Below are 144,179 nucleotides of genomic sequence, written 5' to 3' on the forward strand. Positions count from 1 at the left end.
TCCTGGTCGACGGTGGCCGTTGTCTGTGCTGCAGTAGGGGTCATGGCCATGCCTGAGATGTTGTCATACACTGGACTAGAGTCTCCCTGATGGAGAGAGAGAACAGACAATATAAATAGACCTGGGGACTGACAGCATGAAGAGTGGAAATGTCCCACAAAGCAATAAAAATGATCTTACATCTGTTTGAACAGACTGACCTGTCCGTTGTCTGCTGTGTGTCTTGTGTCAGAGGTGGATTTGGAGGACTTCTTCCTGTTTTGTAAATGAATGAATGAATGAATGAATGAATCTATTAATAAAGTAATGAAGATAATAAAGTGAAATAATCTTTAAAATATGCATTTTCCCTCACCTGAACCACATGAAGCCAGAGAGACATGAAGCCAGTATGACACCCAGAACAACCACTATGATTCCTATAGCTGCAGCTATAACTGAGGTTTGTTTCTCTAAAAGATAATATAGATGATATGAGTACATGTTATTATGAACTGAAAATGAATATACAGCAATACAGGACATTAATGCAATACTTGTATATATAAGACTATGTATAGTTATAAACCAAAGTGTAATAAGGCAAACTATGAGAAGATTACCTTGAAACATCATTTCTTATTGAACATTTTGTATTGAAGTATTGAAGATGATAACTTTACCTGCTACAATGATCATCAGAGCTGTAGAGTTATGAGATGCTATTGTATTCTCAGCCTCACAGTAATATTCTCCTCTGTCCTCAGAGCTGATGTTAGTGATGCTGTAACTCTGTCCTGATGCTTTTGGTGAGGCTACATTCTTCTTGTACCAGGTGTATTTGTCCACAGGTGGGTTGGCATCACTGCTGCAGGTCAGAGTCACTGAACTGCCCTCCACTATTTCACCAGAGGGACTGACTGACACTGAGGTGTTCTTTGGAGCATCTAGTAAAGCAGAATTTGTCAGAAGGTTAGGACTATAGTATACTACCTCAAATGACGTCATGTGTAAAATTAATTATATCTAAAGTCAGAGGACTATCTAAAACTATCACTTACAAAAAACATGAACAAGAATACATTTGGAGATACTTTAGGACCGGAGTGTCTACTAAACTATTCTTCAAGTGTTTGAGGTACTGAACATTCTAACTATAGACATGCATACATCTATGACATTGTCTGTAATTTCTATGTAATGATGAATATTGATAGATAAAGCAGTAATACCCTTCTCATTGATATTAAATTATTGATACTTGCTAAATAGAATAGTAGTTTAATTCATACTCACACACTGCAGGAGAGTGGAGAGTCTCATGACCTTCAACAGAACAGGAGTAACTATCCGCAGAAGGACCCAACACTACTAGTGTATTACTAGAGTATTGTTGGGAAGTGGGCTCATCTAGACGTTGTCCGTTCTTATACCAGATGTAGGTGGGGTTGTCAGTCAGAGTACAGGTGGTGCTACAGGTCAGTGTCTTCTGTCCCTCTGCAGCAGGAGTCACCTTCACCTGCAGACCTGAAACAATATGTATAAAACCACATACACCTCTGTGTTAACAGGATGGTTCATTTATTTTCTCCTGTAATTTAATATGATTTACAGTTGTATCATACAGTGCAGTATTACCTGTGACAGACAGAGTTGTTCCTGGGAAACTATGACCCCATTCAAAGCTGTTTGTTTTAAAAGTGAAGCGATACTCAGCTGAGTCCTCCTCTATCAGATCTGAGATTCTCAGAATGGAGGGACCTTCATTTCTCCATGTCTCTTTGTCAGGGTACTTCACACGACCTGTATACCCTGGGTCTCTGGTTAGGTCTTCAGGGGTCGACTTATCACTTCTAAACCAGAATGTTGATGTGGTGGAATAATAACCAACATAAGTACAGGATATGTCCACTGTTGACCCCTTCAAGACACAGATTGTCCTCTTGGTGTAAGTCACTCTGTTGCAGCTCTGACCCTGAACACCTGAAACACAGTGACATAACAAGAGGTCAACTGGATTGCATTCTCAGTTATTTCTAGAAACGCTAAATGTCGTAGTTGTAATATTACATAGTGAAACCAACACAGTTAAATAGTTACAGTTGTACAATGATGTATTAGGGACAGATTGAAATTTACTGGGGGAGAGTTGTCAAACTATTTATTCTGCTTTGAGGAGGGTTGTGTGGTTTTTTGGTGTGCACAGGAGAGGGTAGTGCAATTTTTCCCTGGTTTACATTGACTCTTCTATTCGTATTTTCCCTGTAAACAATGGGTTGACTTACTTTTGATATTATCCTAATAAAGTTTATAACCATTTGTGAAGGTTTGGTGTTGTGTGGCTGTTATTAAGTTTCAGCTACTGAAGGCCTATGACTTGAATGCAGTGCTCCCCAGCGCTCCTACTGACACCGACAGTTGAACTTGAGGTGAGTAAGACTGTTTCTGGCCTACCAGATTTACCCCTTTTATCTAACAATAAAATGCTTATCTTTATACAATTTGTTACAGGCTGTTTCTAAGGATATGTGAATGTGGCTCATTAGGCCAACATCCATAAAATGTCCGGTAAATTGAAATCTTCCTTGTCATGTAGTCTGGCACCAATAACTGGCCATGACAGACCCAGCAGACTCGGACCAGCTCCACAACACTGTCTCTATGCATGGAGCCACCATTGGAAGACAGGAGGAGTTACTCCAGAACCTTATAGAAGGAAACAATACACTGGTGGGAAGTCATGACCAGGGTTTCAAAACATTACTGGAGCAATTCTATGGACTATCTATCAAGCAGCATGCCACAACGGAGACCTCCCGGACGCACAGTAATCCCCCTCCAAGTGGTGATTTTGTACAGCCTACTTCTGCTTCCCGAGAACCCCGCTTACTTCCTCCGGAGCGCTATGCTGGGGATCCTGGAACCAGCCGAGCGTGTCTTTCCCAGTGCTCGCTCATCTTTGAGCTGCAGCCGTCTTCGTTCCCTTCGGATTGTTCGAAAATAGCGTATCTGATAACGCTAATGTCTGGAAGGGTGCTCACCTGACTAACGGCAGTTTGGGAGCAACAATCCGTCATTTGCCTTCGTCTGGAGGATTTCATTGCAGAGGTGAGGAAGGTGTTCGATTCTCCAGTGTCCGGGAGAGAGGCGGCCGAAAGCTACTTCGATTACATCAAGACCCCGTAGTGTGGCAGACTACACAGTAGACTTTCGCACGTTGGCCACCGAGAGTGCCTGAAACCCGGAGTCTCTGTTCGATACCTTTCTTCATGTATTATCGCAGGAGGTTAAAGACGAGCTCTCAGCTCGGGAGTTACCCCTAGACCTCGGCTCCCTCATAGCTTTAACCATAAGGATTGATGGGCGTCTACGGGAACGCAGGAGGGAGAGGTGGTCTGTTCTCGGCTCCACTTGTTCATCCACGGCTGCTCATTCATCCACGGCTGCCCGACGCCTGCATTACGCAGGCTTAACTCCAACAGTTGCCTGCACTGTGGTGCTACAGGGCATTACAAATCCAACTGTCCAGTAAAAGACCAGACTCATCGGTTCGGTACGAGTACAATGGTGGGCCATGCTGGGAGGTTTTCGACTCCTTTTACTCGTATCCCTTTCCATGTTATCCTGCTCTGGGGTGACAGGTCTAAATCTCTCCGGGTGCTCATTGACTCTGGGGCTGATGAGAGCTCCATGGACGCCACTCTGGTATCTGAGCTGGGTATCTCCACATAACTCCTTTCTGTTCTATACTTAACCAGTGCACTGGATGGACGCTCCATTGGCAGGGTCACTCACTGTATGGTTCCTATTAACCTGTGTGTGTTGGGCAATCACAGTGAGTCCATAAGGTTTCTTCTTATTGAATCTCCCCATGTTCCTATTGTTTTGGGATTTTTATGGCTACAGAGGCACAACTGGACCACTGGTTCTATCCTGGTCTGGAGCCCGTTCTGACACTCATATTGCCTTAACTTCTTTGGGATAGGGGGCAGTATTTTCACGGCCGGATAAAAAACGTACCCGATTTAATCTGGTTACTACTCCTGCCCAGAAACGAGAATATGCATATAATTAGTAGATTTGGGTAGAAAACACTCTAAAGTTTCTAAAACTGTTTTAATGGTGTCTCTGAGTATAACAGAACTCATATAGCAGGCAAAAACCTGAGAAGATTCCATACAGGAAGTGCCCTGTCTGACAATTTGTTGTCCTTCTGTTGCATCTCTATCGACATTACAGCATCTCTGCTGTAACGTGACACTTTCTAACTCTTCCATTGTGCCAGAAAGTGGAAAGGGGTGTCTGCAGTCTCTGGGTGAAGAACAGCAGGAGAATTTGTGAGTTGCCTGGGGACAGTGACACTGGAGATGCGCATCCATGAGACTACTCAATTTTTTTCTTTCAGCCTTTGAATGAATACGTCACCCGGTTGGAATATTATCGCTATTTTATGAGAAAAATAGCATAAAAATTGATTTTAAACAGCGTTTGACATGTTCCTAAGTAAGGTAATGGAATATTTTGAATTTTTTGTCACGAAATGCGCTCGCGCGTCACCCTTCAGATAGTGACCTGAACGCACAAACAAAACGGAGCTATTTGAATATAAGTATGGATTATTTGGAACCAAAACAACATTTGTTGTTGAAGTAGAAGTCCTGGGAGTGCATTCTGACGAAGAACAGCAAAGGTAATCCTCATTTTCTAATAGTAATTCTGAGTTTAGTGAGCACCAAACTTGGTGGGTGTCAAATTAGCTAGCCTGTGATGGCCGAGCTATCTACTCAGAATATTGCAAAATGTGCTTTCGCCAAAAAGCTATTTTAAAATCTGACATAGCGATTGCATAAAGGAGTCCTGTATCTATAATTCTTAAAATAATTGTTCTGTATTTTGTGAACGTAATCATGAGTAATTATTAAATTCACCGGATGTTTTCGATGGGTATGCTATTTCTGAACATCACATGCTAATGTAAAAAGCTGATTTTTGATATAAATATGAACTTGATTGAACAAAACATGCATGTATTGTATAACATAATGTCCTAGGAGTGTCATCTGATGAAGATCATCAAAGGTTAGTGCTGCATTTAGCTGTGGTTTGGGTTTATGTGACATATAATTGCTTGGAAAATGGCTGTGTGATTATTTGTGTCTATGTACTCTCCTAACATAATCTAATGGTTTGCTTTCGCTGTAAAGCCTTTTTGAAATCGGACAATGTGGTTAGATTAACGAGAGTCTTGTCTTTAAAATGGTGTAAAATAGTCGTATGTTTGAAAAATTTTAATTATTGCATTTTTGAGGTTTTCTTTTTCGCGCCACGTTCTTCCATTGGATATTTGGCGAGGCGTTCCGCTCGCCAAATATCCACATTTAATATCCACATTTAACCCAACCCCTATGATTCAGAGAGGTGCGGAGGGCTGCCTTAATTGACATACATGTCTTCGGCGGCTGTCTACGCTGGACCTGCCCCTCCGGTTGGAGTCTCGTAAACTTTCCCCCATTTCATTTGTCCTTTCCCCATCTCTAAAGTCCTTAGCCTCTCTGCTGTTTGTCTTCTGTTGCTCCGTACCCACTATATGCATCCCACTTTTCATGTGTCCAAGATGAAGCCTTTGTCTCACAGCCCTTTGTCTCCTGTTTCCAGGCCCACCCCCTCTCCCCATCTCATCGACGGCCATCCGGAGTACATGGTGAGACGCCTCCTCAGTGTTCGACCTCGGGGCAGGGGTTTCCAGTACCTGGTTAACTGGGAGGGTTATGGTCCGGAGGAGAGATGCTGGGTTCCCGCTAAGGACATCCTGGACCTGGCCCTCATCGCCGACTTTCACCGCCGGCACCCCGGTCAACTTGGTATGCGCCCAGGTAGGGCACCAGGTGGTGTCCCTAGAGGGGTGGGGGTACTGTCACACCCTGATCTGTTTCACCTGTCTTCGTGCTTGTCTCCACCGCCCTCCAAGTGTCACCCATCTTCCCCATTCTCCCCTGTGCATTTATACCTGTGTTCTCTGTTTGTCTGTTGCCAGTTCATCTAGTCTTGTCAAGCCTACCAGCATGTTGTTCGGTACGCCTGCTTTTCCTAGTCCCTGTTTTCTAGTACTCCCGGTTCCAACCTGTTCTGCCTGGCCTGACACTGAGCCCACCTGCCATACCATTCAGTCTGCCCTGACCTCGAGCCTGCCTGCCGCCCTGTACCTTTTTTTGACCTGGTTTACAAACTTCTGCCTGTACTCAACCTGACTCTTGCCTGCCCCTTGTCTGTTAATACATATTAGAGACTCAAACCATCTGTCTCCTGTGTCTGCATCTGGGTCTCATCCTGTGTCGTTATGCTCTGTAATGTGTCTCTATCTATGTATTCTGAACAACAATATAAACCCAACAAGTAAGGTGTTGGTCCCATGTTTCATAAGCTGAAATAAAAGATCCCAGACATTTTCCATTACCACAAACATCTTGTTTTTCTCAAATTGTGTATACAAATTTGTTTACATCCCTGTTAGTGAGCATTTCACTTTAGCCAAGATAATCCATCCACCTGACAGGTGTGGCATATGAAGAAGCTGATTAAACAGCATGATCATTATACAGGTGCACCTTGTGCTAGGGACAATAAAAGGCCACTCTAAAATGTGCATTTTTGTAACACAACACAATGCCACAGATGTCTCAAGTTTTGAAGGAGCGTGCAATTGGAATGCTGACTGCAGGAATGTCCACCAGATCTGTAGCCAGAAAATGTAATTTTCATTTCTCTGCCAATGTCGTTTAAGAGAATTTGGAAGTATGTCCAACCGGCCTCGCAACTGCAGAACACTTGTAACCACGCCAGCCCAGGACCTCCACATCCGGCTTCTTCACCTGCGGCATCATCTGCGAACAGCCACCTGGACAGCTGATGAAACTGAGGAGTATTTCTGTCTGAAATAAAGACCTTTTGTTAGGACAACCTCAGTCTGATTGGCTGGGTCTGGCTCCCCAGTAGGTTGGCCTGGCTCCAAAGTGGTTGGGCCTATGCCCTCCAAAGCCCACCCATGGCTGTGACCCTGCCCAGTCATGTGAAATCCATAGATTAGGGCCTAATTAATTGATTTCAATTGACTGATTTCCTTATATGAACTGTAACTCAGTAAAATCGTTGAAATTGTTGCATGTTGTATTTATATTTTTGGTCAGTATAATTGTATATGTATTTATGTAAAAAATATGGACCACAATGGAAATAAATCCCCGACTTTATTGTGCAATCCTGATCACTTAAAACATTTTTTTTTTTTTTTACTACCAAATAAAATCAATCAATCAATCCAAACTGTGCAGCGGCAAATCGATGAATGCAAAGAGACATCTGTTACAAAGCAACTAAAAGTTTAATGACATTCGGAGATTGTCAAGACAAGCCTTCGATACTGGGTAAGCCTACAAGGTAGGGAGAGATGTATTTTTCTGTTTGTCGAGATTGACGTAGTCTATTTATTGTGGTTTTGAAAACGCAAAGCATGAAATTGAAGTGACCGAAGTCGTAATGCTTTGTTTATTGGTTGTGTGGTGCATTGGCAAAGAAACAGGTTGGTGGAAAATTTGTTGCATATATTTTGTATATGATCGTAGTGTAATGGAACAGGCAGGCAGGGCGAGCTTGTTTGTGATGGTCGCGAACACTCAAACTTCTGGCCCGTAGCCCTGCGTGGCATCGATCATGCCACAAAAGCATGCTGAAATGGCAAAGTCGATATTCACGTTTATAAATACATGGTCCCCCCCCCGAGTAAATGTCTGTCCGTTAATTACCAATAATGCTATAACTTCAATTTCTCAAACATATGACTATTTTACACCATTTTAAAGACAAGACTCTCGTTAATCTAACCACATTGTCCGATTTCAAAAAGGCTTTACAGGGAAAGCAAAACATTAGATTATGTCAGGAGAGTACCCTGCCAAAAATAATCACACAGCCATTTTCAAAGCAAGCATATATGTCACAAAAACCAAAACCACAGCTAAATGCAGCACTAACCTTTGATGATTTTCATCAGATGACACTCCTAGGACATTATGTTATACGATACATGCATGTTTTGTTCAATCAAGTTCATATTTATATAAAAAACCAGCTTTTTACATTAGAATGTGATGTTCAGAACTAGCATACCCACCGCAAACTTCCAATGAATTTACTAAATTACTCATGATAAACGTTCACAAAATACATAACAGTTAATTTAAGAATTATAGATACAGAACTACTTTATGCAATCGCGGTGTCAGATTTTAAAATAGCTTTTCGGCGAAAGCACATTTTGCAATATTCTGAGTACATAGCCCGGCCATCACGGCTAGCTATTTTGACACCCACCAAGTTTGGGACAACCTAAACTCAGAATTACTATTAGAAAAATTGGATTACCTTTGCTGTTCTTCTTCAGAATGCACTCCCAGGACTTCTACTTCAACAACAAATGCTGTTTTTGTTCCAAATAATCCATAGTTATATTCAAATAGCTCCGTTTTGTTCGTGCGTTCAGGTCACTATCCGAAGGGTGACGCGCGAGCGCATTTCATGACAAAAAATCTCTAAATATTCCGTTACCGTACTTCGAAGCATGTCAAACGCTGTTTAAAATCAATTGTTATGCTATTTTTCTCGTAAAATAGCGATAATATTCCAACCGGCTTAAAGAAAAAAATGGAGTAGTCTCATGACCACGCATCTCCAGTGTCACTGTCCCCAGGCTGACCACTCACAAATTCTCCTGCTGTTCTTCGCCCAGAGACAGCAGACACCCCATTCCACTTTCTGGCACCTTCTGAGAGCCAATGGGAGCCTTAGAAAATGTCACGTTACAGCAGAGATGCTGTATTTTCAATAGAGATGCAACAGAAGGACAAGAAATTGTCAGACAGGGCACTTCCTGTATGGAATCTCCTCAGGTTTTGGCCTGCCATATGAGTTCTGTTATACTCACAGACACCATTCAAACAGTTTTAGAAACTTTAGAGTGTTTTCTATCCAAATCTACTAATTATATGCATATTCTCGTTTCTCGGCAGGAGTAGTAACCAGATTAAATCGGGTACGTTTTTTATCCGGACGTGAAAATACTGCCCCCTATCCCAAACAGGTTAAATAAACACTCACAAACTGCAGGAGAGTGGAGATCCTCATGGCCTTTTACAGCACAAGAGTAGCTGTCTTTACTGTTACTGGACACTGCGTCTTTGTACTGGGTGGAGTTGCTTTCCTCTAGATGTTGTCCGTTCTTGTACCAGATATAGATGGGGTTGGGGTTACTCAGAGTACAGGTGGTGCTACAGGACAGTGTCTTCGACTGTGAACTCCATTTAGGAGTCACCTCCACCTGAGAACCTGAATTAAAGAAGAGCAAAAAAAGAGTATACGGTTCAAAATTGGTATGAGTTAATTATTAACATCATGACTCTTCAAAACTGTATAATGTGGTATGCAGTGTTAACTGTGACAGTCAGAGTTGTTCCATGGAAGCTGTACCCCCATCTTGCCTCATCAGTTGTAAATCTGAACTTGTACTCAGTTGAGTCACTCTCTCTCAGGTCTGTGATTCTCAGGGTGGAGTCCTTTTCTGTTTGTCGATGGTATTCCACACGACTTGCATACTCTGGGTCCTGGCTCAGGTCTTTAGTTACACCAGACTCCCATTTGTTGAACCAGTATACTTCTGTGACGTTATGCCAACTGGGATGTGTGTAAAAGCATGATATGTCCACTGTTGACCCTTTCAAAGCGCAGATACTCTGATGGGTGTAAGTCACATTCATACAGCTCTCACCCCGAACACCTGAAACAAAATGAAGCTGATCAATTCCTGAAACGATAATGAGAATAGTTTCAAGTGTTTCAGATGTATTGGACAGTTTCATTTTGAATTTTAAAATAATATTGACATACATGTACATACATCTATAAAACTGTTTATCATTCCAATGTATATTGTTAAGAATATTGATAGAGAATGTAATACCATTCTTATTGGTTCTAAATGATACTACATAAAATACTAGTTTCATTCATACTAACACACTGCAGGAGAGTGGTGATCCTCATGGCCTTCTACAGCACAGGAGTAACTGTCTGAATAATAACTATTGACAGAGTACTGCTGGGAAGTGGGCTCATCTAGACGTTGTCCGTTCTTGTACCAGATGTAGGTGGGGTTGTCCGTCAGAGTACAGGTGGTGCTACAGGTCAGTGTAAAACCACATACACCTCTGTTAACAGGATAGGTAATATTTTTTCTCCTGTAATTCATTATGATATACTATTGTAAAATACAGTGTAGTATTACCTGTGACAGACAGAGTTGTTCCTGGGAAACTATGACCCCATTCAAAGTTTTGAGTTTTAAAAGCGAAGCGATACTCAGCTGAGTCCTCCTCTCTCAAATCTGAGATTCTCAGGGAGGAGGGACCTTCATATGTTTCACTCTCTCTTCCAGTGTACTCCACACGACCTGCATACCCTGGGTCTCTGGTTAGGTCCTCAGGTGTCAACTTATTAGTCCAACTAGCACTCCGTTTAGGACTAAACCAAAGTGATGATTTGACTCTATTATACCCAACATAAGTACAGGATATGTCCACTGTTGACCCCTTCAAGACACAGATTCTCCTCTTGGTGTAAGTTACTCTGTTGCAGTCCTGACCCTGAACACCTGAAACACAGTGACATAACAAGAGGACAACTGGATTGTATTCTCAGTTCTTCCTAGAAATGCAAAAAGTTCTCAAATGACAAAGTGAAGCCAACACACAGTATAATGTATTAAATTCACACTCACACACTGCAGGAGAGTGGAGATCCTCCTGGCCTTTTACAGCACAGGAATAACCATCAATGTAGTTGCTGGAGATTGAGCTTTTGTACTGGGGTGAGGTGCTTTCATCTAGATGTTGTCCGTTCTTGTACCAGATGTAGGTGGGGTTGCCAGTCAGAGTACAGGTGGTGCTACAGGTCAGTGTCTTATCCTGATGTCCATCAGTCACCTTCACCTGAAGACCTGGAGAAAAAACAAAATCACTGTAAATCCCTTTATCACTGACTTATCACTCTAATACAAAGATGGAAGAAATACTAGTGTTATACAGACTACTATACATACACACCACGGACAATTGTCCAGAACTAATTGGAAATTCAACAGAAAAGCTACTTTGTTACTGTACCTGTGACAGACAGAGTCACTCCAGGACTTCCAGTATATGTCCCTCCTTCCTGATCTGTTAATAATCTGAACCAGTACGTAGATGAGTCTCTCTCTCTCAGGTCTGTGATTCTCAGGGTACAGTCTTTCTCCTTATCCCCACGATACTCCACATGACCTGCATATTCTGGGTCCTGTCCTAGATATTCAGGTTCTACACCAGTCTCCCATTTTAGTGAACCAGAGGGTTGTTGTGACTGATGACCACTGGGATATGTGTAAGAGCAGGTCAGCGTCAACTGTTGACCCCCTCAAGGCACAGATACTCTGAGGGGTGTATGTCACACTCCAGCCATCCTGACCCATTACAACTGAAACCCACAGCCACACAACACAACGGGTATTAACTAGCAATTAAGCCAAAATGGCTCACAAAAGCAGAAGGTTGTGTCCACATTTTGTTGCCATAGTTGCTGAGTTGAGTGTGAATGGAAACCAGCAGATAAGCATCTCTCAATGAGGAGTGAAAGACAACTATATAAAGTGAAGTAGATACGCCAAACAGAACAGCAGAATAACATAATGACTCTTAACCATTTAGACATGTTTGTAAATTGAAACACAGGGCAACTAAAACAGTTATGAAAGGGACCATACCTGCCACAGACCAGAGAAAGACGACCAACATACTTCCTGCTTTTCTCAAGAGCCATTGTTTTGCGTCTCCCACCCTGCAGTCTTAGAAACATAAACAACAACTCACTAGCTGGTGAATATACAACATAATCATCATCATCATTATCAACAACAACAATCACTTCCTGAACAGATCTGTAGATCTGCTGTACTGTTAACACATTTTTCCACCTTGATTGTTCTGAAGCTGTTTTATTCTCAAAACCCCAAATATAGGATGATAAACGTTCAATTCTCTACGGTCCTTCAAGCTGTACAGCAGCCTAAAGACTGACCACCAGGTTCAATGATAACTCCTATCCCCAAGCTATGAGGATAAACAGCAAGTGACTCACACACCGACATACGCACTCACGAACACACACACATACATATACACACACACACACACACACACACACACACACACACACACACACTACAGCGTTACACTGAGCATGTCGTGTTCCACCTGGTTAATCATCTCATCCCGATGTAACTCTATTTCCTGATTTGCATTGTTGGTTAAGGGCTTGTAAGTAAGCATTTCACGGTAAGGTTGTATTTGGCGCATGTGACAAATAACATTTGATTTGATTAGATCAGCACTCCTACACTGACACTTATTGAATACTGGCCCTGATGTAACAACCAAAACACAGCTCAAAACATAACAAGAAGTAAAGGATACATTACCCTCAAGTCTATGACTTATGACTAAATACAAATAACTAAAAACAATATTTCAAGATATTGTCAAGCGTACTAACAGAGTGAAGTGAAGGGGAGAGGTCTGTACTGTAAGTCAACTTACTAACAGTGCATGGGAGTACTGTGGTTCATACATATTTAAAGTAGTCAGGGCACAGGTAGGTGATGCAGAACTATCCTTCCTCCTTAAGACATTAACATGTATAATTACCAGACCAGCACATCAGAAAGGGGAGGTTAGTGTATAAGAGTGGGTCATACACTTCCAAATGATAGACCTTACACTTCTTTAAATACAGAACCATGTAAACCATTTGTTCACTATTCAATTTGAAATGTTTATAATAACTTAGAGGGGCAAGGCAACACATTCTGAGTTCTATATGTAACAAGTCAAAGTTTAATTTACATGTGGTCAGTTCCATGATATCATTCATTCTATTCTACTAATCAATTCAATGTACACTCCTCCTCACCTACGAAAGTGTCCCGTGTTCTAGACCTCTCCCTACTGGCATCTCAATATTACAGCACCATCTTAATAATAATTTCCTTAATAATGTTTGGCTAAAAACAACATAACAAACTGGAAACAAATCACAAAAAAATTGTGAAACACAAGACTGGCTAGCCTATATGTAAATAGCCCATCCAACTACCTCATCCCCACACTGTTATCTATTTTTGTTCCTTTGCACCCCAGTATCTCTACTTGTACATTCATCTTCTGCACATCTATAAATCCAGTGTTTAATTTCTGTATTGTAATTATTTCGCCACTATGGCAGATTTATTGCCTTACCTTCATTATCCTACCTCATTTGCACACAGTGTATATAGACTTTTTCTACTGTATTATTAACTGTATGTTTGTTTATTCCATGTGTAACTCTGTGTTGTTGTTTGTGTTGCACTGCTTTGCTTTATCTTGGCCAGGTCACAGTTGTAAATGAGAACTTGTTCTCAACTAGCCTACCTGGTTAAATAAAGGTTAAATAAAAAATAAAATATATATAAAAAAATTGACAAAGTCACATTTAAGGATAAAAACACTGATGTCTGCAGTAGTATAACTTGCCACTATTGTATGTGATGTATGTGGCAGGGACTCTAGACAATCACAGATTATAAATGGAAAACCAGCCACATCGCGGACACCGACGTCTTGCTACCTGAGAAGCTAAACACCTTCTTCGCCAGCTTTGAGGATATCTCAGTGTCGCCGACACGGGCCGCTCCCAAAGACTATGAGCTCTCATTCTACGTGGCCGACGTGAGTAAGAGATTTAAGAATTTTAACCCTCACAAGGCTGCTGGCCCAGACGGTATCCCTAGCCGGGTCCTCAGAGCATGCACAGTTCAGCTGGCTTTACGGACGTATTCAATCTATCCCTATCCCAGTCTGCTGCCTCAACTTGCTTCAAGATGTCCATCATTGTTCTTGTACCCAAGAAAGCGAAGGTAACTGAACTAAATGACTATCGCCCCATAGCACTCACTTCTGTCATCATTAAGTACTTTGAGAGGCTAGTTAAGGATCACATCACCTAAACTTACCTGACACCCTGGACTCACTGCAATTCACATACCGCCCCAATAAATCCATGGATGATGCAATAGCCATCGCATTGCACACTGCCCTATACCATCTGGACAAGAGGAATAACTCTGTAAGAATGCTGTTCATTGACTACAGCTCAGCCTTCAATGCCATAGTACCCTCCAAGCTCATCGTTAAGCTCGGGGCCCTGGATCTGAACCCCGCCCTGTTCCACTGGGTCCTGAACATCCTGATGGGCCGCCCCCAGGTTGTGAAGGTAGGAAACAACACCTCTACTATGCTGATCCTCAACACAGGGGCCCCACAAGGATGCTTGCTCAGCCCCCTCCTGTGCTCCCTGTTCACCCATGACTGTGTGGCCACGCACGCCTCCAACTCAATCAACAAGTTTGCAGATGACACAACAGCCTACAGGGAAGAGGTGAGGGCCCTGGCGGAGTGGTGCTAGGAAAACAACCTCTCCCTCAACGTCAACAAAATGAAGGAGCTGAACGTGGACTTCAGGATACAGCAGAGGGAGCACACCCCAAACCATATTGATGGGGCTGCAGTGGAGAAGGTGAAATCCTTCAAATTCCTCGGTGTACACATCACTGACAATCTGAAATGGTCCACCCACACAGACAGTGTTGTGAAGAAGGCGCACCAGGTCCTCTTTAACCTCAGGAGGCTGAAGAAATGTGGCTTGTCCCCTAAGACCCTCACAAACTTTTACAGATGCACCATTGAGAGCATCCTGTTGGGCTGTCATCACCGCCTGGTATGGCAACTGTACCATCCGCAACTGCAGGTCTCTACAGAGGGTGGTGCGATCAGCCCAACGCATCACCGGGAGCACACTGAATGCCCTTCAGGACATCTACACCACCTAGTGTCACAGGACGAAAAATATAGGCAAAGACCTCAGCCACTCGAGCAACGGCCTGTTCACCCCACTATCATCTAGAAGGCGAGGTCATTACAGGTGCATCAAAGCTGGGACCGAGAGATGGAAAAACAGCTTCTATCTCAAGGCCATCAGACTGTTAAATAGCAATCAGTAGCCGGCATCCACCCAGTATCTTGCCCTGAACTTAGTCACTGTCACTAGCCGGCTGCCACCCGGTTACTCAATCCTGCAACATAGGCTGTTGCCGTATGCTAATAGACATGGAACACTGGACACTTTAATAACGTAACACTGGTTAATTTAATAACAGAACACTGGTCACTTTAATAATGGAACACTGGTCACATTAACAACGGAACGAAGGTCTCTTTAATAATGGAACAGTGGTCACTTTAATAACGGAACACTGGTCATTTTAATAACGGAACACTGGTCACTTTAATAACGGAACACTGGTCACTTTAATAAAGTAACACTGGTCACTTTAGTAACATAACACTGGTCAATTTAATAACGGAACACTGGTCACTTTAATAACGGAACACTGGTCACTTTAAAAAAGTAACACTGGTCACTTTAATAATTTAACACTGGTCACTTTAATAATGTAACACTGGTGACTTTAATAATGTAACACTGGTCACTTTAATAACGGAACACTGGTCACTTTAATAATGGAACACTGGTCACTTTAAAATTGTAACACTGGTCACTTTAATAACGGAACACTGGTCACTTTAATAACGTAACACTGGTCACTTTAATAACGGAACACTGGTCACTTTAATACCGGAACCAAGGTCACTTTAATAATGGAACACAGGTCACTTTAATAACGGAACACTGGTCACTTTAATAAAGTAACACTGGTCACTTTAGTAACATAACACTGGTCACTTTAATAACGGAACACTGGTCACTTTAATAAAGTAACACTGGTCACTTTAATAATTTAACACTGGTCACTTTAATAACGGAACACTGGTGACTTTAATAACGTAACACTGGTCACTTTAATAACGGAACACTGGTCACTTTAATAATGGAACACTGGTCACTTTAATAATGGAACACTGGTTACATTAAAAACGTAACACTGGTCACTTTAATAATGGAACACTGGTCACTTTAATATTGTAACACTGGTCACTTTAATAACGGAACACTGGTCACTTTAATAACGGAACACTGGTCACTTTAATAACGGAACACTGGTCACTTTAATAATGGAACACTGGTCACTTTAAAAACGTAACACTGGTCACTTTAATAATGGAACACTGGTCACTTTAATAAAGTAACACTGGTCACTTTAATAAAGTAACGCTGGTCACTTTAATAAAGTAACACTGGTCACTTTAATAAAGTAACACTGGTCACTTTAATAATTGAACACTGGTCACTTTAATAATGGAACACTGGTCACTTTAATAAAGTAACACTGGTCACTTTAATAAAGTAACGCTGGTCACTTTAATAAAGTAACACTGGTCACTTTAATAACGGAACACTGGTCACTTTAATAATGGAACACTGGTCACTTTAAAAAAATGTACACACGTTTCAGCCATTTCATATGTAAATACTGTAGTCTACTCAAGTCCATCCTATTCAACTATTGCTGTACATAAACTATTCTATATATTTATACTCCGGAAAACGACATTGCTTGTCCTGATATTTCAATATTTCTTAATTCCATTACTTTACTTTTAGGTTTTTATGTATTGTTGTGTATTGTTAGATGCTACTGCACTGTTGGAGCTAAGAAAAAAGCATTTTGCTACACCGACAATAAGATCTGCTAAACGTGTATGCGACCATTAACATTTGATTTGATAATCTTCTGTTACAATCCTGACCCTTCTGTACTGGTAGTAGCATTAGTTAGCAGAGGAATCAGTATCATCATCACCATTGCCTGCTGTATTGACTGCTGCTGTTCATATACTGTATAGTCTAATGTAGCCTGTTATCCATATATAGTCTAATGTAGCCTGTTATCCATATATAGACTAATGTAGCCTGTTAACCATATATAGTCTAATGTAGCCTGTTATTCATATATAGTCTAATGTAGCCTGTTATCCATATATAGTCTATTGTAGCCTGTTATCCAAATATAGTCTAAAATAGCCTGTTCTCCATATATAGTCTAATGTAGCCTGCTATCCATATATAGTCTAATGTAGCCTGTTATCCATAAATAGTCTAATGTAGCCTGTTATCCATATATAGACTAATGTAGCCTGTTAACCATATATAGTCTAATGTAGCCTGTTATTCATATATAGTCTAATGTAGCCTGTTATCCATATATAGTCTATTGTAGCCTGTTATCCAAATATAGTCTAAAATAGCCTGTTCTCCATATATAGACTAATGTAGCATGTTATCCAAATATAGTCTAATGTAGCCTGTTATCCATAAATAGTCTAATGTTGTCTTTTATCCATATATATAATGTAGCATGTTATCCATATATAGTCTAATGTAGCATGTTATCCATATTTAGTCTAATGTTGTCTTTTATCCATATATATAATGTAGTCTGTTATCCATATATCGTCTAATGTAGCCTGCAGTCCATATATCGTCTAATGTAGCCTGCAGTCCATATATCGTCTAATATAGCCTGTCATCCATATATAGTCTAATGTAGCCTGTTATCCATATATAGTCTAATGTAGCCTGCAGTCCATATATCGTCTAATGTAGCCTGTTATCCATATATAGTCTAATGTAGCCTGTTATCCATATATAGTCTAATGTAGCCTGTTATCCATATATATTATAATGTTGTCTGTTATCCACGTATAGTCTAATGTAGCATGTTATCCACATATAGTCTAATGTAGACTGTTATCCATATATAGTCTAACGTTGTCTGTTATCCACATATAGTCTAATGTAGCCTGTTATGCATATATAATCTAATGGTGTCTGTTTTCCATATATAATTTAATGTTGCCTGTTATCTATAGTGCATTTGTAAAGTATTCAGTCCCCTTGACTTTTTCCACATTTTGTTATGCTAAAGCCTTATTCAAAAATGTATCAAATAAAATATCAATCTCATCCATCCACACACAGTAACCCATAATGACAAAGCAAAAACAGGTTCAGAATTTTTTGCAAATGTATCAAAAATACAAAACAGAAATACCTTATTTCATAAGTTTTCAGACCCTTTGCTATGAGACTCGAAATTGAGACCAGCTGCGTCCTGTTTCCATTGATCATCTTTGAGATGTTTTTACAACTTAATTGGAGTTCAACTATGGTAAATTCAAATGGTTGGACATGATTTGAAAAGGCACACACCTGTCTATATAAGGTCCCACAGTTAACAGTGCATGTCAGAGCACAGAGTCAGGGAAGGGTATCAAAACATTTCTGCAGCATTGAAGGTCCCCAAGAACACAGTGGTGTCCATCATTCTTAAATGGAAGAAGTTTAGAACCACCAAGACTGTTCCTAGAGCTGGCAGCCCGGCGAAACTGAGCAATTGGGGGAGAATGGCCTTGGTCAGGGTGACCAAGAACCCAATGGTCACTCTGACAGAGCTCCAGAGTTTCTCTGTGGAGATGGGAGAACCTTCAAGAAGGACAAACATCTCTGCAGCACTCAGACAGACAGACAGCTATATGCATGTCAGGGTTCACTTTGGGTCCATTGTTCTGAAGATCAGTGAGCTGAAGACGTCTCTTTCACACAAACACACACTGGAAATTCAGAGCAGCTTGCCTTGGCCTTGGCATAATGACAGCTCACTGTTGTCTGTTGTTTCTAGCTAGCTAATGTTGATAGCTAAATGTTAGCTTGTGAGCTAGCTAGTTAGCTAAGTATGGGGTCTTGCTGTAATTCAGCGGCAGCACTTCGTATTGTTCACAATCCAGTCCATTCAGAGTTGCTGTGTGATGCACAAAAATGCTTGTTTTATTGCTGAATAACATCAGCTTCATGTAGCTAACAAGCTAGCTGAGTCCATTAGTTTGCTCAATTCAAACACCAGTTCAACATAAGTCCCAATAACACAGTATTTTTAACTGCTTGACTGTTTTATTCTATATATCTTTTTGAAATGTTCTACATTCTATTTTGTATATTTTTATCGGACTAGCAGGGACATATGAAGCCTGGAAGCTGCAGTAATGTTGAGATGCCAGTAGGGAGAGCTCTAGTCTAGAACACTGGAACCAAAGATACTCCCCTTTCATCTGTTCTGGAACCTTCAGTACCAGCTGATGAAGAGTGATGGGAATGTGTCACATTTTGCCTCTTGTAAAACATGTAGGCTCACTCCTCAAATAAAGAAATGCAACTACAGTATGTTGACTTTAGACCATTTTCTATTTAGATACAGTAACATCCCTTATGTGACATGCTGTTGATGCATGTTAATGCCCTGACTAGGCTACTTTAAAATGTGTCAACCAGAGAACTCACACTTAGGCTACGCCTGTTTCTACTAATACTTACAGTAGACTACTTCTTGTTTCCATGCAGTGACAGTAAGTTGACTAACTGTTCAAGACCTCTCCCCTTCACGTCACTCTGTAAGTACACTTGACGATATCTTGAAATATAGTTTTTGTTTTGATGTTTTTAGCCATACATCACATGACTTACTGTATCTTTGTACTTGTTGGTTTCTATTGAACTGTGTTTTGGTTGTTACATCAGGGCCTGTATTCATAAAGTGTCCCAGACGGTCCATATCATTATGATCTAAAAGGCTAAACTGATCCCAGATCAGCACTGCTACTCTGATACACTTTGTGAATACGGACCCTGGACTGTGGTTTCATGTGTTTAGTTTAGTTCAGTTTATTCAATTGCATGTTTAAAACATGATCAGTATAGTATGCCAGTAATACCCAGATCTCCATTCAATAGGGTCATGTTCACTGTCAAAGTATAACAGGGTCAAGTATAACTGTGTGTGTGTGTGTGTGTGTGTGTGTGTGTGTGTGTGTGTGTGTGTGTGTGTGTGTGTGTGTGTGTGTGTGTGTGTGTGTGTGTGTGTGTGTGTGTGTGTGTGTTTGTGATGTGTCTGTTTCTCTGTGTGTGTGTAAATACATTTTTACATGTTAATCAGATTGTGGGATATACAGTGTCATGACGTTGGCCAGTGGGTAAGGTTTATGACCCCCCCCCCCCCATAAATACCTTTCTCCCTTCCCTCTCTCTCTGACTCTACTGAGAGAGAGAGGGCTACCCTTTCCCGTTCTTATCCCGTTAATGGGATTGATTTTGACAACAGCCAGTGGAAAATCAGAGCGCCAAATTCAAAACAGCTAAAATCTCATAATTCCATTTTCTCAAACAATCAACTTCTCGTAAATCCAACCACATTGTCCGATTTCAAAATGCTTTATGGCAAAAGCATAAAATTAGATTATACGTTAGGAGAGTACATTGACAAAAATAATCACACAGCCATATTCCAAGCAACTAGATGCATCACAAAAACCCAAAACACAGCTAAATGATGCACTAACCTTTGACGATCTTCATCAGATGACACTCCTACGACATTATGTTACACAATACATGTATGTTTTGCTCGATAAAGTTCATATTTATATCCAAAAACAGCATTTTACATTGGCGCGTAATGTTGAGAAATGTATTCCCTCCAAACCCCCCCGGTGAATCAGCACAATCAATCAAATCAAATCAAATGTATTTTTATATAGCCCTTCGTACATCAGCTGATATTCTCAAAGTGCTGTACAGAAACCCAGCCTAAAACCCCAAACAGCAAGCAAAGCATGTGAAAGAAGCGCGGTGGCTAGGACAAACTCCCTAGGAAAAACTCCCTAGAAAGGCCAAAAACCTAGTAAGAAACCTAGAGAGGAACCAGGCTATGAGGGGTGGGCAGTCCTCTTCTGGCTGTGCAGGGTGGATATTATAACAGAACATGGTCAAGATGTTAAAATGTTAAAATGTTCATAAATGACCAGCATGGTCAAATAATAATAATCATAGTAGTTGTCGAGGGTGCAACAAGCACGTCCGGTGAACAGGTCAGGGTTCCATAGCCGCAGGCAGAACAGTTGAAACTGGAGCAGCAGCACGGCCAGGTGGACTGGGGACAGCAAGGAGTCATCATACCAGGTAGTCCTGAGGCATGGTCCTAGGGCTCAGGTCCTCCGAGAGAAAGACAGAAAGAGAGAAAGAGAGAATTAGAGAGAGCATATTTAAATACACACAGGACACCGGGTAAGACAAGAGAAATACTCCAGATGTAACAGACTGACCCTAGCCCCCCGACACATAAACTACTGCAGCATAAATACTGGAGGCTGAGACAATGAGCACACATATTACAGAAATACTCATCAAAATGTTTGATCAATATAGAAGTGTTATGCACAGAATTATAGATACACTTCTCCTAAATGTAATCGCTTTGTCAGATTTCAAAAAAGGTTCACGGCGAAAGCACAATTTGCAATAATCTGAGTACAGCCCAGATGAAACTAACAACTAGCAAACAGAAACCCGCCATCTTGTAATCAATAAAACTAAGAAATTACGTTATAAATATTCACTTACCTTTGATTATCTTCATCAGAAGGCACTCCCAGGAACCCAGCTCCACAATAAATGTTCGATAAAGTTCATATTTATGTCCAAATACATTCATTTTGTTTGCGCGTTAGGTTCACTATCCAAATCCACAACGCGCATGCTTACTTAGTCCAGACGAAAAGTCAAAAAAGTTATACTACAGTTTGTAGAAACATGTCAAACGATGTATAGAATCAATCTTTAGGTTGCTTTTATCATATATCTTGAATAAAATTCCAACCGGACCTATACGTTCTCTTTAGCAGAGAATATGAACTCAGCTCGCTCCCAAGTCATTGCGCGTGACTGAGCCCATGCCTTATAATGGGACACCTACTTCCTTGTGCTGTAATTCCCATCAAATTCACCATAGAATCTTCAAACACCGTTCTAAAGACTGCTGACATCTAGTGGAAGCTTTAGGAAGTGCAAAATTAACCCTACGTCACTGTATACAGTCACGGCAATATCTTGAAAAAACTACAACCTCAGACTTTCCACTTCCTGCTTGGAATTTTCTCAGGTTTTTACCTGCCAAACAGTTTTAGAAACTTCAGAGTGTTTTCTATCCAAATCTACTAATAATATGCATATTCTAGTTTCTGGGCCAGAGTAGTAACCTGTTCAAATTGGGTACGTTTTTCATCCGGCCGTGAAAATACTGCCCCCTAGCCCCAAGAAGTTTTAACATGAGAAACAGTGATGGTGGGTTGTGTTTAGGAGTAGTGTTAACATGAGACACAGTGATGGTGGGTTGTGTTTAGGAGTAGTATTAACATGAGACACATTGATGGTGGGTTGTGTTTAGGAGTAGTGTTAACATGAGACACAGTGATGGTGGGTTGTGTTTAGGAGTAGTATTAAAATGAGACACAGTGATGGTGGGTTGTGTTTAGGAATAGTATTAACATGAGACACAGTGATGGTGGATTGTGTTTAGGAGTAGTATTAACATGAGACACAGTGATGGTGGGTTGTGTTTAGGAGTAGTATTAACATGAGACAGTGATGGTGGGTTGTGTTTAGGAGTAGTGTTAACATGAGACACAGTGATGGTGGGTTGTGTTTAGGAGTAGTATTAACATGAGACACAGTGATGGTGGGTTGTGTTTAGGAGTAGTATTAACATGAGACACATTGATGGTGGGTTGTGTTTAGGAGTAGTGTTAACATGAGACACAGTGATGGTGGGTTGTGTTTAGGAGTAGTATTAAAATGAGACACAGTGATGGTGGGTTGTGTTTAGGAGTAGTATTAACATGAGACAGTGATGGTGGGTTGTGTTTAGAAGTAGTATAAACCTGAGACACAGTGATGGTGGGTTGTGTTTAGGAGTAGTATTAACATGAGACAGTGATGGTGGGTTGTGTTTAGAAGTAGTATAAACCTGAGACACAGTGATGGTGGGTTGTGTTTAGGAGTAGTATTAACATGAGACACAGTGATGGTGGGTTGTGTTTAGGAGTAGTATTAACATGAGACAGTGATGGTGGGTTGTGTTTAGGAGTAGTATTAACATGAGACACAGTGATGGTGGGTTGTGGTTTTGTTGGTTTAGATGCATACACTCAGTGTCACTTCCCCGTTCTACTTTCCTGTCTGTCCTCTCACAGATCTCCTGAATCATATCAGAAATCTGTTTTTGCACATTAGACTATACAGAATATGGTTCTCTGTAGCTCAGTTGGTAGAACATGGCACCTGCAATGAAATGGGTTTGGTTCCCGGGACCACCCATATGTAAAATATATGCACACGACTGTATATTGCTTTGGGTAGTTGAGTCTACTAAACAGCATTATTTATGGACAGCAGACTACAATAGACTACATAGTCAATACAGCAGACTACAGTAGACTTCACAGTCAATACAGCAGGCTGTGGTGGTGTTCATTGATGCCTCTGCTAGATAAAGCTACTACCAGTACTGTACACCACAGGAGGCTGGTATATTTATTCTATTTTTATTTAACCTTCATTTAACTAGGCAAGTCAGTTAAGAACAAATTCTTATTTTCAATGACGGCCTAGGAACAGTGGGTTAACAGCCTTGTATATAGGAGGATGGACTCATTATAATGGCTGGAATAACGGGAACACCATTAATTTCATTCCCATTTCTTCCCAAATGAATGAGGACATCATGAGGACTGGAGACTGCAGTAATGTTGAGATGCCAGTAGGGAGAGCTCTAGTCTAGAACACTGGAACCTTCAGTACCACTTTGATGCAGCTGATGAGGAGTGATGGTCATGGGTGTATAAATGGAATGGGTTCTAATTGGATGACATCATGGAACTTTGACCTGTATATACAGAACTCAGAAGGGCAAGGCAACACATTAAAATGTTAACGTGTAAAAATGTAAAATGTAAAATTTTTATAAATAGTATAGACAACACATTGTTGACATGGTTCTGTATATTGTATAAAGATCACATTGGAAATGGGACACATATAGTTTATTAAAGAAATATAGGCCCAGACTTGTCTTTTTCACAATTTCTGTTAAAATACAGTAACAGCCCTTTTCTGACATGCTGGTCTGGTCGGCGTGCATGTTAATGTCTTAATTAAACATGAAGGACAGTTCTGCATTAGCTACTTGCGTTCTGACTGCTTTTATAATGTTTCAACACTTACTTCTTGTTTTCACTCACTACCAGTCACTTGACTCACTGTACAAGACCTCTCCCCTTCACTTCACTCTGTAAGTACTCTTGACAATATCTTGAAGTATAGTTTTGAGTTATTTGTTTTTAGTCATAAGTCATATACTTGAGGGTAATGTATCATTTACTTCTTGTTATGTTTTGAGCTGTGTTTTGGTTGTTACATCAGGGCCAGTATTCATAAAGTGAATGACACAGTGTGTGTGAATGACACAGTGTATTTATCTGAGGGCCCTTCAGGACCAGACTGATAGGGAGTAGTGTTGACATCTATACTGTGTAGGATGTGTTTTAACTTTTCTACATCCATAACAACCAGCTCTCTAGACTTTGATACGGACTCCATGGGCCTTCACTACAGATGCACTCTGTGTGTGTGTGTGTGTGAGAGAGTGAGTGAGTGAGTGAGTGAGTGAGTGAGTGAGTGAGTGAGTGAGTGAGTGAGTGAGTGAGTTGTCATTAATGTGATGACATGCTATTTTAACAAATCGATTACCTAACGTTTAATTGATTACGTGATTGAATTAAATCATGTAACAATTAACTCAGTAATAACCTGGGGCACCATAGAGAAGCTTATTTAAAGGAGTTCCGTCTTCCGAATTAACTCTTACAGATCTAAAAATATCTTACATTTCAGTCATCCATTATTCTTGACCTCATTCAGTCTCATCTGAACATCATAAAAGTCTTGGTTATCTGCACGAACTCTAGTTTCCATAATGAATCAGCAATATACAAATTGGCTTATGGGCTAAATTGGCTGTGGGCTAAATAAGGGCACCCTGTCCAGAAATTCCTCAATGGTGACCACACCATCTTTGTTCTTGTCCATTTTCTAACAGAGAAACAGCTGAATATGCAACCCTTTCTCCTCCCCGAGGGTGTCTCAGTGAGGAGTGGGATATGCAAAAAACACATTTCCATTTCACCACCACACACACACTGTACAGGTTACACACCTACATCTGAAACAGGACAAATATAAGCACAACCTATTTGACCTTTTTGGTCCTGGTTGTTCATAAGGTCTGAGTGCACCAATAAGGAGAAGGTTATGTCCCCGGGATCCTTTTAAAACACTTTGTGGAAAACACAGGATGTAGACGTATCTAACCCTTGATCCAATTAGAAACCACAGGATGTAGACGTATCTAACCCTGGATCCAATTAGAAACCACAGGATGTAGACGTATCTAACCCTTGATCCAATTACAAACCACAGGATGTAGACGTATCTAACCCTGGGGCCTGGATCCAATTAGAAACCACAGGATGTAGACGTATCTAACCCTGGTGCCTGGATCCAATTAGAAACCACATGATGTAGACGAATCTAACCCTGGGGCCTGGATCCAATTAGAAACCACAGGATGTAGACGTATCTAACCCTGGGGCCTGGATCCAATTAGAAAACACAGGATGTAGACGTATCTAACCCTGGGGCCTGGATCCAATTAGAAACCACAGGATGTAGACGTATCTAACCCTGGGGCCTGGATCCAATTAGAAACCACAGGATGTAGACGTATCTAACCCTGGGGCCTGGATCCAATTAGAAACCGTGCTAAAGCATTAAAAAGGTCATTTACAATTGAGCCGACATCTGCTGTGTTTACCTTGAATGTGATCTCCACTAACGCAGGAACTTTGCCTTTAAATAAACGTATTGTCTACAAGCACATTAGGATTGAATCAAGGGCCACAGTTGATTCAGAAAGTATTCAGACCCCTTGACTTTTTACACATCTTGTTAAGTTACAGCCTTATTCTAAAATGGATGAAAATGTTTATTTTCCCCTGAATCTACACACAATACCCATTAATGACAAAGCAAAAACAGGTTTAAAAATGTTTGCAAACATGTAAAAAAATACTGAAATATCAAATTTACATAAGTATTCAGACCTGTGGTTAGTTCTGTTACCTGGAATAAGTTGTCGACATGCTCCATGGGTAAATTGTTCTGCATACAGGGGTACGTTTTTTATATTATTTAACCAAGTAAGTTGACTGAGAATACATTCTCATCTACAGCAACGACCTTGGGAATAGTAACAGGGAGAATCAGACAATTGGAAGCTGGGGATGATTAGGTGACCATGATGGTATGAGGGCAAGATTGGAAATTTAGCCAGGACACCAGGGTTAACACCCCTACTCTTACGATAAGTGACATGGGATCTTTAATGACCTCAGAGTCAGGAAACCCGTTTAACATCCCATCCAAAAGAGGGCACCCAACACAGGGCAATGTCCCCAATCACTGGCCTGGGGTATTTTGTTTAGACCAGAGGAAAGAGTGCCTCCTACTGGCCCTCCAACACCACTTCCAGCAGCATCTGGTCTCCCATCCAGTGACCAACCCTGCTTAGAATCAAGCCAGCAGTGGGATGCAGGGTGGTATGCTGATGGCAAACACATTCCCATCATACTGTATCATAGATGGAGAGCATGATATCAGTCATCCCCTGAAACACACACACACACAGCTCTGGTCAAAAGTATTGCACTATATAGGGATTAGGGTGCCATTTGAGACAGAGACAGTGTAACAGAATATGACATTGCCATGTTGTACCAATACAGACATCAGCTTGTAGTGGTATTGTTAGAGAGAGGTAAAGATAAAAGGTCATGTTCAGTCACCAGACAGGTATTAACCCTGCTGAACTGGAAAGAGTAGGATAGATAGAGAACCACTACCAGACAGGTATTAACCATGCTGAACTGGAAAGAGTAGGATAGATAGAGAACCACTACCAGACAGGTATTAACCCTGCTGAAATGGAAAGTGTAGGATAGATAGAGAACCACTACCAGACAGGTATTAACCCTGCTGAACTGGAAAGAGTAGGATAGATAGAGAACCACTACCAGACAGGTATTAACCCTGCTGAACTGGAAAGAGTAGGATAGATAGAGAACCACTACCAGACAGGTATTAACCCTGCTGAACTGGAAAGAGTAGGATAGATAGAGAACCACTACCAGACAGGTATTAACCTGCTGAACTGGAAAGAGTAGGATAGATGGAGAACCACTACCAGACAGGTATTAATCTGCAGAACTGGAAAGAGTAGGATAGATAGAGAACCACTACCAGACATCAGCAGAAGATACTGCCTATAGGGTAGCCTGTTGGCCAGATAGCCAGTGGAGGAAAAGACACCATATAAAAACACACACACACGTCACAGCACGGGGGTAACCCAACCAATAATACCTCACAAAAAATGAATGTCAAAGCAATTCAAAGGCAACTTCCTAGAAACAATGGACAAGAAAGAACCCAGTCATAAAACATAGAGAATTTGGAATAGTCTGTATTACCTCCAAGTGGAGGAGGGAGGGGGTATGAATGGGTGTGTGTGGGTGTGTTCATAGACAACAAAAGTCCTTGAAATGTCAAAATGTCAGTTGTCCCTCACAAAATCAATCAAGTTCAAAAAACAATATACTCACGCAACCTCCCTTTAAGTAAAATGTCAAACAGTCCTAAAGTGCATTTTTAGTTCACTGAAGGCACTGAACATGAAAAGAGAGCACAGCAGAAAGAGAGAACATATTTCACTGTAAACACTGAAGAAGGAGATAGAAAGTGAGATGGGCTTAGCTGTTGTGTCCAGGCTTGAACGTGCATTTCTCCGTCTGACACAATCCTTGGTTGTTCATTTGACAAAAGCTTGCAACAATGTTGCTAGTAATCGATGAGATCGATGTATATCCACTGGGATATATGTAAGAGCAGGACAGATCCACTGTTGACCCCTTCAAGGTACAGATACTATTCTTGGTGTAGGTCACACTCCACTGGAACACAGTTAGACATCACAAGCACATTACATTAAGAGCAAAACCTATTGGTTCACCCTGACAGTAGGGTTTGTTCACACTTTGTTGCTGTTTCGTGTTGCTGTTTGAGTAGGTGTTGCTGTTTGGAATAGGCTGTCCATTTTTATACCAACTGTAGACTGTGATGGGGTCCAGTGTACATTTGGTTCTACATGTCAGTGTGACTCTCTCCCTCTCTGACACAGATGTAGGATCCATCTCCAACACAACATCTAGAGTTAAAGGAAACAAATCATTATTCTCCTCCTATATATGTCCTCTTATGTGAAGTACTAGATTTGTTTTTCCCTGTTACATAATGCTGCAGGGTCTGTATGACTGCCCTTTAATAAGTGAATTACTGTCATTCATTTGATTTATTTAGTCAGGACAGTCAACTCTGTAATCATTTCCCACTGTCCTGGGTTCAATAGAATCAATTTAAACAGATTAAAACTCAACATTCTCATTAGCATACATACAAAAGCACAGCTAAATTCACAGCAGACACTGAAGCACACACATCATATGCATTAGCATACATACATAACCACACTCACATTACAGCTATCTAGATATGTGTCATATATGTTAGATGAGTGACAGATTACCTGTGACAGTCAGGGAGACAGGTGAGCCAGAAAACTTTCCTCCAGATGTTATGAATCTGAACCTGTACCCAGCAGAGTCACTCAATCTCAGGTCTGTGATTCTCAGGGTACAGTTACTCTTCTTATCCCCAAGGTACTCTATATGACCCTCATACCCTGGCACTGAGCTCAGATCTTCAGCATCCATACCAGACCATTTAGTAAACCAGAAAGCTTTTTTGATCTCATGATACCTGGGATATGTGTAAGAGCAGGATATGTCCACTGTTGACCCCTTCAAGACACAGATACTCTGATGGGTGTAAGTCACACTCAAACAGTTCTGACCTGAAATACAAGACAATATAACACCTTTATAAAATTATTTAATTACAATATCTACTGTATACACTTATGCTGTTACGTTCCCCAGCAAGATAACCTAAAATGTCACCCAAACAAAAGGGGGAATTAATAAAAGAGTCACTGACAAAGACAAAAATGAGATCAGTGGGTTTTTAGGATGGGTTCTGAAAGACACTCATGGGGGTGTCCATTGAAAATTGACTAGTATCAACAACTGGAACCAAAAAGACATGGGCGCCCACCACGAGCGCCCCACCACGAGCGCCCACAACATTTTCCCAAGAAGAGGCAAACAAAATAAAAACACACATGCCAGCACAGTTGTAACACATACTGACTAACGTGTGAGGCCAATCAGGGCACCCCACCTCCAAATATAAATAGAAAAAAAAAATCAACAATGTTTAAATCATATGCTGTGAAAGTAACCAGGAAGTGACTATCCCCTCAGCTTTGTAGTTTTTAAGATGACATGATGTATGATGCAAAAATTACTTCCTAATGGATACAATAAAGTCATCATCATCAACAACAACAACAACAACTTATTGATGTCACGTTCTGACCAGTAAAGGGGTTATTTGTTATTGTAGTTTGGTCAGGACGTCGCAGATGTTTGTTTTATGTGGTTCGGGGTTTGTTGGGCTATGTGTTTAAGTAAGAGGGGTGTTTGTTAAGAGTGTTCCGGGGTTTTGGTCTATGTTCTATGTTAGTGTTTTCTATGTTCAGTCTAGTCTATCTATTTCTATGTTAGGTTAATTGGTTTGACCTTCAATTGGAGGCAGCTGTTCTTTGTTGCCTCTGATTGAAGGTCCTATGTATAGGGGTGTTTGTGCTATGGGGGTTTGTGGGTAGTTATCTCCTGTTTTGTGTCTGTTCACATGACAGGACTGTTTAGTGTCGTTCGTTGTGTTTGTACACGTGTTTCTTTTGTTTTTTTCCTCCTTTATTAATAAATAAGAAGATGAGTATACACTTTCCCACTGCACCTTGGTCCAATCCTTACGACACCCGTTACAATTGAACAGATGTGTAGTCCTGTAAACACATATTTCTACATTGATTGTTCTGAAGGTGTTCATTCTCAGAACCCCAAATATAGGAGGATAAATGTTCAACTCTTCTACGGTCCGTCAAGCTGTACAGCAGCCTAAAGACTGACCACCAGGTTCAATGATAGCTCCTATCCCCAAGCTGTGAGCACACACACACACACACACACACACACACACACACACACACACACACACACACACACACACACACACACACACACACACACACACACACACACACACACACACACACACACACACCTTTTATATAATAATTGAATGGACTGGGGGCCCTGATCCTAGATCAACACTGGGGGGCAATGACACACTTGTTGAATACTGGCCCTGATGTAACAACCAAAACACAGCTCAAAACATAACAAGAAGTAAATGATACATTACCCTCAAGTACATTACTTATGACTAAATACAAATAACCAAAAACTATATTTCAAGATATTGTCAAGTGTACTTACAGAGTGAAGTGAAGGGGAGAGGTCTTGTACAATGAGTCAACTTACTGGTTGTGCATGAAAACTGACAGTAAGTGTGTGTTCTGTGGTTGATACATATTTAAAGTAGTTAAGACACAAGTATCTGATGCAGAACTTCCTTCCTCTTTAAGTCATTAACATGCATGAGGACCAGACCAGCACATTATAAAGGGGAGGTTTTATTTCAATAGAAAATACACAACAGACTGCATATCTAATTGTATTTCTTCATTTGAGGAGTGGGCTTACATTTTTTAAATGTGACCCATTTCCAATGTATTCTATTGACTAAATACAGAATCATGTTTACTATAGCCTACTATATGGAATGTTTATAATATCTTAGAATGTGTTGTCTTGTCCCTCTGAGTTCTACATGGAACAGGTCAACGTTTCATTTACATTTGGTCAGTTCCATGATGTCATTCATTCTATTCTACTAACCCATTCAATTTACACTCCTCATCAGCTGTATCAAAGTGCTACTGAAGGCTCCAGTATTCTAGACTAGAGCTCTCCCTACTGGCATCTCAACATTACTGCACCATCCTAATAATAATGTCCTCAATAATGTTGGGCTAATAACAACATTACAAACTGACAGTACATCAGATAGAATAAGCACACAAACACTTGTAGCGAAATCCTGCATGGAGTCTTCACCGTGCACTGCCACTTTAAGAGCGCAGCAGCAGTCAGGAAGGAGGAAATCAAGACGGCTCTTCCGGCTCATCGCGCTACTCCTGACGAGTTGGAAGCGTTCTGGCCTCTGCACTCCATAGGAAAGCCCCATTCATGATGTATCTTCACTCCATAGGAAAGCCCCATTCATGATGTATCTGCACTCCATAGGAAAGCCCCATTGAGTCAAAGTGTGAGCACCTGTAGGTGTGGTGAGGTCATCAGTCTGTTGTCAGGTGTAGTAAAGGGGTTAGCTTATGTTCTTGTCGATGTTTTGATCTTTTTTTGCCCTGCTATGATTTTCTCACATCAAGTTTGCCTGTCTGTGTCTCTCTCTCTCGCTTTATCCTCTGTTTCTCACATACACTCCCCCTTTCTCCCTCCCTCCCTTTCTATTCCTCTCTTTCTCTCTCCCTCTGTTTCTCCTGTGGAAAACCATGTCTGCTGTGGTGCTTGGCATTCTTGCGATTTGACTGGCACTTCCTGTCCTGAACGAGAAGTCCCATAGGGTGGCGCACAATTGGCCCAGCGTCGTCCGGGTAGGCCGTCATTGTAAATAAGAATTTGTTCTTATCTGACTCGCCTAGTTAAAACACACACACACACACACACACACACACACACACACACACACACACACACACAAACCAAAAAGTTATTTTGTTGTCATTTACGTATGTCCCCATTACCAGTAAAACATAACAAAACCTATTTCTTTCACTTACTGGCTGTACTGTTTCATAGTTAATTTGTTCAGTCGTTTCTTTCTCAACCAGGATTTCTATGGAACACCATTTGTGTCTTTGCTAGCTAACTATATAGCTAGGTGTCATCATCTAAAATAACCCTAATTTATAAGACAGTTCTTATTTGATTAATGGTGTTCAGCCCCATCTATGTGAAGCTAGCCACAATAAGGATTAGTCACAATAGTCGACTTTGCAGTTAGCCTTCAAAATAATACTATTTGTATTAATTTGCATCACTGTCAATGACATACATTTATTTTGAAGGCAAACTGCAAATTTCACTATTGTGCCTAATCCTTTTTGTGGCTAGTTTCACAACACATAAGCCGGTCCGGTTGAGCCTCACTAGCCAGATGAAGCTAGCTGGCTGCTTATAACATTAGCTTTGGCAACAGGGTTAAGTACCTGGCTAGCTATTTATTTTCATGAACTGAAGTTCAATTTCAGTAGGCGAACAAGTGGCAACCTAGCTAAAACTTACTCACAAGGATTCCTAAATCATTGCTAAGAATAATGAAAATGACTGCAGTTTCTACTGGTCATTGTTTTCAGGCTGGTTGTATTGGTGCTAGCTAGGTACCAAGCTAAAGCTAGCTACCCCAGAAGTTGCGGTCGAACAAATGATGCTTTATTACCAATACGCTATTGTAAACACATCGTTCGTGGCCAGTGTTTGCTTGTTTGCCGACTTTTTTGTACAGCCCTGACAGTGCTACGGTATCTTTTATGACATGCAAATACCCAGATGGCATTCCATAGTATGTATGACGTGAAGCTAATAGCAGTGATGCTATTACTGTGTAACTCGGTAGGGCAACATCTGAAAAATAGCGCACTTGGTAGTGTGTACCGGTGCTCAACCAGTCGGCAAAAGCCAACATCACCCACGACAGAGAATGGTTGATTGTCAAGGGTAATGAACTCCGTTATCTTGGCTTTAATGGATTTCGCCTTTGAGTTGTGTCGCTGAAATGTTCTTACTCTTTTAAATGACTGCTCGACTTGTTGACTGCTCAACTTGTTGACAGCTCAATCCACACAGCAGACATTTTGGGCTAGGTTAGGAATGCTGTGTTGCATGTGTAGTGCCAAATTTTACGTGGCGTCATTACGTCATGTACCTACGTTATATAGTTATGCACATCAGCTTTGTCATCGGTTTTGCACATCGATGTTAAACTAGACATCAGGCCAATACCGATGTTGGCATTTTTAGCTAATATCGTCCGATTCCGATATGTTCACCGATATATTGTGCATCCCTAGTATAAATATATAGAATAGTATATGTACAGCACTAGTTGAATAGGGTGGACTTGACTAGAACACAGTATATACATATGAAATGGCTAAAATAGTATGTATACATTTTCAAAGTGACCAGTGTTCCGTGTCTATTAACATAAGGCAGCAGCCTCTAAGGTGCAGGATTGAGTAATCGGGTGGTAGCTGGCTAGTGATGGCTATTTAACAGTCTAATGGCTTTGAGATAGAAGCTGTTTTTCAGTCTCTCGGTCGCAGCTTTGATGCACCTGTAATGACCTCGCCTTCTGGATGATAGCGGGGTGAACAGGCCATTGCTCGGGTGGCTGAGGTCTTTGATAATCTTCTTGGCCTTTCTGTGACACTGAGTGCTGTAGATGTCCTGAAGGGCATGCAGTGTGCTCCCGGTGACGTGTAAAGCTTATTGCACCACCCTCTGGAGAGACCTGCGGTTACGGACGGTGCAGTTGTCATTCCAGGCGGTGATGCACCCCGAAAGGATGCTCTCAATGGTGCATCTGTAAAAGTTTGTGAGGGTCTTTGAGGCCAAGCCGAATTTCTTCAGCCTCCTGAGGTTGAAGAGGCACTGTAGCACCTTCTTCCCAACTGTTTGTGTGGGTGGACCATTTCAGATTGTCAGTGATGTGTAAGTCGAGGAACTTGAAGCTTGTCACCTTCTCCAATGTGGCCCTATCGATATGGATGGGGGTGTGCGCCGTCTGCTGTCTCCTGAAGTCCATGATCAGCTCCTTAATTTAGTTGACTTTGAGGGAGAGGTTATTTCCCTGGCACCACTGTGCCAGGGCCCTCACCTTCTCCCTGTAGACTGTCTCGTCATTGTTGGTAATCAGGCCAACCACTGGTGTGTCGTCTGCAAACTTGATGATTGAGTTGGAGGTGTGAGTGGCCACGTAGTCATGGTTGAACAGGGAGTACAGGAGGAGGCTGAGCACGCATGCTTGTGGGGCCCCTGTGTTTAGGATCAGTGTAGTGGAGGTGTTGTTTCCTACATTTAAAACCTGGGGGCGGCCCGTCAAAGTCCTGGACCCAGATGCACAGGGCAGGGTTCAGACCCAGGGGCCAAAACTTAATGATGAGCTTGGAGGGTACTATGGTGTTGAAGGCTGAGCTGTAGTCAATGAGCAGCATTATTCCACACAGTAGATATTCCTCTTGTCTAGATGGTATACGGCAGTGTGCAGTGCGATGGCGATAGCATCATCCGTGGATCTATTGGTGTGATATGCGAATTGCAGTTATTCTAGGGTGTCGGGTAAGGTCCATCTCAAAGCACTTCATGATGACAGAAGTGAGTGCTTCGGGGTGATAGTAATTTAGTTACCTTTGCTTTCTTGGGTACAGGAACAATGGTGGACATCTCAAAGCAAGTGGGGACAGCAGACTGGGATAGGGAGAGATTGAAAATGTCCTTAAACACTCCAGCCAGCTGATCTGCACATGCTCTGAGGACACGGTTAGGGATACCGTCTGGGCCGGCAGCCTTGTTAGGGTTAACACGCTTAAATGTCTTACTCACGTTGGCCACGGGAGCGGCCCATGTCGGCGGCACTGTGTTATCCTCAAAGCGGGCGAAGAAGGTGTTTAGCTTATCAGGTAGCAAGACGCCGCTGTCCGCGACATGGTTGGTTTTCCATTTATAATCTGTGATTGTCTGGAGTTCCTGCCACATACGTCACATATGATAGTGGCATGTTGCACTACTACAGAAATCAGTGTTTGTGTGCTTAAATGTTACTTACAGGTGTGCTGCTGATAGGCAAAGAATTAATACCATTTGCAAAACATTTGGTCTGTTGCAAAACGTTTTGTAACATAAACTGTCTACTGTATACTCTAGTAACCAAACAGAGCAAACAGGGAAAAAAACGAGGAGGGACCTACCTGAATTTGTCCAATAGACACTGTTTTTGTTGCAAAACTTTTTCCGATTGTGGTAAACAGTTTCCATTGCAAAACATTTTGCAACAGTCTAAATGTTTCACAACGGTCTGTGACTAATGAAAACACCCCAGTACAGGATTAAGAAACAACAGCCTACACAGTCATTACAGCATCACTATAATGATTATACTGACGCCTCTACTACCAGTACTGTACACAATGGTCAACAGTTAAACATAATTATAGTGGATGTTGTACTACTACAGACATGTGTTGTAATGGTTGTCGTACTGTAGAGAAGACCAAGGCGCAGCGGATTGCTTGCTCAACATCATAATTTATTAAATAATGAGAACACGGAAAAAAACAAGAAAATAACAAACCAACAGTTCTACAGGCTATTTCGATACTTACAGCAGTGCAAAATAAACAACCCACAACCCCAAGAGAAAAACACACACCTAATATATGACTCCCAATCAGGAACAACGATATCCAGCTGTTCCTGATCGGGAGTCACACAGACTAACACAGAAACAGAACAACTAGAAACTACATACAACACACAACTTCTGCTACGTCCTGACCAAATACTAAACAACTACTCCCTCTGCTGGTCAGGACGTGACATGTGTGCTTCAATGTGACTTTGTGAAGTAGCCAGTGTTGTGTTTCACTATTCTATCTGATCTATTTCCAGTTTGTTATGTTTTATTAGTCCAACATTATCGAGGACATTATTATTAAGATGGTGCCGTAATATTGAGATGCCAGTAGGGAGAGCTCTAGTCTAGAACACTGGAACCTTCAGTAGCTGATGAGGAGTGTAAATGTAATTGATTAGCAGAATAGAATGAATGACATCATGGGACTGACCAAATGTAAATGGAACTTTGACCTGTTCCATGTAGAACTCAGAGGGTCAAGGCAACACATTCTAAGATATTATAAACATTCCATATAGAATAATCAACATATTGTTAACATGGTTCTGTATTTATATAAAAGTGGAAATGGGGGACATTTTGTCCATTTTAGAAATATAGGGCCCACTCTAATACAGTAATCTTCCTTTTCTGACATGCTGTTCTGGTCCTCATGCATGTTAATGTCTTAAAGAGGAAGGAAAGGACAGTTCTATACCAGTTTCTTGTATCCTGACTACTTTAAATATGTGTCAACCACAGAACTGACAGTTACTATCAGTTTCCACACACTGCCAATAAGTTGACTCACTGTACAAGACCTCTCCCCTTCACTTCCCTCTGTAAGTACTCTTTACAATATCTTGAAAAATAGTTTTTGGTTTTAAGTCATATACTTTCAGGGTAATGTATCATGTTACTTCTTGTTATGTTTTGAGTTGTGTTTTGGTTGTTACATCAGGCCCAGTATTCATAAAGGTTCTCAGTGTAGGAGTGTTGATCTACATAGGGAAGAAATGATTAACCGGGGTAAAAAATGCCTGTGTGTGCATATGTGTATGATAACAGGCTACATTAGACTATATATGGATAACAGGCTACATTAGACTATATATGGACACTAGGCTAAATTAGACTATGTATGGACAACAGGCTACATTAGACTATATATGGACAACAGGCTACATTTAAGCAATAAGGCCCGAGGAGGTGTGGTATACGGCCAAAATACCACGGCTAAGGGCTGTTCTTATACATGACGCAATGCAGAGTGCCTGGATACAGCCCTTATCCATGGTATATTGGCTTTAGACTATATATGGATAATAGCAGTGTTGTAAATCCGGTCACGAGACCACATATTGAGTGTCTAAGTCTTGTCTCAGAGTTGGATACATTTGTACTTGGTCTTGGCTCAGTCTCGCGAGGACATGTCTGTAATAGTAATAGATATTCCAGAGACCAGCGGAATAAAAAACTAATTGTCAGCTTCCATTTATTCAGTCAGCGCGTAAAACCGCTTTGGCAGGCCAAATATATACACTCCTTTCTTGAAACATTAGCATCTTAATAGTCTTTATATCTATTATAGACATGTTTGCGCAGTGGCAAACCTATAGGCTTTCAGTGTGTGACAGGTTCTGAATTCTGAAAGGACAGCATCCGTAATACCAGTGCAGTCATATAATCCCTACTGGTGCGAATCAAAGTGGTGTAGTGTTGGTACACAATTTATCAATTATGGAGTACAATAGAGAAATTATGCACTTTGATGCACAAAGTAGCCTACACAATAGCCGCACACAACCTAGTTTCAGCGGAATATAATCTACAGGCAGCAAGAGCATGCAGCTCTCAACTGGTTTTGAAATGGAGCAGCTCACAGAAGAATGATTTCGGTTGACGGTAGGGTAGCTATAGCCTAATGTTAGCTAGCTAACATTGAACCTGGTTGGTTAGCTACCTGCAGATTCATGCATGGTAGTAACGTCATGAGTTGTGATAATGGTTCATTGTTTACCTAGCTAGCTAGCTACATGTCTTAACAATAGACTCCACTATGCGTTCGTAAATTCAGTTTGGTCATCTACTCTGATTTCAGAGCACTCTCGTTTGAGTGTGCCAGAGAGTGCAGAATATCTGATGAATTTACGAATGCTCAACACTCGTTGAATATGGCCGGTGTCAGTAAACATCAGTAAACTCATCGGCCAGAGCTTCCGGTGGGCTCTCTGAACGTGAAACGCTCTGAATTTACGAACGGCCACACTTGCAGTCACCAAACACTCTGAATAACATAACAGCCTAACCAGCTCTGCTAGTGCGAGTAATGTTCAGTGAGCTGTTCTCTCTCACTTAGATGTCTGGAAGTAGTTAGCAAGTTAGCCTGCGTGCTTGACTGCTGTTGTTAGTACATTCGGATCAACCCTTAAAGAGATGGGTGGAGCTAAAGCTTAGAGGGTGTGAACGATGCTGAATGGGTGTAGACAAAGAAAGGCTCTCCAATAGTAGTGCCAAAACATTCAAAGGCCATTTTCTCAAAAGTGAGTTTACAAGTTGATCAACTTTCAAAGCAAAATTACTTTCCCATTGTTCCACAGCTGTAGTGTATGATAAATCATTTTGTAGCTCTGAGTTTCTACTTTTATCCAATGTAAAAAAAACACATTTTCTAATGTTGCAACATAATACCGATTTGAGCAGGCCAGTCACATTTGTGATGTGCATTTGTGACCCGATTCAGGAAACTAGGCGTATGTCACAAGTCACGACTTCACAGGAGAGCTGTTTGAACGTAAAAATATTTTTTATCAGAATGCGAACATGTGAAATTTCATGTGCCTTAAAATCAAACTTGTATGCCATCTGTAAATACAAATAAAATTGTTAAATTACGAGCGTAGTTGGTTTAGCCACAGAGAAAGTGAGCAACCTTCCCGCTAGCCATGATTGCCTGAGATAATGAGTGGGCTGGACATGCCAAGAGATGAGTTTGGATTGGTCTGGCATATAGCACGCGTCTGTCTATTGGAGCTGGAAAGTATGTCTAGGTAATCATGTCAAACACAGCTTTTTAAAAAATGTATTGCATAGTAAAACTGCATAAACCTAATGTCAAGTTAGTGTACTAACGTTAGTTGGCTGGCTCGCTAGCTAATGTTATGTGTATGCTCTCCACTTTCTGGAGGACCGAGTTTTGAAATCAGTGGAATTCAAGTATGATAGCTAAGGAGATGGAGAAAACACCAGTCTGGATTATATCACCAAGCTAAGGGCAACCATGCATGGCATCAGACAGGAGACGCGTCCAACCATAATGTATACTGGTAAGATGTTCTAGCTAGCTACATTTTCAGATATTGCATGTTTCTAAAGAGATGGGTGGGGCTAAGGCTTAAGAGGGTGTGAACAATGCTGAATGGATGTAGACAAAGAAGGGCTCTTCAATAGTAGTACCAAAACATTGAAAGACGGTTTTCTCTAAAGTGAGTTTACAAGTTGATCAACTTTCAAAGCAGAATTACTTTCCCATTATTTCTTCAAATGCAGTGTATGATATACAATTTTGTAGCTCAGAGTCTCTACTTTTATCCAATGTAAAAAACAGAAATTCAAATGTTGCTACATAAGACTGAATCCAGGTGGTGAGTCACATTTGTGACCATGCCCTGTTCGCATCAGAGCCATATACATGGATGGGCCTGGGGGGACACAGGCCCACCAACTGGGGAGCCAAGCCCTGACAGTCTGAGCCAATCAAATTGATGTGGTTTATGCATTGTTGTGGACTTAGAACATCACATTTCTGTCTTTTTTCTGTACAAAAAAAATGTGTGATTGTGAGAGTGAAAATCTGAAAAAATCGATAGGAAAACCCATAAAAAACCATGGGAAAACATAGGATTTTTCACACAGGGTGCCTTTCAAATGCATTGAGATGTACAACTGATTAGGTATCCCCCTTTCCTATGCTGGCCGGGTGGGCAGTTTGGGAACTTTTTGACAAAATTTGACTATACCACCTTCTCCAGGCACCTATGCTACTGCATAGGGCCGATGGAAAGACAGCAGTTACACACAGCATGATGTTAAAGAAGAAGCAGATGATTAAATCAAACATAATAAGCCAGTTGGTCCCAGTCATAAGAATACAAAAACACAAACTCTCTAGGTTAGGGGGCAGTATTTGCACGGCCGGATAAAAAACGTACCCGATTTAATCTGGTTATTACTACTGCCCAGAAACTAGAATATGCATATAATTATTGGCTTTGGATAGAAAACACCCTAAAGTTTCTAAAACTGTTTGAATGGTGTCTGTGAGTATAACAGAACTCATATGGCAGGCAAAAACCTGAGAAGATTCCAAACAGGAAGTGCCCTCTCTGACCATTTCTTGACCTTCTACACTCTCTTTATTGAAAACTGAGGATCTCTGCTGTAACGTGACACTTCCTACGGCTCCCATAGGCTCTCAGAAGGCGGCAGAACGGTGAATGATGACTCTGGTGTCCCAGGCTGAAAAACAGTAGCGCATTTGGATAGTGGTCGATCAGAGAACAATGAGACTGGGGGCGTGTGCACGAGCCGACACCATGTTTTTATTTTTTTGACTTTGAACGAAAACAGGGTTTCCCGGTCGGAATATTATCGCTTTTTTACGAGAAAAATCGCATAAAAAATGATTTTAAACAGCGGTTGACATGCTTCGAAGTACGGTAATGGAATATTTAGAATGTTTTGGTCACGAAACGCGTTGGGCGCGTCACCCTTCGGATAGTGTCTTGAACGCACGAACAAAACAGAGGATAGTTGAACATAACTATGGATTATTTTGAACCAAACCAACATTTGTTATTGAAGTAGAAGTCCTGGGAGTGCATTCTGACGAAGAACAGCAAAGGTAATCCAATTTTTCTTATAGTAAATCTGAATTTGGTGAGGGCCAAACTTGGTGGGTGTCAAAATAGCTAGCCCGTGATGGCGAGCTATCTACTCAGAATATTGCAAAATGTGCTTTTGCCGAAAAGCTATTTTAAAATCGGACATAGCGATTGCATAAAGGAGTTCTGTATCTATAATTCTTAAAATAATTGTTATGTTTTTTGTGAACGTTTATCGTGAGTAATTTAACCTCTCTGGGCTAGGCATGACGAATTCGTCCCACCTACGCAACTGCCAGCTGAATCCCGTGGCGTGATTTTCAAATACCTTAGCCTGTTAGGGCTAGGGGGCAGCATTGACACGGCTGGATAAAAAACATACCCGATTTAATCTGGTTACCACTCCTACCCAGTAACTAGAATATGCATATACTTATTACATATGGATAGAAAACACCCTACATTTTCTAAAACTGTTTGAATGGTGTCTGTGAGTATAACAGAACTCAAATGGCAGGTCAAAACCTGAGAGATTCCTTTACAGGAAGTGGCCTGTCTGACCATTTGTTGAACTTCTTTTCCATCTCTATCATTTACTAAGGATCTCTGCTCTAACGTGACACTTCCCACGTCGTCCATAGGCTCTCAGAGCCCGGGAAAAAACAGAATGTCGTCATTCCAGCCCCAGGCTGAAACACATTATCGCCTTTCTCAAGTGGCCGATCAAGAGACACTGGCTTATGCGCGTGACCCCGACCGCCCCCGCCTTTGGGATTTTTTCCTCTGTTTGCCGAAAAGGAGATTCCCTGTCGGAATATTATCGCTTTTCTACGAGAAAAGTGTCGTAAAAATTGATTTTAAACAGCGGTTGACATGCTTCGAAGTACGGTAATGGAATACTTAGAATTGTATTGTCACGAATTGCGCCAAGCGCGTGACACTTCTTTACTATTTCGGATAGTGTCTGGAACGCACGAACAAAACGCCGCTATTCGGATATAACGATGGATTATTTTGGACCAAACCAACATTTGTTATTGAAGTAGCAGTCCTGGGTGTGTATTCTGACGAAGACAACAAAAGGTAATGAAACTTTTATAATAGTAAATATGATTATGGTGAGTGCTAAACTTGCCGGGTGTCTAAATAGCGAGCCCGTGATGCCTGGGCTATGTACTTAGAATATTGCAAAATGTGCTTTCACCAAAAAGCTATTTTAAAATCGGACATATCGAGTGCATAGAGGAGGTCTGTATCTATAATTCTTAAAATAATTGTTATGCCCTTTGTGAACGTTTATCGTGAGTAATTTAGTAAAATGTTAGCGAATTCCCCGGAAGTTTGCGGGGGGTATGCTAGTTCTGAACGTCACATGCTAATGTAAAAAGCTGGTTTTTGATATAAATATGAACTTGATTGAACAAAACATGCATGTATTGTATAACATAATGTCCTAGGGTTGTCATCTGATGAAGATCATCAAAGGTGAGTGCTGCATTTAGCTGTCTTCTGGGTTTTGGTGACATTATATGCTGGCTTGAAAAATGGGTGTCTGATTATTTCTGGCTTGGTACTCTGCTGACATAATCTAATGTTTTGCTTTCGTTGTAAAGCCTTTTTGAAATCGGACAGTGTGGTTAGATTAACGAGAGTCTTGTCTTTAAATGGCTGTAAAATAGTCATATGTTTGAGAAATTGAAGTAATAGGATTTTTAAGGTTTTGAAAATCGCGCCACAGGATAGCAGTGGCTGTTACGTAGGTGGGACGAATTCGTCCCGCCTAGCCTAGAGAGGTTAGAAATGCTATTACTTCAATTTCTCAAACATATGACTATTTTACAGCATTTTAAAGACAAGACTCTCGTTATCTAACCACACTGTCCGATTTCAAAAAGGCTTTACAACGAAAGCAAAACATTAGATTATGTCAGCAGAGTACCCAGCCAGAAATAATCAGACACCCATTTTTCAAGCTAGCATATAATGTCACAAAAACCCAGAAGACAACTAAATGCAGCACTAACCTTTGATCTTCATCAGATGACAACCCTAGGACATTATGTTATACAGTACATGCATGTTTTGTTCAATCAAGTTCATATTTATATCAAAAACCAGCTTTTTACATTAGCATGTGACGTTCAGAACTAGCATACCCCCTGCAAACATCCGGTGAATTTACTAAATTACTCACGATAAACGTTCACAAAAAACATAACAATTATTTTAAGAATTATAGATACAGAACTCCTTTGTGCAATCGAGGTGTCCGATTTTAAAATAGCTTTTCGGTGAAAGCACATTTTGCAATATTCTCAGTAGATAGCCCAGCCATCACGGCTAGCCATTTAGACACCCACCAAGTTTAGCCCTGACCAAAGTCAGATTTACTATTACAAAAGTTTGATTACTTTTGTTGGCTTCGTCAGAATGCACTCCCAGGACTGCTACTTCAATAACAAATGTTGGTTTGGTCCAAAATAATCCATAGTTATATCCAAATAGCGGCGTTTTGGTCGTGCGTTCCAGACACTATACGAAATGGTAAATCAGGGTCACGAGCATTGCGCAATTCGTGACAAAAAAATTCTAAATATTCCATTACCGTACTTCGAAGCATGTCAACTGCTGTTTAAAATCAATTTTTATGCCATTTTTCTCGTAAAAAAGCGATAATATTCCGACCGGGAATCTGCGTTTAGGTAAACAGAGGAAAGAAAACAAAGCATTCGGTTGACGCGGGCAAGCGCCTGAGTCTCACAGTACTGTAACCAGCCACTACCCAAACGCGCTACTTTTTTTCAGCCAGACCCTGCAAAGCCACGATTCAGCTTTTTGCCGCCTTCTGAGAGCCCATGGCAGCCGTAGGAAGTGTCACGTAACAGCAGAGATCCTTTGTTTTGGATAGAGGATGCAAAGAAGGCCAAGAAATGGTCAGACAGGGTACTTCCTGTACAGAATCTTCTCAGGTTTTGACCTGCCATTTGAGTTCTGTTATACTCACAGACACCATTCAAACAGTTTTAGAAACTTTGGAGGGTTTTCTATCCAAAGCCAATAATTATATGCATATTCTAGTTACTGGGCAGGAGTAGTAACCAGATTAAATCGGGTACGTTTTTTATCCAGCCGTGTCAATACTGCCCCCTAGACCTAACAAGTTAATAAATTCAGCGGAAGTTTGCGGTGGGTATGCTAGTTCCTTTATGCAATCGCGGTGTCCGATTTTAAAATAGCTTTTCGGTGAAAGCACATTTTGCAATATTCTGAGTAGATAGCCCGGCCATCACAGGCTAGCTATTTTGACACCCACCAAGTTTGGTACTCACCAAACTCAGATTAACTATAAGAAAAATTGGATTACCTTTGCTGTTCTTCGTCAGAATGCACTCCCAGGACTTCTTCTTCAACAACAAATGTTGGTTTGGTTCCAAATAATCCATAGTTATATCCAAATAGCGACGTTTTGTTTGTGCGTTCAAGACACTATCCAAAGGGTAACGAGGGGTGACGCGCAGACGCGTATCGTGACAAAAAAATTCTAAATATTCCATTACCGTACTTCGAAGCATGTCAAACGCTGTTTAAAATCAATTTTTATGCGATTTTTCTCGTAAAATAGCGATAATATTCCGACCGGGAGTCGTTGTTTTCGTTCAAAGACTGAAAATGCAAAATGGACTCTTCAAGTCCACGCGCACACCCGTCTCATTGTTCTCAGATCGACCACTATCCAAATGCGCTACTGTTTTTCAGCCAGAGACTGCAGAGTCATCATTCAACGTTCTGGCGCCTTCTGAGAGCCTATGGGAGCCTTAGAAAGTGTCACGTTACAGCAGAGATCCCCTGTTTTGGATAGAGATGACAAAGAAGTCCAAGAAATGGTCAGACAGGGTACTTCCTGTACAGAATCTTCTCAGGTTTTGGCCTGCCATTTGAGTTCTGTTATACTCACAGACACCATTCAAACAGTTTTAGAAACTTTGGAGTGTTTTCTATCCAAAGCTACTAATTATATGCATATTCTACTTTCTGGGCAGGAGTAATAACCAGATTAATTCGGGTACGTTTTTTATCCGGCCGTGAAAATACTGCCCCCATCCATAACAAGTCAACGACAGTTGTTAAACAAACTGAAAGGGTGCATACAATTGCTGCTGCCCTGTAACAATGGTTAATGCAGTTCTGATGAATAAAAAAGTATACCAGTTTCATTTAACCTGTTGAGGACAGACGTTCCACTAGCGGAACCCCGTTCCGCTTGCGGAACCCCTAGCCAACAGCCAATGGCATCGCACGGCGCAAAATACAAAACCAACTAAAATACCACAATTCAATTTTCTCAAACAATCAACTATTTTACACCATTTTAAAGATAAGACTCGTTAATCTAACCACATTGTCCTATTTCAAAAAGGCTTTACAGCGAAAGCAAAACATTAGCTTATGTTAGGAGAGTACATAGACACAAATAATCACACAGCCATTTTCCAAGCAAGCATATATGTCACATAAACCCAAACCACAGCTAAATGCAGCACTAACCTTTGATGATCTTCATCAGATGACACTCCAAGGACATTATGTTATACAATACATGCATGTTTTGTTCAATCAAGTTCATATTTATATCAAAAACCAGCTTTTTACATTAGCATGTGATGTTCAGAATTAGCATACCCACCGAAAACTTCCGGTGAATTCACTAAATTACTCATGATAAACGTTCACAAAATACATAACAATTATTTTAAGAATTATAGATACAGAACTCCTTTATGCAATTGCGGTGTCAGCACATTTTGCAATATTCTGAGTACATAGCTCGGCCATCACGGCTAGCTATTTTGACACCCACCAAGTTTGGGCTCACTAAACTCAGAATTACTATTACAAAAATTGGATTACCTTTGCTGTTCTTCGTCAGAATGCACTCCCAGGACTTCTACTTCAACAACAAATGTTGTTTTGGTTCCAAATAATCCATAGTTATATTCAAATAGCTCCGTTTTATTCGTGCGTTCAGGTCACTATCCGAAGGGTGACGTGCGAGCGCATTTCGTGACAAAAAAATTCTAAATATTCCATTACCGTACTTAAAAGCATGTCAAACGCTGTTTAAAATCAATTTTGATGCTATTTTTCTCATAAAATAGCGATGATATTCCAACTGGGCAACGTTGTATTCATTCAAAGGCTGAAAGAAAAAAATGGAGTAGTCTCATGATGGCGCATCTCAGTCTCACTGTCCCCAGGCTGACCACTTACAAATTCTGCTGCTGTTCTTTGCCCAGAGACAGCAGACACCCCATTCCACTTTCTGGTGGCTTTAGAGAGCCAATTGAAGCCTTAGAAAATGTCACATTACAGCATAGATGCTGTATTTTCGATAGAGATACAACAGAAGGACAACACATTGTCAGACAGGGCACTTCCTGTATGGAATCTTCTCAGGTTTTGGCCTGCCAAATGAGTTTTGATATACAGACACCATTCAAACAGTTTTAGAAACGTTAGAGTGTTTTCTATCCAAATCTACTAATTATATGCATATTCTAGTTTCTGGGCAGGAGTAGTAACCAGATTAAATTGGGTACGTTTTTTTATCCGGCTGTGAAAATACTGCCACCTATCCCAAAGAAGTTAAGGACCACAAGAAATGGCAGCTGTGCTATATACATTGCAAAATAGTTGGGAAGAGGTTTTTGATGAACTGACACACAAAATGACACCAGAGTTTTTCAATTTAAATTGTTATAGAAAATTATTGCAACGAATAGAATGTTATATTTATGGGGATACAACCATCCCAGCTCTGCAGATTTTGCTGTGAAGAGACAGAATCATTAGATAATTTGTGTTGGTACTGTCCATAAGTAGCTTGTTTTTGGTCGCAGCTACAGGAATGGATGAAGAATTGTAACATTTACCTGGAGCTAACTCTGCAAATAGCACTGCTAGGTGATTTAAAAAGTCATAGTCAATCTATCAATAATATAATAATCCTCTTAGCAAAAAAATGTATCTTTAATATACAATCTTTATAAACAATGAGAATAGAAAGGTTACAAACTTTTGTGAAACATCACAGCACAGTAGAGAAAAATATAGCAAAAAGAAATCATAACTGGATTGTGTTCAGAGATAGATGGGAGGGGTTGAGTGGAGTTGAAGGGTGGGAGAAAAATAACAAGACAACTAATGTAAAATATACTTTGTCTGTAAAATGTATATAGGTTCAGAACTTTTGTGAAACAGCACAGTTAGAAAATATATGGCAAATAGAAATCAAAACTGAATGTTGGGACAGAAAAAAAGATAACTCTTGTAAAAATGTTATTTTATTTCACCTTTGTTTAACCAGGTAGCCAAGTTGAAAACAAGTTCTCATTTACAAGTGCGACCTGGCCAAGATAAAGCAAAGCAGTTCGACACATACAACACAGAGTTACACATGGAGTAAAACAAACATACAGTCAACAATGCAGTAGAAAAATAAATATACAATGTGAGCAATGAGGTGAGTTAAGGGAGGTAAAGGCAAAAAAAGGCCAAGGTGGCAAAGTAAATACAATATAGCAAGTAAAACACTGGAATGGTAGATTTGCAGTGGAAGAAAGTGCAAAGTACAAATAATGGGGTGCAAAGGAGCAAAATAAATAAATAAATAAAATACAGTAGGGGAAGAAGTAGTTGTTTGGGCTAAATTATACATGGGCTATGTACAGGTGCAGTGATCTGTGAGCTGCTCTGACAGTTGGTGCTTAAAGCTAGTGAGGGAGATAAGTGTTTCCAGTTTCAGAGATTTTTGTAATTCGTTCCAGTCATTGGCAGCAGAGAACTGGAAGGAGCGGCGGACAAAGGAGGAATTGTCTTTGGGGGTGACCAGAGAGATATACCTGCTGGAGCGCGTGCTACAGGTGGGTGCTGCTATGGTGACCAGTGAGCTGAGATAAGGAGGGACTTTACCTAGCAGGGTCTTGTAGATGACTTAGAGCCAGTGGGTTTGGCGACGAGTATGAAGCGAGGGCCAGCCAACGAGAGCGTACAGGTCGCAGTGGTGGGTAGTATATGGGGCCTTGGTGACAAAACGGATGGCACTGTGATAGACTGCATCCAATTTATTGAGTAGGGTATTGGAGGCTAAAATACAGTGCAGTGGGACAGTATTCTGACCCCTTGACTTCTTCCATATTTTGTTACGTTACAGCCTTATTCTAAAATGTATTTTATAAAATCACCCTCATCAATCTACACACAATACCACATAATTAGAAAGCAAAAACGGGTTTTTCGATTTTTGGGAAAATTTCTAAAAAATTTAAAACTTAATTATCACATTTAAATATATATTCAGACCCTTTACTCAGTACATTGTTGAAGCATCTTTGGCAGTGATTACAGCCGCAAGTCTTCTTGGGTATGACACTACAAGCTTGACACACCTGTATTTGGGGAGTTTCTCCCATTCTTCTCTGCAGATCCTCTCAAGCTCTTTCATGTGTGATGGGGAGCGTCGCTGCACAGCTATTTTCAGGTCTCTCCAGAGATGTTCGATCGGATTCAAGTCCGGGCTCTGGCTGGGCCACTCAAGGACATTCAGAGACTTGTCCAGAAGCCACTCCTGGGTTGTCTAGGCTGTGTGCCCAGGGTCATTGTCCTGTTGGAAGTTGAACATTCACCCTGGTTTGAGTTCTTGGGCGCAGGTTTTCATCAACGATCTCTCTGTACTTTGCACCGTTCATCTTTCCCTCAACCCTGACTAGTCTCCCAGTCCCTGCCACTGAAAAACATCCCCACAGCATGATGCTGCCACCACCAAACTTCACCGTACGGATGGTGCCATGTATGATTGGTAGAGTGCTGCAGAGATGTTTGTCCTTCTTGAAGGTTCTCCCATCTCCACAGAGAAACTCTGGAGCTCTGTCAGAGTGACCATTGGGTTCTTGGTCACCCTGACCAAGGCCATTCTCCCCCAATTGCTCAGTTTCGCCGGGCTGCCAGCTCTAGGAACAGTCTTGGTGGTTCTAAACTTCTTCCATTTAAGAATGATGGACACCACTGTGTTCTTGGGGACCTTCAATGCTGCAGAAATGTTTTGATACCCTTCCCTGACTCTGTGCTCTGACATGCACTGTTAACTGTGGGACCTTATATAGACAGGTGTGTGCCTTTTCAAATCATGTCCAACCATTTGAATTTACCATAGTTGAACTCCAATTAAGTTGTAAAAACATCTCAAAGATGATCAATGGAAACAGGACGCAGCTGATCTCAATTTCGAGTCTCATAGCAAAGGGTCTGAAAACTTATGAAATAAGGTATTTCTGTTTTGTATTTTTGATACATTTGCAAAAAATTCTGAACCTGTTTTTGCTTTGTCATTATGGGTTATTGTGTGTGGATGGATGAGATTGATATTTTATTTGATACATTTTTGAATAAGGCTTTAGCATAACAAAATGTGGAAAAAGTCAAGGGGACTGAATACTTTACAAATGCACTATAGATAACAGGCAACATTAAATTATATATGGAAAACAGACACCATTAGATTATATATGCATAACAGGCTACATTAGACTATATGTGGATAACAGACAACGTTAGACTATATATGGATAACAGTCTACATTAGACTATATGTGGATAACATGCTACATTAGACTATATGTGGATAACAGACAACATTATAATATATATGGATAACAGGCTACATTAGACTATATATGGATAACAGGCTACATTAGACTATATATGGATAGCAGGCTACATTAGACTATATATGGATAACAGGCTACATTAGACGATATATGGACTGCAGGCTACATTAGACTATATATGGATAGCAGGCTAAATTATATATATGGATAAAAGACAACATTAGACTAAATATGGATAACAGGCTACATTAGACTAAATATGGATAACATGCTACATTAGACTATATATGGATAACAGGCTACATTAGACTATATATGGATAACAGGCTACATTAGACTATATATGGATAACAGGCTACATTAGACGATATATGGATAACAGGCTACATTAGACTATATATGGATAACATGCTACATTAGACTATATATGGATAACATGCTACATTAGACTATATATGGATAACATGCTACATTATATATATGGATAAAAGACAACATTAGACTATTTATGGATAACAGGCTACATTAGACTATATATGGATAACATGCTACATTAGACTATATATGGATAACATGCTACATTAGACTATATATGGATAACATGCTACATTAGACTATATATGGATAACATGCTACATTATATATATGGATAAAAGACAACATTAGACTATTTATGGATAACAGGCTACATTAGACTATATTTGGATAACATGCTACATTAGTCTATATATGGAGAACAGGCTATTTTAGACTATATTTGGATAACAGGCTACAATAGACTATATATGGATAACAGGCTACATTAGACTATATATGAATAACAGGCTACATTAGACTATATATGGTTAACAGGCTACATTAGTCTATATATGGATAACAGGCTACATTAGACTATATATGGATAACAGGCTACATTAGACTATATATTGATAACAGGCTACATTAGACTATATATGGATAACAGGCTACATTAGACTATACAGTATATGGACAGCAGCAGTCAATACAGCAGGCAATGGTGATGATGATACTGATTCCTCTGCTAACTAATGCTACTACCAGTACAGAAGGGTCAGGATTGTAACAGAAGATTATCAAATCAAATGTTAATGGTCGCATACACGTTTAGCAGATCTTATTGTCGGTGTAGCAAAATGCTTTTTTCTTAGCTCCAACAGTGCAGTAGCATCTAACAATACACAACAATACATAAAAACCTAAAAGTAAAGTAATGGAATTAAGAAATATTGAAATATCAGGACAAGCAATGTCGTTTTCCGGAGTATAAATATATAGAATAGTTTATGTACAGCAATAGTTGAATAGGATGGACTTGAGTAGACTACAGTATTTACATATGAAATGGCTGAAACGTGTGTACATTTTTTTAAAGTGACCAGTGTTCCATTATTAAAGTGACCAGTGTTCAATTATTAAAGTGACCAGTGTTACATTATTAAAGTGACCAGTGTTACTTTATTAAAGTGACCAGTGTTACTTTATTAAAGTGACCAGCGTTACTTTATTAAAGTGACCAGTGTTACTTTATTAAAGTGACCAGTGTTCCATTATTAAAGTGACCAGTGTTACGTTTTTAAAGTGACCAGTGTTCCATTATTAAAGTGACCAGTGTTCCGTTATTAAAGTGACCAGTGTTACTTTATTAAAGTGACCAGTGTTACTTTATTAAAGTGACCAGCGTTACTTTATTAAAGTGACCAGTGTTACTTTATTAAAGTGACCAGTGTTCCATTATTAAAGTGACCAGTGTTCAATTATTAAAGTGACCAGTGTTACTTTATTAAAGTGACCAGCGTTACTTTATTAAAGTGACCAGCGTTACTTTATTAAAGTGACCAGTGTTCCATTATTAAAGTGACCAGTGTTACGTTTTTAAAGTGACCAGTGTTCCGTTATTAAAGTGACCAGTGTTCCGTTATTAAAGTGACCACTGTTCCGTTATTAAAGTGACCAGTGTTCCGTTATTAAAGTGACCAGTGTTACAATATTAAAGTGACCAGTGTTCCATTATTAAAGTGACCAGTGTTACGTTTTTAATGTGACCAGTGTTCCATTATTAAAGTGACCAGTGTTCCATTATTAAAGTGACCAGTGTTCCGTTATTAACGTGACCAGTGTTACGTTATTAAAGTCACCAGTGTTCCGTTATTAAAGTGACCAGTGTTAAATTATTAAAGTGACCAGTGTTACTTTATTAAAGTGACCAGTGTTCCGTTATTAAAGTGACCAGTGTTATGTTACAAAAGTGACCAGTGTTACTTTATTAAAGTGACCAGTGTTCCGTTATTAAAGTGACCTGTGTTCCATTATTAAAGTGACCTTGGTTCCGGTATTAAAGTGACCAGTGTTCCGTTATTAAAGTGACCAGTGTAACGTTATTAAAGTGACCAGTGTTCCGTTATTAAAGTGACCAGTGTTACAATTTTAAAGTGACTAGTGTTCCATTATTAAAGTGACCAGTGTTCCGTTATTAAAGTGACCAGTGTTACATTATTAAAGTCACCAGTGTTACGTTATTAAAGTGACCAGTGTTAAATTATTAAAGTGACCAGTGTTACTTTATTAAAGTGACCAGTGTTCCGTTATTAAAGTGACCAGTGTTCCGTTATTAAATTGACCAGTGTTATGTTACTAAAGTGACCAGTGTTACTTTATTAAAGTGACCAGTGTACCGTTATTAAAGTGACCAGTGTTCCGTTATTAAAGTGACCAGTGTTCCGTTATTAAAGTGACCAGCGTTACTTTATTAAAGTGACCAGTGTTACTTTATTAAAGTGACCAGTGTTCCATTATTAAAGTGACCAGTGTTACGTTTTTAAAGTGACCAGTGTTCCATTATTAAAGTGACCAGTGTTCCGTTATTAAAGTGACCAGTGTTCCGTTATTAAAGTGACCAGTGTTCCGTTATTAAAGTGACCAGTGTTACAATATTAAAGTGACCAGTGTTCCATAATTAAAGTGACCAGTGTTACATTTTTAATGTGACCAGTGTTCCATTATTAAAGTGACCAGTGTTCCATTATTAAAGTGACCAGTGTTCCGTTATTAAAGTGACCAGTGTTACGTTATTAAAGTCACCAGTGTTCCGTTATTAAAGTGACCAGTGTTAAATTATTAAAGTGACCAGTGTTACTTTATTAAAGTGACCAGTGTTCCGTTATTAAAGTGACCAGTGTTATGTTACAAAAGTGACCAGTGTTACTTTATTAAAGTGACCAGTGTTCCGTTATTAAAGTGACCTGTGTTCCATTATTAAAGTGACCTTGGTTCCGGTATTAAAGTGACCAGTGTTCCGTTATTAAAGTGACCAGTGTTACGTTATTAAAGTGACCAGTGTTACGTTATTAAAGTGACCAGTGTTCCGTTATTAAAGTGACCAGTGTTACAATTTTAAAGTGACTAGTGTTCCATTATTAAAGTGACCAGTGTTCCGTTATTAAAGTGACCAGTGTTACATTATTAAAGTCACCAGTGTTACGTTATTAAAGTGACCAGTGTTAAATTATTAAAGTGACCAGTGTTACTTTATTAAAGTGACCAGTGTTCCGTTATTAAAGTGACCAGTGTTCCGTTATTAAATTGACCAGTGTTATGTTACTAAAGTGACCAGTGTTACTTTATTAAAGTGACCAGTGTACCGTTATTAAAGTGACCAGTGTTCCGTTATTAAAGTGACCAGTGTTCCGTTATTAAAGTGACCAGTGTTCCATTATTAAAGTGACCTTCGTTCCGGTATTAAAGTGACCAGTGTTCCGTTGTTAATGTGACCAGTGTTCCATTATTAAAGTGACCAGTGTTCTGTTATTAAATTAACCAGTGTTACGTTATTAAAGTGTCCAGTGTTCCATGTCTATTAGCATACGGCAACAGCCTATGTTGCAGGATTGAGTAACCGGGTGGCAGCCGGCTAGTGACAGTGTGGCAAAATGCTTTTTTTTAGCTCCAACAGTGCAGTAGCATCTAACAATACACAACAATACATAAAAACCTAAAAGTAAAGTAATGGAATTAAGAAATATTGAAATATCAGGACAAGCAATGTCGTTTTCCGGAGTATAAATATATAGAATAGTTTATGTACAGCAATAGTTGAATAGGATGGACTTGAGTAGACTACAGTATTTACATATGAAATGGCTGAAACGTGTGTACATTTTTTTAAAGTGACCAGTGTTCCATTATTAAAGTGACCAGTGTTCAATTATTAAAGTGACCAGTGTTACATTATTAAAGTGACCAGTGTTACTTTATTAAAGTGACCAGTGTTACTTTATTAAAGTGACCAGCGTTACTTTATTAAAGTGACCAGTGTTACTTTATTAAAGTGACCAGTGTTCCATTATTAAAGTGACCAGTGTTACGTTTTTAAAGTGACCAGTGTTCCATTATTAAAGTGACCAGTGTTCCGTTATTAAAGTGACCAGTGTTACTTTATTAAAGTGACCAGTGTTACTTTATTAAAGTGACCAGCGTTACTTTATTAAAGTGACCAGTGTTACTTTATTAAAGTGACCAGTGTTCCATTATTAAAGTGACCAGTGTTCAATTATTAAAGTGACCAGTGTTACTTTATTAAAGTGACCAGTGTTACTTTATTAAAGTGACCAGCGTTACTTTATTAAAGTGACCAGTGTTACTTTATTAAAGTGACCAGTGTTCCATTATTAAAGTGACCAGTGTTACGTTTTTAAAGTGACCAGTGTTCCATTATTAAAGTGACCAGTGTTCCGTTATTAAAGTGACCAGTGTTCCGTTATTAAAGTGACCAGTGTTCCGTTATTAAAGTGACCAGTGTTACAATATTAAAGTGACCAGTGTTCCATTATTAAAGTGACCAGTGTTACGTTTTTAATGTGACCAGTGTTCCATTATTAAAGTGACCAGTGTTCCATTATTAAAGTGACCAGTGTTCCGTTATTAAAGTGACCAGTGTTACGTTATTAAAGTCACCAGTGTTCCGTTATTAAAGTGACCAGTGTTAAATTATTAAAGTGACCAGTGTTACTTTATTAAAGTGACCAGTGTTCCGTTATTAAAGTGACCAGTGTTATGTTACTAAAGTGACCAGTGTTACTTTATTAAAGTGACCAGTGTTCCGTTATTAAAGTGACCTGTGTTCCATTATTAAAGTGACCTTGGTTCCGGTATTAAAGTGACCAGTGTTCCGTTATTAAAGTGACCAGTGTTACGTTATTAAAGTGACCAGTGTTCCGTTATTAAAGTGACCAGTGTTACAATTTTAAAGTGACTAGTGTTCCATTATTAAAGTGACCAGTGTTCCGTTATTAAAGTGACCAGTGTTACATTATTAAAGTCACCAGTGTTACGTTATTAAAGTGACCAGTGTTAAATTATTAAAGTGACCAGTGTTACTTTATTAAAGTGACCAGTGTTCCGTTATTAAAGTGACCAGTGTTCCGTTATTAAATTGACCAGTGTTATGTTACTAAAGTGACCAGTGTTACTTTATTAAAGTGACCAGTGTTCCGTTATTAAAGTGACCAGTGTTCCGTTATTAAAGTGACCAGTGTTCCGTTATTAAAGTGACCAGTGTTCCATTATTAAAGTGACCTTCGTTCCGGTATTAAAGTGACCAGTGTTCCATTATTAAAGTGACCAGTGTTCTGTTATTAAATTAACCAGTGTTACGTTATTAAAGTGTCCAGTGTTCCATGTCTATTAGCATACGGCAACAGCCTATGTTGCAGGATTGAGTAACCGGGTGGCAGCCGGCTAGTGACAGTGACTAAGTTCAGGGCAAGATACTGGGTGGATGCCGGCTACTGATTGCTATTTAACAGTCTGATGGCCTTGAGATAGAAGCTGTTTTTCCATCTCTCGGTCCCAGCTTTGATGCACCTGTAATGACCTCGCCTTCTAGATGATAGTGGGGTGAACAGGCCGTTGCTCGAGTGGCTGAGGTCTTTGCCTATATTTTTCGTCCTGTGACACTAGGTGGTGTAGATGTCCTGAAGGGCATTCAGTGTGCTCCCGGTGATGCGTTGGGCTGATCGCACCACCCTCTGTAGAGACCTGCAGTTGCGGATGGTACAGTTGCCATACCAGGCGGTGATGACAGCCCAACAGGATGCTCTCAATGGTGCATCTGTAAAAGTTTGTGAGGGTCTTAGGGGACAAGCCACATTTCTTCAGCCTCCTGAGGTTAAAGAGGACCTGGTGCGCCTTCTTCACAACACTGTCTGTGTGGGTGGACCATTTCAGATTGTCAGTGATGTGTACACCGAGGAATTTGAAGGATTTCACCTTCTCCACTGCAGCCCCATCAATATGGTTTGGGGTGTGCTCCCTCTGCTGTATCCTGAAGTCCACGTTCAGCTCCTTCATTTTGTTGACGTTGAGGGAGAGGTTATTTTCCTAGCACCACTCCGCCAGGGCCCTCACCTCTTCCCTGTAGGCTGTTGTGTCATCTGCAAACTTGTTGATTGAGTTGGAGGCGTGCGTGGCCACACAGTCATGGGTGAACAGGGAGCACAGGAGGGGGCTGAGCAAGCATCCTTGTGGGGCCCCTGTGTTGAGGATCAGCATAGTAGAGGTGTTGTTTCCTACCTTCACAACCTGGGGGCGGCCCATCAGGATGTTCAGGACCCAGTGGAACAGGGCGGGGTTCAGATCCAGGGCCCCCGAGCTTAACGATGAGCTTGGAGGGTACTATGGCATTGAAGGCTGAGCTGTAGTCAATGAACAGCATTCTTACAGAGTTATTCCTCTTGTCCAGATGGTATAGGGCAGTGTGCAATGCGATGGCTATTGCATCATCCGTGGATTTATTGGGGCGGTATGTGAATTGCAGTGAGTCCAGGGTGTCAGGTAAGTTTGAGGTGATGTGATCCTTAACTAGCCTCTCAAAGTACTTAATGATGACAGAAGTGAGTGCTATGGGGCGATAGTCATTTAGTTCAGTTACCTTCGCTTTCTTGGGTACAAGAACAATGATGGACATCTTGAAGCAAGTTGAGGCAGCAGACTGGGATAGGGATAGATTGAATACGTCCGTAAAGCCAGCTGAACTGTGCATGCTCTGAGGACCCGGCTAGGGATACCGTCTGGGCCAGCAGCCTTGTGAGGGTTAAAATTCTTAAATCTCTTACTCACGTCGGCCACGTAGAATGAGAGCTCATAGTCTTTGGGAGCGGCCCGTGTCGGCGACACTGAGATATCCTCAAAGCTGGCGAAGAAGGTGTTTAGCTTCTCAGGTAGCAAGACGTCGGTGTCCGCGATGTGGCTGGTTTTCCATTTATAATCTGTGATTGTCTAGAGTCCCTGCCACATACATCACATACAATAGTGGCAAGTTATACTACTGCAGACATCAGTGTTTTTATCCTTAAATGTGACTTTGTCAATTTTTTTATATATATTTTATTTTTTATTTAACCTTTATTTAACCAGGTAGGCTAGTTGAGAACAAGTTCTCATTTACAACTGTGACCTGGCCAAGATAAAGCAAAGCAGTGCAACACAAACAACAACACAGAGTTACACATGGAATAAACAAACATACAGTTAATAATACAGTAGAAAAAGTCTATATACACTGTGTGCAAATGAGGTAGGATAATGAAGGTAAGGCAATAAATCTGCCATAGTGGCGAAATAATTACAATACAGAAATTAAACACTGGATTTATAGATGTGCAGAAGATGAATGTACAAGTAGAGATACTGGGGTGCAAAGGAACAAAAATAGATAACAGTGTGGGGATGAGGTAGTTGGATGGGCTATTTACATATAGGCTAGCCAGTCTTGTGTTTCACAATTTTTTTGTGATTTGTTTCCAGTTTGTTATGTTGTTTTTAGCCAAACATTATTAAGGAAATTATTATTAAGATGGTGCCGTAATATTGAGATGCCAGTAGGGAGAGGTCTATAACACTGGACACTTTCGTAGGTGAGGAGGAGTGTACATTGAATTGATTAGTAGAATAGAATGAATGATATCATGGAACTGACCACATGTAAATTAAACTTTGACTTGTTACATATAGAACTCAGAATGTGTTGCCTTGCCCCTCTAAGTTATTATAAACATTTCAAATTGAATAGTGAACAAATGGTTTACATGGTTCTGTATTTAAAGAAGTGTAAGGTCTATCATTTGGAAGTGTATGACCCACTCTTATACACTAACCTCCCCTTTCTGATGTGCTGGTCTGGTCATTATACATGTTAATGTCTTAAGGAGGAAGGATAGTTCTGCCTCACCTACCTGTGCCCTGACTACTTTAAATATGTATGAACCACAGTACTCCCATGCACTGTTAGTAAGTTGACTTACAGTACAGACCTCTCCCCTTCACTTCACTCTGTTAGTACTCTTGACAATATCTTGAAATATTGTTTTTAGTTATTTGTATTTAGTCATAAGTCATAGACTTGAGGGTAATGTATCCTTTACTTCTTGTTATGTTTTGAGCTGTGTTTTGGTTGTTACATCAGGGCCAGTATTCAATAAGTGTCAGTGTAGGAGTGCTGATCTAATCAAATCAAATGTTATTTGTCACATGCGCCAAATACAACCTTACCGTGAAATGCTTACTTACAAGCCCTTAACCAACAATGCAAATCAGGAAATAGAGTTACATCGGGTTGACATGATTAACCAGGTGGAACATGACATGCTCAGTGTAACGCTGTAGTGTGTGTGTGTGTGTGTGTGTGTGTGTGTGTGTGTGTGTGTGTGTGTGTGTGTGTGTGTGTGTGTGTGTGTGTGTGTGTGTGTGTGTGTGTGTGTGTGTGTGTGTGTGTATGTGTGTGTGTTCGTGAGTGCGTATGTCGGTGTGTGAGTCACTTGCTGTTTATCCTCATAGCTTGGGGATAGGAGTTATCATTGAACCTGGTGGTCAGTCTTTAGGCTGCTGTACAACTTGAAGGACCGTAGAGAATTGAACGTTTATCATCCTATATTTGGGGTTTTGAGAATAAAACAGCTTCAGAACAATCAAGGTGGAAAAATGTGTTAACAGTACAGCAGATCTACAGATCTGTTCAGGAAGTGATTGTTGTTGATGATGATGATGTATGTTGTATTTCACCAGCTATAGAGTGAGTTGTTGTTTATGTTTCTAAGACTGCAGGGTGGGAGACGCAACAATGGCTTTGAGAAAAGCAGGAAGTGTGTTGGTGGTCTTTTTCTGGTCTGTGGCAGGTATGGTCCCTTTCATAACTGTTTTAGTTGCCCTGTGTTTCAATTTACAAACATGTCTAAAAGGTTAAGAGTCATAATGTTATTCTGCTGTTCTGTTTGGCGTATCTACTTCACTTTATATAGTTGTCTTTCACTCCTCATTGAGAGATGCTTATCTGTGGTTTCCATTCACACTCAACTCAGCAACTATGGCAACAAAATGTGGACACAACCTTCTGCTTTTGTGAGCCATTTTGGCTTAATTGTGATACCCTTGTGTTGTGTGACTGTGGGTTTCAGTTGTAATGGGTCAGGATGGCTGGAGTGTGACATACACCCCTCAGAGTATCTGTGCCTTGAGGGGGTCAACAGTTGACCTGACCTGCTCTTACACATATCCCAGTGGTACAGTCACAACAACCCTCTGGTTCACTAAATGGGAGACTGGTGTAGAACCTGAATATCTAGGACAGGACCCAGAATATGCAGGTCATGTGGAGTATCATGGGGATAAGGAGAAAGACTGTACCCTGAGAATCAAAGACCTGAGAGAGAGAGACTCATCTACGTACTGGTTCAGATTATTAACAGATCAGGAAGGAGGGACATATACTGGAAGTCCTGGAGTCACTTTGTCTGTCACAGGTACAGTAACAAATAGCTTTTCTTTTGAATTCCAATTAGTTCTGGACAATTGTTGTGGTGTGTATGTATAGTAGTCTGTATAACACTGTATTTCTTCCATCTTTGTATTAGAGTGATAAGTCAGTGATAAAGGGATTTACAGTGATATAGTTTTTTCTCCAGGTCTTCAGGTGAAGGTGACTGGTGGACATCAGGATAAGACACTGACCTGTAGCACCACCTGTACTCTGACTGACAACCCCACCTACATCTGGTACAAGAACGGACAACATCTAGATGAAAGCACCTCCCCCCAGTACAAAAGCTCAGTCTCCAGCAACTACATTGATGGTTATTCCTGTGCTGTAAAAGGCCAGGAGGATCTCCACTCTCCTGCAGTGTGTGAGTGTGAATTTAATACATTATACTGTGTGTTGGCTTCACTTTGTCATTTGAGAACTTTTTGCATTTCTAGGAAGAACTGAGAATACAATCCAGTTGTCCTCTTGTTATGTCACTGTGTTTCAGGTGTTCAGGGTCAGGACTGCAACAGAGTAACTTACACCAAGAGGAGAATCTGTGTCTTGAAGGGGTCAACAGTGGACATATCCTGTACTTATGTTGGTTATAATAGATTCAAATCATCACTTTGGTTTAGTCCTAAACGGAGTGCTAGTTGGACTAATAAGTTGACACCTGAGGACCTAACCAGAGACCCAGGGTATGCAGGTCGTGTGGAGTACACTGGAAGAGAGAGTGAAACATATGAAGGTCCCTCCTCCCTGAGAATCTCAGATTTGAGAGAGGAGGACTCAGCTGAGTATCGCTTCGCTTTTAAAACTCAAAACTTTGAATGGGGTCATAGTTTCCCAGGAACAACTCTGTCTGTCACAGGTAATACTACACTGTATGATACAACTGTAAATCATATTGAATTACAGGAGAAAATAAATGAACCATCCTGGTAACACAGAGGTGTATGTGGTTTTATACATATTGTTTCAGGTCTGCAGGTGAAGGTGACTCCTGCTGCAGAGGGACAGAAGACACTGACCTGTAGCACCACCTGTACTCTGACTGACAACCCCACCTACATCTGGTACAAGAACGGACAACGTCTAGATGAGCCCACTTCCCAGCAGTACTCTGTCAATAGTTATTATTCAGACAGTTACTCCTGTGCTGTAGAAGGCCATGAGGATCACCACTCTCCTGCAGTGTGTTAGTATGAATGAAACTAGTATTTTATGTAGTATCATTTAGAACCAATAAGAATGGTATTACATTCTCTATCAATATTCTTAACAATATACATTGGAATGATAAACAGTTTTATAGATGTATGTACATGTATGTCAATATTATTTTAAAATTCAAAATGAAACTGTCCAATACATCTGAAACACTTGAAACTATTCTCATTATCGTTTCAGGAATTGATCAGCTTCATTTTGTTTCAGGTGTTTGGGGTGAGAGCTGTATGAATGTGACTTACACCCATCAGAGTATCTGCGCTTTGAAAGGGTCAACAGTGGACATATCATGCTTTTACACACATCCCAGTTGGCATAACGTCACAGAAGTATACTGGTTCAACAAATGGGAGTCTGGTGTAACTAAAGACCTGAGCCAGGACCCAGAGTATGCAAGTCGTGTGGAATACCATCGACAAACAGAAAAGGACTCCACTCTGAGAATCACAGACCTGAGAGAGAGTGACTCAACTGAGTACAAGTTCAGATTTACAACTGATGAGGCAAGATGGGGGTACAGCTTCCATGGAACAACTCTGACTGTCACAGGTAACACTGCATACCACATTATACAGTTTTGAAGAGTCATGATGTTAATAATTAACTCCATTTTGAACCGTATACTCTTTTTTTGCTCTTCTTTAATTCAGGTTGTCAGGTGGAAGTGACTCCTAAATGGAGTTCACAGTCGAAGACACTGTCCTGTAGCACCACCTGTACTCTGAGTAACCCCAACCCCATCTATATCTGGTACAAGAATGGACAACATCTAGAGGAAAGCAACTCCACCCAGTACAAAGACGCAGTGTCCAGTAACAGTAAAGACAGCTACTCTTGTGCTGTAAAAGGCCATGAGGATCTCCACTCTCCTGCAGTTTGTGAGTGTTTATTTAACCTGTTTGGGATAGGGGGCAGTATTTTCACGTCCGGAAAAAAAACGTACCCGATTTAATCTGGTTACTACTCCTGCCCAGAAACGAGAATATGCATATAATTAGTAGATTTGGATAGAAAACACTCTAAAGTTTCTAAAACTGTTTAAATGGTGTCTGTGAGTATAACAGAACTCATATGGCAGGCCAAAACCTGAGAAGATTCCATACAGGAAGTGCCCTGTCTGACAATTTGTTGTCCTTCTCTTGCATCTCTATTGAAAATACAGCATCTCTGCTGTAACGTGACATTTTCTAAGGCTCCCATTGGCTCTCAGAAGGTGCCAGAAAGTGGAATGGGGTGTCTGCTGTCTCTGGGCGAAGAACAGCAGGAGAATTTGTGAGTGGTCAGCCTGGGGACAGTGACACTGGAGATGCGCGGTCATGAGACTACTAGCCTTTGAAGGAATACAACGTTGCCGGTTGGAATATTATCGCTATTTTACGAGAAAAATAGCATAACAATTGATTTTAAACAGTGTTTGACATGCTTCGAAGTACGGTAACGGAATATTTAGAAATTTTTTGTCATGAAATGCGCTCGCGCGTCACCCTTCGGATAGTGACCTGAACGCACGAACAAAACGGAGCTATTTGAATATAACTATGGATTATTTGGAACAAAAACAGCATTTGTTGTTGAAGTAGAAGTCCTGGGAGTGCATTCTGACGAAGAACAGCAAAGGTAATCCAATTTTTCTAATAGTAATTCTGAGTTTAGGTTGTCCCAAACTTGGTGGGTGTCAAAATAGCTAGCCGTGATGGCCGGGCTATGTACTCAGAATATTGCAAAATGTGCTTTCGCCGAAAAGCTATTTTAAAATCTGACACCGCGATTGCATAAAGGAGTTCTGTATCTGTAATTCTTAAAATAACTGTTATGTATTTTGTGAACGTTTATCATGAGTAATTTAGTAAATTCATTGGAAGTTTGCGGTGGGTATGCTAGTTCTGAACATCACATTCTAATGTAAAAAGCTGTTTTTTGATATAAATATGAACTTGATTGAACAAAACATGCATGTATCGTATAACATAATGTCCTAGGAGTGTCATCTGATGAAAATCATCAAAGGTTAGTGCTGCATTTAGCTGTGGTTTTGGTTTTTGTGACATATATGCTTGCTTTGAAAATGGCTGTGTGATTATTTTTGGCAGGGTACTCTCCTGACATAATCTAATGTTTTGCTTTCGCTGTAAACCCTTTTTGAAATCGGACAATGTGGTTAGATTAACGAGAGTCTTGTCTTTAAAACGGTGTAAAATAGTCATATGTTTGAGAAATTGAAGTTATAGCATTTTTGAGGTATTTGTATTTCGCGCCACGCTCTACCATTGGATATTGGTAATTAAGGGACAGATCGACATTTACTCGGGGGGGGGGGGGTGGGGGGCTGGTCCCCAAAGTTTCAAATATTTTCACATCACCCTCCCCTTGTACTGTAAAATAAGTTCAACACCCTCCCCCCTCATAGACTTAACTCGAAATAATGTTTACGACCACAAATTACAATAACTGCAGCGACCGTGTATTTATAAACGTGAATATCGACTTTGCCATTTCAGCATGCTTTTGTGGCATGATCGATGCCACGCAGGGCTACGGGCCAGAAGTTTGAGTGTTCGCGACCATCACAAACAAGCTCGCCCTGCCTGCCTATTCCATTACACTACGACCATATACAAAATATATGCCACAAATTTTCCACCAACTGGTTTCTTTGCCAATGCACCACACAACCAATAAACAAAGCATTACGACTTCGGTCACTTCAATTTCATGCTTTGCGTTTTCAAAACCACAATAAATAGACTACGTCAATCTCGACAAACAGAAAAATACATCTCTCCCTACCTTGTAGGCTTACCCAGTATCGAAGGCTTGGCTTGACAATCTCCGAATGTCATTAAACTTTTAGTTGCTTTGTAACAGATGTCTCTTTGCATTCATCGATTTGCCGCTGCACAGTTAGGATTGATTGGTTGATTTTATTTGGTAGTAAAAAAAAAAAAGTGATCAGGATTGCACAATAAAGTCGGAGATTTATTTCCATTGTGGTCCATATTTTTTACATAAATACATATACAATTATACTGACCAAAAATATAAATACAACATGCAACAATTTCAACGATTTTACTGAGTTACAGTTCATATAAGGAAATCAGTCAATTGAAATAAATTAATTAGGCTCTAATCTATGGATTTCACATGACTGGGCAGGGTCACAGCCATGGGTGGGCTTTGGAGGGCATAGGCCCAACCACTTTGGAGCCAGGCCAACCTACTGGGGAGCCAGACCCAGCCAATCAGACTGAGGTTTTCCTAACAAAAGGTCTTTATTTCAGACAGAAATATTCCTCAGTTTCATCAGCTGTCCAGGTGGCTGTTCTCAGATGATGTAATCGAAGTAGCTTTCGGCCGCCTCTCTCCCGGACACTGGAGAATCGAACACCTTCCTCACCTCTGCAATGAAATCCTCCAGACGAAGGCAAATGACGGATTGTTGCTCCCAAACTGCCGTTAGTCAGGTGAGCACCCTTCCAGACATTAGCGTTATCAGATACGCTATTTTCGAACAATCCGAAGGGAACGAAGACGGCTGCAGCTCAAAGATGAGCGAGCACTGGGAAAGACACGCTCGGCTGGTTCCAGGATCCCCAGCATAGCGCTCCGGAGGAAGTAAGCGGGGTTCTCGGGAAGCAGAAGTAGGCTGTACAAAATCACCACTTGGAGGGGGATTACTGTGCGTCCGGGAGGTCTCCGTTGTGGCATGCTGCTTGATAGATAGTCCATAGAATTGCTCCAGTAATGTTTTGAAACCCTGGTCATGACTTCCCACCAGTGTATTGTTTCCTTCTATAAGGTTCTGGAGTAACTCCTCCTGTCTTCCAATGGTGGCTCCATGCATAGAGACAGTGTTGTGGAGCTGGTCCGAGTCTGCTGGGTCTGTCATGGCCAGTTATTGGTGCCAGACTACATGACAAGGAAGATTTCAATTTACCGGACATTTTATGGATGTTGGCCTAATGAGCCACATTCACATATCCTTAGAAACAGCCTGTAACAAATTGTATAAAGATAAGTATTTTATTGTTAGATTATAGGAGTAAATCTGGTAGGCCAGAAACAGTCTTACTCACCTCAAGTTCAACTGTCGGTGTCAGTAGGAGCGCTGGGGAGCACTGCATTCAAGTCATAGGCCTTCAGTAGCTGAAACTTAATAACAGCCACACAACACCAAACCTTCACAAATGGTTATAAACTTTATTAGGATAATATCAAAAGTAAGTCAACCCATTGTTTACAGGGAAAATACGAATAGAAGAGTCAATGTAAACCAGGGAAAATAACTGAGAATGCAATCCAGTTGACCTCTTGTTATGTCACTGTGTTTCAGGTGTTCAGGGTCAGAGCTGCAACAGAGTGACTTACACCAAGAGGAGAATCTGTGTCTTGAAGGGGTCAATAGTGGACATATCCTGTACTTATGTTGGTTATTATTCCACCACATCAACATTCTGGTTTAGAAGTGATAAGTCGACACCTGAGGACCTAACCAGAGACCCAGGGTATACAGGTCGTGTGAAGTACACTGGAACAAACAAAGGTCCCTTCACCCTGAGAATCTCAGATCTGAGAGAGGAGGACTCAGCTGAGTATCGCTTCACTTTTAAAACATACAACGTTGAATGGGGTCATAGTTTCCCTGGAACACCTCTGACTGTCACAGGTAATACTACACTGTATTTTACAATAGTATATCATAATGAATTCCAGGAGAAAAAATATTACCTATCCTGTTAACAGAGGTGTATGTGGTTTTATAAATATTGTTTCAGGTCTGCTGGTGAAGGTGACTCCTGCTGCAGAGGGACAGAAGACACTGACCTGTATCACCACCTGTACTCTGACTGACAACCCCACCTACATCTGGTACAAGAACGGACAACGTCTCGATGAGCCCACTTCCCAACAATACTCTAGTAATACACTAGTAGTGTTGGGTCCTTCTGCGGATAGTTACTCCTGTTCTGTTGAAGGTCATGAGACTCTCCACTCTCCTGCAGTGTGTGAGTATGAATGAAACTACTATTCTACTTAGAAAGTATCAATCATTTAATATGAATGAGAAGGGTATTACTGCTTTATTTATCAATATTCATCATTACATAGAAATTACAGACAATGTCATAGATGTATGCATGTCTATAGTTAGAATGTTCAGTACCTCAAACACTTGAAGAATAATTTAGTAGACACTCAAGTCCTAAAGTATCTCCAAATGTATACTTGTTCATGTTTTTTGTAAGTGATAGTTTTAGATAGTCCTCTGACTTTAGATATAATTTATTTTTGACATGATGTCATTTGATGTAGTATACAACAGCCCTAACCCTCTGACAAATTCTGCTTTACTAGATGCTCCAAAGAACACCTCAGTGTCAGTCAGTCCCTCTGGTGAAATAGTGGAGGGCAGTTCAGTGACTCTGACCTGCAGCAGTGATGCCAACCCACCTGTGGACAAATACACCTGGTACAAGAAGAATGGATCTTCACTGACAGGATCTGAAAACACCTTCCTCATCACCAACATCAGCTCTGAGGACAGTGGAGAATACTACTGTGAGGCTGAGAGTATATATGGGAGTCTCAACTCTTCTTCTGTGTCTGTGGACATTCAGTGTAAATACACCTAACCTTCTCTTCTTTTGATCAGAGAATCACACATATTTAAAGTAATATTTAATTTATTTCAATCATAAGTCCAAGTTCCATGATGCTCCTCATGTAAAGCACTATGTATGAGCAATGTGTTACATATTGTCCACCAGATGGCCCAAAGAATACCTCAGTGTCAGTCAGTCCCTCTGGTGAAATAGTGGAGGGCAGTTCAGTGACTCTGACCTGCAGCAGTGATGCCAACCCACCTGTGGACAAATACACCTGGTACAAGAAGAATTTAACCTCACCAAAAGCATCAGGACAGAGTTACAGCATCACTAACATCATCTCTGAGGACAGAGGAGAATACTACTGTGAGGCTGAAAATACAATAGCATCTAAGAACTCTACTACTCTGAAGATCATTGTAGCAGGTAAAGTTTCATCTTTAATACCTCAATACAAAATTACTTTCCAAGAAATATCTTAATAATTATACTTAGGATTATTACACTTTTGTTTATAACTACAGGTTGGCTTATAAACTCCCCAAGTATTAACAAGTATTACATTGATATTCTATATTCTATTTTATTATTATAATAATGTTCAGTTCATTAGAACATGCTGTGTACTCATATCATCTATATTTTATTATAGGGAAACAGACCTCAGTTATGAATGCAGCTGTAGGAATCATAGTGGTTGTTCTGGTTCTCATCCTCTGTCTCTCTGGACTCATGTGGTTCAGGTGAGTTTTTTTTGTTGTTTATTATTTCACTTTAGAAGATTAATTAATTAATTCATTCATTCATTCATTCATTCATGTACAAAACAGGAAGAAAGCCTCCAATACCACCTCTCACACAAAAGGTACAGCAGACGATGGACAGGTGAGTCTGTTGGAATCAGAAGATGACTGTGATGTTTTTGTATGCTTTGTGGAACATTTCCACTCCTCATGTTGTCTGTCCTCTCTCTCCATCAGGGAGACTCTAGTCCAGTGTATGACAACATCTCAGGCATGGCCATGACCCCTACTGCAGCACAGACAGCTGACACAGACGACCAGGATGATGTTCACTACACCAGCGTCCACTTCTCTCGCTCCAAAAACCAGGAAGTGCCTCAGCCCCAGAAAGAGGATGAGGATGTCCAGTACGCTGCTCTGAAATTCAACATCCCAGTGCTGCCACCCGGTGAGCATATTCTGCATTAAGGTCATTCATATGCTGCAGTTTATTGTAGGAGATGTCATCAATAAGCAAAACAGTTGACCCTTACACGGAACCCAAACCTGCTGCGCGCATCGTGCATACATTTATTTTGTCCCCCTACACCAAACACGATCACGACACGCAGGTTAAAATATCAAAACAAACTCTGAACCAGTGACATTAATTTCAGGACAGGTCGAAAAGCATTAAACATGTATGGAAATGTAGCTAGCTAGCTTGCTGTTGCTAGTTAATTTGTCATGGGATATAAACATTGAGTTGTTATTTTACCTGAAATGCACAAGGTCCTCTACTCCGACAATTAATCCACACATAAAACGGCCAACCGAATCGTTTCTAGTCATCTCTCCTCCTTCCAGACTTTTTCATCTTTGAACTTATATGGTGATCTGCATCTAAACTTTGATAGTATTGCCATGACTACCGGCAAAACAGTTAGTCTTTCAATCACCCACGTGGGTATAACCAATGACGAGATGGCACGTGGGTACCTGCTTCTATAAACCAATGAGGAGATGGGAGAGGCAGCACTTTCAGCGCGATCTGCGGCAGAAATAGAAAGGAGTTCTATTTTAGCCCTTGGCTTCGCAGACACTCATTGGCGCGCAAGCAGTGTGGGTGTAATAATTGAATAACATGGATATCTACATTTATTTTGCGATGCTTGTGTCCGGTCTGCATGTAAGTGACCACTATGAACCCAAACTATGAACCCAAAAATTGACATCTTAGGACAATTACTATCACATGTCTATACTGAGGGAGTGATGTGATGATGGTTTTGAGGAACTGTTCTTCTGTTCCAAATGGCACCCTATTCCCTATTTAGTGCACTAAATTAGACAGAGCCCTATAGGGTGCCACCATTTGGGACGCAGGTTTTGTTTCATTTCTGTTTCTCTGCTTCAGACCCGCAGCAGCACAAGGAGCTGAAGTAGAGCCCTCTGTCCTCTACAGTACAGTCAACAAAACCTTGAACCAAGAAAACCTGAACAAAACAAACCCAGAACCAAGAAGACATGAACACAACAAACCCAAAACCAAGAAGACCTGATCACATCAAACCCAGAACCAATAAGACCTGAACACAACAAGTTTGACAAAAACCTTCTATATCTGAAACCTTATATTCAAACTCAGTGAAATAAGGCCTGAGGGAGTGTGGAATATTGGCCATTATAAACTGGGTGGTTCGAGCGCTGAATGCTGATTTGCTGAAAGGCGTGGTATATCAGACCGTATATACCATGTGTATGACAGAAAATGATTATGTACTCGTCTAATTACTTTGGTCACCAGTTTATAGTAGCAGTAACGTTTTTGTGAGTCATACCCGTGGTATTTAGGCTGATTTACAGTACACACTTCTGAAATGCTGCTTCAGCCAGTCAGCTTCCAGGAACCAAACTACCTGGTTTATAATAGTATGTAATAATATATGCCATCTGGCAGGTACTTTTATCCAAAGTCATTCACTCAGTCATTACAGTCATGTGTGCATAAATCCTTCATATGGGAAGTCCCAGCAGGAATGGAACCTGTGAGCCATGCTCTACCAACTGAGCCACACAGGACTACTGTATTCACACTTAGAGTAGGAGTTCTGATCTAGGGTCAGTTATGGCTTTCAGACAATGATGAATAAGAAAGGGACCTTAACATTTGAATTGTTTTATTTTAGTTGTTTTTAAGTTAAAAAAAAATGTAAATGTAAATATTTCTGATTATAATAACTTTTGACAAAATCTTTGAATTTATGAAGTAGCCAACCTCAAGGTCCAGTTATATTTTATAAGGCTATTTATTTTTGAATGTTATGTTTCTGAAACAATCATCAAACTTGTGAGACTGTATATGAAGTCTAACAACAATAGATATTGTGTTTCTATTGTATTGTATTACTTCATATTCTTCTATTAGATGATACAATTGTAGAAGGTTGCTGGATTTTTTTATATATAGTTTTAATTGTTTTTATGACAAAGTTATGGCATGATTTTGCTTCAATGTCCAGGAAAGAGTTCTGCTTAATGCAATATTTCTTATCGCTTTTATTTAAAAACATTTTTGTAAACTAATGTGTGAAGTGTGAAATGTATAAACAAATACACTTTTAAGAATAAACTTCATTTACATTGTTTTTTCCTTGTTATAACAGTATTTTCTGTGGAGGAAAAAATGAAAAGTTTTCAAAATCACACCTCTTGTACTGTACTATACAATAAGTACAAATAATACTGTACATTTATATTGGTTTGGAGAGCAGTAGTTGTTTTTTCCTTGTAATAACAGTATTTTCTGTGGAGGAAAAAATGAAAAGTTTTCAAAATCACACCTCTTGTACTGTACTATACAGTAAGTACAAATAATACTATACATTTATATTGGTTTGGAGAGCAGTAGTGGTTAATTTACCATTGTCATCATCATGTCATTACAAAATATACAAAGACACTTTAAGAAAGAGCAATGTCCAGCATCTAGACACAACCAATTACACTAAATATTATTTATTGTCATTTTTGAAACACACAGACACAATATGACATGGAGGGTAGTTCCATCAGCGAGGACATTCCACTCCGGAACACAGAAAGATACAACATCATGACAGAATTACCCTCCACACGCCAAACATCCATGTTATGTCATATTGTGTCTGTGTTTCAAAAATGACAATAAATAATATTTTATGTAATTGGCGTGGCTCTTCACCCCCTAACTGTTGTCCAACTCTCCCAGGTAGTTGTCTCTCTTTGTGGACAGAGAGGGCCTAGGGGTCGATGGGAAAGTGGAGATCCCTTAGAGAGGCACCTTTAACCCCCCTGACAGCCTCACTGGGTCTATTTTTGAGATAGAGCTAGGGGCGGGGGCAGTGGGGGGTCAATAGGGGCATCCCTTCTGTTAGGCCTCACCCACAGGAAGTGTCACTAAATTACTTTGTTGAACAGATGCATGGACTGTATGATGTTGTAATCCTGGATGAGAGGCAAGAAGGGACAAAAAGCACAACAGGTAAGAAGCAGTTGGAGATAAGGGTTAAACAATACAATAGCAGAAGCTGGTTCTTACAGTAACTGTCCAGTGAAAATTTCACTTTTAAAAGTTCATGTTCTGTTAATTCATACCAAAATTATGTTGTTGACTTGTCCTATACTCATATTTGTGGCCAAAACAGAGATAAGAATACTTCAAAAACCCCACCTCAAGAATATAATGTCATACTTCTGAGGAGGATGAGCTGGCCAATCAGCAGTCTAGAGAAGGATGAGCTGGCCAATCAGCGGTCTACTTGTGCTAATATGTTTTATGATCGGTATACGCACAAAGCATTCCGGTTTTGAGGTACGCCAACACCATTCCAACTCAGAAAAGCTGCTTTTTAACATACATAGTTTTTAACATACTGAAATTCTCATCCACACCCCAGTGAATGTTCTCATTGTTCATGTACCGTGGGAAAAACCTTTTGGCATGGTGAATTCAAGCTTGACATTGGTCTGTATTGATGTCGTCGCATGCCTCATCCATGACCAGAAGGAGGGTAGCACGCTCATGGGGATGGTGATCATACACCTTCCACCTCCATGCTGAAAAATTCCTCAACAGGGTTGAGGAAAGGAGAGTATGGGGGCAGGTATAGGGTCACGAATCAGGGATGGGCCCAAAATCATGCCTGAACCACCTCTGCATAGTGGAACCTGACATTGTCCCATACAATGAAATAATTAACCACTTCACCTTGACAGGCCTGCTCAATTTCAATGAGAAACACAATGAGGTGTGCAGCGTTGTAGGATCCAAGCCATGGCCTACGTCCTACCACAACATTTTCAGAGATAGCTGCACACATGGAGAAGTTTCCCCCACGTTGCCCAGGCACGTGGACGGTCGCCCGTTGGCCGATGAGATTCCGCCCACGGCTCTGAGTTTTGGCCAGGTTGAAGCCGCTTCATCAACAAAGATATAGTTGTGATGGTTCACAGCAGCATCAAGCACCATCACCCTTTCAAAATATATTTTGGTTAGTTATTTTTACATTATAGTTCAAATATAATATTGTGAAGGAGTATGTGCATCCTCTGACCGCAAGTCACAACAGATGGTATTGCAAACTGCCCAGTACATCACTGGGGCCAAGCTTCCTGCCATCCTGCCATCCAGGACCTCTATACCAGGCGGTGTCAGAGGAAGGCCCTAAAATTGTCAAAGACTCCAGCCACCCTAGTCATAGACTGTTCTCTCTGCTACCGCACGGCAAGCGGTACCGGAGCACCAAGTCTAGGTCCAAGAGGCTTCTAAACAGCTTCTACCCCCAAGCCATAAGACTCCTGAACATCTAATCAAATAGCTACCCAGACTATTTGCATTGCCCCCCCATCCCTCTTTTATGCTGCTGCTACTCTCTGTTTATTATCTATGCATAGCCACTTTAATAACTCTACCTACATGTACATATTACCTCAATTACCTCGACTAGCCGGTGCCCCCACACATTGACTCTGCACCTGTACCCCCTGTATATAGCCTCACATTTGTTATTTTACTGATGCTCTTTAATTATTTGTTACTTTTATTTCCTTTTTTTTAGGTATTTTTCTTAAAACTGCATTGTTGGTTAAGGTCTTGTAAGTAAGCATTTCACTGTAAGGTCTACACCTGCTGGTCTATTCAGTCTATTCAGCACATGTGACAAATAATATTTTATTTGAACTTTCTCCACACTGCTTTTGTTTCTTGTATTTCTGCCTGTTGGACAAATGATGGCGCCATTGTAGCACGTAACCATGAATGCCTAGGCTGTAGGCTAGTCAGACCTACTACATTACTGTCAGGAGATAAACTGTTATAGATCAACACCCAGCACTGTCCATCACCACACACACACACACACACACACACACACACACACACACACACACACACACACACACACACACACACACACACACACACACACACACAGTGTTAACTGAGTTGTCTCATTCCAGGTGGAGAGCTCAGACCCTGTGAAGAAGAAGGGAGTCTCACTATCAGGTGACATTAACACAATTGTCTCAGAATGATTATTTCTATTCACTGAAATGACCCCAGTTTAGCACTGTATGTGTGTGTGTTCTCCTCCAGAGAAGGGTATTCAGCTGTTTAAGCAGCGCCAGTACTCTCAGGCTGTGGACATGTTCTCTGAGGCTATCCACTGTAACCCCAAAGACCACAGGTACACAACACCTTAAAGCTTAACCTCTGACCTCAAACACCACATGTACAAAACATATCACACCACTATGATCTCTCTCTCTCTCTTTCTGTCCTATCAGACGCTCAGAGGTCCATCCAGCTCGCCCCTGATTGGCCCAAGGGATACTTCCGCAAGGGGAGTGCACTGATGGTGTTGAAGGTCAGTGTCTGAGCTCTCTACTGTCAACGTGAACATTGCTGTGTCTGTCTGTGAAATCTGACTCTCCATCTCCCATCTCTCCCCTCCCTCTCTCCCCCTCTCTTCCTCCCCTCTTCTCTCTCCAGCGGTATGGTGAGGCAGAGAGGGCCATGCAGCAGGTGTTGAAGCTGGATCAGGACTGTGAGGAGGCCTCCACTGAGCTCTTCAACTGCGAGGTCCTGCAGCTCATGTGAGGGGAGACAGGGGTCAGGGGTCAGGATCTAGTCTTGTGTTATTGGATTTCTCAAAGTGTCCAAAGCTTTGTTGATTGGTGAACTTGTCTGCTTCTTCGCATTTTCAGTTTCTTTTTCTGAGATCTGCACTGATATCAGTTTATCAAATCACCCCTCCTCTCTCTCGCTCTCACTCCCCCCCCCCCCACCCCCTCCCCCCTGTAGGATCTGAGTTTTGAGGAGATGCAGAGTGTGTTGCTGCTAGAAGTTTACAACGGTGCAGGCTGCTCTCAGCTCTCCTGGGGCTGCCAGATGTATAGTATAGACAGTCTGCACTCGTAGACCCCACCACGTGGGGCTTAGTATAGACAGACTGCACTACTAGACCCCACCACAGGGGGCTTAGTATAGACAGACTGTACTACCAGACCCTACCACAGGGGGCTTAGTATAGACAGACTGTACTACCAGACCCCACCACGTGGGGCTTAGTATAGACAGACTGCACTACTAGACCCCACCACAGGGGGCTTAGTATAGACAGACTGTACTACCAGACCCCACCACAGGGGGCTTAGTATAGACAGACTGTACTACCAGACCCCACCACAGGGGACATAGTATAGACAGACTGTACTACCAGACCCCACCACAGGGGACATAGTATAGACAGACTGTACTACCAGACCCCACCACAGGGGGCATAGTATAGACAGACTGTACTACCAGACCCCACCACAGGGGGCTTAGTATAGACAGACTGTACTACCAGACCCCACCACAGGGGACATAGTATAGACAGACTGTACTACCAGACCCCACCACAGGGGGCTTAGTATAGACAGACTGTACTACCAGACCCCACCACAGGGGACATAGTATAGACAGACTGTACTACCAGACCCCACCACAGGGGACATAGTATAGACAGACTGTACTACCAGACCCCACCACAGGGGGCATAGTATAGACAGACTGTACTACCAGACCCCACCACAGGGGGTATAGTATAGACAGACTGTACTACCAGACCCCACCACAGGGGACATAGTGTAGACAGACTGTACTACCAGACCCCACAACAGGGGACATAGTATAGACAGACTGTACTACCAGACCCCACCACAGGGGACATAGTATAGACAGACTGTACTACCAGACCCCACCACAGGGGGCATAGTATAGAACATAGTATAAACAACAACAGAGTTACGCATGGAATAAGCAAACATACAGTCAATAACACAATAGAAAAATCTATATACATTGTGTTCAAATAAGGTAAGATAAGGGAGGTAAGGCAATAGATAGGCCATAGTGGTGAAATAATTACAATTTAGCAGTTAAACACTGGAGTGATAGATGTGCAGAAGATGAATGTGCAAGTAGAGATATTGGGGTGCAAAGGAGCAAATAATTAAAAACAGTATGGGGAGGAGGTAGTTGGATGGGCTATTTACAGATGGGCTATGTACAGGTGGAATGAACTGTGAGCTGCTCTGACAGCCGGTGCTTAAAGTTAGAGAGGGAGTCTTCACTTTCAGTGATTTTTTGCAATTCGTTCCAATCATTTGCAGCAGAGAACTGGAAGGATAGGTGGCCAAATTAGGAATTGGCTTTGGGGGTGACCAGTGAAATATACCTGCTGGAGCGCGTGCAACAGGTGGGTGCTGCTATGGTGTGAGCTGAGATAAGGTGGGGTTTTACCTAGCAAAGATTATAGATGACCTGGAGCCAGTGGGTGGCGACGAATATGAAGCGAGGGCCAGCCAACAAGAGCATACACGTTGCAGTGGAGGGTAGTATATGGGGCTTTGGTGACAAAACGGATGGCACTATGACAGACTGCATCCAATTTGCTGAGTAGAGTGTTGGAGGCTATTTTGTAAATGACATCGCCGAAGCCAAGGATCGGTAGGATAGTCAGTTTTACAAGGGTATGTTTGGCAGCATGAGTGAAGGATGCTTTGTTGCGAAATAGGAAGCCGATTCTAGATTTAATTTTGGATTGGAGATGCTTAATGTGAGTCTGGAAGGAGAGTTTACAGTCTAACCAGACACCTAGGTATCTGTAGTTGTCCACATTCTAAGTCAGAACCGTCCAGAGTAGTGATGCTGGACGGGCGGGCAGGTGCGGGCAGCGATCGGTTGGAGAGCATGCATTTAGTTTTACTTGCATTTAAGAGCAGTTGGAGGCCACGGAAGGAGAGTTGTATGGCATTGAAGCTCGTCTGGAGGTTAGTTAACAGTGTCCAAAGAAGGGCCAAAAGTATACAGAATGGTGTCGTCTGCGTAGAGGTGGATCAGAGAATCGCCAGCAGCAAGAGCGACATCATTGATGTATACAGAGAAAAGAATCGGCCCGAGAATTTAACCCTGTGGTACCCCAGAAGTAGTTGGTGAACCAGGCGAGGCAGTCATTTGAGAAACCAAGGGTGTTGAGTCTGCCAATAAGAATGTGGTGATTGACAGAGTCAAAAGCATTGGCCAGGTCGATGAATACAGCTGCACAGTATTGTTTCTTATCGATGGCGGTTATGATATCGTTTAGGACCTTCAGCGTGGCTGAGGTGCACCCATGACCAGCTCGGAAACTAGATTGCATAGCGGAGAAGGTACGGTGGGATTCAAAATGGTCGGTGATCTGTTTGTTAAGTCTCTGGGATATGTGGGACGCTACCGTCCCACCTCACCAACAGCCAGTGAAATTGCAGGGCGCCAAATTCAAACAGAAATCTCATAATTAAACTTTCTCAAACATACAAGTATTATACACCATTTTAAAGATAAACTTCTTGTTAATCCAGCCACAGTGTCTGATTTCAAAAAGACTTTACGGCAATAGCACACCATGCGATTATGTTAGGTCAGCGCCTAGCCACAGAAAACCATACAGATATTTTCCAAAGAAGGAGAGGTGTCACAAAAGACAGAAATAGCGTTAAAATGAATCACTAACCTTTGATGATCTTCACCGGCTGGCACTCCCAGGACTCCATGTTAGACAATAAATGTGTGTTTTGTTTGATAAAGTTCATCTTTATGTCCAAAAACCTCATTTGAAATTGGCGCGTTATGTTCAGAAATGCATTGTCTCTGTAACGGCTGTCGTAATGAGAAGGGGACCAAAGCGCAGCGTGGTAAGTGCTCATGATTTTATTCCACGGTGAAACACTTGAACAAAATAACAAAACGACAACAAGCCAACAGTTCTGTCAGGTACAGAAAACTAAACAGAAAACAACTACCCACAAACACAGGTGGGGAAAGGCTGCCTAAGTATGATTCCTAATCAGAGACAACGATATACCTCGATATGATTAGGAACCATACTCAATACAAAGAAATACAATACATAGAATGCTCACCCCATATCACACCCTGACCTAACTAAACAGAGAAACACGGCTCTCTCTGGTCAGGGCGTGACAGTCTCAAACAAGCATCTGGTGAAAGTGCAGAGAGCCACATCAAATTACAGAAATACTCATCATAAACATTGATGAAAGATACAAGTGTTTAACATATGATTAAAACCTGTTAGGGCTAGGGGGCAGTATTGACACGGCTGGATAAAAAACGTACCCGATTTAATCTGGTTACCACTCCTACCCAGTAACTAGAATATGCATATACTTATTACATATGGATAGAAAACACCCTAAAGTTTCTAAAACTGTTTGAATGGTGTCTGTGAGTATAACAGAACTCAAATGGCAGGTCAAAACCTGAGAGATTCCTTTACAGGAAGTGGCCTGTCTGACCATTTCTGGAACTTCTTTGCCATCTCTATCTTTTACTAAGGATCTCTGCTCTAACGTGACACTTCCTACGTCGTCCATAGGCGCTCAGAGCCCGGGAAAAACCTGAATGTCGTCATCCCAGCCCCAGGCTGAAACACATTATCGCCTTTCTCAAGTGGCCGATCAAGGGACTGTGGGCTTAGGCGCGTGACCTGACCGCCCCCGTCTTTGTGATTTTTTCCTCTGTTTGCCGAAAAGGAGATTCCCGGTCGGAATATTATCGCTTTTCTACGAGAAAAATGGCATAAAAATTGATTTTAAACAGCGGTTGACATGCTTCGAAGTACGGTAATGGAATATTTAGAATTTCTTTGTCACGAATTGCGCCATGCGCACGACCCTTCTTTACCATTTCGGATAGTGTCTGGAACGCACGAACAAAACGCCGCTATTCGGATATAACAATGGATTATTTTGGACCAAACCAACATTTGTTATTGAAGTAGCAGTCCTGGGAGTGCATTCTGACGAAGACAACAAAAGGTAATCAAACTTTTAGAATAGTAAATATGATTATGGTGAGTGCTAAACTTGCCGGGTGTCTAAATAGCTAGCCCGTGATGCCTGGGCTATGTACTTAGAATATTGCAAAATGTGCTTTCACCAAAAAGCTATTTTAAAATCGGACATATTGAGTGCATAGAGGAGGTCTGTATCTATAATTCTTAAAATAATTGTTATGCTTTTTGTGAACGTTTATCGTGAGTAATTTAGTAAAATGTTAGCGAATTCCCCGGAAGTTTGCGGGGGGTATGCTAGTTCTGAACGTCACATGCTAATGTAAAAAGCTGGTTTTTGATATAAATATGAACTTGATTGAACAAAACATGCATGTATTGTATAACATAATGTCCTAGGGTTGTCATCTGATGAAGATCATCAAAGGTTAGTGTTGCATTTAGCTGTCTTCTGGGTTTTTGTGACATTATATGCTAGCTTGAAAAATGGGTGTCTGATTATTTCTGGCTTGGTACTCTGCTGACATAATCTAATGTTTTGCTTTCGTTGTAAAGCCTTTTTGAAATCGGACAGTGTGGTTAGATTAACGAGAGTCTTGTCTTTAAATGACTGTAAAATAGTCATATGTTTGAGAAATTGAAGTAATAGGATTTTTAAGGTTTTGAAAATCGCGCCACAGGCTTCAAGTGGCTGTTACGTAGGTGGGACGAATTCGTCCCGCCTAGCCCATAGAGGTTAAAGATAAACTTCTCCTTAATAATGCAAACGCTGTGTCAGATTTCAAAAAGTCTTTACGACAAAACCACAACATGCAATTATGTTGGGTCAGCGCCTAGCCACAGAAAACCATACAGCCATTTTCCAACCAAGGAGAGCTGTCACAAAAGTCAGAAATAGCGTTAAAATTAATCACTTACCTTTGATGATCTTCATCTGATGGCACTCCCAGGTCTCCATGTTAGACAATAAATGTTCGTTTTGTTCGATAAAGTTCATCTTTATGTCCAAATACCTCCTTTTTGTTTGCGCGTTTAGTCCAGTAATCCAAATGCACAAGGCGCGCTCACAAAGTCCAGACGAAAAGTCAAAATAGTTCCATAATAGTTCGTAGAAACATGTCAAACGATGTATATAATCAATCTTTAGCATGTTTTTATCATTAATCTTCAATAATATTCCAACCGGACAATTCCTTTGTCTTTAGAAAGGAAAGGGAACGGAGCTCGCGCTCACAGCCGTGCGCGATAAACAACTCAAGGCTTTCAGCCAGACCCCTGGTTCAAACAGCTCTTATTCACTCCCCTTTCACAGTAGAAGCCTGAAACAACATTGACATCTAGTGGAAGCCTTAGGAAGTGCAATCTGACCCCATAGACACAGTATATTGGCTAGGCAATCACTTAAAAAACTACAAACCTCAGATATCCCACTTCCTGGTTGGATTGTTCTCAGGTTTTTTCCTGCCATATGAGTTATTTTATACTCACAGACATTATTTTAACAGTTTTGGAAACTTTAGAGTGTTTTCTATCCAAATCTACTAATATATGCATATTCTAGCTTCTGGGCCTGAGTAGCAGGCAGTTTACTCTGGGCACCTTATTCATCCAAGCTACTCAATACTGCCCCCAGTTCGTAGACCTAGGAAATGCAGGGTAGGATAGATATAAGTCTGTAACAGTTTGGGTCAAGAGGGGGATGACTCCTGCAGCTTTCCAATCTTTGGGGATCTTAGACGATACGAAAGAGAGGTTGAACAGGCTAGTAATAGGGGTTGCAACAATTGCTGCAGATAAGTTTAGAAAGAGAGGGTCCAGATTGTCTAGCCCAGCTGATTTGTTGAGGTCCAGATTTTGCAACACTTTCAGAACATCAGCTATCTGGATTTGGGTGAAGGAGAAATGGGGGAGGTTTGGGCAAGTTGCTGTGGGGGGTGCAGGGCTGTTGACTGGGGTAGGGGTAGCCAGGTGGAAAGCATGGCCAGCCGTAGAAAAATGCTTACTGAAATTCTGAATTATTGTGGATTTATCGGTGATGATTTCCTAGCCTCAGTGCAGTGGGCAGCTGGGAGGAGGTGCTCTTATTCTCCATGGATGTTACAGTGTCCCAGAACTTTTTGGAGTTTGTGCTACAGGATGCAAATTTCTGTTTGAAAAAGTTAGCCTTTGCTTTCCTAACTTCCATGAAAAGTTGCATATCGCGGGGGCTATTTGATGCTAATGCAGTACTCAACAGGATGTTTTTGTGCTGGTCAAGGTCAGTCAGGTCTGGAGTGAAACAAGGGCTTTATCTCTTCCTGGTTCAAAATTTTTGAATGGGGCATGCTTATTTAAGATGGTGAGTAAAGGACTTTTAAAGAATAACCAGGCATCCTCTACTGACGGATTGAGGTCAATATCCTTCCAGGATACCCGGGCCAGGTCGATTAGAAAGGCCTGCTCGCTGAAGTGTTTTAGGGAGCGTTTGACAGTGATGATGTCACGATCGTTGTTAGAAATGGACCAAGGCGCTGCGTGCATAGAGTTCCACATGTTTTAATAAATGATACTCACCAAAAACAATACAGAACAAACGAACCGTGAAGTAAATGCAGTGTTCACAGGCACTACACAAAAACAAGATCCCACAAACAACAGGTGGGAAAAGGCTGCCTAAATATAATCCCCAATCAGAGACAATGATAGACAGCTGCCTCTGATTGGGAACCATATCAGGCCAACATAGAAATACAAAAACTAGAGTACCCACCCTAGTCACACCCTGACCTAACCAAAATAGAGAATAAAAAGGCTCTCTAAGGTCAGGGCGTTCCAGATGAGGGGTGGTCGTTTGACCGCAGACCCATTATGGACGCAGGCAATGAGGCAGTGATCGCTGAGATCCTGGTTGAAGACAGCAGAGGTGTATTTGGAGGGCAGGTTGGTTAAGACGATATCTATGAGGGTGCCTGTGTTTACGGATTTGGGGTTGTACCTGGTAGGTTTATTAATAATTTGTGTGAGATTGAGGGCATCTAGCCATCTAACCTATGACCCCAAACACCACAGATACTCAACACAAAATTACACTATACACCCATCAAACTCTCTCTCTATTGCTCTTTGTCACTCTCTCGCTCCTTCTCTTTCCATCTCTCCCCACTCTCACTCTCTCTTCCTTTTCTTTCTCGCTCGCGTGCTCGCGCTCTGGTTCTTTGGGAATAATTGATACAGCTACGGGTGTTTGGAGCTCTACTCGTCTGACTTGCTCCTGATTGGCCAAAGGGATACTTCCACAAAGGGAGTGTACTAATAGGTTTGAAGGTCACTATCTGATCTTTCTACTGTAAACACGGACATTGATCTGTGTGTGTGTGTGTTTGTCTGTCAGAAATCTGACTCTCTCTCCATCTCCCCCCTCCTCTCCCTCCCTCCTCCCCTCTTCTCTCTCCAGTGGTATGGTGAGGCAGACAGGGCCATGTAACACAGTGAAGGCTTCTCAGAGGAGGAAGGGGAGGAATATCCTCTTTTGTGACTTTAATACAAATAAAATGTTTTAAACATTTAAAAAAGTTATCCTTTTAAGATAAAACTATGTCATCAAATAAATTATTAAAACATACTATTTTGCAATGGAGGTATACAGTAGCCTCAACAGCACTCTGTAGGGTAGCACCATGGAGTAGCTGGAGGACAGCTAGCTTCTGTCTTCCTCTGGGTACATTGATTTCAATACAAAAACCTAAGAGGCTCATGGTTTTCACCCCCTTCCATAGACTTACACAATAATCATGACAACTTCTGGACGATGTCTGGCACAGTGATGCCATCTGTTGGTAAATGTTAATTACTGCAACTCCAATGTTTTTACCGGTGTGCTTGAAATACCCGGATGTATTGCAATATACTGAACAAGACTGGTTACTCGCATCAATGCCTCTGTCTCGTCATTTAACATTGAAACATGGTGTCAGAGTCGGATAACTAACCATGCTTTCCGCAAATTAGAGTCACCTGTTCTGGTTTACCCCCCAAAAAATGCTTATTTGAGTAAAACTTCGCCGGACGCCGGAATTGTCCTTAGCTTGAGTGAGTTTGCTAGTTAGCTTCAGTGTTGTTAGCACCGGTTAGACATGGTAGCGAACATTCCCCCTCCCGCCGTTATGAAGCTCAGCGGAGATTGGAGCACAAACTGGGATACGTTTAGAGGTGAATGGGAGGACTATGCACTAGCAACTGGACTTCGGGAAAAGGACGATGAGGTAGTGGCTGCCACTTTGCGGACTATAATGGGAACTGAATGCCGACACGTATACAAACACAACCTGAACCTAACAGCAGCTCAGCAAGGTAACGCTACAGCTATTCTTGATGCTCTTGAACTTTACTTTAAGCCAGCAAAGAATGTTATCTACGAGCGTTATGTTTTCGGTTGTTGCAAACAGGAGGACGGGGAGTCCATTGACAGCTTTGTCACTAGGCTAAGGGAAAAGGCAGCTACATGTAACTATGGTGCTTTAAGAGATGAACTGATCCGAGATAAGATAGTGCTTGGCATAACTGATGAGGGCACCCGCAGACGTTTGCTGAGAGAACGTGACCTGACGCTGGTCTTGGCAGTGGAGACATGCCGTGCAGCAGAGCTTACTGATATACAGATAAGGTCCATGGAGCTTGAAAGGCAACATATGGACAATGTCAATGCTACATTCAGGCAGCCAGTAAAGAAATTCCCCTTTGCCACAGCTAATGCTAATACTACAGCCAACTCTGCAGTAGACAACCCCAATACATGCCGATATTGTGGCATTTCTCATGGACGAGGAAAAGAACACTGCCCAGCCTATGGAAAAATATGCAAATCCTGTGGTACAGCTAATCAATTCGCAAGGGTCTGCATGAAAAGCAAGAGAAAGGAGGGTAAAGTGCACTCCATTGAAACAAACACAGATGATGGGAACAACAGCACAGAGGATGTATATGCTAGTGAGTGCATAGGGGCAGTGAGGGCAAAAGGACAAAAGTGGTTTATCACTCTGCTACTTAATAATAAACCACAGCAATGCCAGCTAGATTCAGGGGCCACATGTAACATTATGAGCCTTAAAGATAAAAGGAGGCTCGCGCCCAGAGACAAACTCACACAGAGTAGCACCAAGCTGAAACTGTATTCAGGCCAGTTCATGACCTCTTTAGGCCTGTTTGTGACAGAGTGTGTTTTACGTGGCCAGAAACACACCCCTGAGTTTGAAATAGTTGAGGCTAGTCAACAGCCATTACTGTCAGGTTCTACATGCGAGCGCCTTGGGCTTATTAACTTCACCATCCCAGCTGATCTTAACATTATAGACAAAGTCCAGGCTGGGCCCCTGATTAAGGAGACACTCCTAAGCAAGTACCATGATGTCTTCAACGCACCGGTCGAGTCAGTTCCCGACGAAGTCCACTTTGAGTTGGACGCAGCAATCCCGCGTGTCCAGTGTGCACCCCGCAATGTACCAGTGGCCATGAAAGCAGCTACAAAGGCTCAACTTGACAAATACGAAGCAGATGGCCACATGATATCCGTCACCGAGCCTACAGACTGGATAAGTAATATGGTCATCGTCAAGAAACCAGACAAGCTACGGATATGCATTGATCCTAAACACCTCAACCGGGCTCTGCGACGCTCACATTACATTATGCCCACGTTGGAGGATGTTCTTTACAAGCTCCCAAAGGCCAGAGTCTTCACGCTCGTGGACGCCAGAGATGCCTTCCTGCAGTGCAAGCTCGACAAGCCCAGCAGCTACATGCCCACCTTTTGGACACCCCGGGGCAGGAAGAGGTGGTTGAAGCTCCCGTTTGGTGTCTCCGTGGCTCCAGAGGTGTATCAGCGGAAACAGCATGAGCTGTTGATGGGACTCAGTGGCGTGGAACCCATAGCAGATGACATCCTCGTAGTCGGCTGTGGGGACAGTGATGAGGAGGCAGAATGTGACCATGACGCCAAGCTGCTGGCCCTGATGGTCAGATGTAGACAGGTCAAGCTAAGGCTAAGCATAAAAAAGCTGCAGTTTAAAGTGCCAGAGGTCCGCTTTCATGGGCACATCTTGTCCTCCACCGGATTGAAGGCTGATCCTGAAAAAGTGAAGGCTGTCTTGGAAATGCCCCACCCATCTGACGTGAAGGGAGTGCAGCGCTTCGTCGGATCCGTCACCTACCTGGCCAAGTTCCTACCGCGGTTCTCTGAAGTGTGTGAGCCACTAAGGAGGCTCATGGACAAGGACACCATCTGGCATTGGCTCCCAAAACATGACGCAGCGGTGAGGGAAATAAAACAACTGGTCACCCAGACACCTGTACTGCGATACTACGATGTGTCAAAACCTGTCACGATTCAGAGTGACTCAAGCCAGTATGGACTTGGCTGTTGCCTCATGCAGGAGGGCCAGCCTGTGGCATTCGCCTCTAGGGCACTCACCCCAACAGAGCAGAACTATGCCCAGATAGAGAAGGAGTGCCTCAGCATTGTGTTTGCATGCCAACGCTTCCACCACTACCTGTACGGGCGCGACAATATTACCACAGAGACAGATCACAAGCCCCTTATTGCTATATTCAGCAAGCCTCTCCTGAATGCCCCGAAACGACTGCAGAGCATGCTACTGGCCCTACAAAACTACAACCTCAAGGTGGTGTATAAGCCAGGGCCAGAGATGTATGTGAGTGACACGCTCAGCAGGGCTACTACATCAGGCACTCACACACGCTCCATGCACGAACGACACGCAGTGTGCAGCTTACAAACAGAGCAAGTGGATGTTGAACACATCAACCAGGCTGACTACCTCAATGTCACGGACCAGCGCCTTATACAAATCAGACAGCACACAGACAGGGACGAGCAACTCCAGGCATTGAGGTCTGTGATTCTGATGGGCTGGCCCGACTGCAAGGAAGAAACTGCTTTAGCCGTCAGAGATTATTGGCCAGTCAAAGAGGAGCTCAGTGTTCAAAACGGAGTAATATTCAAGGGTCAGAGAGTCGTTATTCCCCGGTCTCTGCGCCTTGAGATGTTGGCGCACGTGCACTCAAGTCACATAGGAGGTGAGGCCTGTTACAGACAAGCACGTGACACACTGTATTGGCCAGGAATGCAGAGTGAAATCAAAGACTATGTCAGTAAATGCACAATCTGCAATGAATATGCCATTGAGCAACAGAGAGAGACGATGATGTCCCACGAGCTACCGATGCGCCTTTGGCAGATAGTAAGTCTAGATCTCTTCCAGCACAGTGGCAAAGACTTTCTGCTGGTAGTCGAACATTACTCAGACTTCTGGGAGATTGACCTCCTCCCCGACCTCTCAGCAGAGACAACGATCAAACGCTGCAAGGCTCAGTTTGCCCGCTATGGCCAGCCAGATAGGGTAATTTCAGACAATGGACCCCAATTCTCCGGAGTTGAGTTCCAAAAATTTGCTGCAGAATGGGAATTCGAGCACGTCACTTTATCACCACGACACCCAAAAGCTAATGGGAAGGCGGAGTCCGCAGTCAAAATCGCAAAGAACCTCTGCAAAAAAAGCTCTGCGAGAGGGCAAAGATGCCTGGAAAGCAATCCTGCAGTGGTGCAATACCCCGACAGAAGGCATGGATAGCAGCCCGGACAAGCGCCTCATGGCACGGCGCTTAAAAGCAGCTCTGCCAGTAGCCAGCACTTTCCTGGAGCCATGTGTGGTGACAGATGTGTGTGGTGTCAGGTGAAGCTCCGTCACAGAAGACAGGTCTCCAAGTTCATCTATGACAAATCAGCAAAATACTTACCTGAGCTCAGGGTGGGTGAAACGGTGCGGATGAACGGATGAACGGTGCGGATACTGTCACGCCCTGACCTGAGAGAGACGTTTTATTTCCTCTATTTTGGTTAGGTCAGGGTGTGATGTGGGGTGGGCATTCTATGTCATGTATTTCTTTGGCCGAGTATGGTTCCTAATCAGAGGCAGCTGTCTATCGTTGTCTCTGATTAGGAATCATACTTAGGCAGCCTTTTCCCCACCTGTAGTTGTGGGTAATTATTCTTTCTGTGAGTGTTTTGTGTGCGCCTCAGTTGCGTCACTGTCATTTCTGTTTATCGTTTTGTTCAGTTTCACGTAAAATAAAGCATGTGGAATTACCGGCACGCTGCGCCTTGGTTTATTTATGACAGGGAGTTTGAGGACAGTGAACGTGACACATGTTGTCCACCCAATCAGAGAATGAATCTAGTACTGAAAGCATAAGCTACAGATAAATATCACTGCAGTGCACACAATGTGGTGAGTAGTTGACTCAAAGAGAGAGAAAGACAATAGTTGAACAGTTTTGAACAAACACAGTACTTCCAAAATGAAGAAGAATCAAGAGCGAGATAGAGAGATTTTGTATTTTGTTTTCACTTTCACTTACTTAGCTAGCAAATGCAGCTATCTAGTTTAGCCTACTCAAACACCCTGCTCAAACAGAGGGATGCTATGTTAGCTAGCTGGCTATGACTATCCAACACAACACTGGAAGTCTTCCATGTCAAGGTAAGCTTTGGTTTTACTAATTTATTGCCACCGGGGCTCGCCGGTGTAACTGCTTACTACTGACTGTAAACTGTAACGTTACCTCATGATTATAGCGGGTTTACTAGCGCTTTAGTTCTATTAGCTATTCTGACTATGACGTTACTTTAGCTAATATGGTGACAACGATATAGGGTGTGTGTAGTGGTTTGGCTTGGAAAGGTTTTTTCGCCTGGTCACATACAGCTGATGTGTTGTGCATTGCTACTATAACAACCTCCACTCTTCTGGGAAGGCTTTCCACTAGATGTTGGAACATTACTGAGGGGACTTGTATCCATTCAGCCACAAGAGCATTAGTGAGGTTGGGCACTGATGTTGGGCGATTAGGCCTGGCTTGCAGTCGGTGTTCCAATTCATCCAAAAGGTTTTTGATGGGGTTGAGGTCTGGGCTCTGTGCAGGCCATTCAAGATCTTCCACACTGATCTTGACAAACCATTTCTCTATTGACCTTGCTTTGTACACGGGGGCATTGTCATGCTGAAACAGGAAAGTGTCTTCCCCAAACTATTGCCACAAAGTTGGAAGCACAGAATCGTATAGAATATCATTAAAGTTAAGATCTCTCTTCACTGGAACTAAGGGATCTAGCCTGAACCATGAAAAAGATCCCTGCCAAACCCAGATTCATCCGTCTGACTGCCAGATGGTGAAGAGTGATTCATCACTCCAGAGAATGCTTTTCCACTGCTCCAGAGTCCAATGGCGGCAAGCTTTACACTACTCCAGCCGACGCTTGGCATTGCACATGGTGATGTTAAGCTTGTGTGCGGCTGCTCGACCATGGAATTCCATTTCATGAAGCTCATTTTGCTTCCAGCAGCAGTTCGGAATTCGGTAGTGAGTGTTGCAGCCAAGGACACACATTTTTTTTTTACATGCTAGGTACTTCAGCACTCGGTGGTCCGTCTTGTGTGGCCTACCACTTCGCAGCTGAGCCGTTGTTGCTCCTAGACGTTACCACTTCACAATAACAGCACAGTTGACCAGGGCAGCTCTAGCAGGGCAGACATTTTACAAACTGACTTGTTGTAAAGGTGGCATCCTATGAAGGTGCCATGTTGAAAGTAACTGAGCTCTTCAGTAAGGCCATTCTACTGCCAATGTTTGTTTATGGCGATTGCTCGATTTTATACATCTGTCAGCAACGGGTGTTATAGCCTAATCCACTAATTTGAAGGGGTGTTCACATCCTTTTGAATATATAGTGTCCTGATCTTTGTTATATTTCCTAGATATAGGACACTTCAGTTCTTATTAGACATTTTGTCACTGTCTTTTTTTGCCATTTATGAATGTGTATTTCAATGTGTTACTGCTATGGGCTATAGCAGTAAAGGACAAATTCTATATTTTATCAAATCATTTTTAAGTATTTTATTTTTTTACCTAAAGAGGTACTACAATTCAAAATCAAATAGCTAAATAATCCATGGTATGACCACCTTAAAACAATTCCATTTGTCAGCTAGTAGAACCCCCCCACACACCCCAAACGGCTCAGACTTTTAGAGGTTCAGAAACCCAGTGTCAGAGGGAGCAATGTCCAGTACCTAAACACACAAATCAAATCAAATTGTCCAAATCAAATCACATGCTCCAAATACAACAGCTGTAGACCTTACTGTAAAAAGGTTAATGACAAGCCCTTATTAGCTCTTAACTAACTATGCAGTTGTTTTTAAATAAGAAAATAGTAAAAAAATATATTTTAAAAATCCCCCCAAAAAAGATAACGAAGCAGCAATAACCAATTACATGAAAGATTAATCATTGTCATTTAAAAAAAACGCATCATGCAGACACAATGGGACACAATAATCCCAGACAGACAGACAGACTTAGCTATATACATGTCAGGGTTCACTTTGGGTCCATTGTTCTGAAGATCAGTGAGCTGAAGACATCTCTTTCACACAAGCACACACTGGAAATTCAGAGCAGCTTGCCTTGGCCTTGGCATAATGACAGCTCACTGTTGTCTGTTGTATTTAGCTAGCTAATGTTGATAGCTAAACGTGAGCTAACTAGCTAGCTCACTAGCTAACTATGGGGTCTTGCTGTAATTCAGTGGCAGCGCATCGTATTGTTCACAATCCAGTCCATTCAGAGTAGCTGTGTGATGCACAAAAATGCTTTCTTATCGCTGAATACATGCAGCTTCATGTAGCTAACTAGCTAGCTGAGCTCACTAATTCGCTCAATTCAAATGCCAGTTCAACATTAAGTCCCAATAACACAGTATTTTTACGTGCATGACTGTTTTATTCTATATATATTTTTGACATTTTCTACCTTCTATTTTGTATATTTTCATCGGACTAGTAGGGACATGTGAAGCCTGGAAGCTGCAGTAATGTTGAGATGTCAGTAGGGAGAGCTCTAGTCTAGAACACTGGTACCAAAGATACTCCCCTTTCATCTGTTCTGGAACCTTCAGTACCAGCTGATGAGGAGTAATGGGTATGGGTCACATTTTGTCTCTTGTAAAACATGTAGGCCCACTCCTGAAATAAAGAAATGCAACTACAGTATGCTGACTTTAGACCATACAGTAACATCCCTTATGTGACATGCTGTTGCTGCATGTTAATGCCCTGACAAGGCTACTTTTAAATGTGTCAACCACAGAACTCACACTTAGGCTACTCCTGCTTCTACTAATACTTACAGTAGACTACTTCTTATTTCCACGCAGTGACAGTAAGTAAGTACCCTTGACGATATCTTGGAATATAGTTTTTGTTTTTAGCCATTCCTGTATATTTGTACTTGTTGGTTTATATTGAACTGTGTTTTGGTTGTTACATCAGGGCCTGTATTCAGAAAGTGTCTCAGACGGTCCATGTCATTATGATCTAAAAGGCTAAACTGATCCCAGATCAGCTCTCCTACTCTGAGACACTTTGTGAATACTGACCCTGGACTGTGGTTTCATGTGTTTAGTTTAGTTCAGTTTATTCAATTACATGTTTAAAACATGATCAGTAGAGTATGCCAGTAATACCCAGATCTCCATTCAATTGGGTCAAGTTCACTGTCAAAGTAAAACAGGGTCAAGTATAACTGTGTGTGTGTGTGCGGGTTATGTGTCTGTTTCTGTGTGTGTGAGTGTAAATGTATTTTTACATATTAATTGGATTGTGGCATATACAGTCACGACCAAAATTATTGGCACCCTTGACAAATACTGAGCTATATCTTATGCGATGTACGTTGTACATGTGGTTTTACATGAAGACTTGTGCTTGCTATTTTAAGAGCTCTGAGAGCAATAGATTGTTGTGGAGACATTTTGAAAATGGCATAAAGTAAGAGTGACAGTAAAAGTGATTGAGTGGATACTTCGTAAGAGCTTTAGGAGTAGTATTAACATGAGACACAGTGATGGTGGGTTGTGTTTAGGAGTAGTATTAACATGAGACACAGTGATGGTGGGTTGTGTTTAGGAGTAGTATTAACATTAGACAGTGATGGTGGGTTGTGTTTAGGAGTAGTATTAACATGAGACACAGTGATGGTGGGTTGTGTTTAGGAGTAGTATTAACATGAGACACAGTGATGGTGGGTTCTGTTTAGGAGTAGTATTAACATGAGACACAGTGATGGTGGGTTGTGTTTAGGAGTAGTATTAACATGAGACACAGTGATGGTGGGTTGTGTTTAGGAGTAGTATTAACATGAGACACAGTGAGAAACATGTGAAACATTAGACTATACAGAATATTGTTCTCTGTAGCTCAGTTGGTAGAACATGGCACCTGCAACGTAATGGGTTTGGTTACCAGGACCACCCATATGTAAAATGTATGCAGACGACTGTAAATTGCTTCGGATTGTTGAGTCTGATAATGGCATTATTTATGGACAGCAGACTAAAATACGCTACACAGTCAATACAGCAGGCTGTGGTGATGTTCATTGATGCCTCTGCTTGATAAAGCTACTACCAGTACTGTACAACAGAGGAGGCTGGTGGGCAGAGATACAGGAGGATAGAGACATTGTATTGGCTGGAATGAAGGAACACCCTCCATTCAATGTATTCTTATTACTTCCCCAAATGAATGAGTACATCATATGAGGAATGGAGGCTGCAGTAATGTTGAGATGCCAGTAGGGAGAGCTCTAGTCTAGAACACTGGAACCTTCTGTACCACTTTGATGCAGCTGATGAGGAGTGATGGGAATGGGTCACATTTTGCCTCTTTAAAAAATGTAGGTCCACTCCTCAAAAGAAATGTTACCCTTTTCTGACATGCTGTTTATGCATGTTAATGTCTTAACGCCCATTTAGGCTACTTTTAAAATGTGTCAACCCCAGAATTCACTTTCAGTAGGATACTTCTTATTTCTCTGCACTGCAAGTAAGTTTTGTTGGATTAGATGAACTGACTCAGCATCACCTTCCTGTCATCCATAGACATCTACAGCCTGAACCATATCAGAGTTCTTTATATGGACATTATACTGAATGTACTTCATTAACACTTTATATTCACAGAATAGTATATGGACAACAGGCTACATTAGACTATATATGGATAACAGGCTACATTAGACTATATATAGATAACAGGCTACATTAGACTATATATAGTATAACAGGCTACATTAGACTATATATGGATAACAGGCTACATTAGACTATATATGGATAACAGGCTACATTAGTCTATATATGGATAACAGGCTACATTAGACTACATATTGATAACAGGCTACATTAGACTATATATGGATAACAGGTTACATTAGACTATATATGGATAACAGGCTACATTAGACTATATATGGATAACAGGCTACATTAGACTATATATGGATAACAGGCTACATTAGACTATATATGGATAACAGGCTACATTAGACTATATATGGATAACAGGCTACATTAGACTATATATGGATAACAGGCTACATTAGTCTATACAGTATATGGACGTAATATGATAGTGGCATGTTGTACTACTATAGACATCAGTGTTTGTGATTAAATGTGACTTTGTCAAGTAGCCAGTGTTGTGTTTCACCATTCTATCTGATGTATTGTCAGTTTGTAATGTTGTTATTAGTCCAACATTATTGAGGACATTATTATTAGGATGGTGCAGTAATGTTGAGATGCCAGTAGGGAGCGCTCTAGTCTAGAACACTGGAACCTTCAGTACCACTTTGATACAGCTGATGATGAGTGTAAATTGAATGTGTTTGTGGAATAGAATGAATGACATCATGGAACTGACCAAATGTAAATGGAACTTTGACCTGTTCCATGTAGACCTCAGAGGGACAGGGCAACACATTCTAAGATATTATAAACATTCCAAATAGAATAGTCAACATATTGTTAACATGGTTCTGTATTGAATAGAAAGTGGAAATGTAGGGCCCACTCTAATACAGTAAACTTCCTTCTCTGACACACTGGTCTCTACGTCATGCATGTTAATGTCTTAAAGAGGAAGGAAAGGACAGTTCTGTATCAGCTACTTTTGCCCTGACTACTTTAAATATGTCTCAATCACATACAACCACATAAATGACAGTTCCCACTCACTACCAGTCAGTTGACTCACTGTACAAGACCTCTCCCCTTCACTTCACTCTGTAAGTACTCTTGACAATATCTTGAAATATAGTTTCTGGTTATTTCTATTTAGTCATTAGACATATACTTGAGGGTAATGTATCATTTACTTCTTATGTTTTGACCTGTGTTTTGGTTGTTCCATCAGGGCCAGTGCTCATAAAGTGTCTCAGTGTAGGAGTGTTGATCTACTTAGGGATGAAATGAATAACCAGGGTAAAAAAGATATGCAAACAAACATTGTAACACTGCAGTGTGTGTGTTTGTGTTCGCGCCCATGTGTGTGTGACATAGTGTATTTATCTGAGGGCCCTTCAGGACCAGACTGATAGGGAGTAGGGTTGACATCTATACTGTGTAGGATGTGTGTTTTAACGTTTCTACATCCATAACAACCAGCTCTCTAGACGTTGATGGCCTTTTTGGCCTTCCTACAGATGTTTTCTGTATTTGTTTGTAGGTGTGTGTGTGTGTGTGTGTGTGTGAGAGAGAGAGACACACAGTGGATTTATCTGAGGGCCCTTCAGGACCAGACTGATAGGGAGTAGTGTTGACATCTATACTGTGTAGGATGTGTTTTAACTTTTCTACATCCATAACAACCAGCTCTCTAGACGTTGATATGGACTCTATGGGCCTTATGGGCCTTCGATACAGATGCTCTGTGTGTGTACAGGGTACCTACACTACATGACCAAAAGTATGTGGACACCTGCTCGTCGAATATCTCATTCAAAAATCATGAGCATTAATATGAAGTATTAATGCAGCCTACCCTCTTTTGAGAAGGCTTTCCACTAGATGTTGGAACATTGCTGTGTGACTTGCTTACATTCAGCCACAAGACGATTAGTGAGGTCAAGGACCGAGGTTGGGCGATTAGGCCTGGCTTGCAGTCGGCGTTTCAATTCATCCCAAAGGTGTTCGATGGGGGTGATGTCAGCGCTCTGTACAGCAAAGTACACTTCTCCCACACCAATCTCGACAAACCATTTATGTATGGGACCTTGCTTTGTGCACAGGGGGATTGTCATGCTGAAACAGGAAAGGGCCTTCCCCAAACTATTGCCACAAAGTTGGAACCACAGAATCATATAGAATGTCATTGTATGCTGTAGGGTTAAGATTTTCTTTAACTGGAACTAATGGGCCTGTGTGTGTATGTGTGTGTGAGCGTGTGTCACAAATCACCTTGTAACCGCACCAAGCCTTCTGTAGTCGACACATTGTTTAAATGGTTCTCTGTGTAGTCAAAATATCACATTGAAAATATGACACATTTAGCTAATAAAAGAAATGTAGTCCCACTCCTCAAAAAGAAAGGCCAATAGATATGCAGTCTGTTGCACAATTTCTATTGAAATACAGTGATATCCCTTTTCTGACATGCTGGTCTGGTCATCATGCGTGTTAATGACTTAAAGAGGAAGAAAAGGGACAGTTAAATATGTGTCAACCACAGAATTCACACTAACTGACAGTAACTTGGCTCACAGTACAAGACCCCTCCCCTTCACTTCACTCTGTAAGTACGCTTGGCGATATCTTGAAATATAGTTTTTTGGTTGTGTTTTTTGTTGTTGTAACTTATCATATATTTGAGGGTAAGACTTACTGTATCCTTTACTTTTTGTTATGTTTTGACCTGTGTTTTGGTTGTTACATCAGGGCCAGTATTCATAAAGTGTCTCAGAGTAGGAGTGCTGAACTAAGAATTGTTGTCCATTAGCTTACTTCAATTAGGGGAGGGGTGGAAGGGTTAGGAGAAAATGATAAAGAATACAAATATATTTAAATGTTTAAATATACACTGCTCGAAAAAATAAAGGGAACACTAAAATAACACATCCTAGATCTGAATGAATGAAATAATCTTATTCAATTCTTTTTTCTTTACATAGTTGAATGTGCTGACAACAAAATCACACAAAAATAATCAATGGAAATCCAATTTATCAACCCATGGAGGTCTGGATTTGGAGTCACACTCAAAATTAAAGTGGAAAACCACACTACAGGCTGATCCAACTTTGATGTAATGTCCTTAAAACAAGTCAAAATGAGGCTCAGTAGTGTGTGTGGCCTCCACGTGCCTGTATGACCTCCCTACAATGCCTGGGCATGCTCCTGATGAGGTGGCAGATGGTCTCCTGAGGGATCTCCTCCCAGACCTGGACTAAAGCATCCGCCAACTCCTGGACAGTCTGTGGTGCAACATGGCGTTGGTGGATGGAGCGAGACATGATGTCCCAGATGTGCTCAATTGGATTCAGGTCTGGGGAACGGGCGGGCCAGTCCATAGCATCAATGCCTTCCTCTTGCAGGAACTGCTGACACACTCCAGCCACATGAGGTCTAGCATTGTCTTGCATTAGGAGGAACCCAGGGCCAACCGCACCAGCATATGGTCTCACAAGGGGTCTGAGGATCTCATCTCGGTACCTAATGGCAGTCAGGCTACCTCTGGCGAGCACATGGAGGGCTGTGCGGCCCCTCAAAGAAATGCCACCCCACACCATGACTGACCCACCGCCAAACCGGTCATGCTGGAGGATGTTGCAGGCAGCAGAACGTTCTCCACGGCGTCTCCAGACTCTGTCACGTCTGTCACATGTGCTCAGTGTGAACCTGCTTTCATCTGTGAAGAGCACAGGGCGCCAGTGGCGAATTTGCCAATCTTGGTGTTCTCTGGCAAATGCCAAACGTCCTGCACGGTGTTGGGCTGTAAGCACAACCCCCACCTGTGGACGTCGGGCCCTCATACCACCCTCATGGAGTCTGTTTCTGACCGTTTGATCAGACACATGCACATTTGTGGCCTGCTGGAGGTCATTTTGCAGGGCTCTGGCAGTGCTCCTCCTGCTCCTCCTTGCACAAAGGCGGAGGTAGCGATCCTGCTGCTGGGTTGTTGCCCTCCTACGGCCTCCTCCACGTCTCCTGATGTACTGGCCTGTCTCCTGGTAGCGCCTCCATGCTCTGGACACTACGCTGACAGACACAGCAAACCTTCTTGCCACAGCTCGCATTGATGTGCCATCCTGGATGAGCTGCACTACCTAAGCCACTTGTGTGGGTTGTAGACTCCGTCTCATGCTACCACTAGAGTGAAAGCACCGCCAGCATTCAAAAGTGACCAAAACATCAGCCAGGAAGCATAGGAACTGAGAAGTGGTCTGTGGTCACCACCTGCCGAACCACTCCTTTATTGGGGGTGTCTTGCTAATTGTCTATAATTTCCACCGGTTGTCTATTCCATTTGCACAACAGCATGTGAAATTTATTGTCAATCAGTGTTGCTTCCTAAGTGGACAGTTTGATTTCACAGAAGTGTGATTGACTTGGAGTTACATTGTGTTGTTTAAGTGTTCCCTTTATTTTTTGGAGCAGTATATAATAATGAATATATATATATTTACAAAAAAAAAAATATATATATATATATATACATATATGGGGGATTGGAAATAATGCAGACAATTACATTGATAGAACCCACAATCTATGTGCAATATTAAAGCTCCTCTACCCTTTAAAGCTTGTGTGATGTTTAGGACCCGTTTTCAATGTTTTCTAAAGAAAAATGATATAATTAATATTTTTTTTCAACCTGAGAGTCATTGGCCTTGACTCATTTTCTGTGAAGAACATGTAAAAGAACACATTTTCATTGAGTGCACACTGTGCACCCCCTACACATGTATATTACATATGTGGTGTTCAGGTCCACTGGACCCCCCCTACACATTTATATTACATATGTGGTGTTCAGGTCCACTGGACCCCCCTACACATTTATATTACATATGTGGTGTTCAGGTCCACTGGACCCCCCCCTACACATTTATATTACATATGTGGTGTTCAGGTCCATCGGACCCGCCTACACATTTATATTACATATGTGGTGTTCAGGTCCATCGGACCCCCCTACACATTTATATTACATATGTGGTGTTCAGATCCACTGGACCCCCCTACACATTTATATTACATATGTGGTGTTCAGGTCCACTGGACCCCCCCTACACATTTATATTACATATGTGGTGTTCAGGTCCATCGGACCCCCCCTACACATTTATATTACATATGTGGTGTTCAGGTCCATCGGACCCCCCTACACATTTATATTACATATGTGGTGTTCAGATCCACTGGACCCCCCTACACATTTATATTACATATGTGGTGTTCAGGTCCATCGGACCCCCCTACACATTTATATTACATATGTGGTGTTCAGATCCACTGGACCCCCCTACACATTTATATTACATATGTGGTGTTCAGGTCCACTGTACCCCCTACATATTTATATTACATATGTGGTGTTCAGGTCCACTGGACCCCCAACATATTTATATTACATATGTGGTGTTCAGGTCCACTGGACCCCCAACATATTTATATTACATATGTGGTGTTCAGGTCCACTGTAGGTGAAAACAAGTAAAAATTAAACAAAAAGGTTTAGGCCTCTTCCTCATCTCCGGGCCTGCTGTTTCAACATAGCACCAAGAACCTGTCTGTCTCCCTGCCTATCTGCATGTCTCCCACTTTTGTTGCACTCTTTACCCTTTGTAGTGTGTGAAACTACAGTGTCTTGCAGGAACCTGCACAATGTTATAACAACACATTATTTCAATACATTATTACGATAAATTGTAAAAAAATATATAGTATTTTCCCTCACTCTACCCCAGCCAGGTGCAAATTGGGGGAGGGACACAATAAATAAATAGCTTTGCATGTGTGGCTGCTTACAATCAATCAGTATAGCAAAATAATATCTGCTCAGAGGGCCATAGACATTTTTTTTTGCAGAGAGAGAAGCTAGTGTGGAAGGAGCGTCTTCCACTTTGGAAGATGAAGAATTTTCAGAATAAGAGGATCATGTCTCTGTCAATTCGGAGTCTGATAGTGAGTTGGAAGAAGAGGTTGAGATTGACCATCAGCCAGCCACAGGACCAGTCCGTCAGCAGCCAGCCCCAGCCCGTCAGCAACCAGCTCATCAGCAGCCTGCAGGAGAAGAAATATGGATGTCAAAAAATTGTGAAATTGAATGGTCTTCTTGCACAAGGAATGAGCCACCCCACATGGCTGCCAATGTGATAAGGATGCAACCAGGGCCGACGTGGATGGCAGTTACTCATGTGCAGGACATAAAGTCTTCTTTTGAACTGTTCATCCCAGACACCATCCAGAAAATCATTCTGGACTGCACTAATTTGGAGGGAAGGTGTGTTTTTGGAGAGAGATGGAAGGAGATGTACCAAACTCATTTACATACATACTTTGGGGTTCTTATCCTTGCTGTTTTTTTCACATCCAATGGGGAATCCACAGAATCCCTGTGGGATGCAAAAACTGAGAGATACATTTTCAGTCCAACAATGTCTCTAGAAAACTTCCACATTGTTGCCAGGATTATCTGCTTCGATAACCGAGACACCAGACCAGCTCGGCGGCAAAGAGACAAGCTAGCTGCAATCAGGTCAGTGTGGGACAAGTGGGTGGACCGCCTTCCCCTGTTTTACAACCCACGGCCCAATGTTACTGTTGATGAGCAGCTTATGCCATTTAGGTGCCGCTGCCCCTTCAGGCAGTACATACCGTCTAAACCCATAAAATATGGAATCAAGATCTGTGCTGCCTGTGATGCTGCTTCTGCATATGTGTGGAACTTGCAAGTGTATATGGGGAAGCCAGATGGAGGATCCCCTGAGAAGAACCAAGAGATGCGGGTTGTCCTGGCATGGCACAGGGACTTCACATGCAATAACTTTTTTACTTCACACAAGCTGGGACAGGAGCTCCTCAAGGGGAAGCTGACGATGGCAGGAACAGTATAAATAAACAAGCCAGAGCTCCCACCTCAGCTGTTGAATACACGGAACAGGCCTATAAATTCCTCTAAGTTTGTGTTCATGGCCGACACGTCCCTAGTGTTCTGCGTCCCGAAGAAAGACAAAAATGTTGTACTCATGAGTACGATACATATGGATGGTAGAATCTGTGGCCAGGAACATCGAAAAACAGACATTATATTGGATTACAATGCCACAAAAGGAGGGGTAGACAATTTAGACAAGCTGGTGACTGGCTACAGCTGCAAAAGAAAAGCCCTACACTGGTTACTTGTGATATTTTTCAATGTCTTGGACATCTTGGCGTACAATGCGTTTGTCATCTGTATGGCGTTGAACCCAGATTGGAACAGAGGGAAGCTCCAGAGGTGACGGCTCTTTCTCGAGGAGCAGGGCAAGGCATTGGAAAAACCTCTAAACCAAAGGATGCAACATATCCCAAACACCCCAGCTTTTGCAGCCATCGTGGGGAGGATTCAGGAGGAGGATGTTGGTGCCCTATCCGGCCGACCCACAGAACCAACAACTCCAATACTGGAAGTAAGTGTGAGTGATGTTGCATTTGTGTGTGTGTGCCTGACTCTCCTACATTGCCCTGTGCTAACTATATATGTGAGTGAGCGAGCGAGTGAGCGAGTGAGTGAGTGAGCGAGCGAGTGAGTGAGATGTTAGTAAAATTCCTGAACTAAGTGTTTTCATCATTGTAGATTACAGCCGGTACCAACAAATAAAGGTTAAATAAAAAGAAAACAGAAGAAGCGCTGCGATGTGTGTGGACCAAAGAAAGACAGGAAGACACAGTACATATGCATCAAGTGCAAGAAATACATTTGCAATATACACACAGTGAAACTCTGTCCCTCATGTGGTGTGTAGACTGGCCTTAATTTGTGTTCAATGGGGCTCATTTATCGTTTGTCCTTCCAAGTTGTTTAGTTCAAAGCAATAAACATCAATAGTGATGAAAACCTTGTTTCATTTATATTTGTTCAAGATTAACATAATTTATTCCACCCATGCCTTGATTATAATAGATTTTTGTTGACAAAAATTAAATTTTATGAGAAAAAAGAATAGCGCTTTTATTGATAAATGCTGTCTAGCAGAGGTAAATGACAAATATTAACCATGTACGCTGTCTAAATTGCTTGTAATTGATATAAGTCAACATCTAAGTATTACATATTTGTATGTAAATTGTTATGGCTGTATTGATTTTAAAAACCCTATAATGTTGTGGGTCCATCAGAGATGAACACCACACACCAGAAAACATGAACACCACACACACACACACAAAAAAACTCCCCCTCCATATAATCTAAAAGGCTAAACTGATCCCAGATCAGCTCTCCTACTCTGAGACACTTTGTGAATACTGACCCTGGACTGTGGTTTCATGTGTTTAGTTTAGTTCAGTTTATTCAATTGCATGATAAAAAATGTATCAGTATAGTAGAGTATGCCAGTAATACAAAGATGCGTTTCTGCCGAAAGGTCCCGGTCCCTTAATTCAATAGGGTCAAGGTTCAAGCCAAGGTTCAGTTTATCTGTGTATAAAAATACATTGAAATGCTGACTGACAAATGACCTCACCATTCATACAGTATTGCAGGCTGAAGCTACAGTCGAAGTCTAGCCGTGTGTGTATGTGTGTGAGTCACTTGTGGTTTTGCCTCACAGCTTGGGGATGGAAACTATCATTGAACCTGGTGGTCTTTAGGCTGCTGTACAGCTTGACGGACCATAGAGGATGGAACATTTATCATCCTATATTTGGGGTTCTGAGATAAAACAGCTTTAGAAAAATTGTCACGTATACTCCCTCTCCGGCGCTCTAGGTCACCAGGCTGCTCATTATTACGCACACCTGTCACCGTCGTTATGCGCACTAGCGCCTCATCAGACTCACCTGGACTCCATCACCTCCCTGATTACCTTCCCTATATCTGTCACTCCCTTTGATTCCTTCCTCAGGCGTTATTGTTTCTGTTTCAGTTTCATGTCTTGTTCATGTTTCTTGTTTTGTATTATGTTTTGTTTATTTATTAAATATTCACTCCCTGTACTTGCTTCCCGACTCCCGTTACAGAATAACGCCTCAACTAAGGGAAGCATGAGGGAGTGTTTTTGGTGTTGGAAGGTGAGGTCGGGTCCGGGTGCCGCTGCCGGAGCAACTGAGGATGCCTCAGCCGGCTCGTCAGGGTCACAGTACTTGGTTGGCTGGACAAATGTCTGTAGCCGAGGCTACCGAGGATGCCTCCGTTAGCTCGTCAGGCTTTCATGCCTTAGCTAGCTCACCAGGTTAACAAGACTCGGTAGGCTTCTTAACAAGACTTGGGGCGGCAGGTAGCCTAATGGTTAGAGCATTGGGCCAGTAATCACAAGGTTGCTAGATTGAATCCCTGAGTTGACAAGGTAAAAATCTGCCACTGAACAAGGCAGTTAACCCACTGTTCCTAGGCCGTCATGGTAAATAAGAATTTGTTCTTAACTGACTTGCCTTTTTAAATAAAGGTAAAAAAATAAAATAATAAGAAGAAAAGCTTGGCAGGCTCCCACGCCACAGCCAGCTTCACCTGGTTCGTCAGGTATCCGCGCCTCAGCAGAGGCGACCGGTCCACTCCTGATCCCCGGAATCATCCCTTTGGTCGGCGTCCTGCGGCTGGAGCCACGTGTTGAGGAGGTGGTACCATCAAGTATACTCCCTCTCCGCCGTTCTAGGTCACCAGGTTCCCGCGCCTCAGCTGGTTCGTCAGGTTCCCGCGCCTCAGCCGGTTCGTCAGGTTCCCACGCCTCAGCTGGTTCGTCAGGTTCCCACGCCTCAGCCAGTTCGTCAGGTTCACGCTGCTCAGCTGGCTCGTCAGGTTCCCGCACCTCAGCAAAGGCGACCGGTCCACTCCTGATCCCCGGGATTGTCCCTTTGGCCGTTGTCCTGCGGCTGGGGCCGCGTGTCACGGAGGGGGTACTGTCACGTATACTCCCTCTCCGGCGCTCTAGGTCACCAGGCTGCTCATTATTACGCACACCTGTCACCATCATTACGCGCCTCATCAGACTCACCTGGACTCCATCACCTCCCTGATTACCTTCACTATATCTGTCACTCCTTTTGGATCCTTCCCCAGGCATTATTGTTTCGGTTTCCTGTCAAATCAAATGTTATTGGTCACATGCATGTGATTAGCAGATGTTATTGCGGGTGTAGCGAAATGCTAGTGCTTTAGCTCCGACAGTGCAGTAATATCTAACAAGTAATATCTAACAAATTACACAGCATATACCCAATACACACACATCTAAGAAGGAATGAATTAAGACTATATACATATGGATGAGCGATGTCAGAGTGGAATGGACTAAGATACAGTGAATAGTTTAGTACAACAGTCTATACATATGAGAACTAATGCAAGATATGTAAGCATTATTAAGTGAATGACATACCGTAGAATAGTATAGAAAGCAGTATATACACATGAGATGAGTAATGCCAGATATGTAAAGATTATTCACTGACTAAGATACCATAGTATAGAATACAGTATATAAGTATGAGATGAGTAACACCAGATATGTAAACATTATTAGAGTGAGTAGTGTTCCATTTCTTAAAGTGACCACTGATTCCTAGTCTATGCCTATAGGCAGCAGCCTCTAATGTGCTAGTGATGGCTGTTTAACCTCTCTGGGCTCGGTGGGACGAAATCGTCCCACCTACGTAACAGCCAGTGGAATCCTGTGGCGCGTTATTCAAATACCTTAGAAATGCTATTACTTCAATTTCTCAAACATATGACTATTTTACACCATTTTAAAGACAAGACTCTCGTTAATCTAACCACACTGTCCGATTTCAAAAAGGCTTCAAAAAGGCTTTTTTTTAGATTATGTCAGCAGAGTACCCAGCCAGAAATAATCAGACACCCATTTTTCAAGCTAGCATATAATGTCACATAAACCCAAACCACAGCTAAATGCAGCACTAACCTTTGATGATCTTCATCAGATGACACACCTAGGACATTATGTTATACAATACATGCATGTTTTGTTCAATCAAGTTCATATTTATATCAAAAATCTGCTTTTTACATTAGCATGTGACGTTCAGAACTAGCATACCACATGCAAACTTCCAGTGAGTTTACTCACGATAAACGTTCACAAAAAGCATAACAATTATTTTAAGAATTATAGATACAGAACTCCTCTATGCACTTGCTATGTCCGATTTTAAAATAGCTTTTCGGTGAAAGCAGATTTTGCAATATTCTCAGTAGATAGCCCGGCATCACAGGGCTAGCTATTTAGACACCCACCAAGTTTAGCCCTCACCAAAGTCAGATTTAATATAAGAAAAATGTTATTACCTTTGCTGTTCTTCGTCAGAATGCACTCCCAGGACTTCTACTTCAATAACAAATGTTCGTTTGGTTCAAAATAATCCATAGTTATGTTCAAATATCCTCTGTTTTGTTCGTGCGTTCAAGTCACTATCCGAAGTGTAAAGAAGGGTCACGAGCATGGCGCAATTCGTGACAAAAAATGTCTAAATATTCCATTACTGTACTTCGAAGCATGTCAACCGCTGTTTAAAATCAATTTTTATGCTATTTTTCTCGTAAAAAAGCGATAATATTCCGACCGGGAATCTGTGTTTTAGTACAAAGAGAGAGAAAATAAAAACATGGGGTCGCCTCGTGCACGCGCCTCAGTCTCATTGTCCTTTGATAGACCACTTACCAAAGGCGCTAATGTTTTTCAGCCAGGGGCTGCCTTGACATCATTCAGCTTTTTCCCGGGTTCTATGGGAGCCGTAGTAAGTGTCACGTTACAGCAAAGATCCTAAGTTTTCAATAAAAAGAGTCAAGAAGCCCAAGGAATGGTCAGAGAGGGCACTTCCTGTACAGAATCTTCTCAGGTTTTTGCCTGCCATATGAGTTCTGTTATACTCACAGACACCATTCAAACAGTTTTACAAACTTTAGGGTGTTTTCTATCCAAAGCCAATAATTATATGCATATTCTAGTTTCTGGACAGTAGTAATAACCAGATTAAATCGGGTACGTTTTTTATCCGACCGTGTAAATACTGCCCCCTAGCCCTAACAGGTTAACAGTCTGATGGCTTTAAGATAGAAGATGTTTTTCAGTCTCTTGGTCCCAGCTTTGATGCACATGTACTGACCTCGCCTTCTGGATGATAGCGGGGTGAACAGGCAGTGGCTCGGGTGGTTGATGTCCTTGATGATCCTTTTGGCCTTCCTGTGACATCGGGTGCTATAGGTGTCCTGGAGGGTGGGTAGCTTGACCCTGGCAATGCGTTGGGCAGACCGCAGCACCCTCCGGAGAGCCTTGTGGTTGCGGGTGGTGCAGTACCAGGCATCTGTAAAATGTTGAGAGGGTTTTAGGTGACAAGCCAAATTTCTTTAGCCACCTGAGGTTGAAGAGGCTCTGTTGCATATTCTTCACCACACTGTCTGTGTGGGTGGTCCATTTCAGTTTATCAGTGATGTGTACACCAAGGAACTTGAAGCTTTCCACCTTCTCCACTGCGGTCTCGTCGATGTAGAAAAGGGGGTATGCCCTCTGCTGTTTCCTGAAGTCCACGATTTCCTGTTTCCTGAAGTCCTTTGTTTTGTTGATGTTGAGTGAGAGGTTCTTTTCCAGGCACCACGCTCCCAGAGCCCTCACCTTATCTCTGTAGGCTGTCTCGTCATCGTTGGTAATCAAGCCTATTACTGTTGTGTCATCTGCAAACTTGATGATTGAGTTGGAGGCGTGCTTGGCCACGCAGTCATGGGTGAACAGGGAGTACAGGAGGGGCTGAGCACGCACCCTTGTGGGGCTCCAGTGTGGAGGATCAGTGAATTGGAGGTGATGTTTCCTACCTTCACCAGGGCCACCCATCAGGAAGTCCATGACCCAGTTGCACATTGCAGGGTTCAGACCCAGGGCTTTGAGCTTAACCTGTTATGGCTAGGGGGCAGTATTTTCACAGCCGGATAAAAAACGTACCCGATTTAATCTGATTATTACTCCTGCCCAGAAACGAGAATATGCATATAATTATTAGCTTTGGATAGCAAACACTCCAAAGTTTCTAAAACTGTTTGAATGGTGTCTGTGAGTATAACAGAACTCATTTGGCAGGCCAAAACCTGAGACGATTCCATGCAGGAAGTGCCCTGTCTGACAATTTCTTGCCCTTCTTGATTATCTCTATCCATTACAGAGGATCTCTGCTGTAACGTGACACAGAAGTCGCCAGAACGTTGAATGATGACTTTGCAGGCCATGGCTGAAAAACAGTAGCGCATTTGGTAAGTGGTCGATCTGAGAACAATGAGACAGGTTTGCGCGTGCACATGAAGAGTCCATTTTAGATTTTGACTCTTTGAACGGAAAGGACGTCTCCCGGTCGGAATATTATCGCTTTTTTACGAGAAAAATCGGATAAAAATTGATTTTAAACAGCGTTTGACATGCTTCGAAGTACGGTAATGGAATATTTTGATTTTTTTTGTCACGATACGCGTCCGCGCGTCACCCTTCGTTACCCTTCGGATAGTGTCTTGAACGCACGAACAAAACGCCGCTATTTGGATATAACTATGGATTATTTGGAACCAAACCAACATTTGTTGTTGAAGTAGAAGTCCTGGGAGTGCATTCTGACGAAGAACAGCAAAGGTAATCCAATTTTTCTTATAGTAAATCTGAGTTTGGTGAGTACCAAACTTGGTGGGTGTCAAATTAGCTAGCCCGTGATGGCGAGCTATCTACTCAGAATATTGCAAAATGTGCTTTCACCGAAAAGCTATTTTAAAATCGGACACCGCGATTGCATAAAGGAGTTCTGTATCTATAATTCTTTAAATAATTGTTATGTTTTTTGTGAACGTTTATCGTGAGTAATTTAGTAAATTCACCGGAAGTGTTCGGTGGGAATGCTAGTTCTGAACGTCACATGCTAATGTAAATAGCTGGTTTTTGATATAAATATGTACTTGATTGAACAAAACATGCATGTATTGTATAACATAATGTCCTAGGAGTGTCATCTGATGAAGATCATCAAAGGTTAGTGCTGCATTTAGCTGTGGTTTTGGTTTTTGTGACATTATATGCTAGCTTGAAAAATGGGTGTCTGATTATTTCTGGCTGGGTACTCTGCTGACATAATGTAATGTTTTTCTTTCGTTGTAAAGCCTTTTTGAAATCGGACAGTTTGGTTAGATAAAGGAGAGTCTTGTCTTTAAAATGGTGTAAAATAGTCATATGTTTGAAAAATGGAAGTTTTCGGCTTTCGAGGAGTTTGTATTTCGCGCCACGCCTTATCATTGGATATTGGAGTGGTGTTCCGCTAGCGGAACGTCTAGATGTAAGAGGTTAATGTTTTTAGCACATAGAAACCCATTGAATTACAGATTCATACATTGAAAAACTGATAGTCAAAAAATGTATCTGAAGAAAGATTGTTTTAAAGTGTCTGACCCATATTTAGCACCCTTTTTTGGCACTAAACTACTTCTATACAGTACTTCCATTATTATTTTTAACTGGTACCGGGCTACCATCAGACGAGTCTTGTGAGGCTTGTGGGCGTCCTAGAACAAAACAAACGACGTGTGTTTGTGAGAGTCTCACCTTATTACGCTCACATATTAGTGTGTAGCCCAAACTGTTCTGACGCTACAGACTGAAATTTGCAGATCGGCACGGACTTCAGACGAGTCCCGTGATGTTTGTGGGGGTCATAGAGCAAAACGGAAAACATCATCTCGTTCGTGACACTGGTTTACCAGACACCCCTGCAAGGGGGATATTAGTGAACAAATGACATGATCAAGGGTACGATGGCGCCAGTGCAATGAGTGTATCTTACTCAGGGGTTCAAAAGCTCATATCAGACTGAGAGCCTAATGCTTCTTATGTAGTTCTTTATGAGTTTTAGTTTAGAAAACGATCTCTCTGCAGAAGCGATAGTTACAGGGATGGTAAAAACAGCTTGATTGCAGTAGCAACATCAGGGAAACCATATAAGGGAAAAAATATGAACTGCAGAGGAAGTTCTGGGGACAGGTCATCTAGATACTGGACAGCCAATGAATTGGCAGATGCAAACGATAATTATATTTAGCAAACAACAGTTCTCGACAGATTCAACAACAAAAAAGCAGTTTGTGATTTCTATTCATACTGGTGAACCGGCGTTTGAGTTGTGTGGTTGCAATATCAGCAGTCTCTTATCTCTGGTAAACACTATATATACAGAAGTATGTAGACACCCCCTCAAATGTGTGGATTCAGCTATTTCAGCCACACGATAGGTAATTCCAAATTAAAAGTAAACTTGCAACAATATAAACAAAATGCTTACCTAGCAGGAGGACCCAGAGAAACTGCGTTGAGAGCCAGTTTCATCATAGTGCTTGATGGTTTTTGCATTTTACTTACCTTCATGTCTTAAAGTACTGATGGACTGGTTTCTTTTTGCTTATTTATATATATATATATTTTTTTTTTAATGTAAACTAAACTTTTTGTAACACATTCTTAAATACCTGTTCTTGCCATAATATGGACTTGGTCTTTTACCAAATAGGGCTATCTTCTGTATACCGACCCTACCTTGTCACAAAACAACTAATTGGCTCAAACGCATTAAGAAGGAAAGAAATTCCACAAATTCACTTTTAATAAACAAATTAGGCACATTTGGGCAGTCTTGATACATTTTGAACAGAAATTCAATGGTTCATTGGCGTTGCACATACACTGCTGCCATCTAGTGGCCAAAAACTAAATTGCACCTGGGCTGGAATAGTACAGTAAATGATGGCCTTTCTCTTGCATTTCAAAGATGATGGTACAAAAAAAACAGTTGGTTTTTTCTTTGTATTAGTTTTTACCAGATCTAATGTGTTATATTCTTCTACATTCCTTTCACATTTCCACAAACGTCAAAGTGTTTCCTTTCTCATGGTACCAGGAATATGCATATCTTTACTTCAGGGCCTGAGCTACAGGCAGTTAGATTTAGGTATGTCACTTTAGGCTAAAATAGAAAAAAAAGGGGTGGATCCTTAAGAGGTTTAATTAAGATTTGTATTTTATTTACAATGACGGCCTACCAAAAGGCAAAAGGCGTCCTGCGGGGATGGGGGTTTCGGATTTAAAATTCAAATAAATTAAATTAAAATATAGGACAAAACACACATCACGACAAGAGAGACAACACTACATAAAGAGAGACCTAAGACGACAACATAGCATGGCAGCAACACATTACAACACAGCATGGTAGCAACACAACATGACAAAAACATGGTAGCAACACAACATGGTAGCAGCACAAAACAGGGTACAAACATTGTTGGGCACAGACAACAGTACAAAGGGCAAGAAGGTAGAGACAACAATACATTACGCAAAGCAGACAAAACTGTCAGTATGAGTGTCCATGATTGAGTCTTTGAATGAAGAGATTGAGATAAAACTGTCCAGTTTGAGTGTTTGTTGCAACTTGTTCCTGTCGCTAGCTGCAGCGAACTGAAAAGACGAGCTACCCAGGGATGTGTGTGCTTTGGGGACCTTTAACAGAATGTGACTGGCAGAACGGGTGTTGTATGTGGAAGATGAGGGCTGCAGTAGATATCTCAGATAGGGGGGTGGGACCTAAGAGGGTTTTATAAATAAGCATCAACCAGTGGGTCTTGCGACGGGCATACAGAGATGACCAGTTTACAGAAGAGTATAGAGTGCAGTGATGTGTCCTATAAGGAGCATTGGTAGCAAATCTGATGGCCGAAAGGTAAAGAACATCTAGCCGCTCAAGAGCACCCTTACCTGCCGATCTATAAATTACGTCTCTGTAATCTAGCATGGGTAGGATGGTCATCTGAATCAGGGTTAGTTTGGCAGCTTGGGTGAAAGAGGAGCGATTACGATAGAGGAAATCATGTCGAGATTTAACTTTAGCCTGCAGCTTTTAAATGTACTGAGAGAAGGACAGTGTACCGTCTAGCCAAACTCCCAAGTACTTGTATGAGGTGACTACCTCAAGCTCTAAAACCTTAGAGGTAGTAATCACACCTGTGGGGAGAGGTTCATGATGTTGGTTGAGAGAAGGCCTAGAGTGTGCAAAGCTGTCATTAAGTCAAAGGGTGGCTCCTTTGAAGAATCTCAAATATAAAATATATTTTGATTTGTTTAACACTTTTTTGCTTAATACATGATTCCTTTGTGTTACTTCATAGTTTTGATGTCTTCACTACTATTCTGAAATGTAAAAATAAAGAAAAGGAAATAGTAAAAATAAAGAAAAACCCTTGAATGAGTAGGTCTGTCTAAACTTTTGACTTGTACTGTACATACAATACGTACATACGTACACATACATAACGCAATAGAAATACCGACATACAGTATTCACATAGACAACGATAAAGCACAACACAACACAATATGAGCCTGGTTCATTTTCAGTAATGAGGCCCTGTACCCCATTTACAGTTTCTACTTCAATGTATCAGGTGGAGTTATTCACCAGCTATAGAGTGAGTTGTTGTTTATGTTTCTAAGACTGCAGGGTTGGAGATGCAACAATGTCCTTGAGAACAGCAGGAAGTGTGCTGGTGGTCTTTCTCTTGTCTGTAGCAGGTATGGTCTCATTGATAACTTGATATGTTTGTCAATCTACAGACATTTGTAAAATGTGAAAATTACATTTGCATTTTATTATTCTGGTGTGCTCTGATAGGCGTCTCCACTTCACTTTAAATAGTTAAGCATCACTCAGTGAGGTGTGAAAGATATCTCTGGTTTCCAATCACACTCAAATCAGCAACTATGGCAACAAAGTGTGGACAAACCATGCTGTCAGTGTGAGCCAATAGACCTTGACTTAATGTAATTCCCTTGTTTTCTGTGACTGTTTAGTGTTTCTGGGGCTGAATGGCTGGAGTGTGACATACACCACACAGAGTATTTGTGCCTTGAAGGGGTCAACAGTGAAGCTGACCTGTTCTTACACATATCGCATTGGTCATAAAGTCACAACAACCTTCTGGTTCACTAAATGGGGGACTAGTGCAGAACCTGAAGATCTGGGTCGGGACCCAGAGTATGCAGGTCGTCTGGAGTATCATGGGGATAAGGAGAAAGACTGTACCCTGAGAATCAAAGACCTGAGAGAGAGAGACTCGGCTGAGTATAAGTTCAGATTTAAAACAGATCAGAACGGGAAATATATTGGCAGTCCTGGAGTCACTCTGTCTGTCACAGGTACAGTTACATTCAATAAAGCTAAACTGTTGAATTCCATTTAGATTGGGAAAATTGTCTAGGTTTGTGTTTATGTCTGTATAACAAAGGATTTCCTCCATCTTTGTATTAGAGTGATAAGTCAGTGATAAAGGGATTTACAGTGATATTGTTTTTTCTCCAGGTCTTCAGGTGAAGGTGACTGGTGGACATCAGGATAAGACACTGACCTGTATCACCACCTGTACTCTGACTGGTAACCCCACCTACATCTGGTACAAGAACGGACACAAAGTAAAGGAGGACACTTCCAGCCTGTACTCAGACTACTTTAGTGATGCAGACAGTTACTCCTGTGCTGTAAAAGGCCGTGAGGATCTCCACTCTCCTGCAGTGTGTGAGTCTGGACTTTTTCATATAAATGCAATTTTCTTCAGGTTGTGAGACTTATGTGTCACGTCCTGACCAGTAAAAGGTGTCATTTGTAATTATAGTTGGTCAGGGCGTGGCAGGGGGTTGTTTGTTTTGTGTGTTTTTTTTTTTTTTTGGTTCTAGGGGTTTTTGGTTCTAGTTTTCTATTTCTATGTTTATTTTTTCTATGTGTGGCCAAGTATGGCTTCCAATCAGAGGCAGGTGTCTTTTGTTGTCTCTGATTGGAAGCCATACTTAGGCAGCCTGTTTTTCCTGTGTCTTTGTGGGTGGTTATTTTCTGTATAGCCTGTGTGCCTTATGGAACTGTTTCATCATCTGTTTATTTTGTTTTGAGTGTTCTTTCAAATAAAGAAGAAAGATGAGCACTATACCCGCTGCATGTTGGTCTGTCCCTTACGATGCCTGTGACATTATGTCAATTAATCAATGAATATTGATCATTATTTCATAATTATGGTTTTCACTACTGTCAACTATTTAACTGGTTTTCTTCTACTTTATAAACAACATCAGTGTATGCTGGTAGATATTGTAATTTAAGATTTATATACGGTGTTCTGTTGTCTTCTTGCATTTCAGGTCAGAAGTGTTGGAGTGTGACTTACACCCGTCAGAGTATCTGTGCTATGAAGGGGTCAACAGTGGACATACTCTGCTCTTACACATATCCCAGTTATCATGAGATCAAAAAAGCTTTCTGGTTTACTAAATGGGAGTCTGGTAAGGATCCTGAAGATCTGAGCTCAGTGCCAGGGTATGAGGGTCATATAGAGTACCTTGGGGATAAGGAGAGTGACTGTACCCTGAGAATCCCAGACCTGAGATTGAGTGACTCTGCTGGGTACAGGTTCAGATTCATAACATCTGGAGAAAGGTTTGCTGGCTCACCTGTCTCCCTGACTGTCACAGGTAATCAGTCACACATCTCACATCTATGACACATACAATTTAAGTCGGAAGTTTACATACACTTAGGCTGGAGTCATTAAAACTAGTTTTTCAACCACTCCCAAATTTCTTGTTAACAAACTATAGTTTTGACAAGTCGGTTAGGACATCTACTTTGTGCAACATGTCAAGACATCAGTCAGGAAGTTAAATTTGGTCGCAAATGGGTCTTCCAAATGGACAATGACGCCAAGCATACTTCCAAAGTCATGGCAAAATAGCTTAAGGACAACAAATTCAAGGTATTGGAGTGGCCATCACAAAGCCCTGACCTCAATCCTCTAGAAAATTTGTGGGCAGAACTGAAAAAGCAAGGAGGCCTACAAACCTGACTCAGTTATACCAGCTCTGTCAGGAGGAATGGGCCAAAATTCACCCAACTTATTGTGGGAAGCTTGTGGAAGGCTACACGAAACGTTTGACAAAAGTTAAACAATGTAACAGTAATGCTACCAAATACTAATTGAGCGTATGTAAACTTCTGACCCACTGGGAATGTGATGAAATAAATAAAAGCGGAAATATAACACTCTCTACTATTATTCTGACATTTCACATTCTTAAAATTAAGTGGTGATCCTAACTGACCTAAGACAGAGAGCTTTTACTAGGATTAAATGTCAGGAATTGCGAAAAACTGAGTTTAAATGTATTTGGCTAAGGTGTATGTAAACTTCCGACTTCAACTCTAGATAGCTGTAATGTGAGTGTGGTTTTGTATGTATGCTAATGCATATGATATGTGTACTTCAGTGTATAATGTGATTTTAACTATGCTTTTGTATGCTAATGAGAATTTTGTGTTTTTATTTATTCTATGGAAGCCAGGACTTCCTGGAAAACAGTGGATTTATTACAGAGTTGACTATCCTGGCTAAATAAATCGAAATAAATGTATTAAATGACTGCAATTAAGGGCAGTTATACAGACATGTAGTGGTATGTAACATAAAAAAACAAGTGTAGTACTTCACATATGAGGACATAAATAGGAGGAGAATAATAATTTGTTTCCTTTTACTCTAGATGTTGTGTTGGAGATGGATCCTACATCTGTGTCAGAGAGGGAGAATGTCACACTGACATGTAGAACCAAATGTACACTGGACCCCATCACAGCCTACAGTTGGTATAAGAATGGACAGCCTATACCAAACAGCAACACCTACTCTCCTGTCTATAGCCTATTCTCAGTCAGCAGTGAGGATACAGGCAGATACTCCTGTGCTGTAGAAGGCCATGAGGATCTCCCCTCTGCTGAAGAGACTCTCACTGTCACATGTAAGAACATGGGGTTTAAACCTTTAGTTTGCTATATTAACATTGTAGTGAAAGATATTAGCTGTAAATGTAAACGCATATTTAAATCCACTGTTTTTTTACACCAGATAGCCCAAGGAACACCTCAGTGTCAGTCAGTCCCTCTGGTGAAATACTGGAGGGCAGTTCAGTGACTCTGACCTGCAGCAGTGATGCCAACCCACCTGTGGACAAATACACCTGGTACAAGAAGAATGTAGCCTCACCAAAAGCATCAGGACAGAGTTACAGCATCACTAACATCAGCTCTGAGGACAGAGGAGAATATTACTGTGAGACCCAGAATGGAAGAGGATCTATGAACTCTACAGCTCTGATGATCATTGTAGCAGGTAAAGTTACATCTTCAATACTTCAATACAAAATTATTTTCAATAAGACATTTTGTTTCAAGGTAATCTTTTTATAGTTTGGCTTATTACACTTTGGATTTCAAATAGGCTTATATATACACAAGTATTGCATTAATGTCCTGTATTGCCATATATTCATTTTCAGTTCATAATAACATGTACTCATATCATCTATATTATATTTTAGGGAAACAAACCTCAATTTTGACTGCAGCTGTAGGAATCAAAGTTGTTGTTCTGGTTCTCATCCTCTGTCTCTCTGGCTTCATGTGGTTCAGGTGAGTTGAAATGCATCTTTGGGAAAATGTTATTTATATTATTCTTTCACCTAAGCTCTTTGATTTGTTATTAACTTAATTCATTCATTAATTTATTGGCCAAACGCCATTAACTGCTTAACTGTATTTGTAACGAATCAAGGTCCACTAGAGGTCAGTAGAGAGCAGAACTCACTGTCCCTCTTTACAGGAGATCCACTGGAGTGGGTGATCCCATCAGTTACACCAGGACCCCCCCCCCCCCCCTTATTCAAATAACCAACTCATCAGGCTTTGATTATATTAATCAGCTGTGTAGTGCTAGGGCAAAAATCTAAACGTGCAACCAGGGGGTCCCCAGCTCTGACTTTGGGAAACCCTGAGTTACAACTCCATTTTCATTCATTTACTGTGTCACGACATTCTCTTTCATACTCGCTCTCTCTCTCTCTGTCTCTCTGTCTCTCTGTCTCTCTGTCTCTCTGTCTCTCTCTCTGTCTGTCTCTCTCTCTCTCTCTCTCTCTCTCTCTGTCTGTCTGTGTGTAGAGAGTCCGTCCTGACAGTGACACGTACACAGCTCTGAACATGAGGACCAGGTCACCAGAGTATGACACCCTGGCAGTAAGTGTGTGTATATAAAATGTTTAGTGGGAGTGCTACTTCAGTATGTCTTCTTTCAGAATGTGAGGGGAATCACCCACTGAAGTGAAGCACCACAGAACCTGGACTGAAGAGAAGCACCACATAACCTGGACTGAAGAGAAGCACCACAGAACCTGGACTGAAGAGAAGCACCACACAATCTGGACTGAAGAGAAGCACCACAGAACCTGGACTGAAGAGAAGCACCACATAACCTGGACTGAAGAGAAGCACCACAGAACCTGGACTGAAGAGAAGCACCACATAACCTGGACTGAAGAGAAGCACCACAGAACCTGGACTGAAGAGAAGCACCACAGAACCTGGACTGAAGAGAAGCACCACACAATCTGGACTGAAGGTTCGAATACAAAACTAGTCCTTACACCTCTATTCTATTGCTGCCATATCTACAAGTTTTTCCAGACCATGAACTTTAACTTTTGAGTAAATGCTGGAATATATATTTTCTTTTCTTATAATGATAATTATGTATATTGATGATAAATGGGATATTGCCATATACAGATGTTTTATAACATCAATAGTCCTACTTTCCTCAGCAACTAATATGGATAATATTGATAACAGCTTTTTAATATTTTTAGCTCTTGGGTCAAGTTTCTCCTGAAGTGGTTGATGATGATTTACTTTGTATTGCTGTCAGATATTATTAGTAATTTGATAATACGTAATACCATGTTGTTCAGTGTCATGATATTTTTTTATAAAAATACATGTAATCAGTACATTACATACATTTAAACATGTGCAGTTTTTACTTTGTATTGCTGTCAGACATTATTGCATATTTTAAATGAATTATTATTTTATTTTAGGTTTTACCATATTGTTCATTTTACATTACATGTTTACCTTTTCAGTTTATACAGGATAAACATCATATAAGCTTCATGTTGTAAATAAGCTAAAAGTTTAAGACAATAAATACATTCATTAGTTGATTAACTATTAATACATTGATCCATAACTATTTCCACTCTGCTGTTGTTTCTTGTATTTCTGCCTATTGGACACATGATGTCACCATTGAACAGATCAACACCCAGCACTGATCCTCACCAGTTACATTCACTGGTCAGCTGTTTGTTAACCTAATAACCCATCTCCAACCACCCCACTATATAAAGTGAAGATCTGAGGTCCACACCCAACCCTAGCCTACAAATGTAGAAATGTTCTATAGGCTACAGTCAAAGACGGCAGAATTATTTTTCGAATAATTTAGACATATTTCTACTTGTAATTTCCGATATTTTGGTTGGCTATTTGTTAGTCAACTTGTCTATAATTTCTAAAAACATGCAGTGGCGACACGTCATTCAAGGCAGCTGAGGCAGAGATAAATCTGTTTTGAGCCCCACCTGGTTAGCTTTTTTGTTGTTGCTTGTTTTGAATGGTATTTTGGCATTAATACGTGTCACATATCAGTTTGCAAACAAAGTTTAAAAAAATAAAGCATTGCATTAATAAAGTTGAATACAAACATGGTCTCGTTTTTGTTTTCTTGAGTAAGCCAGCTCCAAAACGCAGGTGTTGCAGCCTAGCTTAGATCTTTCTGTGGTGGTGGGGCAGCCAGCATAACATACGGAGCGTAGGGGTTGGTAATGTTCTCTAGTTGTGCCGTGATTGGCTCAGTGTTCTGTCACTCATGGGGTCACTATGTCACCACAAAATCTATGGGTAGAGCTCGAAATTTCAAGCCCCTTGGGTGTTGCCATAGAATTACATTAGAAATGCCCATCCAAAAAGGCTCAAGGTCATTGGCTCAGACAAAATTACATCAAATCGCATTAAATCTACTGTAACTTTGACTGGACTGATCATGTCAACATCAAACTTTCAATCTTAGCTAGCAAGCTAGACAAGCAGTCATCATCATGCATCAAGTCGACAATCTACTGGAAAATCCTTATCAGTCTTTGTCATATGAAATTATAGATAAAACGTATCGGTGCTCATTGGCCATTGGACATAAACATTACACAACAAGTTGGAAATCACAAATTCAACAATGAGTGCTAAGGCAGCACTTCAGGCCCGGGTTCGATCCTGGACTGTTACAGCCGCCTGTGACCAGGAGACCTATGAGGCGGAGCACAATTGGCCCAGGGTCGTCTGGGATAGAGGAGGGTTTAGCCGGCCGGGATGTCCTTGTCTCATCATGCTCTAGCAACTCCTTGTGGCCTGGCACCTGCAAGCTGACATCGGTCGTCAGTTAAACAGTGTTTCCTCCGACACATTGGTGCCTGCTGTTTGTCCTCCTGTCCAGGGGGTGGAGCTGGAGAGCACCAGGCTGGTGATCAGGTACCCAGACCGCTGGATGCAGAGAACCCCTCCCTCTCCTCAGAGGACCAACTCTATAGGCCTCAACACCTCCTCAGCCTTCCAGTATGCCTCTACAGGGTAAGGACATCTGTCTTTGTCAAAACATCAACTATCATTTATAAACATATTTAAGCAATCAACTCACATATCATACCTCCATGGAGATAGACAGAGGACTCTAGTGCCCAAAAGCCAGTTTTAGCATGGGCAGCACCATTGAGGACTTTCACTTTAAGATAATAAACAAAAGCGAAATAAACAATAAAAATGTAACTGTAAACATTACACTCACAACTGCTCCAAAGGAGTATTGACATTTCAAATGTCATATTATTTCAATATACAGTTCTGTAACAATGTCTCGCTCTCTCGCTCTCTCGCTCTCTCTCTCTAAGCCTGACCAGAGAGGAAGATACAAGAAAACATGGCCACCCTGAACACCACACAATGTCCAGATATGACAGAGGGAGGAAGAACAGAATAATAAAGAGGAAGAGAAACATTGTCCCTACTTTAAAAGAGAACAGGAGTCTTGGATAGAATGGGGGTGTTGGGGAGTGTCAACCCCCACAGACAGAACACTGGACATAATGTATGAGTGTTTGTAGTGTCAATGAAAGTGATTTCCTTCCCTCCCTCAGCCTTATTGCCAGTTTCTTATTTTGTTATTGAACCAAGTGAATGAGGATATGATTGGGACATATTAGTCTCCCTAGGCAGACAGGTTGCCTCCCACAATGTTAACAAGGTTGTAGCTGTTTCACTACGTCTGGGATTTCCTAGACAAGTAGAGACATAAAGACTGGAGGCTGTAATAATGTTGAGTTGCCAGTAGGGAGCACTCTAGTATGGAACACTGGAACCAAACATACTCACCTTTCATCTGTTCTGGAACCTTCAGTACCAGCTGATGAGGAGTGATGGGAATGGGTCACATTTTGTCTAATGTAAAACATGTAGGCCCACTCCTCAAATAAAGAAATGTAACTACAGTATTCTGACTTTAGACCATTTTCTATTTAGATACAGTAACATCCCTTATGTGACATGCTGTTGCTGCATGTTAATGCCCTGACTAGGCTACTTTAAAATGTATCAACCACAGAACTCACACTTAGGCTACGCCTGTCCTGTGTGGCTCAGTTGGTAGAGCATGGTGTTTGCAACGCCAGGGTTGTGGGTTTGATTCCCACGGGGGACCAGTACGGAGAAAAATGTATGAAATGTATGCATTCACTACTGTAAGTCGCTCTGGATAAGAGCGTCTGCTAAATGCCTAAAATGTAAAAAAAATGTAAAAAATGCCTGTTAACACTTACAGTAGACTACCTTTTGTTTCCACGCATTGACAGTAAGTTGACTCTTTGTACAGGACCTTTCTCCTTCACTTCACTCTGTAAGTACGCTTGACAATATCTTGAAATATAGTTTTTGGTTATTTGTTTTTAGTCATTAGTCATATACCTGAGGGTAATGTATCATTTTCCTTCTTGTTATGTTTTGAGCTGTGTTTTGGTTGTTACATCAGGACCAGTATTCATAAAGTGTCTCAGTGTAGGAGTGTTGATCTACATAGGGATGAGATGATTAACCAGTGTAAAAAAGACATGCAAACAAACATTTGAATCCCTGCTCAGTGTACGGACCCGTGTGTGTGTGTGAATGACATAGTGGATTTATCTGAGGGCCCTTCAGGACCAGACTGATAGGGAGTAGTGTTGACATCTATACTGTGTAGGATGTGTTTTAACTTTTCTACATCCATAACAACCAGCTCTCTAGACTTTGATACAGACTCCATGGGCCTTACGGGCCTCCCAACAGATGTTCTCTCTCTCTCTCTCTGGTGTGTGTGTGTGTGTGTGTGTGTGTGTGTGTGTGTGTGTGTGTGTGTGTGTGTGTGTGTGTGTGTGTGTGTGTGTGTGTGTTTGAGTCACTTGCTGTTTAGCCTCACAGCTTGGGGATAGGAGCTATCATTGAACCTGGTGGTCAGTCTTTAGGCTGCTGTACAGCTTGACGGACCGTAGAGGATTGAACATTTATCCTCCTATATTTGGGGTTCTGAGAATAAAACAGCTTCAGAACAATCATTGTAGAAATATGTGTTTACAGTTCTACACATCTGTTCAATAAGTGGTTGTTGTTGTTGTTTTTTATAATGATGATGATGACTATTGTATACATTAGGATATTATTTTTGCATCGTACATCATGTCAGCTTAAACAGACAGATGTAGACAGACATGCAACACGTCACACACAATACATACATAGTGCAATATACTTACAGACAGACAGTATTCACATAGACAACCATATAACACAATACAACACAACACAATATGAGCCTGGTTCATTTTCAGTAATGAGGCACTGTACCCCATTTCCAGTTTATACTTCAATGTATCAGGTGGAGTTATTCACCAGCTATAGAGTGAGTTGTTGTTTATGTTTCTAAGACTGCAGGGTGGGAGATGCTACAATGGCCTTGAGAACAGCAGGAAGTGTGTTGGTGGTCATTCTCTGGTCTGTAGCAGGTATGGTCTCATTCATAATGTTTCAGTTGCCATGTATGTCAATCTACAGACATTTCTAAAAGGATATGAATCATAATGTTATTCTGGTGTGTTCTGTTAGGTGTCTCCACTTCACTATAAATAGTTATCTTTCATACCTCACTGAGTGATGCTTATCTCTGGTTTCCATTCACACTTCTGCACATCAGCAGCAGCAGCAGTATAAGAATGTTGTCCACCACAAGCATGGTTGGGTTCAATTCCCTTTAAATTCCACTCAATTCAAGAAGTAGACTGAAATTCCAATTCCAATTATTTCCAATGCTTTTCAGTTAGAAACATTTTGAAAAATATAATTGGAATTTGGTTTACTTTCAGAATTGACTGGAATTTAAATGGGATTGACCCCAACCCTGGCCACCAGTGCTTTTTACTTCCATGATGTATATTGAAATTAATACTAGAATGATATAAGGGAATGTACATTTGAGTAGATGGGTCCTACAGTATCCTGTACATGTTTACATGCATTTGGATGTAATATTGTAATGTCTGTTTTTTTATAGTCTTGATGTCACAGATGAAGTTCTCTCATGGTTGAGTCCTGTGACACTGTGTTTCAGGTGTTCTGGGACAAAATACTGTGATGATCTGTGCCTTAAAGGGGTCATCAGTGGTCCTGACCTGTCCTGTTCCAAGTTGGACCCAAGTCACAGAGATAGTCTGGTTTAACCAATGGTTGAATGGTAAGTCGTATGATCTGAGATGGGACCCTAAGTATGAAGGTCGTGTGGAGTACAGTGGAACTACAGAGAAGGACTGCATCCTGAGAATCACAGACCTGAGACAGAGTGACATAGCAACATGTGACTTCAGATATAAAACAGACAACTCAGGATGGAAGTCTGACTCAGATAGATTCAGTCTCTCTGTTACAGGTACTGTAATATGGTGAACACAGTAAAGTACAATAAACACATACCAGTAACAATAAAAGGGGTTAAATGATGAATTTGATGAATTTCCTACTTTTAATTACAGATCCCAGAACAGTCTGTCATGACAGATTATAACGTTCTCACAAACTCTCATTCAGGCCTGCAGGTGAAGGTGACTCCTGACAGAGTAGCAGAAGGACATAATGTCACACTGACGTGTAGCACCACCTGTACTCTGACTGACAACCCCAACCCCACCTACATCTGGTACAGGAATGGACAGCCTCTTCCTCAGTCCACTTCCCAACAACACTCTGTCTGGAGTCCTAAAACAGAGAGTTCCTCCTGTGCTGTAAAAGGCCATGAGGATCTCCACTCTCCTGCAGTGTGTGAGTCCCAATTCTATTGGGATCATTTGTAGCTAACCTTTTTTTTAACAAAGTAAGGCAACTTGCTAAATTCAAGGTATGTGTGAAAAAAAACGATTTCATGTATTTTCAGGTGCTCAGGGTCACAACTGCTGGAGGGTGACTTACACCAAGAGGAGAATCTGTGTCTTGAAGGACTCCACAGTGAACATATCCTGCTCTTACACTCATCCCACTAGTTATATAGAACAAGGTCCATTCTTGTTTACACAGAAACACCCTGTAGATCTCAGTTCATATCCAGAGTATGCAGGTCGTGTGGAGTACAATAGGACCACAGGGAACCACCACACCATGATAATAACAGACCTGACAGAGAAGGACTCAGCTGAATACAAATTCACATTACTAACAACAGATGAGGGGAGATTTTCTGGTCTTCCTGGTGTGATGTTGACTGTCACAAATAATACTCCACCTACAGTTATTACTGTAATAGGACAAGTCTAATCACATGACAAGCCTGTCTGGAGTCAAATATGACTGATGTTTCCTCTTAGATATCCTGTTGGAGATGGATCCTACGTCTGTGTCAGAGGGGGAGAGAGTCACACTGAGATGTAGAACCAAATGTACAGTCTGTCTCAACCCCACCTACATATGGTACAAGAACGGACAACATCTGACCAACCCAATCACCAGTTATAACAGCCTGATCCTAGACCCAATCACCAGTTATAACAGCCTGATCCTAGACCCAGTCAGCAGTTATAACAGCCTGATCCTAGACCCAGTCAGCAGTTATAACAGTCTGAACCTAGACCCAGTCACCAGTTATAACAGCCTGATCCTAGACCCAGTCACCAGTTATAACAGCCTGATCCTAGACCCAGTCAGCAGTTATAACAGCCTGATCCTAGACCCAGTCACCAGTTATAACAGCCTGATCCTAGACCCAGTCAGCACTTATAACAGTCTGATCCTAGACCCAATCACCAGTTATAACAGCCTGATCCTAGACCCAGTCACCAGTTACAACAGCCTGATCCTAGACCCAGTCAGCAGTTATAACAGCCTGATCCTAGACCCAGTCACCAGTTATAACAGCCTGATCCTAGACCCAGTCAGCACTTATAACAGCCTGATCCTAGACCCAGTCAGCAGTTATAACAGCCTGATCCTAGACCCAGTCACCAGTTATAACAGCCTGATCCTAGACCCAGTCAGCACTTATAACAGCCTGATCCTAGACCCAATCACCAGTTATAACAGCCTGATCCTAGACCCAATCACCAGTTATAACAGCCTGATCCTAGACCCAGTCACCAGTTATAACAGCCTGATCCTAGACCCAGTCAGCACTTATAACAGCCTGATCCTAGACCCAATCACCAGTTATAACAGCCTGATCCTAGACCCAGTCACCAGTTACAACAGCCTGATCCTAGACCCAGTCAGCAGTTATAACAGTCTGATCCTAGACCCAGTCACCAGTTACAACAGCCTGATCCTAGACCCAGTCAGCAGTTATAACAGTCTGATCCTAGACCCAGTCACCAGTTATAACAGCCTGATCCTAGACCCAGTCACCAGTTATAACAGCCTGATCCTAGACCCAATCACCAGTTATAACAGCCTGATCCTAGACCCAGTCACCAGTTACAACAGCCTGATCCTAGACCCAGTCAGCCGTTATAACAGCCTGATCCTAGACCCAGTCAGCAGTTATAACAGTCTGATCCTAGACCCAGTCACCAGTTATAACAGCCTGATCCTAGACCCAGTCACCAGTTATAACAGCCTGACCCTAGACCCAGTCAGCACTTATAACAGCCTGACCCTAGACCCAGTCAGCTGTTATAACAGCCTGATCCTAGACCCAGTCAGCAGTTATAACAGTCTGATCCTAGACCCAGTCACCAGTTATAACAGCCTGATCCTAGACCCAGTCACCAGTTATAACAGCCTGACCCTAGACCCAGTCAGCACTTATAACAGCCTGACCCTAGACCCAATCACCAGTTATAACAGCCTGATCCTAGACCCAGTCAGCAGTTATAACAGCCTGATCCTAGACCCAGTCAGCAGTGAAGATGCAGGGAACTACTCCTGTGATGTAGAAGGCTTTGAGAGAATCCTCTCTCCAGAAGAGAGACTCACTGTCAGATGTGAGTACATGGGGTGTTGATATATCTACAGTGAAAGTCATTGATATCATCTCTCTAATACATGGTTCTACATGTCAGTGTAATATACTAATCTATACTAATTTACATCATCTCTCTAATACATGGTTCTACATGTCAGTGTAATATACTAATCTATACTAATTTACATCATCTCTTGGTGCCTTACATGTTATATGAGTTCTACATGTTCTGTCATCTTCAACACCAGATGGTCCAAAGAACACCTCAGTGTCAGTCAGTCCCTCTGGTGAAATAGTGGAGGGCAGTTCAGTGACTCTGACCTGCAGCAGTGATGCCAACCCACCTGTGGACAAATACACCTGGTACAAGAAGAATGTAACCTCACCAAAAGCATCAGGACAGAGTTACAGCATCACTAACATCAGCTCTGAGGACAGAGGAGAATACTACTGTGAGGCCCAGAATGGAAGAGGATCTATGAACTCTACAGCTCTGATGATCATTGTAGCAGGTAAAGTTTAATCGTCAATACAAAACTACATGTTTCAAGCTAATCTTAATCATTATACTTTGGCTTATTACACCTTAGTTTATAACTATACATTGGGTTATAAGATCCCTTAACTCTTGCGACGACAATCCCGTGAGCGGGACCGAGTTTTAGTGAAAAATCAGAGCGCCATACTCAAAAATACAAATCTAATAATTTCAATTTCTCAAACATAGGACTATGTTACACCATTTTATAGATAAACTTCTCCTGAATTGAACCACGTAGTCTGATTTCAAAAAGGCTTTACAGCGAAAGCAAAACATTAGATTATGTTAGGAGAGTACATCGACAAAAGTAACCACACAGCCATTTTCAAAGCAACTACATGCATCAGAAAAAACCAAATGCAGCACTAACCTTTGACAATCTTCATCAGATGACACTTCTAGGACATCATGTTATACAATACATGCATTTTTTGTTCGATAAAGTTCATATTTATATATAAAAACAGCATTTTACATTGGGGCGTGACGTTCAGAAAATATTTTCCCTCGGTGAATCAGCACTACAATTTACAAAATTACTCGTCAAAAACGTTTATAAAATATTAAACTGTCATTCAAAGAATTATAGATGAACATCTCCTTTATGCAACCGCTTTGACAGATTTCAAAATAACTTTACTGGGAAGGCACACTTTGCAATAATCTGAGTACTGTGGTCAGAAAAATTCACTACGCAATACAGATAGGTGCCATTTTGGAGTCATCTAAAATATTAAATAGCATTATAAATATTCACTTACCTTTAATAATCTTCATCAGAAGGCACTTCCAGGAATCCCAGGTCCACAACAAATGTTGTTTTGTTCGATAAAATTAATAATTTATGTCCAAATAGCTCTTTGTTGTTCGCGCGTTACGTTCAGCTACTCCAAAAGTAGGAAGCGCGTGGAAAATCTCAGGACGAAAAGTCAAAAAAATATCTATTTACGTTCGTTCAAACATGTCAAACGTTGTAAAGCATCAATCTTTAGGGCCTTTAGAACGTGAAGAATCAGTAATATTTCAACCGGACGCAACCAGTGTCTTGAAAAAAGTTTTGGAACGGAGCTACCTCTCGCAGGAACGCGCGTCAATGAGGCGATGGCCTTCCCTGGGTGACCAACTTCCCGGCCTTCTCATTAGGTCTCTGTTCATCGTAGGACCTCAAACAACTTTATAAAGACTGTCGACATCTAGTGGAAGCCTTAGGAAGTGCACAATGATTACCACGTCACTGTGTGTTCAATAGGCAATGACTTGAATAGAGCCCACACATCCAGATTTCCACTTTCTGGTAGGATTTCTCTCAGGTTTTTGCTTGCCATATGAGTTCTGTTATACTCACAGACATCATTCAAACAGTTTTAGAAACGTCAGAGTGTTTTCTATCCAAATCTACTAATAATATGCATATCCTAGCTTCTGAGTTTGAGTAGGAGGCAGTTTAATATGGGCAGATATTTTTTTCGAAATTGACAATACTGCCCCCTATCCCTAAGTAGCTGGAAGAAGTTATTAACAAGTATTGCATTAATGTTCTGTATTGCTGTATATTCATTTTCAGTTTATAATAACATGTACTCATATAATTCATTTGATATTTTAGGGAAACAAACCTCAGTTATGAATGCAGCTGTAGGAATCATAGTTGTTGTTCTGGTTCTCATCCTCTGTCTCTCTGGACTCATGTGGTTCAGGTGAGTGAAGAAGGGAAAACTGATATTTGTATTATTCTTTCACCTTAGCACTCTGATTTGTTATTAACTTTATTCATTCATAAATGTATTTATTGGCCCAACGCCCTTAACTGTTAAACTGTATTAGTAACATATCAACTTCCACTAGAGGTCACTAGAGAACAGAACTCACTCTGTCCCTCATTACAGGAGATCCACAGGAGGAAGTAATGCTACAACAGACAAACAGGTGATTCTATCAGTTATCAATTACACCAGGGTTTCAAACCCCCCCCCCCCCCCCCCCCCCCGTGTAGTGCTAGGGCAAAAAACTAAACGTGCACCCAAGGGAGGGGCTCTGAGTTACAACTCCATTTTCATTCATTTACTATGTCACGACAGTCTCTTTCATACTATTTTAATTTCTCTCTCTCTCTTTCTCTTTCTCTTTCTCTCTCTCTCTCTCTCTCTCTTTCTCTTTCTGTCCACAGAGTGTCCATCCTGATCCTAACAGTGAGACGTACACACCTCTGAACATGAAGACCAGGTCACCAGAGTATGACACTCTGGCAGTAAGTGTGTTTGTGTGTGTGTGTCCATAAACATTTTAGTGGGAGTGTAAATTACTAATTCTGTGTCTTCTTTCAGAATGCGAGGGGACCCTCCCACTGAAGAGAACCACTACAGAACCTGGACTGAAGAGAACCACTACAGAACCTGGACAGAAGAGAACCACCACAGAACCTGGACTGAAGAGAACCACCACAGAACCTGGACTGAAGAAAATACCTACCAACATCAACTGAAGAGAACCACCACAGAAGCTGGACTGAAGAGAAGCACCACAGAAGCTGGACTGAAGAGAAGCACCACAGAAGCTGGACTGAAGAGCTACGGTTCCAATCCAAAGCCAGGCATCACACGTCTATTCTCTTGCAACCATATCTAGAATGTTTTCCAGACCATGATCTTTAACTTTTGAGTAAATGCTGGAATAGATTTTTTATTTTCTTATAATGATACTTATATTGATGATAAATAGGATGGGTTATGATTCTGCTTTTTTTCATTGGGATATTTTCTATTTCCATTTGTTTGATGATATAAATAGAATACTTTTCTTGTGTACCAATCTGTTTACTATCTATAATTTAACTTTATATGTCTGATCTTTTTCTATGGGATTTTGCCATTTAGGGATTTATAACATTAATAGTCCTACTTTCCTCAGCAACTAATATAGATAATATTGATAACAGCTTTTTAATATGTTTTGTTCTTGGGCCAAGTTTCTCCTGATGTATTTAATGAATTACTTTGTATTGCTGTCAGACATTATTCTGCATTTTATGTTTTATATTCTGTAATACTATATTGTTTATTTTTTATTTTTTAAATGTCATCAGTACATTACATACATTTAAACATTTGCAGTTTTTATACATTTTATATTAATTAGAATTGTATATTACGTAATACTATATTGTTCAGTGTCATGATATCACTTGTTTTATCATTACATTTTCATTATTATCTATTTTAGATACATGTTTACCTTTTCAGTTTTAACAGTCCGGTTTGAGTGTCAATACAGTATATGCATCATGTTATAAAAAAGCTCAAAATGATCAATGCATCAATTCATAACTATTTCCACTCTGCTCTTGTTTCTTGTAATTCTTGCAATTAGCCAAATGATGGCGCCATTGAATCATTGAACCATGAGTGGCTAGGCCAGCGTTTCCTAAACTCGGTCTTGGGGGACCCCAAGGGGTAAACGTTTTGGTTTTTGCCCAAGCACTACACAGCTGATTCAAATAATCAAATCTTGATGACGAGTTGATTACTCAAACAGAGGAAGTGTTGCTTAGTTGTCTTATTAACCTCAGACATATTATTTCTATTCACTGAAATGACCCTAGTTTAACCCATTGTTGTCTCCTCCAGTTAAGGATATTCAGCTGTATAAGCACGGCCAGTATTTCTTTTCACAAAAACAGCTGTTTTGCAATGAAGGTCTACAGTAGCCTCAACAGTGCTCTGTAGGTTAGCACCATGGTGTAACTGGAGGACAGCTAGTTTTTGTCCTCCTCTGGGTATAATGACTTCAATACAGAACCTAGGAGGCTCGTGGTTCTCAGCCCCTTCCATAGACTTACACAGTAATTATGACAGCTTCCGGACGATGTCCTCCAACCTATCAGAGCTCTTGCAGCATGAACTGACATGTTGTCCGACCAATCAAAGTATCAGATATTTAATCTAGTTCTGAAAGCATAAGATACAGCCAGCTAGCACTATAGTGCTTAACATGTGGTGAGTAGTTGACTCAAAGAGAAAGACAATAGCTGAACAGTTTTGAAAAAATTAATTTCTTTAAAAATGAAGGAGAAGCATGAGAGAGTGGGAGAGAGCTAGCAAACTCTACTTTGCTTTTTGCTTTCACTTTCACTTTACTTAGCCAGCATCTAATGCAGCTATCTAGTTTAGTTACTCAAATAACCGTCTCAAACAGAGAGGGATGGTATGTTAGCTAGCTGGCTATGGCTATCCAACACTGGACCTCTTCCAAGTCAAGGTAAGCTTTTGGTTTTATTATTTTATTGCCACCTGGGCTCACCGGTGTAACTGCTAAACTGCTTGCTGACTGTACACTGTACTGCACGATTGTAGCGTGTTTACTAATGCATTAGTTCTAGTAGCTATGTTGACTATGACGTTAGCTAATATGGTAACAATGATGAAGGCTGTGTGTAGCGTTAGCAGTCATAATATGAAGGTTTGGCATGGAAAGGTTTTTTCGCCTGCTCACAGACAGCTGATGTGTTGTGCACTGAAGTCCACAAGTGAAGGGAAAAGGTGAGAGGAGTATAATGCAGAAATGTAAGAAGGAATTCTACAATGGGCAATGTGATCATGCACTTTGTATGTGTCTGCTTTGAAAGTGAACTGTGTTTGAATGTGATCAGAGGTGTATTCATTCCACCGATACTGTTGAAAAACCTTTTTTAAACAAAAGCTAACGGAACGAAATGAGGATAAACATACCTGAATTTGTCCAAGAGAAACTCTTGTTTGCAACTGTTGAACTAATGATTACATCCTAGATCAGCTTGATGCAGGCCAGAGTGTGCAAGGCAGTATTGAATGTGTCACTGTCTGTCACCTTGATTACTCAAATGTTTCTCTCAACCTGTGCACCTACGTTGTAACCTTCCATTCATAGGCTAGGTTGTACAACCTCATGATGGCTATAGGGAACACTAGAGTATCATGACATGTAGTAGTTAAATATATCCATGTTACATTGAGCTGGGTGAATGGAACATGAATGACAGTAATCCAAAATGCTGTGATAGAAATAAGGCCATGCTCATTAAAAATGTGCGTCCTCCCTCATCTTAAATGTGTCTGTGTGCCTGTCTGTCTGTCTCGCCATCTCCCCGCCATAGTATAGACAGGCTTCACTACCAGACCCCACCACAGGCAGCGTAGTATATACAGACTGCACTACCAGACCCCACCACAGGGGACAAAGTATAGACAGGCTGCACTACCAGACCCCACCACAGGGAGCATAGTATATACAGACTGCACTAACAGACCCCACCACAGGGTGCATAGTATATACAGACTGCACTACCAGATCCCACCACAAGGGGCATAGTATATACAGACTGCACTAACAGACCCCACCACAGGGAGCATAGTATATACAGACTGCACTACCAGACCCCACCACAGGGAGCATAGCCATTATTACAGGAGTTTGATTTCCTATTTAACCAAAACACTACAACAATAAAGAAATACATGTTTTACATCTAACATTGATTTATTGTGAGGTTTAGCTACAATTATTCCTGAGGGGAGGACCTTTCCTCCCCTAAGGATTCCAGTGGTGGACCTCACCTCGCCTCATGACTCCAGTGGTGGACCTCACCTCCCCTCATGACTTAAATGGGGAGGGGCTTAAAAAAGGCAATGCAAACTAGTGACATGGGCTGACAACTAGAAACAGCTACATGTCTCAATAACCTGTTCATCTATTTGTCCTTTGAACTCCTCCAATGGAGGACATTCCAAGATCAAGGGGCTGAATAATGAAAGGACTTTTTTCCATGTTTGGTTCTAATTTTCGGTACTGTTAGCATAAAACAAGATTGAGATCTGAGTTTGTATGTGTTCTCATTTCCTGCTAGAAGAGAGGATATATAACATGGCAGTTTTCCTTAAATGGTCTTCTGAATAAGAATGTACCAGTGTTTGAGCCTGCATGTTTCTACTGATGTCCACCTGACAGCACAGTAGAGATCACAATGGTGAGTTAGACGTCTCTGCATGATACACAGAGTCAAGAGCCTTCAGTGTAGAGCTTGAGTCTTGCACATAAATAGTATCACCATTGTCCAACACAAAGAGAAAAGAACAACGATTCAACTCCTTTCTGGCGGAAATTGAAAAAAAGGCCGGTAATAAAATCCAATGCAATGTTATTGGTTTCATTGTACTTTTGGGACAATGCTATTAGTTCCATTGTACTTTTGGGACCATGCTACTGGTTCAATTGTTTGTATTTGGACTGCGCCTGCGGTATGTGTTCCTGTCCAGGGGGTGGAGCTGGAGAGCACCAGGCTGGTGATCAGGTACCCAGACAGCCAGTATTACAACAATATAGAAATACATACTGTACATCTAATATTGATTTATTGTGAGGTTTAGCTACGTTTCACCAAAGATAGTATATTAGAATGACTCTCTGGTTTTACAAATAATGATTGAACCTTGTCTTGTACTTTTGAGACTAGTCTATTGGCTCCATTTAACTTTTGGGACAATGCTTTTGGTTCCATTGTACTTAGCTATTGGTTCCATTCTAAATATTTTGGCTGTTGCTGCTGTGTGTCCTTCTGTCCAGAGGGTGGAGTTGGAGAGCACCAGGCTGGTGATCAGGTACCCAGACCGCTGGATGCAGGGAACCCTTCCCTTTCCTCAGGGAACAACCCTATAGGGGGACCAACCCTACAGGCCTCAACAACTCCTCAGTCTCCCAGTACACCTCCACAGGTTAAAGACATCTGTCTGTCATTCAAAACATCATTATGAGTTATTCTAAAGTATTACAAATCAACTCATATCAACTTTTGAAATGTACAAAATGATGGAAGGAGGAAGCAGGAGCACAGGTTCAGGTGTTTGTCTCTCTCTCTCTCCCAGGACCAGGAGGATGGCTCCCATCAATGGTGACCAGTGTTTCTACTGGAGGACCACCGGCTGTTTCTATGGTGACAAGTGTTGCTTCAAACACAAGCCTGACCAGAGAGGAAGAGAAAGGAAACCATGGCAACTCCGACCACCATGACAACCCTGACCCTCACGCAGTGACTGGATAGTAGAGAGGGAGGAGAATGATGAAGATGAAGGAAGAGGATGAGGGACCGTGTCCCTACTTTAAAAGGGAACAAGGAGGTTTGGGGGGATGGGGGATGGGGGGGTATCACCCCGTTTGTAGTCCTCTGGCACAGACCACAGATCCCAGACAGAACACTAGACATATATAATGAGTGTGTGAAGTGTCAATCAAAGTGAAGAGGAGTGCACCTCTGATTTCCTTCCCCCTCTCCCTCGGCCTGAGCTGTGAAACATGGAATTGACATCATCTTTAGAACTTGAAGGGATCTTTGCCCAGTGAACCTCCTCTATGATGACCATGTTGTAGACACTAAGGGGGCTGACATCTGTTGTATCATGTGTTTTACTGTGTATGTATGTATGGTCATGTGACTGGACATGTGACCTGAATGTGTGACCCCTTGTGATGTCACTGTGAGACTGCCAGCCTGATGCCATAGGGTGCCTAGTAATTGCCCCTACAGGTGATAAATAAATGCTATTTTTGAATTGAATTACAATTGAATATGGGGCATGTTCCAGGCAGACTATATTGCAGTCACCTGCCTGCTCTCACAAACATTAGTCCTTCTACTTTTTACCTAAAGGGGTACTATAATTCAAAATCAAATAGCTAAATGATCCATGGTACAACCACCTTAAAACAATTCCATATGTCAGCTAGTAGAACCCCCCAAGTCTAACGGCTTAGACTTTTAGAGGTTCAGAATCCCAGTGTCAGAGGGAGCAATGTCCAGCACCTAAACACACAAATCAAATCAAATTGTATTAGTCACATGCGCCGAATACAACAGGTGTAGACCTTACTGTAAAATGATTAATGACAAGCCCTTAAGCAACAATCCAGTTGTTTTTATGTTCAAAAATATTAGATTTTTTTAATTATAAAAATGCTAAAAAAATAAAATAAATCACACAATAAAATAACATTAACGAAGCAGCAATCAACAATTACGTGAAAGATGAATCATTGCCATTTCCAAGAAACACGCATCACTCAGACACAATAGGACACAAAAATCCTAGACAGACAGACAGACTTAGTTATATGCATGTCAGGGTTCACTTTGGGTCCATTGCTCTGAAGATTAGTGAGCTGAAGACATCTCTTTCACACAAGCACACACTGGAAATTCATAGCAGCTTGCCTTGGCCTTGGCAAAATGACAGCTCACTGTCGTCTGTTGTATCTAGCTAGCTAACGTTGGTAAATAAAAGTTAGCTAACTAGCTAGCTTACAAGTTAACTATGGAGTCCTGCTGTAATTCAGCGGCAGCACATCGTATTGTTCACAATCCAGTCCATTCAGAGTAGCTGTGTGATGCACAAAAATACTTGTTTATCACTGAATAACAGCAGCTTCATGTAGCTAACAATCTAGCTGAGATCACTAATTCACTCAATTCAAACACCAGTTCAACATTAGTCCCAATAACTGTACTTTCACGTGTGTGCCTGATTTATTCTATATACATTTTCTACATTTCCAAATGTTATTTTACCTTATATTTTGTATATTTTCATCGGACTAGTAGGGACATATGAAGCCTGGAAGCTGCAGTAATGTTGAGATGTCAGTAGGGAGAGCTCTAGTCTAGAACACTGGAACCAAAGATACTCCCCTTTCATCTGTTCTGGAACCTTCAGTACCAGCTGATGAAGAGTGATGGGAATGGGTCACATTTTGTCTCTTGTAAAACATGAAGGCCCACTCCTCAAATAAAGAAATGTAACTACATTATGCTGACTTTAGACCATTTTCTATTTAGATACAGTAACATCCCTTATGTGACATGCTGTTCCTGCATGTTAATGCCCTGACTAGGTTACTTTAAAAATGTGTCAACCACAGAACTCACACTTAGGCTATGCCTGTTTCTACTAATACTTACAGTAGACTACTTCTTGTTTCCACGCACTGACAGTACGTTCACTAACTGTTCAAGACCTCTCCCCTTCACGTCACTCTGTAAGTACACTTGACGATATCTTGAAATATAGTTTTAGTTTTGATGTTTTTAGCCATACATCACATGACTTACTGTATCTTTGTACTTGTTGGTTTATATTGAACTGTGTTTTGGTTGTTACATCAGAGCCTGTATTCATAAAGTGTCTCAGACGGTCCATATAATTATGATCTAAAAGGCTAAACTGATTCCAGATCAGCTCTCCTACTCTGATACACTTTGTGAATACTGACCCTGGACTGTGGTTTCATGTGTTTAGTTCAGTTTATGCAATTGCATGTTTAAAACATGATCAGTAGAGTATGCCAGTAATACCCAGATCTCAATTCAATAGGGTCATGTTCACTGTCAAAGTATAACAGGGTCAAGTATAACTGTGTGTGTGTGTGTGTGTGTGTGTGTGTGTGTGTGTGTGTGTGTGTGTGTGTGTGTGTGTGTGTGTGTGTGTGTGTGTGTGTGTGTGTGTGTGTGTGTGTGTGTGTGTGTGTGTGTGTGTGTGTGTGTGTAAATGTATTTTTACATATTAATCTGATTGTGGGATATACAGTGTCATGACGTTGGCCTGGTTTATGACCCCCCCCATAAATACCTTTCTCCCTTCCCTCTCTCTCTGACTCTACTGAAGGACTCTTGAATAGCCTTTGTTAAACATAGAGAGTCTGGGAACATCAAACAGTGGGGGGAAAGGAACCATATTTCGGTAATCCAACCAGTGGAAAATATGCGTTGGTACTTAATGAATATGATGCGTTTCAGACGCGTGTAGGCTCGGTCATTATTAATTTCTCGAGTGAGGACAAAAAGAGCCAGCCGATTGAAATTGAGGAGATATTAGCTTGATCAGTAATAATTATCTCTTGCTCTCTCGCGTTTCCACGCGAGTAGACCACGGCACATTTCGTTGTTTGCCACGCGTTCCGGTTAAAACATCGGCAAAATAACGCCGAAAAGGGTTTGAACATAATAGTTATAAGTAAAACCTTTCCCTTGCCAAGGGAATCCTATGGTGTGCATTTTTCAGGCATAAAGTAGGATTAGCTTGCACGAGATACTAAGCTAACAAAGGGGAAAACATCCATTTTGTTTTCTTGGGCCACGTTGAAATTCCTCCGCCTTGCGGAACGGAAGTCCCGCCCCGGGTACTTCCGTTTGATTTCAGCGTGTGCAATCAGTGAAGGCTGAAGTGTGTGCCAGTACTTTCCTTCAAGAATTAGTCAGGTCACACTCAAGTCAATACTTATGATATCCAGACGGATATCAATCTCTTATTCAATTGAACTAATAAGTGAAATTGACAGATTTACATTCACAAATTGATCTTTTAAATAATATCCAAAATGAGACATTGTAAACTTTTTCCAAACTAACCTACATGAAGCAACTTCTCAGGTTAATTCAAGTTTAATTCCCAAATAGCCTATCCAGGTTTGATTTATCATTAAATTGATCAATCAGTAAAATTTGGTTTTTGCAAAACCCATTCAGTAATCCAGTACTGACAGAAGTCCCGCACCAGCGGGAATCCCAGGTGGCTTCGGCCTTAGGGAGAAGTGTACCATAGTGGTGAATGTTCCCAACATTTGATCTACTGTTTACACTTATGATATCCAATCAATGGAGATTGTATGGATTATCGTATCATTCAATTTAATAAGTTAAATTGTTGAACATACCTTAATGTTCTTCCAATCAAATGAGAAACTTTAAAACGTCTCATATTAACCTGGATGAAGCAACCTCTCAGGTTAATTCAAGTTTAATACCCAGATAGCCTACCCAGGTAGGATTAATCATTGGCATTGATTAATTAATTCAATTTGCTTTTGCAAATTCATTCACGTCCAACTTCCACATTACTGGTACGGTACTGATGGTTCGTCAACATCTATAAATAGATTAAACTTGTCTTTGCAGCTTCCAACATATTCCAAACCCAAACATTGAAAAACAATAGGAAAATTGTTCCTCTAAATCTTTCCAATAATGTGCAAGCTATCAAAGGAGGTGGTCACCACTCCTCTGCTAATTAGTGAACCTCCACCCATAAAAGGATTGATCTCTGACCTCAGCAGCGATACCAACCCTAATTATGCCATTAGCGAAAAAACTGCCGAAATTGCGAACGCTCTCCAAAATCAACCATCAAACACAGGCTTTGTGACGGTTCTCTCCACTTTAGCACTTATGTATCGCCATCAAAGGTTGGCATCGGTCGAATAACACAGTGCACAGCTGAAGCACGTGCAAGACATGGCTAACATGAGGGCACAGGTGGAGAGAACTGAGCAACTATTGACAAAAGCAGGAAACGAAAACATTCTGCTAGTCGAGGAACTGCGTTTGAAATCGGGACAATTAAAAGTAATTGCAAATACTTATGATGATGAACGAACACAAACTTTTCAACAAAATCGTTGTCTCCAGGAACAACTCGATTTAGCCAAAACTAAATACGATGTAGTCCACTCCAAACTAGATAAATCTGTCGAGTTATCTACAAACAGGAGCGTACAATATGATAACATGCAGGCAGTTTTGTTGAAAGTTACACAAGGTAACAATGTTCTACTCCAAATTCTGCAGACCAAATATGATCAGTTGATGAACACAATGACTAAGTTGGATGACAAATCAGCAGAACTCATTGAAGTCAATGACCAAATGAATGTTGAGAGAACTCGGGTGATGAAGATGGAAATATTGATTTCCAAGCAAGTGGAAGAAATCTCATCACTGAATCTCTCGCTCCATACTCAAGACCTCTATCTGCAAACCATGACAGATAAGTTTGAGACCGAAAGGAGCAAGTGCGACACTCATGTGTCCAAAATCAGTACTCTAAGCGCTCAAGTGGACTCTGCAATGCAGCAGAATACCACCCTTAGGTACCATCTGGAGGAAATCCAGAATGGTCACGCTCTACAGCATGACTATCCATCCAAGCAACCGGAGCCCGGTACTCCAAGGAGTAAAGACGATAGGTTTCAGACATTGCTTCCATCATGTGTCCCTCAGTCTTCTCCTCTTGGCCATTCAGCACTGAGTAATATGGCGCCTCTTGGCCAACAAAGCCAAAGCTTGGCTTCTCCTCTTGGCCTTTCGGCCCCAATTTCCCCACAGGATGAAGCCAACCCTCTCCGCCCGCTTGACGCAGAATACCTTGACAAACTCGTCAAGAATTTCCCCACCTTTGACCCCGTTCCAGGTCAGCCAAACGATACTGAGACCTTCCTAGCTGACATAGAGGACGCGTTGGATGGCTACCCGAATGCTACGGGTTCTGACAGGGTTTACCTGTTGAAGCGAACGTCGAATAGACATGTGACGAGGTTCATTCGTCTACAACAGCAACACGTGCTAAATGACTACGCTAAACTTGCCACAGCTTTGAATTTCGTATTCAGTGGTTCTGCGACTCGCAAACACGATAGCTCACTGGCTAACATGGTCAAACAAGCTCGGAACGAACACCCACAAGCTTTCTATCATAGGCTTCGTTCAGCTTACTTTGGCCTACTCACTGAAACAGGAATGTAAGAGCTGTTACCATTCAAACAAATGTTTCTGTCGAACCTGTATCCCACCTTCATTACCTACTTGGGCCCTGCAGCCCACGTTGGCTTGCCTATCTTACAACTCAGAGAGCTTGCAAGCACAGCTTTTGAGGCATCAAAAGCTCGCAACGCTAAGAGCCCTGACCACTCGGTTTTGAATTTTGATCAGAAGACACTCACTTCAGTTAGAGGGTGCATTATCAGGTATTGGAGCGTTGAGAGATGACGCACAACAACGGTTTCTACCACGAATCCAATAACCACCGCGGTCAAAATAACTGTAAAGTACGTCGCCATCAAAACGACTACCGCTATAATCGACCTGTTCGCTACTTTCCTGCACCCAACCCACACAAAGTGTCAGAGCACAAGGGTAACACACAAGTGTAGCAAAGGGTTCAAGGATGATCAAAACATAGACCAATGTTCTCCAGAAGTTCCACTACGTGAAGAACTAAAGCGAGAAACATTTGAGAAAATGTAGCTCAGTTGGTAGAGCATGGTGTTTGCAACGCATGGTGTTTGCAACGCCAGGGTTGTGGGTTCGATTCCCACGGGGGGGAAGCACAGAAAAAAAAATGTATGAAATGAAATGAAATGTATGCATTCACTACTGTAAGTCGCTCTGGATAAGAGCGTCTGCTAAATGACAAAAAAAAAAAACATACCTGGAAACACCCATACCTGGAAACAGTCCTGGAGGACTGCTTAACTTATCATGCGCTAATTGATTCGGCTGCGACAATATCACTCATCTCTCAAACATTGTTTGATGATCTCAAAAGGGCTTTGAAGCCAACTAAACGTTGGTTAAAAGTGGAACGATGCGACACTACACTTCGAGGGGTCAGTCAGACTACCTTGCCTCTCACATTGAGAGTCATGCTGAAACTACACTTCCAGGACGTCTCACTCGTTCACCCTGTGTATGTTACCAGCCTCGAAACTGTACCCCTGCTACTGGGAGCAGACTTGATGGATCGGTTACTCCCATTGATGGATTGGAAAACCAACCAGGTATGGTCACAGGCCACAGTGCCTTCTCCACTGACCACACTGTCTTCCCCTAACGCTAGCTGCAACACAATCATTCACGAGGGGTATCTGTCAAAAGCACCCCTTGGGAAAAAGACGTTTAGAAACCTCTTGGTGCAAAATCCGATACAAGGTGATATTACGATATCTCGACACATTCCATCAGCCAATCTGATTGACCATTCTTTTCATGATTTCGAGCCAGCTGTCTCTGTGAATGAGCAACTTCCCTCCTCCTTGCAGTCGTGCAATACGGTAGTTGAGATGAACTTCTCTTGCCCTTCGGACACTTCCGCAAGCACTGCGGCCGTCTCAGCAAGAAAAACATCGATGAGCAGAGTATACTCTGCTTCCGATGATACACCTTCCGCTTTGTGGGGGACTGTCAACCCATACAATTACACTAATGGCGTCAGTCCAGCAAATGACCCGATGACTCCCACTGGTGAAACACTTTGCGATATCACAGACCGATATCCTCATCTCAGTTCGCAGGTACTGAAGAGGTTGCCACACGCGAACGCGGTGGTGACTGACAGGCCTCGACAGCCACTGAGGGTGTTGAGGCACAAACACCAGGAGATTAGGTTGAAAGGTTACAGCCATTCTCATAATAACACGACCGCTGACAACTCGTACATAGGGTCCGAACCTTTCGTTTGCGCCTCGGATACCAACACCACCCGCTGGTGGGGGGGTCCTGAGACACAAAGGGGGGGAATAGTAGCCCAGACCCATGATGAGCCTTATCGAGGCTCAGTGAGGAGCAGACAGGCCCCTAGACGGGGATTATCTTAGAACACATCTAAAATAGTACTGAGGTGTACCACACTGGTCGTAACTTGTCCACCTCCAAAACAAATGGCAACAATAATAATTCCTTGCCTTGTGTAGTAGCCACTACAAGACAACTAGTAAAATGCTCTAATCATGTATTCCTGAAGGATAACATTTCAGAATAAATCGGTAGGACAACTGGACCCCTTGAGTACCAGTACCAATACCACAGTCAGTCCAGCAACACTCAGTACGAGGATTAGTAACCTCACAAGTTATATTGCAATTAATAATAGCGATATATGAGTCACTCAGAGTGCAACACAGGGAAGGGAATCTCCATTGCACTCTTCCAATGGTTAACACACGCCACTAATAAATAGAACCCTATGTTCAGGAGAAAAGTTATTAGAAGTCATGAACCATGATCACACCACGTATGACTGGTCCAATACTTAAAGAGTACTTCCGTCATGAGGTTAGCTCCTCCATGGATAACATAGCTATGAAGTAGACTTCTTCATACCTACCACCACTACAATAGTGGAAGACAGTGACCGGTAGTAAAACCACTACAGACTCCCTCGACACCAATTCTGACTGACCTCCAGGCATTCACCGGAAGATTACCTGACTACGTCAGACTCATTCTGAACAAGTTGTAATCTGCCAGGATACTTTGTTTCCTTCCCTTGACATGTGCGCTGGCGTAAGCATAAACGCACATGCACAACGGAACATCCAATTAGGATTTATGCTAGGATCACTTAAGGGTGCGAGCAAAATACCAGCCTTAGTAAAGTTGAACATTTATTTTGAGGCCTTTAACTCTACAGCTACAGCACTCACCAGTTTTCTTCTCAGAAGTCCATAGGTCATCCCTGTAGACTACCCAAAACTAGTGCCTTACAGCTGTAGACTTACCATATAGTTATCAACTTAGGATAGTACCCTAAGCAACACCCCGCAAATTAGGAAAGCCCTAGATATGACATTAGACAATGCCATTATAGGGTCATTTTGCCAAGACCATGGACGTAGATAGAATACAGTCCAATTAGATGATTAAGGTGGCATAACTATATTTTGTTTTATTTATGCTTTCATTCATTTTGTTTCATTTTCTTCGGCACGTAGAAAATGATAGAGCCATAAACAACTCCCCCATACAACCATCAGTTAGTGCCACAATGCCGCTCATTTGGGAGGAAATGTAATGATATATTTCATGAGTGTGTGCGTTGTTAACATCTGCCTAAGTTACTGCCCAGATCTTCCAGTCTGGATGACCAGACGACGGGTCCGGAACGGCGATCCCACTCCGGACATCCACTGCCCAGCCTTGGAGCGGACTTCTTCATTTGCAGAGACCCTACCCGGGTCGACCACCAGAGGGGGGAATGCAACTGCGATCATCAACTGTACATCTGCTGCCCAGCCTTGGGGCGGACTTCTTCATTTGCAGACACCCTAACCGGGTCGACCACCAGAGGGAGGACTGCAACAGCGATCACCAACTGGACATCTGCTGCCCAGCCTTGGGGCGGACTTCTTCATTCGCATAAACCCTACCCGGGTCGACCACCAGATGGGGACCACAACGATGGTCCACAACCAGGACAACCCACGGTCATTTTTATGTTGGTTTGCAACATGCAGGTTAATCGCAAGATTGAACCCAACATGGGGGGACTGTCATGACGTTGGCCTGTGGGTAAGGTTTATGACCCCCCCATAAATACCTTTCTAACTTCCCTCTCTCTCTGACTCTACTGAAGAACTCTTGAATAGCCTTTGTTAAACATAGAGAGTCTGGGAACATCAAACGGTGAGGGGAAAGTAACCATATTTCGGTAATCCAACCAGTGGAAAAAATGCGTTGGTACTTTATGAATATGATGTCAGTTCGGTTGTCATCTGAGACATTATGACTGATGACAGGAAATAAACTGTATATAAACTGTATCTGGGAAAGTCTACACATTCTAGTTATCAGATTCACATGGAATTGTTGTGCAATTTAAATGTTTGAATATGAAACTATTTGTGAAAAGATTAAATGTAATTTTAGCTTCCAAATGAGAGAATTGGGTTTTCATAAGGTTAGAGCTCTGCTCAATCAGTGGCCCGCCCCTGTGAAGAGACATGGGTTATAAACAATCAAACACACCCTTCTCTCCCTCCACTATATAAGCCCTTGATGAAAATGTAACCTCCTGTTCCGAGTACATTAGGGCGAAAGCCCTATGTTAGAAGGGTTCAGAGAATAAGCTGTTCCAAGAACGTGTGGACTTGAGGTCCCCACGTTGAAAGGACAAAGACCACCTAAAGAACTAAGCCAACCTCAGCGTGAGCTCTGGTTGAACGACAAGGACCTAACAAAATTAGCATCGAATTTCAATGTGAAGGTGACGACCTATACACGCCGAAAGGATGAATTTCGACTATACCAGCCAGAATATAGCATGAGCTAAAAGTATGGCAACTTGGTATGAACTTTGAACTCATATTCACTCCAGAAGTGATACCTCCTAGCCGTTGAGTTAGCAGCGGCCACTGTAAACGTGGGCTAGGAAAGGACGGACGATGTATTCAGTCTAACACACAACGAAGATACTACAACGTATCCAATTTACCACCAGAGACATTCTTCCGAGGACAGGAAGATCTCTGTTGGGCAACATGACCAGCATCTACGACCAACCTACTGAAGCGCAGCTCAGAGTAAATATTTATTGCATTTTCCTTAATTTAGAATGCATAAAATACTGTATTTACGATAGCACAGCTTCTCCCTTTGTCCCTCAGCCTTCCCGCTCTTTCACTCAAACCCAACCCCCTCCCTTTGTGTAACCAGCCGTCATGTCGGCTCCGTCCACCAGGGAGGTTTTCTGTATGACTTAATTTGCATTCTGTGTATATGTAATTCTGTGTGATTAGTTAGGTATTTAGTAAATAAATAATTAAACCCAATTTTGTATTGCTGATTCAACTTGTTAGCCAGGGTTCGTGAAGATAACCAAGAATTTACAACTTTCAGATGAGACTGAAATAAGGTGACGTGTAATATTGACTGCTATTGATGTAAAATATTACTAGGTCTTCAGAGATTATTTGGAAGATAACAGCTCTATAAACACTCTTTTGTGGTGCCCCGACTTTCTAGTTAATTACATTTACATGATTAGCTTAATCAGGTAATATTAATTACAGAGAAAGGATTTTATAGAATAGCATGTCATATCCCTTAATCCGGCATAGTCAAAGACACGGCAACAGTCACAACCAAAGTTATTGGCACCCTTGACAAATACTGAGCTATATTGTATGCTACAAAAGATGGGATGTACATTGTAAAAGTGGTTTCACATAAATATTTGTGCATGCAATTTTAAGAGCTCGGAGAGAAATGGATTTTTGTGGAGACATTTTGAAAATGGCCTAAAGCAAGAGTGATTGAGTGGATGCTTCGTAAGAGCTTTAGGAGTAGTATAAACCTGAGACACAGTGATGGTGGGTTGTGTTTAGGTGTAGTAATAAACCTGAGACACAGTGATGGTGGGTTGTGTTTAGGAGTAGTATAAACCTGAGACACAGTGATGGTGGGTTGTGTTTAGGAGTAGTATAAACCTGAGACACAGTGATGGTGGGTTGTGTTTAGGAGTAGTATTAACATGAAACACAGTGATGGTGGGTTGTGTTTAGGAGTAGTATTAACATGAGACACAGTGATGGTGGGTTGTGTTTAGGAGTAGTATAAACCTGAGACACAGTAATGGTGGGTTGTGTTTAGGAGTAGTATTAACATGAGACACAGTGATGGTGGGTTGTGTTTAGGAGTAGTATTAACATGAGACACAGTGATGGTGGGTTGTGTTTAGGAGTAGTATTAACATGAGACACAGTGAGAAACATTAGACTATACAGAATATGGTCCTCTGTAGCTCAGTTGGTAGAACATGGCACCTGCAACGTTATGGGTTTGGTTACCTTGACCACCCATATGTACAATATATGCACACAGGACTGTATATTGATTTGGATAGTTGAGTCTACTAAACTGCATAATTTATGGACAGCAGACTACAATAGACTACACAGTCAATACAGCAGGCTGTGGTGATGTTCATTGATGCCTCTGATAGATAAAGCTACTACCAGTATTGTACAAAAGAGGAGGCTGGTGGGCAGATATATAGGAGGATGGACTCATTGTAATGGCTGGAATGAATGGAACACTAATTTTATTCATATTACTGCCCAAAGAATGAGGACATCAGGACTGGGGGCTGCAGTAACGTTGAGATGCCAGTAGGGAGAGCTCTAGTCTAGAACACTGGAACCTTCAGCAGCACTTTGATGATGAGGAGGAGTGATGTGAATGGGTCATATTTAGCCTCTTTATAACATGTAGGCCCACTCCTCAAATGAACAAATGCAACTATTTTCTGACATGTTATTTCTGCATTTTAATGTCTTAACATCCTGACTAGACTACTTTTAAAATGTATCAACCACAGAACTCACACTTACTTCTCTGCACTGCCAGTAAGTGTTGTTGGTTTAGATGCTGAGTCAGCATCACCTTCCTGTTAGTGTTGACATATATACTGTGTAGGATGTGAGATTTAACTTTTCTACATCCATAACAACCAGCTCTCTAGAATTTGATTCATACTCCATGGACCAAATATATACCATCTTGCAGACACTTTTTCAGTCATGTGTGCATAGATCCTTCATATGGGTAGTCCCAGCAGGATTCAAACCCTTGAGCCATGCTGTACAAACAAACTCAGAATCTGATGACAACAATGTTGTATATCTGAATTAGGCAGCCTCAAGGTTCAGTTATATTTTACACAACTATTAATTTACATCTTAGTCATTTAGCAGACACTCTTATACAGAGCATACATTTCATACATTTTTTTTCCGCACTGGTCCCCTGTGGGAAACAAACCCACAACCCTGGCGTTGCAAACACCATGCTCTACCAACTGAGCCACACGGGACCACACACTTTGTGCATTGTTATATGTTATCTGTCTGAAAGAATCAGACTTGTGAGACTAAATATGAATTACTGTATTACTTCATATGGTACTGTAACATGATACATTTGTGTGATTTTTTTAAATCGTTTTTATGACAAAGTTAAAACGTCTTTGGGATAGGGCGCAGCATTGGGAAGTTTGGACGAAAAGCGTGCCCAAAGTAAATTGCCTGTTACTCAGGCCCATAGGATATGCATACAATTGGTAGATTTGGATAGAAAACACTCTAAAGTTTCCAAAACTGTTAAAATAATGTCTGTGAGTATAACAGAACTCATATGGCAGGCAAAAACTTGAGAAAAATCCAACCAGGAAGTGGGAGATCTGAGGTTTGTAGTTTTTTAAGTGATTGCCTATCCAATATCCTGTGTCTGTGGGGTCAGATTGCACTTCCTAAGGCTTCCACTAGATGTCAACAGTCTTTAGAAGTTGTTACAGGCTTGTATTGTGAAAGGGGATCGAATAAGAGCTGTTTCAAGTGGTCAAGCTGAAAGACATTAGTTTAGTCTCGCGCGTGGCCGTGAGCGTGACGCTCGTTCTCTTTCCTTTCTAATAACAACGGAATTGTCCGGTTGGAATAGTATTGAAGATTTCTGAGAAAAACATCCTAAAAATTGATTATATACATCGTTTGACATGTTTCTACGAACTTTAATGGAACTTTTTTTTACTTTTCGTCTGGACTTGTGCCCGTGCTTTGTGCATTTGGATTACTGGACTAAACGCACAAACAAAAAGGAGGTATTTGGACATAAAGATGAACTTTATCGAACAAAACAAACATTTATTGTCTAACATGGAGACCTGGGAGTGCCATCAGATGAAGATCATCAAAGGTTAGTGATTAATTTTAACGCTATTTCTGACTTTTGTGACACCTCTCCTTCTTTGGAAAATGGCTGTGTGGTTTTCTGTGGCTAGGCGCTGACCTAACATTATCGCATGGTGTGCTTTCGCCGTGAAGCCTTTTTGAAATCGGACACTGTGGCTGGATTAACAAGAAGTTCATCTTTAAAATGGTGTATAATACTTGTATGTTTGAGGAATTTTAATTATGAGATTTTTGTTGTTTGAATTTGGCGCCCTGCAATTTCACTGGCTGTTGGCGAGGTGGGACGCTCACGTCCCGAATGATCCCAGAGAGGTTTAAGGCACAATTTTGCCTCAATGTCCAGGAAAGAGTTCTGCTTTATGCAACGTTTCTTATCGATTAAAAAAAATCATGTGTGAACGGTGATATTTTAGGTAATCAACCTTTCAGAATAAACTTAATTGTCACTGTTTTCACCTTGTTATAACAGTATATTTAGTGGATAGAAAATGGAAATCTTTCGACATCTCACCTCTTGACTGTACAGTGCATACAGTAACTACAAATAATACATTTACATTGGTTTGGAGAGCAATAGTGGTTAATCCACCTTCAATATAATCATTTTTATTTTTTATTTTTTTATTTCACCTTTATTTAACCAGGTAGGCAAGTTGAGAACAAGTTCTCATTTACAATTGCGACCCGGCCAAGATAAAGGAAAGCAGTTCGACACATACAACAACACAGAGTTACACATGGAGTAAAACAAATATACAGTCAATAATACAGTAGAAAAATAAGTCTATATACAATGTGAACAAATTAGGTGAGATAAGGGAGGTAAAGGCAAAAGTGGCAAAGTAAATAAAATATAGCAAGTAAAACACTGGAATGGTAGATTTGTAGTGGAAGAAAATGCAAAGTAGAAATAGAAATAATGGGGTGCAAAGGAGCAAAATAAATAAATCAATAAAGTAGAGGAAGAGGTAGTTCTTTGGGCTAAATTATAGATGGGCTATGTACAGGTGCAGTGATCTGTGAGCTGCTCTGACAGCTGGTGCTTAAAGCTAGTGAGGGAGATAAGTGTTTCCAGTTTCAGATATTTTTGTAGTTCGTTCCAGTCATTGGCCAGAGAGAACTGGAAGGAAAGACGGCCAAAGGAGGAATTGGCTTTGGGGGTGACCAGAGAGATATACCTGCTGGAGCACGTGCTACAGGTGGGTGCTGCTATGGTGACCAGTGAGCGGAGATAAGGGGGGACTTTACCTAGCAGGGTCTTGTAGATGACCTGGAGCCAGTGGGTTTGGCGACGAGTATGAAGCGAGGGTCAGCCAACGAGAGCGTACAGGTCGCAGTGGTGGGTAGTATATGGGGCTTTGGTGACAAAACGGATGGCACTGTGATAGACTGCATCCAGTTTATTGAGTAGGGTATTGGAGGCTATTTTGTAAATGACATCGATGGGAGAGTGGAGATCCAATGGAGAGGTATCGTTTACCCCCTTGACAGCCCCATTGAGTCTGTTTTCGGGATAGAGCTTGGGGCGGGGGCAGTGGGGGTAAATATGGGCGTCCCTTCTGATAGGCCACACCCACAGGAAGTGTCACTAAATTACGTTGTCGAACAGATGCGTGGACTGCATGATGTAATCATCCTGGACGGGAGGCAGGAAGGGACAAAAAGCACAACGGGTAAGAAGCAGCTGGAGAGAAGGTTTCATTCATTTTCATTTCCATGTATCTCTTTCCTCCTAGAAACCCTGTTGTATAAGAACCCAAAGTGAACCGGAGGGCCTTGTTGTGGTCACAATTGTAGTGAGGTGCATACTGGCGGCAGAGAAGTCAGGCGCAGGAGAGCGAAAACTGATTTACAACGGTGTCGTTTAATATCCATAAACCACCGTCAACAGAACAATACAATAAATGGGTCAAACAAAACCCGGTAAATACCAGCATACCGTTGCATAAGCACTACAAGAAACAATTACGGACAAGGACATGGACATGGGGGGGAACAGAGGGTTAAATACACAACATGTAATTGATGGAATTGGAACAAGGTGTGATAGAAGACAAGACAAAACCAATGAAAAATGAAATGTAGATCAGCGATGGCTAGAAGGTCGGTGACTTCGACTGCCGAACGCCGCCCGAACAAGGAGAGGGACCAACTTCGGCGGAAGTCGTGACAACAATAAAACCCTTTGCTCTGACGTCCCTGTGGTCCTTCACACATTCCTGAGTCAGTACCTAGTGATTAGTAGAGGTCATCCAGACCGTTTTTTTTCATGTGCTAACAGCCAGATGGATCTCGTCTGAGCGGTTAGCTGACAATGCCGAGACCCGCTACGTACTTAATGCTGAGTGGTTTTGGTTCTGTCCACTATAGTGCTGTCTGGTCAGAACATGGTGTTGAGGCCCGTCACTCTACTCTTGATGGTCACCACCACCACATACATGCAGACTCAGCTGTTACCATTTGAAGATGTTTTATATTATTGTGTGGTTATATTCTCTGGTCTCACACTTCAGTAAGGAACTGCATGTCAAAAGTCTGTCAGCAACACATACACTTCTTCTCAAGACTGACAATGCCGTGCACTAACTAAAGGTGAGGGTAGGCGGTGTCCTGCAGCGCATCCAAGTACCCTGATTGGTTGGATGAACAGCGGTGCAAAGAGTAATTGACAGGGCTGCAGGCCAATCAAGTTGAGAGGGCATGCAAACACACACAGTCATTCCATGCTCATAGGGCTCTGGTCAAAGATAGTGCACTATAAAGGGATTAGGGTGTCATTTGGGACAAGGTCAGTGTTACAGAATGACAGTGGCATTTTGTATTGCTACAAACATCAGTGTT

General features: G+C 41.4%; 3 protein-coding genes across 9 annotated transcripts in view; 2 read left to right on the top strand and 1 right to left on the bottom strand.

Moving 5' to 3' along the window:
• LOC145864220 (uncharacterized) overlaps positions 1-1,602 on the bottom strand; it is a 5,075-nt gene extending 3,473 nt beyond the window's left edge. Inside the window, exons 1-6 of the mRNA XM_082969449.1 lie at positions 1,592-1,602; positions 1,276-1,538; positions 663-926; positions 356-452; positions 201-255; positions 1-86 (exon numbers count right to left, since the gene is read on the bottom strand). The exon at positions 1-86 is cut by the window's left edge and continues 191 nt beyond it. Coding sequence (XP_082825575.1) covers positions 1-86; positions 201-255; positions 356-452; positions 663-926; positions 1,276-1,538; positions 1,592-1,602 — 776 coding nt within the window. The remainder of the gene's footprint in view (positions 87-200; positions 256-355; positions 453-662; positions 927-1,275; positions 1,539-1,591) is intronic.
• A 34,715-nt stretch (positions 1,603-36,317) lies between these two features.
• On the top strand, positions 36,318-69,179 carry LOC106592615 (uncharacterized). Of its 3 annotated transcripts, none has more exons than XM_082966668.1 (16): positions 36,318-36,455; positions 58,270-58,347; positions 58,627-58,971; positions 59,122-59,352; positions 59,479-59,844; positions 59,956-60,171; positions 60,411-60,752; positions 60,854-61,081; positions 64,537-64,869; positions 64,979-65,209; positions 65,559-65,822; positions 65,972-66,235; positions 66,462-66,552; positions 66,640-66,694; positions 66,790-67,000; positions 67,949-69,179. In XM_082966668.1, exons 2-16 carry the CDS (start codon positions 58,293-58,295, stop codon positions 67,975-67,977), a joined length of 3,261 nt encoding a protein of 1,086 aa, XP_082822794.1. In that variant the 5' UTR covers positions 36,318-36,455; positions 58,270-58,292; the 3' UTR covers positions 67,978-69,179. The 3 variants fall into 3 exon arrangements, with proteins under 3 accessions (XP_082822794.1, XP_082822798.1, XP_082822804.1); XM_082966672.1 differs by having other exon boundaries at positions 59,134-59,352; XM_082966678.1 differs by lacking the exon at positions 67,949-69,179 and having other exon boundaries at positions 66,640-66,674.
• Positions 69,180-80,775: 11,596 nt separating this feature from the next.
• On the top strand, positions 80,776-113,671 carry LOC106591278 (B-cell receptor CD22). Of its 5 annotated transcripts, none has more exons than XM_045713380.2 (9): positions 80,776-81,239; positions 107,532-107,609; positions 107,889-108,233; positions 108,397-108,609; positions 109,224-109,553; positions 110,619-110,873; positions 110,981-111,244; positions 111,453-111,543; positions 112,069-113,671. In XM_045713380.2, exons 1-9 carry the CDS (start codon positions 81,023-81,025, stop codon positions 112,103-112,105), a joined length of 1,830 nt encoding a protein of 609 aa, XP_045569336.1. In that variant the 5' UTR covers positions 80,776-81,022; the 3' UTR covers positions 112,106-113,671. The 5 variants fall into 5 exon arrangements, with proteins under 5 accessions (XP_045569336.1, XP_045569337.1, XP_045569339.1 ...); XM_045713381.2 differs by having other exon boundaries at positions 112,203-113,671; XM_082966642.1 differs by lacking the exon at positions 80,776-81,239 and adding an exon at positions 90,958-91,094.
• The last annotated feature ends 30,508 nt before the right edge of the window (positions 113,672-144,179 follow it).

The sequence above is a fragment of the Salmo salar genome, chromosome 02 (assembly GCF_965601325.2).
Source record: "Salmo salar chromosome 02, fSalSal1, whole genome shotgun sequence".
Taxonomy (NCBI): domain Eukaryota; kingdom Metazoa; phylum Chordata; class Actinopteri; order Salmoniformes; family Salmonidae; genus Salmo; species Salmo salar.

Coding starts and splice junctions, on each gene's coding strand:
- LOC106591278 (XM_045713380.2), top strand. CDS start 81,023: ATGGTAGCGAACATTCCCCCTCCCGCCGTTATGAAGCTCAGCGGAGAT. Junction 107,610..107,888: donor CTTTCTCTTGTCTGTAGCAG/GTATGGTCTCAT, acceptor GTGACTGTTTAG/TGTTTCTGGGGCTGAATGGC. Junction 110,874..110,980: donor AGAGACTCTCACTGTCACAT/GTAAGAACATGG, acceptor TTTTTACACCAG/ATAGCCCAAGGAACACCTCA.
- LOC106592615 (XM_082966668.1), top strand. CDS start 58,293: ATGGCTTTGAGAAAAGCAGGAAGTGTGTTGGTGGTCTTTTTCTGGTCT. Junction 59,353..59,478: donor TCTCCACTCTCCTGCAGTGT/GTGAGTGTGAAT, acceptor ACTGTGTTTCAG/GTGTTCAGGGTCAGGACTGC. Junction 60,172..60,410: donor TCACCACTCTCCTGCAGTGT/GTTAGTATGAAT, acceptor ATTTTGTTTCAG/GTGTTTGGGGTGAGAGCTGT.